The sequence below is a fragment of the Diabrotica virgifera genome, chromosome 10, assembly GCF_917563875.1.
Source record: "Diabrotica virgifera virgifera chromosome 10, PGI_DIABVI_V3a".
Classification (NCBI taxonomy): domain Eukaryota; kingdom Metazoa; phylum Arthropoda; class Insecta; order Coleoptera; family Chrysomelidae; genus Diabrotica; species Diabrotica virgifera.
Window position 1 is genome coordinate 143,283,588 of NC_065452.1, and position 144,179 is coordinate 143,427,766.

Sequence of the window (144,179 nt, forward strand, 5' to 3'; positions counted from 1 at the left end):
TCTGCCTACGTTTTGTTCAACTATTGCCTTACTTAATATGTCTTCCGAGTATACAGGGTGTCCCGAAAAGATTGGTCATAAATTATACCACAGATTCTGGGGTCAAAAATAGGTTGATTGAACCTCACTTACCTACATACAATAGTGCACACAAAAAAAGTTACAGCCCTTTGAAGTTACAAAATGAAAATCGATTTTTTTTTCATATATCGAAAACTCTCAGAGATTTTTTATTGAAAATGGACAGGTGGCATTTGTATGGCAGCAACACCTTAAAAAAAATTAAAGTAAAATTTGTGCACCCCATAAAAATTTTATGGGGATTTTGTTCCTTTAAACCCCCCCAAACTTTTTTGTACGTTCCAATTAAATTATTATTGTGGCAACATTAGTTAAACACAATGCTTTTAAAACTTTTTTGCCTCTTAGTACTTTTTCGATAAGCCAGTGTTTATCGAGATATTTTGAATATTTTTGTCGAATCCACCAATAGTTGTATATGGTTACGGAGGATTATAGAGACCTGTTAATAATCTGAAAATTTATTTATAATTTACATTTTTAGGTATATTTTGAAAAAGAAGGTATATTTTCTCGATAAAAGGTGACTTATAAAAAAAGAATAAGACGCAAAAGTTTTAAAAACTCTGTGTTTAACTAATGGTACCGCAAAAATAGTTTAATTGGAACGTACACAATTTGGGGGGCTTAAAGGAACAAAACCCCCATAAAATTTTTACGTAAATATATTGAAAAAGAAGCCGAATCTCGATAAAAACTGGCTTATCGAAAAAATACTAGGAGGCAAAAAAGTTTTAAAAACGTTGTGTTTAACTAATAGTACCACAATAATGAATTAATGGGAACGTACACAAAAGTTTGAGGGGTTAAGGGAAAAAAATCCCCATAAATGTTTTACGGGGTGGACAAATTTCACTATAATTTTATTCTAAGATGTTCCTGACATAAGAATGATACATGTCCATTTTCAATAAAAAATCTCTAATAGTTTTCGATATATTGAAAAAAATCGATTTTCATTTTGTAACTTCAAAGGGCTGTGATTTTTTTATGAGCACATTTGTACTAAGGTAAGTTAGGTTTAATAGAACTATTTTTGACCCCAGAATGGGTGGTATAATTTATGACCAATCTTTTCGGTTCACCCTGTATCTTAAATAATGTTGGTGAAAGTATACATCCTTGTCGAACACCTCTTTGTATTTCTATTTCTTCTGATGTTACGTCTTCTATTTTCACTACTTCTTTTTGGCCATAGGATAAGTTTGAAATTATTCTTATATCTCTGAAGTCTAATCTTCTTTTTTCTAATGCTTCAATCAGTTGGTCATGTCTAACCCTATCAAAAGCCTTATTATGGTCTATAAAACACACATACAGTTCTTGATTCATATCTAGACATCTTTGCGAAAGGACGTTAAGTGCGAATAGTGCCTTCCTTGTTCCTAGGCCTTTACGGAATCCAAATTGTGAATCGCTGATGTCTACAGGGTGTTTCATTAATAATTGTCCATATAGTAACTGGAGAAATCTTAGCACAAAATACGAAGATTTAATCTAAAACACTTAAATAAAATGTGGTTCCTTACTGAGTTACAGGGTGTTTTATCTAAAAATTTAAAAACTATTTTTGCTCAGCATTTTAAAACTATTCAACGTATCCTTTTCATACTTGGCAGAAAGTGCAACTACTAGACACTCTACTAAATTATGATAAACAAACGTTTCTAGCTACTACCAGAGGCGTACGACAGGGGATGGTGAATGGTTGACCCTTCTCAAATTCTACGCCACTGGAGGAATTACTGTTTTAGTATCATTTTAAGATTTCCCAATACTTTCTACGTACATAATATACTCTTCATTGGTAACGATAAAGTCATTAGTTTTCGAGATATTTGAAGTTAAATATGAAACGGCACAGTTATTTTGATTAAATTTGATATGATTCATATGATTAAAATTTAAATATTATTTGTACCCAGTACTTTAAAACTATTTGGCGTATCCCTATCATACTTGGCAGAAAGTGTAGGTACTGTACACCCTACTAAATTAAGATAATAGAACGTTTCTAGCTACTACCAGAGGCGTACGACAGGGGATAGTTGCTGGTTGACCCTTCCCAAATTCTACGCCACTGGCGAAATTGCTATTTTAGTGTATTTTTTATTTTGCAATACTTTTTATGTAGATAATATACTCTTCATTAGTAATGATAAATTGATTAGTTTTCGAGATATTTGAAATTAAAAATGAAGCGACACAATACACTGATCAAAATAACCGTGTCGTTTCATTTTAACTTCAAAGATCTCGAAAACTAATGACTTTATCGTTACGAATGAAGAGTATATTATTTTCATAGAAAGTATTGGAGAATCTAAAAATTGAACTAAAATAGCAATTTCACCAGTGGCGTAGAATTTGGAAAGGGTCAACCATTCACTTTCCCCCGTTGTACGCCTCTGGTAATAGCCAGAAACGTTTGGTTAATATAATTTAGTAGTTTGTACAGTACCTATACTTCCTGCCAAGTATGAAAAGGATACGTCGAATAGTTTTAAAATGCTGAGCAAAAATAGCTTTTAAATTTTTAGATAAAACACCCTGTAACTCAGTAAGGAACCATATTTTATTTAAGTGTTTTAGGTTAAATCTTCATATTTTGTGCTAAGGTTTCTCCAGTTACTATATGGACAATTATTAATGAAACACCCTGTATATCTAGTTTCTAACAAAGTTCAAAACTCATCAAGTTCAAAAATTAATCTATTATTTAATAAATCATAGTTACTGTACTGTACCAAATAGAAAAAGTTCAGACATACAAATATCTGGGAACCTGGGTTGATGACAAAAATGACCAAAGCAAAGAAATTAAAGTCCCAATTGAAACTGCAAGGCAAGCATTTATAAAAATGAAGACACTGCTTAAAAACAAAGACCTTCAGTTGACTCTCAGATTGAGGGTTCTAAGATGCTACATATTTTCTATATTGCTATACGGAATGGAAGCTTCGACATTGAAGAGACAACACATAAGAAGAATAGAAGCGTTCGAAATGTGGTGTTACAGAAGAATATTGAAAATTCAGTGGGTTCAAAAGATTACCAATGTTGAAGTGCTACGACGTTTAAATAAGGAGTTAGAAATTATGACGAGTATAAAAACTAGAAAACTGGAATATTTGGGTCACATTACCAGAGGAGAAAAATAGGAGTTGCTGAGAATTATTATGCAAGGAAGGATCCAAGGAAGAAGAAGCATAGGAAGAAGACGCATCTCCTGGTTGAGGAACCTTAGAGAATGGTTTAACTGTAGTTCATTACAACTATTCAGAGCAGCAGCGAACAAAGTGACCATAGCTATTATGATATCCAAACTCCGATAGGAGAGGGACCTTTAAGAAGAAGAAGTTACTGTGACGAAACATGGCCTAAAATATCTGTTTTTATTTACTGTTTAAAGTTGCATTAAAAAAAATTCCAATATTCAAGTCAGGTGAATTTAAAAAACAATTTGTTTCTTTAAATCGATTTTACTCCACTTTCTGAAAAGTGTAGTTAGTGAGTTTTAGTTCTAATAGGACGATATTTCAGTTGGTTGCCACAATAGAAAGGGTTGTGGGGATACTTATCTTCAATGTCATCAATCTGCTCACTGCATTGACGAACATATTAGCATAATAGCAGGAAAAGTCTTTCGTGACACATCATAAAATCAATATCCTATTTACCCGTCACACGTAATTGCACCAACAATTACAAGTATACGTATAATTCAAATATTTAAATATTGAAATAATATAATTACTTTTTTTCTCTCTAAAACGCATTTTTTCCACGGAGTATAGGTATACAAACGAGGAAAAAACCAAATATATGTTGGTTTCTAAAAACTCTTGAAATATCCAACAGAGAATTCAAATAAACAACCATACCTTTCAGCAAGTCAAAGAATTCACATATCTTGGATCGCTAGTAAAGGCAACAAACACGACAAGCGACGAAATAAAAAGACGCGTAGCAATAGCAAACAGAAATGTTCACGGTCTCCAGAAACATTTAAAAAATAAAAATATAAAACGTGCAGTAAAGCTCAATATATACAGGGTGTTTCATTGGGAAACGGAAATACTTGAATGATGAATAAAGGTCACTGAGACGATTCTAGATATACCACATTTATTGCCTTACCGATTTTTATAACTGAGTTACAGGGTGTTTTATAGATTTTTCCCATTTCTTTCTGGACCCATAACTTTAAAACCACCCTGTATATTTTTTTGATATTTAGTACACATATGCCTCATTTAAAACACAAACCATCCAAGTACTAGTCACAAGAAAAATCCAGGTCCGGACTAAAAAAATTATAAATTCTTTGTGACCTTGAAACAACACTCTGTATATTGAAATGTTTAAAATCCGTTTGCATATTTGAAAAGGGCACAAAAAACCAAGTCTAATGATTTGCTTAAATTTTTCCGCCATACAATTTAGTGACTTTAATTTTGAAATCATATGTATGTTTTTAAGAACTCTTAGATTAAGATTAAAAAGCAGGTATTATTAACTTTTAATAATAAATTATTAAAGTTAATGAACAAATACTCATTCTAAAAATAATCAGTACTTATTTACTACATTAGAACGATCCATTTACTAATCACAAAAAAAATCCAGGTCCGGATTAACAAAAAAACATAAAGTAATTGTGACCTTGAAACAACACCCTCTACATTGAAATTTTCCAAATTGATTTGCACATTGAAAAAGAGCACAAAAAACTGAGTTTACAGGTTCGCTTTATTTTTTGCACAGAAAATTTAGTAACTTTCATTTTGAAATAAAATCTATTGAAAGTTTTTATAACTCTGAGATTAAAAATCAGGTATTAGTAACTTTTAATAATAAGTTAATGACTAAATACTCATTTTAAACGTAATCAGTAATCATTTACTACATTGGAACGACCCATTTACTAATCACAAGAAAAATCCAGGTCCGGATTAACAAAAAATATAATGTAATAGTCACCTTGAAAAAACACCCTGAATATTGAAATTTTCAAAATCCGTTTAAACATTTGAAAAGAACACAACAAACTAAGTTTAATGGCTCCCTTTAATATTTTGCGCGGACAATTTAATGAAATTACTTTTGAAATTATCGAAATCTTTGTTAGAGTCCTCCGAGTTCAAAATTTCGGCCTAATTTCAAAATTAAAGTCATTAAATTGTCTGCGCAAAAAATGAAAGCGAACCATTAAACCTAGTTTTTTGTGCTCTTTTCAAATGTTCAAACGGACTTTGAAAATTTCAATATACAGGGTGTTTTTTCAAGGTCACTATTACTTTATATTTTTTTTGTTAATCCGGACCTGGATTTTTGTTGTGATTAGTATGTGGGTCGTTCCGATGTACCTAATAAATAAGTATTAATTATTTTTAAAGTAAGTATTTAGTCATTGACTTTATTAATTTATTATTAACAGTTACCATTGCCTACTTTTTAATCTCAGAGTTCTAAAAAATTTCAATAGATTTAATTTCAAAAATAATGTCATTAAAATTTCTACGCAAAAAGTTAAAGCGAAGCTATAAACTCAGTTTTTTGTGTTCTTTTCAAATGTGCAAACCAATTTGGAAAATTTCAATATACAGGGTGTTTCTATGTTTCTTTGTTAATCCGGACCTGGATTTTTCTTGTGATTAGTAAATGGATCGTTCTAATGTAGTAAATAAGTACTGATTATTTTTAGAATGACTATTTGTTCATTAACTTTAATAATTTATTATTAAAAGTTAATAATACCTGCTTTTTAATCTAAGAGTTCTTAAAAACTTACATATGATTTCAAAATTAAAGTCACTAAATTGTATGGCCGAAAAATTTAAGCAAATCATTAGACTTGGTTTTTTGTGCTCTTTTGGAAGCTGTGGGAAATTTCACTATACAGGATGCTGTTTCAAGGTCACAAAAAATTTATAATTTTTTTTAGTCCGGACCTGCATTTTTCTTGTGATTAGTAGTTGTGTGGTATTATAATATCACCCTGTACAAAAGATGTGTTATTCAAAGAAAAACATATATCATTCATCGTTCGCCCTTGACCAAGGCCGAGCGTGAGGTTGCGAGAGTTCATCATGTATATAAGTGAACGCCCGATGATACGGATCATCGTTATCGTTAGAATTATATTATTGTACGTAGAATTGCGAAATGGTTTGGCTGATATAATGTTATTGTTTATAATACACTTCAAAGACTTGTAAATAAAGTATGTTGTAGCAGATGAAGCAGTAATTATTTAAATAAGGACTATAAGGGTTAATTGTATACCAACCCTTCGACATTCCTTACATGGCGATCCTGTAAATTAATTGGGAGAATCTTCTGAAAATGGGCGACAAAAATTGGAAACGGAGACGGCGAAGATGGACCAGGACGAAGATGCAGAGAACCCAGGGAACAAAGACAAAGTGATAAAATGTAAGTAAGAATGTCTATCTTTATTAAAAATGCTTCCCTCGTTTTATATTATTATTGAACATTGAATATTTATCTTTGCTGATTTTTGAATAATTTATGAAGTATCGATTTTTTTTAAGAATATCTATGAATTTTGAAACATGAAGTGATTTTTGAATTGAATATTTTTATCGAAGTTTATTATATATGCTATTCTTGAATTTTTATTGAATTTTGAATCTTTATTGAATTTATTTGAAAAATCTCTATCCGATTTCGATTTTTAGTCCGGTTATTTTTGAATATTTTATGGAATATCGAATTTTTTTCAAAAATTTCTATCGAATTTTGAAGTATGAACTTATTTTGAATATTTTTATCTAACTTTTGCATATGCTATTTTTTTTATTGACGAATATGTATACTATTATTGAATTTTTATTAGCCAGTTGTTTTTATTATTGATATTTATTGATTATATAGATACATTTTCATCGATTTTGTGTTAAATTTTGTATGATATGCACCTGAATTAATAATTTTGTGTGATAAATGATATATAAATGATTTTTTTAATGAATAATGATTAGTGATGACATACGTTGATATAAGAGCTTTAAGACAAACATTGCTATAAGAAAGAGATATATTTTTAACGAACCGACCTGATGCGTCGAGATAAGGAATTTGGAGAAGAACTATATAGATAAGAAGAAGAACTAACAATATTATAAGCTAAATATTATGAGGCAACTTGAGACAATAAGAAACCCACGGCTCTTGTCAAATTAGGAAGGTACTAAGTGATTTATAGAAGCTTGAAAGCTTATTAGAGACCCACTCTGTGTTTTGAAGGGTACCTATTTTATTCATGATTATTCGTGAATAAACAACGGCCTCAAAGCAAGGGATTGAGGTTGTGATATTTTTAGAAGAATTTGAACCGCATAAAATACCTATTTCGTGTTTTGAGTTAACTATACCACCTAAATGGTGCGTACAGATCAGGGCGAAAATTCGGGTTAATATTGGCGGAGAACTAAGACATCCGAGTGAAACCTCTTTTATTAAGGTAAAACGAAGGCATCGGAGCTAGTATATGAAGTGATGATTATGATGATATATGAAATGATATATGAGATAAATGATATATGATTGTTATATGAAATATGTATATGAAGATGAATTATGTACACTGTAGAAGTGTTATTATGTGGAGAAAAATGAAGAAATATAGTTATAGTACCAGACAAGAAGAAGAGAGAGAGAAAAAAATAATTTTATTAAAATATGTGGGAAAAATGAAAGAAGAAACATAAAATTTTCAGAAATGTCAAAATAAACAAGCAGAATTAAGAATAATATCAAATAAGTAGCTAATCATTGAATTATGTCTAAGAATTAAAGCTGTAAATTTTTTTTTCTCTAAAGTAATGTTAATTATAAATAACTTATTTTTAAATGTAGATAATGAATTCAGGTTAAATTTTCGCGGAAAATGGAAGTGTTTGAATTAAGGATAGACAATATCTTACAATAAGTTTTAGTAGATAGTAAGCAAAGGGACACAAAAAGTGAAGTTCTTAGAGAGATTAAATCTTTATTATAGGTACAAGAGAGTTATTAGAAGTTTTTTTAGAGACACATATTAAAAGTTTTAGAGAGATTACATTTTTATTATAGGTACAATATTTTAAAGTTAGTAAGGCGTATATAAATAAATCAAAATAAGACTGAAATAATAAGATGAAATAGTAAAGTAACGTTAAATTCTTTTTTTATATACCATTTAATAGAAGTTTAGGTAATATTTAGCTTAGCTTAGGAAGTATTAAAGTCGAGATTTTATTACAATTAGATTAGTTACGGCTTATAGGCACTAAAAGACTATTTAAAAGTTAGGATCAATTTCATTCACTGTGGACACTGTTTTGATGAAGTGAATTAGTGAACGAAAAAAAAAAGGACGAAAAGACACGACGTGAAAGTACGTGAACTAGTAATAGGTTATAAAATACCAGTTTTAGTATAGGGAAAATATGAACTTTTGTGTAAAATAGGAAAAAGAATATACATGTTTAGGGAAAAATTGATTGATCTGAAATGTACCATGTTACAGTTAGTTAGCATAGTTAGGAAATTTAATTTTTCAAAATAGTATTAGGTAACCATAAACATTTTTGTAAAAGGGAAAGAGGAGCATCCCATTTTAAAAATATGTAATTTTAACAAAACGGGGAGGTGTGGTATTATAATATCACCCTGTACAAAAGATGTGTTATTCAAAGAAAAACATATATCGTTCATCGTTCGCCCTTGACCAAGGCCGAGCGTGAGGTTGCGAGAGTTCATCATGTATATAAGTGAACGCCCGATGATACGGATCATCGTTATCGTTAGAATTATATTATTGTACGTAGAATTGCGAAATGGTTTGGCTGATATAATGTTATTGTTTATAATACACTTCAAAGACTTGTAAATAAAGTATGTTGTAGCAGATGAAGCAGTAATTATTTAAATAAGGACTATAAGGGTTAATTGTATACCAACCCTTCGACATTCCTTACAGTTGGGTGGGTTGTGTTGTAAATGATACATGTGTACCAAATATCAAAAAAATATACAGGGTGGTTCTAAAGTTATGGGTCCAGAAAGAAATGGGCAAAATCGATAAAACACCCTGTAACTCGGTTATAAAAATCGGTGAGGCATAAATATGGTATATCTAGAACCTCCTCAGTGACCTCTATTCACCATTCAAGTATTTCCGTTTCCCAGTGAAACACCCTGTATATTATACAAGACCTTAATAAGACCGGTTTTGAAATGAAACCGGGTAAAATGATGAAATATTACACCACGTTGAATTTAATTTAAACCCCTTACTTTTTTAAAAATAAAAGGGTAAATGACCCCGGTTACATGGTTTTCGCAGCAAAATTTAAGCTTTAAACGTTTCTATCTCGGTTATTTTTTACCTACAGAAATAGTAAAAAGGTAAAATATTTGATACAGAAAAAACTAAAATTTGGTTACACATATATCACTTTTTACGTATATTGAGTATTTTTGGAGTTATTCTCAAAAGAAAATGAAAATTACGATGATTTTAGAAATTCTGATTTTTTTATTAATTTTTTTTTCTTCATAAATATGCATTATAAACCGTTCAAAATTGTTGAAATCATTACTTATGTTAATATAAAGAAATTCTTCTAAGGATTACTATAAATTTTAATTTTTGTGGAAATGGTGTACGTTTTATTTTTCGCTTTTTCCTAAAAAGGGTTCTCTTATTTTCATCATAACTTGCTTAATTGTGATGCTATTAACTTCTACTTGAGCTCATTTGATAGGTACTCCGAAGTACTTTGACAAGTGCTTAACAAGTATGTTTTATAAAACGCATCGTTTTCCCGTTATTTAAGCTTGAATACTTATGATATGAGTACTCGTTGAAAAAAATATATATTCAATTACCCATAACTAGCGTTACCATACGTCCGGATTTGAAAGACATGTCCGGATTTTCTGCTTTACTAAAAAAAATGGAAAATACTAGGCCCAACGGTGGGAAATTTCATTCTGCGCAGCACCTTAGGTCTAAAGTATGTTAAAACATAGGTGTATATAATACATATTATGTATTTTAAACTGGCTGAGATTTTCGATGTTAGTTGCATGTTGTAGCGAAACAGATGTACTTTTAATTGTGCCATATGCATTTCGCATATATGTATACAATGTAGAGGTAGCAACACAGTCAAATTCACATTTTACATTTTCTACAACCCCTTGGACTACCCCTGTCCGGATTTGGCCTTAATAAATTATGGTAACCCTACCCATAACTCACTTTAAATTACCATTAGTTTAATTCTTTAAGTGAGGAGTGTATTCAGTTTTTTATTATATTCAATTTTGGTAATAATGACTTTTTTGTAAAAGCTTATAGTTTATGAGTTATACGTGAAAAACAGCTTTAAAACATGAATTTTTTTTACGAAAAATTAAAACATTTGATCTTTCATAACTCAAAAAGTATTGATTTATATTAATAACTTTATATAACAAATTTTGCTTAGAATTTGTCTCTCTATGGATTTATGGTATTATTGAAAAAATAATAATTTTCACCCCCGAGAAGGCCCCATACCGAGGTGGCATCCACCACCTCGGTAAAAGCGCAAGTTGGCATAATGTCACCTTTGTTCCTTGAGGTATCCTCTAACTACTTACAAATTTTCATGAAAATCGATGGAGGTTCAACGAAATCGGAGATGAAAACCTTCAGTGACTGCACTAAGTGGACTGAAAGATATTTTCCCTAATTTTGACATTGCTCTGCACATTTATTTGTGCATCTTTGTGTACATTTATTTGTGCATTTTTTTTTGAAAAGAAGTCTATGATGTGATCGAACTGGAATGACAGTTTTTTCTGTTATAGGTATACAGACATCATAGTTTAAATCCATTTTTAGTGTATTCTAATTTAAATAAAAATTTCTGCAATTTTCGCAAAAATGGTACATGTTTGAAGGGCGGCTACCAGAGAATTGCCTAGGGCGTCAATTGACCTAAACGCGGCCCTGCTGCCTACCATAATCTCTGCTGTCTAGTGTATTAATTTTGTTCTGAAGCTATTTCTTTGTAGCATCTTATGCAATTTACTATTTTACTTGGGAAATACATGACACAGTTTAAGTTGGAAATTAAAATTTTATTAAATATATTCGAGGGTTTAGTGTCAAACAACGTTATCTACATTTTTTGTGAAATTCAGATATATCTATAATCGAGTTCACCGTTTTCAACTTCATTTAGTAACAAAAACCTGTATCTCTATCTGCAGCAGATTACAAAATACATTAAACGTTAACTACCCATTGTGAAAAAATTGTTCATGTCAAAAACATCTAAGAGGTGATAACGTTATTTCACAGTGAATTTCGTGATACATCAAAAACAGTTATCGACTATTAACGTTTATTGACACTAATATTTTAAGCTGTAATTGTAGACAGCGTTATTATAATTCGTATTTGTTTGAAAAACGTCGTTTTGATACTGGATAGCTAAATACATTTGTTTATTTTCGATATTGTTCGATTCTACCATCTGATTACTCATTGCATGATTATATGATTACAATAATCTGATTATTCATGACATTTTTTAATTTTGCCGAAGTTAAAAGAAAAATATATGTTATTTTCTTATTGCCGGTTACGTATACATTTGTCGTAATTATTAACATATTGAAATTTGTTGTTATAAAAAGTTGTTCAGAATTAAAAACTATGTTTCAATATGCAGTTTCATCCTTCTAGTTGAAATATTATGAACTATAAAGGTATTTTACTCTTGAGCAAAATTCATATTTTTTGACATACCTCGTATAAAATTGAAAAAAAAAATTATATCTTATGATTGCAACTTGGTTTTTGACTATGCAGACATTTTTATAAAGAATAACTTTTTTTGCAAAATTAATAATAACGGAGTTATCTTAAATAAAAGTGATGTTGGTATCCGTAATTTGAAGAAAATTTTCAAATTTTTTTTTATTAGAAGAGTGTAAATGCATATTATAACATAATTTTTAATTATAAACAACTTTTTTTAATAACAATTTTTGATATTGGGAAGTATAAAGGCACTTTACTCTTGAGCGAAATTCATAGTTTTGGACATACCTCATATATTATTGATAAAATTTGATATCTGATGATTGCATCTTAGGTTTTAGACTATGCAGAGCACTTTAAGAATAAACTTTTTTCGTAAAATTGATATTAACAAAGTTTCCCATATGGTTATAAGTTACGCAGACACACTGTATAATCTATGTAGAATCATTATTGGGGTAAACTCAAATTTTAACACTTTTATTTAAAAATTTTCTTAAAATGATACCTCATAGGGCTAAATATAGAAATGGCACAAGAAATTACAGAATCCCAAAGAAAACTCTATTGTTATATTTAAATTTTTTATTGACAGTCAATAGTATAGTAATAATAGCATATCGTGTACAGTCTTCTTACAAAATAGTAATTATTGCTTAAAATTAATATATCTTTTGAAAGAATTATATTAACAATGAATCTATTATTTAAAATATAACGAGAATTTTGGAATGTTACACATATTAAACATTTTTATTATATAACAAATATCACAAAACATGACACAGTAAAAATATCAGTCCCGAGAGTTTTTTATCAAGTTGCTATGATTAGAGATAATAAAATTATATTGTATCTTCCCTTATTTTTAAAGAAAACCACTGGTCAAGGATTAATTCATGAATCTAACGAAGTGTTCGATCCTGGATTTTGCATGTTCGTTTTACCTTCATATCTTCCCTTTGGTTCTCAATCTTTTAACTTGATATTAAATCTGGTTTTACTCTTAAGGGTTTGTCTTTGTTCTTTTCAATTCGTAACTCTACTTTTCTTAACCAAGTTTTCCTTTTTTCATCCATTCCTATTATAGTTTGTGGTTCGTACATGAGATATAAGAACATTTGTTTTCAATTTTCACCCATGAGTAAGACCTTGTGTGCATATTTTAGCTATTGGGCCGTTATTGAACCTTATTTCTTTATAATACAAAATTATTTTATACAGTGTGTCTGCGTAACTTGGAACCATATGGGAAACTTTTTTAATATCAATTTTACGAAAAAAAGTTATTCTTCATAAAGTGCTCTGCATAGTCTAAAACCTAAGATGCAATTATCAGATATCAAATTTTATCAATAATATACGAGGTATGTCCAAAAATATGAATTTCGCTCAAGAATAAAGTGCCTTTATATTTCACAATATCGAAAATTGTCATTGAGAAAAGTTGTTTGTAATTAAAAATTATGTTATACCTAATCTTCATTTACACTCTTCTAATTGAAAAATAAAATTTTGAAAATTTTCTTCAAATTACGGATACCCAACATCACTTTTATTTAAGCTAACACCGTTATTATTAAATTTGTGAAAAAAAGTTATTCTTTATAAAAATGTTTGAATAGTCAAAAAACTAAGATGCAATCATAAGATATCAATTTTTTTCAATTGTATACGAGGTATGTCAAAAAATATGAATTTCGATCAAGAGTAAATTACCTTTTTTTAAACATGATTTATAATTCTGAACAACTTTTTATAACAAATTTCAATATTGTGAAAAATAAAGGTACTTTACTCTTCAGCGAAATTTATATTTTTTGATATACCTCGTATAAAATTGACAATATTTAATATCTTATAATTTTATCTTAGTTGTTAGACTATGCAGAACGTTTTATAAAGAATAACTTTTTTTCGTAAAATTAATCATAACAGAGCTTTCATAAATAAAAAAGATGTTGGGTGTCCGTGATTTGAGGAAAATTTTCAATTAGGAGAGTGTAAATGCAGATTATAACATAATTTTTAATTACAAACAACTTTTCTCAATGACAATTTTCGATATTGTGAAATATAAAGGCACTTTACTCTTGAGCGAAATTCATATTTTTTGATATACCTCGTATACTGTTGATAAAATTTGATATCTGATGATTGCTTCTTAGGTTTTAGACTATGCAGAGCAATTTATAAGGAATAACTTTTTTTCGTAAAATTGTTATTAAAAAAGTTTCCCATATGGTTCCAAGTTACGCAGACACTGTATTATGTTCTTAAATTGGTGTAGGAGTGCGTTAAGGCCAAAGTTCGAAAATGTAGTTATTGAGTATAATAGTACCCAGATTTTTGCTAATAGTACCCAGATATGCAGTTTTCTTTATCTATGTCCCCTTATGACTTAGAATTGTCAGATAATGTGAAAACCGTGAAAATCATGTTTCATTTCTAGAGTGGGCTGGTATGCTTATTGTGTATAAAAAATTAAAAAAATATCTTGGTATTTTATTTGTCATCTCATAGCATTAATAAATACTTTACTTCAGGACTGTATTCTTGTCTACACTTACCAGATTATTCTTTGAAACTCAGAATAATCATCCCAAGTAACAACTTTGGTAAAGAACAATTGTAAAGTTATATAATTAATTAACAAATAAGTTACAAATTCTAAAACTAAATTAAATGCATTATTGGCATTGCTTTTTAATCTCAGTCTGAAAAGTATGTACGGTATAAGGAAGTAGCGAATTTCTATCAATTTCTGAGTAACTAATACTATCGTTGTACAAACTAAGTACAAGAATAAAAATGTTATATCATCTTTGTCATAAAGCAATTTGATAATAACATACCACGCAAATATGTACACTGGTACGATGGCATATTTAAACAAAACATATTTCTGATAAAATCTGTTCCAAATATAAAACAGGTAATGTCTATTATCTGCCAATAAATAAGGATGTACTTGGGTATTAAGCATAACAATTAAAAATCCTAGTAAAGTAAGTACAAAAACACCTATTTTATGTTTCCTAGCAAATGCTAGAAAGCTCGAAACTTCCCCAACAAAATGAGGCCAAGAGAAAATCAGACAGAACAAAGAAAAGTAGAACAGTTGTGGAATATGTATTGTAGATACGTGAGCAGTCTTATCTCCCACAACTATACCTCCGTTGTAGATCAAAAATCCTACAAATATTAACATTACTGCAATATACCATAGTGCATTACACCAAAATGTGGTTGTCGTCTTACGTAATTTATTCAATGGATTTTTAAGTAGTTCAGTCAGAAAGGTTATAAATTCCTAAAAATATAAAAAATATTAATACCACAATGGGCTACAGCATTTATTTTATTTTTAATAAACTTTTGTCATCTATTAGCACTATCTGGCATCCAAATTAATTTCACATATCATAAGCTGAAGGTTCATGCAGAACTTAAATAATTTCTTTAACACATTCACGAGAACATTTTTTTTCTGACAGCCGTAAAATGTATTTTGAGTTAAATAAATTACATATATTCTTCTTTTTGCGTCAATTAATTTAATTCAAAAATTATTTTTGGCCGCCCTGTATAAATAATTATGTTAATGTTTATATTACTGAATAGAGAATTGAATAAACTTTCAAATGAGCGAACACATGTCCCCTATTCCCCTTTAAAAAAAATCATCGATGACGTCATCACATCCGAATCGATGATGTCACTATTATGGGATATACGTCAAAAAATCATAATTTAAAAATAAAAATCGACCTGTCAGTTTTAACTCTGAAAATAATTAAGTCATGAGATAATAGACTGTTTCCACACTTTATGAACGCACTGTGTAGTATTATGGGAATTATTGTGAATGAAATAATAATTATATTTTAGTATTATTTAGTAGGGCATCAATTTACTTCAGCATATAATTAACTAAAGATAAATTTCAGAATAAACTTACAATTGCAGGTATTCCTCTTCTTGAAATTTCCTTATCTGAGCAACATTTGTACATTTCTGTTAAAGCATATTTTCCGGCCATAAGTGTGAGCCAGATGATATTGGTTTGGCGGCAAATTATAGCAGCTATGCCTAAAAATCAATAAAAACAGTTATTTATTGAATACAAATAATATATTAAGAAATCACAGTTTATTGTTATGTAGATCTTAAAAGAAGTTTGCAGTATTTGTTTGGTATAAAATAAAAGATGTTGTCTGTTTTACTCTGGTTGTATTGTAGTCAATTGACATATTGTACATATTTCACTGACCATTATGATGGTCATGAAGTCATTGAGACTTCAGCAGACTTATTATATGCCCACCATGGTATATCTTATATCAAGGCTACATCAAAAATTTCCCATAGACACAAAAAGTTTTGTGGAAGCTTCCTTACTATGCTGAAGGAGCCATTTCCTAGGATGCTTTGTCAGCAGAAACTGAAAGCAGCCAACACTAAGATTCCTTAGAGTTGGCTAGCTCTCTGGCAAATCATTTAACACATTCACTGCGACTTTTACATGAAAGTTGTTATCCAGGAGCGGCACCACTATACTGTCTTAAAAATCAATAGGTTACTGTCCCTGACTGGAGTCATGCACATCTAGTAAAGAATCACTCTCACTCCAATAGGAGTCATGCACAGTGAATGTGTTCAAACATTTTTTCTCTGTACCATACATACCTGTTTGTATGTCAGAACTTTGTGTGAGGGGTTCAAATTAAATCAACAAATGTACAGTTAATGACATAGCTACAGCTCTTATGTCAGGCTCATAGTCTCAGATGATCCAGCAATATTTATATTGTGTTGATATTTATATTGTGTTGCTGGACATTACTACTGATATAATTATGGTATTTTTTTATATTGGATAAGAAAATCCATTAATAAACAACAAACATACTTACCAAATATAGCTCCCATATAATGATACTTTTTTTCACTTGCTACAATCATTAGCAGAACCATTGTCAAAGAGACCACATCAGTATAGTAAACATGGCTGAAGAAATACAATGGAGGAAGTAAAGCTAATGTCATAGATGAAAAAATATTACCCCATTGATGCTAAAATCATAAATATTGTGACTTTTAACCAATATGTTCCTATAATGGTGTCCAGAAACTTTCCTGACAAATGAAGACGGGGGATTCCCAGATAATTTTAAGACAATTTAACCCAATTCACCTAGTCCGAAAAGGCTTCCTAAGAGAGCTAGAGCTCTTTGAAGATGTCGCCTTGTAATTGGTTTTTTTTAGTCGCCTTGTAATTTAGAAAAACGAAAACTGGTACGCCTGTTTATCTTAATTGTTGCATGTTGCATGTTGATAATTAATAACCCAATCTTAAAAATGCTTAAAAATCCAAAACAAAAGTGTATTATTCAATAAAATAACCTTTTCTCTACCCAAAACACATGCATATGGCACATACTAGAAATTTGCAATTGAAGAAATCGATTTATCTCTGGAAGGTAAATAATTGTCTTAAAAATAATTGAGAAATCTCCAATCTTCGTTTGTTATCAGATTTTCTGGACACCCTGTATATAAATCTATACCATATTAAATAAAAAATTACAAATGATTTACCTTATCATATGTATCAAAAAGGATGTAGAAGAGCAGTATGTTGACAATGGAAAATATCAAAGACACAAATCGTAACCAATATGTTGTGCATAAACTGAGGGGGCCCATAATCATCGAACTTACTATGTATAAACCTGGCAAAGTAGTTACTTTAGGATCCCACTAAAAAATTTAATATTCTTTGCATCCATTGACAAAATAATGTTATTTAAAACTACACATATGTCCAAAAGTTTGGAATATTGGAATATTTCATCTTTTTATTGATTTTTATAATATAAACGCTTCTCAATAGTTAAACATCATTATGCTTCAATGCTCATCAATACTAAATAAATTTCAAAACCAGATAAACGATATGAAAAAAAAAATGATTTAATCTCTTGGGGTGAAAAACTTACAATGTACAACTTATATTTAAAAATAAATTGGTATAGATAAAAATAGATTTAATAAAACTAATAATCAGTACTTCCTCCATTCGCCTGTATGCATGCTTGTAAGCGATTTAGCATGCTGCCGATTAACTGGTAGAGCTGGGCTTGCGGAATTCTCTCCCATTCTTCACGAGTGGCATCTTTTAGTTCTCGAAGTGTAATAGGGGGATTGTTTCGCTTCTTCATGCATGTTTTGACAATGTCCCAAGCATGTTCAATTACGTTCATGTTGGGGGAATTCGAGGGCCACTGTAATGTAGATATTCCTTCTTCTTCCAGAAAATTTTGTACTACTGCTGTTCAATGGGGAGGTGCGTTGTCATGCATAAACACAAATCCATCACCTACTGCCCCTCGGAATAGACGCACGACATGATTTAAAACTTCCTCGATGTACACATCATCAGTGATTCTTCTCTCCAGAACCAGCAGCAGTGTTGAGATATCACGTTTCTAGTCATTTTAAACAGCTCAATTCAAATGTAAACAAAGACTGAAATATTGTGTAAATACGCTTATCAGTTGAATGTGACCAAAATGGTACAAAAACCTTTCAAATTTTTTATCATTTTCATTTAAAAATGCTCTAGAATAAATATCAACAACAGTTTTGAAACAACCATAGGCATAGATATATTATTTGTATGTATTCCAAACTTTTGGACATGTGTGTATAAACAGTTTCCTTATTTTAGAAAATATATGAACAGCTCATTTCAGAAAGGGACTCATATTAACTAACTTTCGAGAAATATGCAAGAAACTGTCTGGACTTGGGTTTTTTTTGTGTAGTAAATGAAAAGTATGCCATACGATTTCTCTATATCATATATAATAGAATGAATCGGGTCCCTTTCTACCATAAGCGATGTGTCTACCATCATAGTGAATGAATCCACCCCTAACAAAAAATAACAAAAAACCGACTCGGGTCCCTTTCTGAAATAAGCTGTACATATGTATAATTTAGGAGAATCTTACCACAGAAAAATCAAAGTTGCAATATAATTTTCCTAAAGGCAGATGAAATTCTTCATCAATAATCATCTTTGAGGTTATATGAATGTAATTAAAAATAGTTACAGTTACTGCAAAAAATACAATTATACTACTAATAAAGAACATATGGGACACTTTTAATAGATCTAAACCCATTTTGTATAATAGTATTGTTACATTATAAACTAAGTTACTTTTTGTTATTGAGATTTATAAATAAACAAAAATAATACTTGACAAATGACAGCGTAGACCGTAGTCTGCACGTAGAATGCAACTGTATGGTATTCAGCCACCCACTGGGATTTTCCCTTTTTTATTCGCTGTGTCTATGTACACGCTAACGTGTACGCAAATAAAAAAGTTAGGTACACGGTAAACGTCATCAAATCAGTGACGTCACTATTTAGCTTGCACTGTTACTGGTTTTTTGCGTACACGCTAACTTGAGCCGCGTGCATGCTGTGGTAAGTACCGTGAGTGCCAGCTTGAGATAAAAATTGGTCTAATCGCGTTGTGTTTACACTTTAACATTAATTAGTAAAGAGATTTCTTATTTTTTATTTGTTTAGTGTTTATTTTTAAATTAACTATGGAGTGTGGACAATTATTTAGTTCTTTCAATAAGTTTAACAACATTTTAAAACAATATCAAAAAGATAAGAGACTATAAATTAATATATAGTTTTTTAGTCATATGTGATAAGACCTAAAGCTTTCACAATAATAATTAACTTACGTATAAAAATTATTTTAACAATATTTTGTACATGTCATGTCAACTAAATACATATTTATTTTGCTAGACTGAATATATACTTTTATATTATACACATTGATTTATTAAACTTAAGTTTGAAACATCTGAACAGTTCTGCTTCCCTTCCCCTTCCCTTAATAACAAATATTTTTCTATCAAACAAACACTTAACATATCAAAATAGCCTGTACCTAATATACAAATACTGCGCACGCTAAATAATGACGTCACTGGCTTTATGAAGTTTACCTCGCGTGTACCTAACTTTTTTATTTGCGTACACGCTAGCGTGTACCTAGACACAGCGTTTTTTATTACTCACCTTTTAAGTTGTCAAGCACGGGGAGCTAAACTATAATATATCTTCTTCTTTTGCCATTTAATAGGGCTTTTCATTCACAGTCATTTGTTTCGAGCTTCTGTCATATGTCGTATAATCCGTGTACAAGGTCCATTTATGAATGGTCTATTTATGAACCTTGATCCGTGTATTGGCCATGAGCCGATGGGTAGAGGGGATTTGACAGCTTTCGCCAGCGCTGTTAGTGGCAGTTTTGTGCATTTATCTGATAAATTTAAATGGCGCGCCATGGGTAGAGGAGAGGGGATTTGACGGTTTTCACCAGCGCTGGTAGTGCAGCGTTGCCACATTTAGTAGATTTCTACCTTTTTGGTAGATTTTTGAAAATTTTAAAAAAAATTCTAGTAGGCAATATTTTTTAGAAGATTTTTGGTATATTTCAACATTTTTTATGACTAAAATAAAATTTGCTTTTTAATAGTATTTACCCCATTTCTAAATTAATTTTTAGACATTTTGTTACAATTTCCCAATGTCATTACCGAAAATAAGATTCAGGGGTGGGATTCTGTGTACAATCGCTAACACCGCCGACCGCTTTCTATCAATGTCAATATATTTGAATTTTTAGTTTTAATTCAAATATTTTCTTGTTTTACTAAGTGTCACTTCAGCATCAACTAGCAAAACTAGAAAATAATTCAATTAAAGCTAAAAATTCAAATATTTTCACGACAATTGACATCGATAGAAATCGAAGTGTAGATATCTATAGTGCACGGAATCTAGCCCCAGGACGTAGATGATGAATATTAAACAGAAATGAAACTGGATTCTGGTGTAACAAACTTGCAGATTTCAAGTAGCAGTGCAATCAGTACCTATTTCAGGTGTTATTGAAGAGTTCTGGTATTCAGTGAACCTGTTAAGGCCGCGTCCCACCATCAAATAATTTGATCAAACTGGTTTGAGCAAACTGAAAGTGACAGTTAGTGACGTCACATCCTGATGAAAAATTTTAATTTTAAATAAAGTACAAACAAGTTGGACAACTCAATACAAAAAGTTTGATCAAACTAAACTGATAGTGAGAGCACAGATTTTTAGAATTTCAAAAAAACTGCAATTGTGACGTTAATTTGACGTACTTCCGGAGTTTGCTCAAACTGTTTGATCAAATTATTTGATGGTGAGACGCGGCCTTTAGAAGCTAACGATGGAAAACTAAAATATTTGCAAAACAACAAATGTTGTGTTTGCGTGTTTCTAATGTAAAATGCGAAATAATTGTTTGAAGAATGTGATCCAGACATGCAGATGTTAAAATCAGTGGATGACAAAATATTATATACAAATATTAAATATGAAACTGATAAAAATTAATTATAGTTGGTCATTTTGTTCCCCAGTTAAAATATAAAAAAGTTTGGTTTTTGTTTACAAACAGTCGTATTAATTTCTAGTTAAACTCCCTCTGTGGCTCAGTGGTAAGAGCGCCTACCTTTGGATCGAAAGGTCCGAATGGTCGTGAACTCGAATCTCACCAGGGTAGAGAATTTTTCGTTTATTATAAATTAATAAATGAAAATAGTTTCTATCCTTGTGTGATCGGTACCCACCGGAGGGACCGCAGACGTTCGGATATAATTAGCGTCTCTGCAAAGACAATGACATCGACTTTGCAAAGTAACAAGACACTTACTCAACACACACACTACACAATAACACTAGCTACCTATGGTAAAATCCACTGTACCATCACCATGCCAATGCCCATTAGTTGTCGAGGCATTAGCTAAATAAAAAAATTTCTAGTTAGTCAGCTGTTATTTTTATTATAAAAAGTCCTAAATTATATACAAATATATTAATAAAGTTATATAGTATATTTATAGTTATATAGTATATTTTAGTTTTTGATAAGTAGATTTTATAATAGTAAGCTAAACTTACTGTAGATTTTCTAAATAAAATGTGGCAACGCTGTGTTAGTGGCTGTTGGCAGTTTTGTTTTGTGCATTTGATAAACTTCACAAACTGAAATGGCGGGTAATATAGATTTTTCAAAAAAGAAAACAAGATATTGCAGCTCTTGTATTGATTCATGTAAAAATATTGAATATAACAGTACTGGATGCAGTTATTATATTCGGAAACATTGCGTACATGTCCTGTATCAACTAAATCCTTTCCTTTTTTGGTGTTGCTGATTGAAATTGGATATCATGGGAAATAAGACTTGAATCCAGTATAATGTTTAATATCCATTTTGATAGAATTCAAACAAATTACAATTCATACAAATTACAAATTTTAATAAGCAAAGCAGTAAGCACACAAAAATAAACAGAGGTAACCTTTAAAATGTTAAATAATTCATATAAACTTATTCTTTTTCTCAATGGTCTCTTGCGTAAGCAGTCATCCAGTCTCACGAACTTATATATTAAATATTAAAATTATAATGAATAAAATAAAAAAACATAATTAATTTTACTATTAATTCTGTGTATTCGTTTAGTAATCAGGTTACAATAATATTTCAGTTCATAATTTCTGTCTTTCTAGATAAGTATCTATTTTTCTCGTTTTGTATATTTCACATACATAAATTTTATCAGAAAAGTATAAGTTTCAAACCGCGAGATAGCGCTACCGTCGAAACTCACAGCCAATATTAATATTATACACAGATTATACAACATAATGACAGAAGCTCGAAACAAATGACAATCAATGAAAAGCCCTATTTGTCCCATTTTGAACATAGGCTTCCCCCAGTTTTCTCCATTCGCTTATGTTTAGTGCCATAGATAAGGTATATATAAGTGGTTTAGTGCTTTCTGTTTCCAGTGCGTTCCTCCTATCTTTTTAATGGTCGTCTCCCCATCTCGTCTGGTGTCGTCCTCTTGCTCTTTCCTGTCCATGGTCTCCATTAGCCGTGTTCGTGCTGCATGCCTAGAGTATGCCCAGAGGGAGAACGCCTGCGCATTACAAAATTGGACGTTCAATAAGGTCGAATATTGCCCTCCGAAAACGTAATGCGCAGGCGTACTCCCTCTGGGCATACTCTAGGCATGCAGCACGAACACGGCTATTGTTGTATCGTCGTATTCCACCTATTGTCCGTTTGTCTGACGTTATGACCTGCGAAGCTCCATTTTAGTCTGGCTATAGGGTTGTCCTGCGTCTTTGACTTTTATTGTTTGTGTGTTAATTTTACTCCTAACATTGCTCTCTCCATGGCTCCTTGTGTCTTCATTATTTTATTCATGTTTGCTTTGGCCAAACATTTATCCATGTTTTCCTTATTTATTTTTATTATTTGTCCCAAATATATATACCTTAATCATTAACCGCTTCTACTGTGGCATCGTTTAGTATTACGTTTCTATTATTTTGTGTGTTTGTCATTGTTTTTATTTTGGCAAAATTCATTTCTAGACCTATTTCGATTCGATTCCGATTTCGATTTCGTTGAACGATTTTTGATTCCGATTTCGTTGAACCTCCATCGATTTGCATGAAAATTGGTGAGTGGTTAGAGGATATCTCAAGGAAAAAGTTGCCATGGTGTCAACTTGCGCTTTTACCCTGGGGATGGATGCCACCTCTTCTTGTGGCTGAAAATTATTTTATTAGAAATATCCCAAAAATTCGATAGAGGAAAAAATTCTAAGAATAATTTGTTACATAAAGTTATTAAAATAAATTAATACTTTTTGCGAGTTATTAAAAATCAAAGATTTTAATTTTTCGTGAGAAAAATGCATGTTTTTACCGATTTTTCATAAATAACTCAAAAACTATAAGATTTTACAAAAAAGTTATTATTACCAAAATTAAAGCTAATAGAAAACGAAATAAACTCCTTACAGGAAAAGCCTTTTAATGTTAACTAAAAGTGAGTTATAGGTAACTCAATGTATATTTTTTTCGGCGAGTACCCAAATCTAAGTATTCAAGCTTAAATAACGGGAAAATGATGCATTTTATATCATAACCTTATTAAATATTTGTCAAAGTACTTAGAAATATCTATCAAATGAGCCCCTGAACAAGTTAATAGCATTAAAATTTATGCACCAAATATTTTTCAAAATTTATCTTTTAACAATTTTTCCAAAAAAGTTATTGTTTTTTTTATAACTCCGTTAATTGTTAAAATATCAGGTTTGCCTAAAAACCATTTGAAATTTAATTTTAATGGCTATTAAACCACGTTGAATTTAATCTTTTATACCCCTTACTTTTTTTAAATAAAAGGTTAAATGGCCCCGGCTACATGGTTCTCGCAGCAAAATTTAAGCTTTAAACGTTTCTATCTCGCTTATTTTTTACCCTACAGAAATAGTAAAAAGGTAAAATATTTGATACAGAAAAAACTAAAATTTTGTCATACATATAACACTTTTTACGTATATTGAGTATTTTTGGAGTTATTATCAAAAGAAAATGAAAATTACGATAATTTTAAAAATTCTGATTTTTTAAATTACATCTTTTTTTCAAAAATATGCATTCTAAACTGGTCAAAATTATTGAAATCATTACTTATGCTAATATAAAGAAATTTTTCTAAGGATTACATAAATTTTGATTTTTGTGGAAATGGCGTATGTTTTATTTTTCACTTTTTCCTAAAAAGTTCTAAAGGGTTCTCTTATTTTCATCATAACTTGCTTAAATTGTGATGCTATTAACTTCTACTGGAGCTCATTTTATATGTACTCCGAAGTACTTTGACAAGTGCTTAGCAGGTACATTTTATAAAATGCATCGTTTTCCCGTTATTTAAGCTTGAATACTTAGATTTGAGTACTCGTCGAAAAAATATACATTCAATTACCCATAACTTACTTTAAATTAACATTAGTTTAGTTCTTTAGTGAGTAGTGTATTCAGCTTTTTATTATGTTCAATTTTGCTAATAATAACTTTTTTGTAAAAGCTTACAGTTTTCGAGTTATACGTGAAAAACAGCTTTAAAACATGCATTTTTTACGAAAAAATAAAATCTTTGATCTTTAATAACTCAAGAAGTATTGATTTATATTAATAACTTTATATAACAAATTTTGTATAACAATAATAATAATAATAATTTTATATAACAAATTTGTCTCTCTATCGATTTATGGTATTATTTTTTTCACCCCCACGTAAAGTGGTACAGTCGATCCCGCTTATTAAAGTACCGATTATAGGAATATCCCGGTTTATGGAATATAAATTCGAGGCCCAGAAACGTTTCCATTTACTCCTTAATAAATTTATCCGTTTATTGGCATACGTATTCATAAGACAATACCGTTTATTAGAATAATATTTCAGGTCAACGAATAAATTTTTACCTATAATTTCGAAATTCCTAAAAATTTAAATTATGTCTTGTACTATAATTTCTCGCCAAGGGCTTTCGAAGGCCTGTAGTGCTGTTTTCTTTATATTATGTGGGTTTGTCAGATAGGTAGTCAGGTAGGTTTATTGCGTTGTTATGAGTACCAATTCAATCGTTTACCGACAAATTCAGTCGTAAAATAATTTCCTTTGTCTAGAAACTATACATATTGCCACCCAGTTGACTGTAATAAAATTTTTAAGAAACAGTTCGTCCATCCTAATACTTTGTAAAATTATAAAACGTTTTCGAGGTGGCCAAACCATTGTAAATTTTTCTAATTTTTATAATTCAGAGCAACAATAAAAGTGACTAGTATTTTATGTAACAAGAAAACAAGCTACAATTACCGATTATTTTTCAAGACTAAATAGGTAATTTTCTTATTAAGTATATTATGTATTTTAATACAAAAATATTTACAGAATCTATATATTGCATACATTTCATATTAATTACTGTACGCATCAACATAATATAATAATGTAATTTGGTTTTTTAATAAATACGTTACGCCATTGTATTATTGACATAAAAAGACCTAAAACCATATACATATACATATTAACATAGTATGTACTATTATTTCGTATATTCGCTACACTTATTACGGCTAGCCACCAATGATCGGTTATTAGAATATCCCGGTTATAAGAATATTTTTGCTTGGCACGAAGGCTATTCCAATAAGCGGGTTCGACTGTATTTTTCACCACCACGGTAAAAGCCCAAGTTGGCATCATGTCACCTTTGTTCCTTGAGGTATCCTCTAACTACTCACCAATTTTCATGAAAATCGATGGAGGTTCAACGAAATCGGAGGTAAAAACCTTCAGTGACTGCACTAAGTGGATTGAAAGATATTTTCCCTAATTTTGACATTGCTTTGCATATTTATTTGTGCTTCCCAGTTACCAACGTGTTCGCTGAAAGGTCATTTTCGAAAATGTCAAGAATAAAAAATAATTTCCCATCAAGTATGACGCAAGAACGTGTTAACAATTTGTCGATTTTGTCAAGAACACATTTTTTTTTGAAAAGTCTTTTTTTGAAAAGTCTTTTTTTGAAAAGAAGTCTCTGATGTGATCGAACTGGAATGACAATTTTTTCTATTGTAGGTATATAAACATCGTAGTTTAAATCCATTTTTAGTGTAGGGTAAAACGCCAGTTGTTGGACACGAGACAGTTATTGGACATTACAGTGTTAACTTACGATTATAAGATTTCTGCAAGTGCTAACAAGAGTATATTTCACTAGGTGGCACTACTCGCTTCTATATTACGTACATTCTTATGTCTATGTTCTGCCTTTAACGGGTTCTGTGATTTTGGCGGTAAATATTTTTAGGTTATGTGAGTGAAGTGACATTTAAGCATTGTGTTAAGCATCTGCTCTGACTTTTTTTTCAAAACTACGTGTTATTTTTAAGGTAAGATTGTATTTTTATTTAAAAGCGTGTAGTTAAGACACTTATAGTCCCTAAGGTAGATCGCGTACAGTAATAGGGATTTTAATTTGGATTTAATTACGCCTGTCCAATAACTAAACTAGAAAACTTGCTGAATTCTATTATGGGACACCTGTCCAATCACTAGATAACTATACTTACCACATATTTCTACAATTTTCAACGTGTTTATGTATAATTAACTGGAGATAGCAGTAAAATTAATTTAGTAATCGATTTGACAGTTATTGGACAGCTGTCCAATAACTAAATTTGACCGTCCAATCACTAAATTGATTTTTTAGGATTGTAGTAAAATGCCTAAACTTAGAAAATACGATAAGAATAAACTTATAGAAGCTGTTAAGGATGTCCAAAATGGCACTGAATCGTATAGAACAGCTGAAAAAAAATATGGAATTCCGAAGTCCACTATATAATTTAAATTAAAACATCCGGAACATAAAGATACACTTGGACCGTCTCCTATTTTAACTTGCGAGGAGGAGAATACTCTGGTTAGGTACGTTCATTAAATTTATCTTAATCCATAGCATTATTTGATTTTACATTTGGTTCGTCCACATAAGTAGGAATAACAATTTTTAATTTTCTTGTTTTTGTAAAGAATATTTTAATTCATTTTCTTTTCAATATTATGGGACACCCCGTATATACGAGTAGGCCAATACCTAATTCAGTGAGTATGTATTAATTTTTATCATTATTTTCAAGTAAAAACCTTAAAGTTTTTTGTATGTAATTACCTGCCTACTCGCCTCATTTTAAAAAGACAATTCGCCAACCAACTCTCTTGGTTAACAGTCACTTACAATCATTCCGAAAAGTGTATAGAAACTCAATATAGTCCTCGCGAGTGATTTATACTTTATACTACTCAGCAATAGCAGTACGAAAAATAGCAGGCCTGCTCCAGCTTGTGCAACGAGAAATGACCAGGTAGGAAATATTTTTATTACAATTTACTTTAAGGTCTGGTTTTTTTACTGTTATTTTTTTTTATTCTATTTTAAATTCACCCTATGCTAAACAGTCCACTAATAAAGCTCACTGAGTTAGTAATCTCCTCCAAGATGATTTATTGATCCGTTACGAGCCTGATAGATCCATTTTCTATATTTTTTTCTTGCATTTTTCATTTTTCTAAGAGGGTAATATAGTCGGGGAAAGTTTCTTTTAAACCTGAATTGTTTGATTTTATTGTCATACTTTGCTAATTTACAAAGATCAGAATCAAATTCAGGTTATTTAACCGCATTTCCTTTGACTTTATTTTTTGTTATTCTTTAACATAAGGCGATAAAATATTCTTTACAAAATTAAAATCACGTATCAATTAGTACATTGGTTTTTTGTTTGTGCCGATCGTTAGTGGTACCTATACCTCAGTTAATGTTGTTTTTTAAGTAAAAAAGGAACACATTAATGTAAAAGTAATTATTATTAAATTGTCAACGTCGGCCAATAGACAAATTTTGTTATAATAATTATTATACAGGTTGACTCTATTATAGATGAAACTGTGTGTTTATTTTACACAGTAATTTTTATTTAAAGGGTTTATGTTTTATAATTATTTTTTGTCTATAAATATTCAAATAGCAGAGGACATAGTTTTCTATTTTATTAGCACAAAGTTCGGTTGTATTTTATTAATTTTCGTGTGGTGAACCTATTTTATTTCCTAACGCTAATTTCATATTTTTCTAAATTTATTAATTCTACATTTAAATTTACAAAATGGCAGATAAAATTAAAAAATATCAATCTTTAAGACAAGTTGAAGTGCAACAAATGACTGAAATTCATGCTGTTGCTTTAAAGGTAGCTGCTGACGATAAGAATTTTTACCCGGTTTTGGAAGTTATGTATGAAGGATTGGAAAAAATTCGTGACAATTTTTATGATCTTCATAATAAAATAATTATGTTAGTTTCTGAGCAAGATAATGAGGACGCGCTATTTAAAGTCGAAGATGATTGCCGTAGTAATTTTGACAAATTATATTATAAAATTAAATTAACATACGTGCAAGCCTTTAGAAAATCTTCAACATCAAGTCAGCAAACTACATCAACTTCACAGTCTCAAAATCCTTTACCTATAAATTATTTTAATTTACCGAAACCGGAATTGCCATCTTTCAGTGGAAAAATAACTGAATTTAGAAGTTTTATAGATCAGTTTGATGCTCGCGTTCATACTCTTACTTACTTACAACCAATTGACAAATTTAATTTGTTACTATCGTGTTTAAAGGGTGCAGCGCGCGATGCTGTGGATCATATTGACATCACAGCAAACAATTATCCAATTGCCTATGATCTGCTTTGTGAAAGGTTTAATAATGTTAGGGTAATCGCTGCCAATTTATGGAATAACCTTGAAAGTTCACCACAACTGACTTCAGAAGATCCAAAAGAACTACGCAAGTTGTTAGATACATTTTCGAAAAATGTGGCATCTCTAAATAAGCTAGGACTACCCACAGTACATTGGGATTTTATACTTGTTCAAATGATTTTAAAACGATTAACTGTTTCTTTAGTAACACGTTTTGAGCTTTTTCATAATAATTCAACCATCCCAAGCTATAAAAAACTGATTGATTTTTTAAATCAAAGTTGTCTCGCTTTAGATAATATTGATTTTCACACTAAACCAAAATCTAACTTTTCTAAAAAACCTAATTCTTCCAAATCTACATCATTGCTTGCTCAAACAGAACCTGAACCAAAATGTTCTATCTGTAAAACTAATGATACCCATGCCATTTATAAATGCTCCGTTTTTTTGGCAAAATCTCCTGTAGATCGATTTCAATTAATAAAAAAGAACAAGATGTGTATTAACTGTCTTGGATCACATCGTTCTAGCCTATGCAAATCTACATGGACTTGTCACTCGTGCCATAAAAAACATCATACACTCCTTTGCTTCTCCTCTTCTAAGAAAGAAGAGAATGTTCAAGATTCGGCGGCATCCACTTTAAATTCAACGACTGGATCATCCGTTTCTGTGTGTTTTTCTTCCGCTGATAAAAGTACTTTGCTTTCCACTGCATGTATTGAGGTGCTTGATTGTCACGGTAACTACCAACCTGTTAGGTGTCTGTTAGATTCGGGAAGCATGACGTCCTTCATCTGTCAAAAGACCCTTAGGCGTTTAGGTTTACGTCCCATGAAAACTTCAGCTAACATCCAAGGATTAGGTTCTATGCAGTCGACCACTAATTTAGGTGGGGTTACCATTTCTTTTAAACCAGTACGTAAATCTTCTCCTATTTTGACAACCGATGCGTTAGTCTTGACAAAAATCTGTGAGGATCAGCCTTTATGTAATTTAGAAGTTAATACTTGGCCCCATATTGCTAATTTAAAGTTAGCAGATGATAACTTCTTTCGTAGAGGATCCATCGACATTCTTTTAGGAGCTGATGTATTCTCTACAATTCTTTTGGATGGACATATTTACGGCAATCAAGATCAACCTGATGCAATTAATACTATATTTGGCTATGTGCTTATGGGAAAAGTAAATATTTCAAAGGCACCTACTCTTACTTCTTTATTTTGCCAAGTTGAAGATACGGTTTCTTTGGATCAGCAAATAAAGAAATTCTGGGAATTAGAAGCAGTCCCTGAAGTTTTTTGCTTAGCTCCTGATGACGCTAAAGTGGAAAATATGTTTATGAATACTTATAAGCGTGAACAATCAGGACGCTTTGTAGTAGATCTACCTTTTAAGGAAGAAAATCCTGTCTTTCCTAATATTAGATCACTTGCTCTTAGTAGGTTTTATTCATTAGAAAGAAGGCTTCAAAAATCTCCTGAACTTTATGACCAATACCGCACCTTTATGAAGGAATTTGTTGAGCTCGGTCACATGGAACCTGTCCCATTGAATAACTTCGATTCACCTTATGTTTACTATTTATCGCATCATTGTGTTTTAAGACCTGAAAGTCTAACAAGTAAATTAAGGGTCGTTTTTAATGGTTCCGGGCATCTTCCAAATCAACCCTCACTCAATGACAAATTATTCACTGGTCCTAAGCTTCAGACTGACATCTGTACAATTTTGATTAATTTTCGATTGCATGGTTATGTAATTACGGCCGATATTTCTAAAATGTATAGGCAAATTTTAATTAATCCTACTCAAACAGATTATCAAAGAGTACTTTGGCGTTCTAATAATTCTGAACCTGTTCGAGATCTTCGTATCAACAGAGTTGTTTATGGTCTCTCTTGTTCTCCTTATCTTGCTATTAGATGTCTACATCAGTTGGCTAATGATGACGGGGATTCGTTTCCTCTAGCAGCCGAGGCACTTAAAACTGGAACCTACGTTGATGATATCATTTCTTCCTGTCCTAGTTTCGAAAATGCCTTAGCACTAAGAGACGAACTTATTGCCTTACTTGCCAAAGGAGGTTTTGAGTTGAAAAAATGGTCCAGTAATGTACCCGATTTATTGAAAGGATTAGCTGTATCAGATTTAGCAATAAAACCTCTTACATTTAATGATGATATTTCGTCCAAAACACTTAAAGTATTAGGGTTGGAATGGGACGCTTCTTCGGATACATTTGCTTTTAAAGTTCAAGTTTTAGACTCTTCTTGTACAAAACGTCATCTTTTGTCCAATTTAGCAAAAATATTTGATCCTCTTGGATTTTTATCTCCAATAACATTTCTAATTAAACACCTTATTCAAAGAATATGGACTCAAAAGATTGGTTGGGATGATGCTCCATCAAAAGAAATTATCCGTTTGTGGAAAAAATACATTGATGATGTAGCATATTTGAGTAAATTAAATTTACCTCGTCGTTTATTAATTGACGATATTTTACGCTTAGAAGTTCACTGTTTTGGTGACGCTAGCGAGAAAGGTTACTGCGCTGTCTTGTACTTTCGATGCTTATCACCTTCAGGCCAACCTTTTGTTTCTTTTGTTATAGCTAAATCTAAGGTCGCACCCATTAATAAGGGACTTACTATTCCCAGATTAGAATTGTCTGCTGCGGTTTTAGTGGCTCGACTAGTCTCCTTTGTTTCTTCTGTTATTAAAGATAAAGTAGAAATCAAGGAAATATACTGTTATTCTGATTCTGCTGTTACATTACGTTGGTTACAATCTTCCCCTCATCAGTGGAAAACTTTTGTGAGCAATAGAGTAGCTTATGTGCAGGAACGAGTAACTTCTTCATGTTGGCACTATGTTCCTTCTGAAGAAAATCCTGCTGACATTGGTTCAAGGGGTTGCTTACCCTCTGAGTTAATTAACTGTTCCAAATGGTGGGCGGGGCCAACCTTCTTACAATCTGATCCGCTAACGTTCTTTGAACTTAATTCAAAGGAGTCTACTAATGTAAATTTGGAAGTGCGGACTGTCGCATTGATTGCTGAAATTCCCAATAATTTTTTAGATATTTTATTGGATCGTCATTCGTCTTTAAATAGGTGTGTTCGATGTTTGTGTTACATTATTCGTTTTTTCCATTATGTAACCAAAAACCGATATGGTAATCTGGAAATAGGTTGTTTAAGTTTATTGGAGCAACATAACTCCTTACTGGTTTTTGTTAAACGAACACAGCAGATCTTTTTTAATACTTTAATAAATTTTATCCAAGATAAACAGCTGCTTCCAAAAAATTTAAGAAAGCTTTCACCTTTTATCGATGCAAAGGGAATTCTACGTGTAGGTAGTCGCCTAGCTAATGCGCCCATTTCGTATGATCGCAAATTTCCGGCATTACTTCCTAACAGTTGTAAATTAACTGATATGATTATTGAATCTACTCATCTGCAATATCTACACGCCGGGCTTCAAACTGTTCAATACCTAATTTCTCAGCGTTTTTGGATTATATCTTCCAAACGAGCCATTCGTAGAGTACTGTCTAAATGTGTTAAATGTTTTAAGGTGAATCCTTTGTCCCCAGTTCCGTTAATGGGAAATCTACCGCTAGCTCGAATATCTCAACTAAAACCTTTCAGTAATGTTGGAGTTGATTTTGCGGGCCCTTTTCCTATAAGAGCTTCCAAACTTCGAAAGTCTCAAACTCTTAAAGCGTATTTGTCGCTTTTTATTTGTTTCTCAACAAAAGCTCTTCATTTAGAGCTCGTATCTGATTTATCCACTGACGCGTTTTTAGCTGCGTTTAAGCGATTTGTCAGTCGTAGAGGCCGATGTCAACATGTTTATAGTGACAATGGCACTAACTTTGTTGGAGCCAGAGCAGAACTTAACAGATTGGCATCACAAGCTGCTTCTCATGAATCTATTCAATGGCATCTCATTCCCCCTTCTTCTCCACACTTTGGAGGTTTATGGGAATCTAATATTAAGACGGTAAAGGGTCATTTAATTCGCACAATTGGAGAACAAGTACTAACTTTTGAAGAGTTATATACTATTTTTTCTCAAATTGAGGCCATCATGAATTCGAGGCCAATATGCCCGTTAAGTTCAGACCCAAACGATCTTAGTGCGTTAACTCCAGGACATTTTTTGACCATGGAGCCTTTGAGTGCTCCGCCCGAAGAAACGTTGCTCGATGTTCCGCACAATCGGTTGAATCGTTGGCAATTATTAAATAAGTTGCACCAACAGATTTGGGAACGGTGGTCTAAGGAGTACCTCCAAACTCTTCATCAAAGGGCTAAATGGAATTCTCCGTCTCCAAACGTCCAACTAGGTACCTTAGTGGTAATCCGCCAAAATAATATTCCCCCGCTACAATGGCCTTTGGGCCGTATAATTGAGGTTCATCCTGGATCTGATGGTATAGTTAGAGTGGCCACAGTGAAAACTAATAGTGGTATATATAAACGCTCTATAGTAAAATTATGTCCTTTGCCTTTTGAGCCGTAACAATACTGCGTATTGTGGTGGGCGGTTGTGGTTCGTCCACATAAGTAGGAATAACAATTTTTAATTTTCTTGTTTTTGTAAAGAATATTTTAATTCATTTTCTTTTCAATATTATGGGACACCCCGTATATACGAGTAGGCCAATACCTAATTCAGTGAGTATGTATTAATTTTTATCATTATTTTCAAGTAAAAACCTTAAAGTTTTTTGTATGTAATTACCTGCCTACTCGCCTCATTTTAAAAAGACAATTCGCCAACCAACTCTCTTGGTTAACAGTCACTTACAATCATTCCGAAAAGTGTATAGAAACTCAATATAGTCCTCGCGAGTGATTTATACTTTATACTACTCAGCAATAGCAGTACGAAAAATAGCAGGCCTGCTCCAGCTTGTGCAACGAGAAATGACAAGGTAGGAAATATTTTTATTACAATTTACTTTAAGGTCTGGTTTTTTTACTGTTATTTTTTTTTATTCTATTTTAAATTCACCCTATGCTAAACAGTCCACTAATAAAGCTCACTGAGTTAGTAATCTCCTCCAAGATGATTTAACATTCAATAATCCAGATGGATACAAGAAACCGCTTCAAAAGGTTTCCCCAAAAAGGCTAACGATTTAAAAAGCAGCGTGCAAAAATTTTTAACCGAAAATCCTCGCCCCAATAACTTTAAAGATAATCGACCTGGAGATGGATGGTTAAAAGTCAGTCGCCAAAAAAATGTATTTTAATCGGTATTTATCGTTTGATTTTTTTAGGGATTTTTGAAGCGACATCCAGAGGTTTCTAAAAGGACAAGTGAAGGTGTAACGGCAGCTAGCGCTTGTGTATCTGAACGAGACATCAAAAACTGGTTTAAAAATATTGAAACCTATGTCAAAGAAAAACATCTAGAAGAAGTTCTAACTGATCCATCAAGAATTTTTAATGGAGATGAGTCAGGATTTCAAATATGTCCATCTACTGGAAAAGTATTTGCTATGAAAGGTTCAAAAAATGTTTATAATGTTGAAAAAAGCTGTTCAAAAGAAAACGTCACTGTGATGTTTACGTTTTCAGCAGACGGTAAAATTTGCGTGCCTATGGTTATTTATCCTTATCAACGTATTCCAGAAAAAGTTGCTAAAGGCATTAATCCTAAATGGGGTGTGGGCAGAAGCGATAATGGTTGGATGACGGCAGAGACATTCTATCAGTATATTGCGAATGTTTTTTACCCCCACCTAATTGAAAATAATATTAAGCTTCCAGTTATTCTTTTTGTAGATGGGCACAAGAGTCACTTAAGTTACCAATTAAGTCTATTGTGTAATGAACTGCAAATTGAAGTAATTGCACTTTATCCTAACGCCACAAGGATTTTACAACCATGTGACGTCTCTATTTTCCGTCCACTAAAAGAAGCTTGGCGGCAGTCAGTAAGAGAATGGGAAGAACAGCATCCAGGAGGGGTAGTCAATAAGGTTGTATTTGCTTCTATATTGGAGCAAGCTACAAAAAAAAGTTGTAAAACTGAAACAGTAGTAAATGGTTTCAAGGTTTGCGGATTGTTTCCATTTAAAGCAGATGCTATTGACTACACAAAATGTTTAGGTAAAGAAGTAGTAAAAAATTTAATCATTTCGGATCATCAAAGGAAACCCAAGATGGACTATAATACTTTCGTAAATATCTTAGGTCCTGAAAAAGTTCATAGCTTAGAGAATTTAAAAGAAAATCAAAAGAATAATCTACCTAGCGACGATAATCTGAATTTGTTGTTCAAAATCTGGAATTTTTTTGAACATGATCCAAAACATTCTGATAACCAAATGGTTCTAAAAAATAGAGACACAAACATTAATATTATTCAAAATATAGCTATCACATCTCCGGTTAAAAATACTGAAATAAAAACATCAGAAAAAAGTGGTATTGAAAATGTAAATATTTCTGAGAGTAATAGTACCAATGATATCCATATTCAACAATATAAAACTAATGTTTATGACTTACCCTCTACAAGTAAAATTATTGTTAAACACGAATTGTTGGGCAATTTTTTAACTTCTCCTACTGTACCGGAAAGAAAAAATAAACGTAACACGGAAAGACTTCCTTTTGCTATTACATCTGCACGATATCAAGAAATGTTACGAAAAAAGGAGGAGTTAAAAGAAGAGCAGGAAAAACAAAAACAAGAAAGGAAACGGAAAAGAGAAGAAAAATTAACCAAAAACCAGTGTAGCAACAAAAAGAATTCAAAAAAAGTCAAATGTTCTATTTGTTCAAATGATATTCAATCGAATAAATTAAAATGCGATGACTGTAGTCTTTATTATCACGAATGTTGTATTCCTGTTAAGCATAGACAGCATATACCTAACGATGGTGATCTATTTATATGTCACAACTGCTTCAATCTGCAGGATAGTGATTCCGATGCTAATAACAGTAACCAAGACAGTGAGGATGAAGATATTGACGAACTTTTCACTCAATACAAAGAATCACAGAAGCAATTATAAAATTTAATTGTGTCAACAACTGTACATAATAGGTACCCCATACCGCACAGAAATTTTGGTTTTTCTTGTAATTTGCATTTATTTTTAGGTTTGTATTGTGTTAAAGCAGTTGTCCAATAACTAATTTTGAGTGTCCTGTAACTAAATAAACTGTCCAATAACTATAATTTTTGTAACTATTTTTAATAAATATATATTGACAGAAAAGATTTAACCCTTTCTTTAAATCCTTTTAGCCATATTGTAATAAACTGTTTAGACTACGTTTTGTATAAATTTCAATTCAATCTGCAGAGAACAATGTGAATTACGAATTTTTAAAGTTGAAATTTTCTTAAGTGTCCAATAACTGTATGGTTTACCCTATTCTTATTTAAATAAAAATTTCTGCATTTTTTTTCGCAAAAATGATACCTACATGTTTGAAGGGCGGCTACTAGAGAATTGCATAGGGCGTCAATTGACCTAAACGCGGGACTGCTTCCACTTTCCCGTTGCACAACTAATCGCATCAACTCATATTTTTTATTTCTTAGTATGTGACCAAAGTAGCTCATTTTTCTTTCCTTTATAGTGTTTAGTATTTCTGTTTTCATCTTTCTTAATATTTTCGTGTTTGTTAGGTGTTGTGTCTATGATACTTTCCACATTCTTCGATAAAACCACATCTCAAAGCTGGCAGGTCTTTTTTCAGTTTCGTCTGTAATTGTCCAGGCTTCAACTCCATATAAAAGGAGAGAGAAGACGTAACATCTCAATACTCTAGTTCTAATTTCTATTCCCAGTTTTCCATTGCATAATACTGATTTCATCTTATTGAAAGCGCTTCTGGCCATCTCAATTCGTCGTTTTATTTCGAGGCTGCCGTTCCATTGTTCATTTAGCTCACATCCCAAATAATTGTAGAGTTGAGTACGCGAATCTTTAGCCGTGCGTCATGATTTAAAGCATACGAAATAAGTCGATGATAAGTCGGAAATTGAAATTTACTAAACGCAACAGCAAGTCACTTACTGTCACTTGTTGTTGCGTTTAGTAAATTTCAATTTCCGACTTATCATCGACTTATTTCGTATGCTTTAAATCATGACGCACGGCTAAAGATTCGCGGACTCAACTGTATATCTGGGTACCTTCTCCTTTAACATTTCGTCTTCAATCTTGTTCACTGAAAATAATGATTTTTGTTTTTTTGTGTTCAGAGCCATTCCATCTCTCCTCTCGCAGTACTGAGTATTGCATCATTTGCATATCTGAGGTTATTTACTAATGTTCCGTTAATTGATACGCCTTCATTTATGTCTTTTTTTTTATTGTTATCAGCCTCAACCACTTTGGGTTATTCTGTACTGTCATTGATACATGGTTACTTAAATCTCATAGCATTTTGATTATTACATAAGTTCACATTTAGGTAACAATATCATAATTTACAAATTAAGAATGGGGTTTATAAAATGTTAACAGTGGTTATAGTTTGCTTAAAACATTAATATCTTTCAAATAATTAAACAAATGTGTAAGCTTACAGTGTGATCCTAAGACTGCTTTTATATTGAGAGGTATGGAGTGTTTTTGTCTTTCATTAAGATATTTAGGACACTCTATTAATATATGTGTTACATTGATGTCGCAATTACACAGGTCACAAATAGGGCGATTTGACTTAGAGATTAGGTAGCTGTGAGTAAGTCTGCTATGCCCTATGCGTAAACGATTTAGCTTCACAAACAGCTGGCGATTTAGGTCTATCTCACACCAAGGTTCAATTGAGAGCTTTATTGTGTGTAGAGATGATTGTGAAAGATTCCATTTGTTTAACACTTTTTCTTTAAGGAATGGTTTGTAATCGGAAACAGGCACTAAGTTCACTAACACTGAAGACGCACTGTGTATTGCTTCTCTGGCATGGAAATCTGCTTTTTCGTTTCCTTGAAGTCCAATGTGTGATGGAACCCATATAAAGCTTACTTGCTGCATCGTGTTCTTCAGTAAATGTAATTGTTCTTTTATTAAAATACTTATAGGATTACTTGTATATAACTGTTCTATCGTATGTAATGCACTGAGAGAGTCGGTAATTATGACAGATTTGGAATTTTTTGAGTACGAATGTGAATGAGGGCTTGCAGAATTGAATATAGTTCTCCAGAGTAAATACTGCAAGTGGAAGATAATTTAAATTGTAATATAGTGTTTGAATCTACAACTGCCGATCCCACACCATCAGCAGTCTTAGATGAATCTTATAAATATAACAATGATCTGGGAAAGATAAGCAAGTATGTTGAGAAAAGATTGATTAATTGTTGCATGGGGGGTATCAAGCTTATTGTATTTAGAAAGAGTTAGATCACATATTGCAGGAGGAAAGGTCCAGGGCGGAGGAGTAACTGTATTTGTCTGATTAAAAAATTTTGGGAATTGAATATTATTGAGAGAGAGATATTTTCTGATTCTCTCGTAAAAGGGGGGGTTAGTTGTTTTTCTATTTACATAAGTTTCTTTGAAACGTTCTGCAATAGTGTGGTGGAAAGTGGGATGCGATTCTATTGCATATATGGATGATGCGTAGGCTAATGACAAGTACATTCTTCGGAAATTTAAAGGTGGTTCTCCGGTTAAACATTGTAAACTATTAATGGGGCTAGTACAGAATGCTCCTGTGGCTATTCTTAATGCTGTATTTTGTATGACTTCTAGTTGAGCAAGAAGTGTCTTCTTTGCAGATGAGTATACAATTGATCCATAATCGAATTTGGATCGTACTAGAGATTTGTAAATAAGAATCAAACTTTTACAATCTGAACCCCAATTACGATTGCACAGTGTACGCATTAAATTGAGACCAGATTGACAGGATTGTTTAATGTGCATAATGTGGTACTTCCAAGATAGTTTTTTATCAAAGATCATTCCTAGAAATTTTAAGTGTTCCACATAAGTTAAGTTGTTTCCATATAACTGAAGATCTGGAGTTGTAGACTGCCGTTTTTTTTGAAAATAAAATACATTTAGTTTTGGTTGTAGAGAATTGCAATCCTACAGCTTTCGACCAGTTTTCAAGGTGATTTAATGCACATTGTAAATTTTTCTGTATAGAAAGAATATTTTTTCCTCTTGAATATATAACTAAATCGTCAGCGTATAATCTCGCTTTAACAAGTTGGAAAGTTTTCTAAGATTTTGTTTATTGCTACTAAGAATAGTGTTGAAACTAATAACAGATCCTTGAGGTGTTCCATTTGTTTGGTCTTTAGTGCTGGATAGTGTACCATTTATCTTAACTTTAAATTGCCTCTTACTAAGAAAATTTTGAATGAAATATAGCATGTTACCTTTGACGCCCCACTGACTTAGTGTGTTAAGAATGTCGTATCTCCAAGCCATGTCAAACGCTTTTGTTATATCGAAAAAAACCGCAAGACATTCCTGTCCAATTGCAAACGATTCATTTATCTCGGATTCTAGGTCAATTAAATTATCTATAGTGGATCTGTTCCTGCGAAAGCCGCTTTGTTCATTGATTATTAATTTATTATTTTCCAAAAACCACCTTAGTATATTATTCACCATTTTTTCCACGATTTTACACATTGTGTTGGTAAGCGAAATTGGCCTATAGGATTCGGGATCAGTTCGTGGTTTATTTGGTTTTAGTAATGGAACTATTATCGCCTGCGTCCATTTTGTGGAAAACTCATTATTAGTCCAAATTCTGTTGTATAGGTTAAGAAGATATTGTTTTCCATTATCTGGTCGATTTTGTAAGAAACTAACGGGAATCTATTAATCTATTAATTAAAATCTATTAATTTATTTTCCGAAATCATCTTGTTATTGATAAATTCTTTAAAAAAGTTGTTATTGCTGGAGTTCATTTCAAATTGTTTTGCTAATAAATCTGCTATTTCGTTATCAGATGTTACTATCTGTTTGTTATTGCATAGAAATGGAATCTTTTTATAGGTATTACTTCCAGATATTTTTCTAACTTTTTCCTATACGGTGCTTATAGGCATAGTGGAATTAATAGAGGACATAAATTCTTGCCAAGATTTTTTTCTGTTCTTTTTAGTTATATATCTAGCTTGAGCCCGTAACTTCTTATATTCTATATTTTCAAGTGTTTTGTGACGTTTCAATTTGTTAAAGGATTTTTTATATTTCTTTATTATATCAGTACACTCTGCGTTCCACCATGGTAATGAATTTCTTTTATGTAGAGTTTGTGTTTTACCTATATGATTTTCACCGGCAAGATGGATTAATGGTATAAACGAATTCAAAAGTTCATCTATATGATGATTTTCGGTGACTTCTTTTAAGCTATGGCAGTTCTGTTGAATATACTTTTTGAATAAATACCAATCGGCTTTCTTTAGATTCCATTTTGGAATTGGGGTTGTATTAGTATCTTCATAATTACTGTTAAAAGAGACTTTAATAGGATAATGATCACTTCCAAATAAAAACGGAATTACATCCCATGAAAACTTTGCTGGCAATACAGGATCACATAATGACAGGTCGATAGCTGATGAAGTACCTGTATGAATATTATATCTTGTTGATTGTCCATCATTCAGTACGTTTAGGTTTTTTGAGGTAATTATGTTTTCTAAAATTTTGCCCTTGGAATTTATTCCAAGAGATCCCCATATTGGATTATGGCTGTTAAAATCACTAACGATTATTCTGGGAGTGGGAATCTGATCTAATACATCTGAAATATCTGCTTCTGTGATAGGTAAGTCAGGTGGAATATAAATATTACAGATATTCATTTTTTGTGGAAAGGATACTGATACTCCTACTACTTCTAAATTACTATTGATTACTAATGCTTCTGATTCATATTTTTTGTTAACATACGTAACAACTCCTCCACTAGCGATATTTGCGTTGTCTCAGTTTTTATGGAAACAAGAATAATTCTTCATGTCATAACTATGATATCCTTTAAAGTTTGTTTCTTGTAAACATATTATTGATGGTGAGATTATTGAACATAAATGTTTAAGCATTTCTAAACGGGGATAAAACCCGTTAACATTCCATTGTAGTATCGGTTCGAAGATTTTAGTTTATTTCTGGAGCTGAATTTGTCGAACAATCACTATCTTGATAAGCGGGATCGTGTAGCATTTTTTCGATTTTGTTTATTAATTTAGTGCATTTGGTTTTCATGCTTTTTTCTGTAAAATATGGCTTAATTGTTGTTAACACGTAAATAAAGTTGGGTAAATCCGTTGTGTATGTTTGTAATAAACTAATGGGATCAGTCGAGCTAGTATAATTTTCAAAAAAGTCAAGTGTTTGTTCATATGTTAAGTTAAAATTATTTGACGTATCGTGAAATACTGTTTTTGTTGGCATCATTATTTCCTGAATTGATCTGGTAGATTCAGTTTGCTTTTTTTGTTTCTTTTTGGTTTGTGTTTACTTTAAATTCTTTATTTAATTCTTCAGTGGGAGATGGAGTAGTATTAATTTCCGAAATTGTTCTCTTATTGGTCGTTGACTGATCCTTAGATATACAATTAGTTTCCATAATTAATACGGGGGGCATTAAATTAGTATCTGTTTGTTGGTTAAGTGAAGGTTCGGCACTAGAATTATTGACTGGATGATTTGGTTCCATTTCTAGGGGTGATGGAATAGACTTGGGGGATTCTTGTGGTTGTTGTTGTTGTATTGGTTGTTGTTGTATTGGTTGTTGTTGCATTGTTTGTTGTTGTATTGGTTGTTGTTGTATTGGTTGTTGCGGTTGGTGTTGGATATGAGAGGAATAATTTTGTTGATTATGATTTGAACAATTTGCTGCAATGTGACCTGTGTTCTTACAGATAAAACATGAAGGTTTATCTAAACTTAAATATATGCGATACGAAGTTTGATCATATGTCATTAAGAAAGAAGAGGGAAGGTCTATATCTACAAATGGTTGAATATAAGTTTGTCTTCTAAAACTGAGGACGTGTTGAAATTCTGGAAGTTGACTACCGATTCTAAGGAAGGCTAAAGGTGACATTAATTTAAGACCGAATTTGGTTAACTCATTCTCTACTAGAATATGTGGAATAGAAGGGCAAACACCCGATAGTAACAGTCTTTCGTTTGGAGTTATCAATTTTCGTGCTTTTAGATTTTCGCCTTTAATTGTTATTTCTGCTGGACCGGACATAAATTTTTCCACCAGGGATTCGCTGGAGAGATAAATACATATTCTGTTATTTGATAGCCTTGATGAAAATAAAATATTCCGTGGATGAACAACTTCACCAAGTGCTATTAAGTGCTCTTCTATTTTAGTATCAGGTAGCGAATTAAATAAAATTGCTTGCAGCTTTGAAGGAAATTGAATTGAAGAAGCATTGTTAAGCACAGTTGAATATCAGGTTTTGTTTTGAGGTTGTTGATGATCTTCAGTCATGATTGTTGACAAATTAGTTAGGTCGGATCTGGTATCATTTGGTATACTCATTAGTAATTATGAACCAGTTTCAGAACCAGAACTAGTTTCGAGAACTGGCCTTTCGGCCGTCACTTAACCTTACAAACGGTATGCTTTGTAATGTTTTGAATAAATAAATAATAAAAACTCACTGGTTTATTCCGTAAGGTAACTGCACTATATACTATTACCGTTGACTGATAAATATACTGGTATATCCGTATTTATCAATCAACTCTATTACTTTTTGCTTATTTTCAAGTTTATCTGGATATAAACTACTTGAAAAAAGATGATTTTTTGGGACTGAAATGTAAACACAGTTTGTGTTACCATGTTCAGGACCGGACTCTCATTTATGTCTTCTAATGCCTCTTTGAACGTTTCTTCTGAGCATATATTAAAAAGTACACATCCTTGTACTTGTAGTCCTCTTCTTATTGGAATCTCTTTCGATTTTTGTTGGTCTACTCGAATTATGGCTTTCTGACATCGGTATAAATTTGTAATGATTCTCACATCATGATCATCTATTTCTATGTTCCGTAATATCTTTGCAAGCCTTCTATATGGTGTATTTTGTCGAAGGCTTTTTCAAAATCAACCAGACGTATCAATACGTCACAGTTGACAACTCGACACCGTTCTATGAGGGTTTGTTTAGAAAGCCAACGCTTTTTCTAAATCCCAGTTGGTTTTCTGTTAGGTACGCTATCGTCTAGTTTTTTGTAGACACGTTCATGGATCACTTTATAGAAAACTTTTAAAACGTGATTCAATATTCCTCACATTTCATTGCGTTAGGTTTTTGGATATTGGGATAAACTCATATATTAGCTATTTTTTCGAAATTTCCCCGGTATAGTAAATTTCGTTGAATAATTCTAATAGTATCTATGTGGTTCTCTGTTAGTACAATGTTAAAATTTCTGTAGGTATTTCATCAGGTCCCTGAAGCTAGGACAAATAATCCCCGGACGAAAAATACCCACAAATTATCTGTGGACAAAAAATCCCCGGGCAAAAAATGCCCACACAAAATATCCCCAAGAAATATTTGCTGCCGAATAATTCTTTTAAAGTTTTCCCATGAATGCAATCGAAAATGTTTTTCAGCCTCAGTGCATGAGAGTTAGATAGCAATCGCCATGAAGCCGCTTTTCGGTACGAAAAAAATGAATAGCAATTAAGATTAAGCATGAATTGTACATAATTTCGATTACCAAATTTCGAATTTCAATTCCATGTCGAAAACTTCAAAATTGTACATGACAAAAGAGTGTGAGTTTTTTGCAAAAATTGTGGAAGATATGGGGAATGAGCTAAGGCTGTGGGAATCATGTTGTAATTAGGTATTCACTTAAATCCTTTGCTCACTCTGCTTTGAATAACTATGTTCAAAACATTGCTTATTCGTGATGATAACTGTTGGTCTTGAAAACGATACTCTTGATTGTAATGCAAAAAACCTGTTCCTTTTTGTAAATTTAATGTCAAAAATATTTAGTCATCATTATCATCAATGTGCTTATAACTCATCGAGAGTCCGCGTTTACTGCCTTCCATGTTTGTCGGTCCTGTGCCACTATTTCCCGTTGTCTCACTCCCATTTTTTCCAGATATTCTCTGACTGCATCTTTCCACTTCTTTCTAGGCCAACCTACAGACCTTCTCCCATCTGGCCGAGCAGCTTTGAAAGATTTTTGAAAAAATTCATATTTTTTGTCATGTAAAATTTGAAGTTTTAGGCATGGAATTCGAAAATTGGTAAAATTTCGGGAAAACTTTTAGAGAACTATTCGGCAGCAAATATTTTTTGGGGATTTTTTGTCCGGAATTTTTTTGTGGGGATATTTTGTCCAAAAAATGTATGGGGATTATTTGTCCGGACCCCCGGTCCCTTGGCTTTATCATTTTAGTGCTTTTTCAATTTTCCCTTTGGTAATTGTAGGTCCAGTTCTACCTCTTGGTGCTATGGTCTCCATTCTTTCGTCGTCTTCAAATAGATCTTTTATATATATTCTTCCCATCTATTTATTTTCGTTGCACTTTCAATTATTACTTTGTTGTTTTTGTCTATTACATTTCCAATACCTCTTTTTTGTATATGCCAGCTGTTTCTTTAATTTATCTTTATATATGTTTGTCAACAAGATGTCATGTTGATTATCTAACCTTTCTATCAATGAACATTTTCCTGATAGCCACAATTCTTTCGCTTCTTTGTTTGATTTGCGTTTTTGTATTGTTCCTTTTTATTTTTATATTTTCTTGTTTCCGATATCCAAGACTTTATTTCTTGTGTGATCGCTTTTAGCATCCCTAGCCATAGTCTGCTTCTTTCTCTGTACTTTGGTCTCCATGGCCCTGGAGGTTTTTTATTAGTCCACAGTACATCGTCCTTTTTGGAAGATGATTACAAAAGTCGTAAAAATGGTCTTAACTGCTTCGTTTGAGTGAGTCTACCACTTTCTGAAAAATCTCAGAGTGCAGGTTGGACGCGTTTCTGCGTCATTAACATATTTACGTTGCCGGTTAATCTCGGTTGCGGAGTTAATCTTTATTAATTAGATATAAGTACGTTGGTCCGACAATGTAAATATGTTAATGACGCGAAAACGAGTCCAACCTGCACTCTGAAATGTTTTAGAAAGTGGTAGACTCGCTCAAACGAAGCAGTTAATACCATTTTTAAGACTTTTGTAATCATCTTCCAAAAAGGACGACGTACTATGGACTATATTTGTAGATTACTACTTTAATATTTTCTTTATTAATGTATCTTCCTCCCGTCTTAGTACATACCCGATCCTTCAACCTTTGAGCCCTTATATATCTGACTATATCGTCTCCATGTATCTCGTTATTAAATAATCGTCTAAACTCTCCATCTTGGATTTTTTTGGGCCAAGGATTCTTCTTACTATCCTCCTTTCTATTATTCTTAACTTCTCTTCGTCTATATTAGTCAGTCACATTGTCTCTGGTGCGTAAAATATGATGGGCCTTATTGCAGTTTTATATATTTTCATCTTAGTGTTTTTGCTCATGTCTTTTAGTATTTACAATATTATGCTTTATTGCCCGTTTTTACTCTTTTGGTTATCTCTGCGCTTCTGTCATTTGAGCTGTCTATCGTTACACCTAGATACTTTAATCTTTTTACTTTTTGGAATGTACATTGTGCAATCTTAATATCTAGGTTACAATGTTTCCTTGAAATTAGCATATGTACTTTGTCTTTTCTTCAGTCATTTTTAGTCCTCTTAACTTTAGCTTCTTGTATCAGAGTCAACAGTGAGTATTCTAAGCTTTTTTTATTTCTTGTGACTATTACCAAATCGTCAGCGTATCCTGTAATTTGTGTAGAGCTTTGTTGATTCAAGTTTTTTAATCGCTCCATCTCTATGTTAAAAAGTTTTGTAGAGAGGCTGTCACCTTGTCGAAATTCTATTTCTATATTGATAGTTTCTGTATTTCCCTGGTTTGCTTTTACTACAGAGTTGTCCATTGTCATTTTCGCTAATCTAATCAGTTTTGCTGGTATATTCAAGTTTTTCTTTTCTAGTAAGATGTTGTATTAGTAGGTGAATGGCGTCTATAGTCGATTTTCCTTTTCTGAAGCCTTGTTGGTGTTGTCCTAGTGTCGACGACATAGGCGAAAAAAATATAAACACAAATTTCCAATATATTTTTCCAATTAAAGATTTTAATCTAAATAAAATAAATAAAAATTTCAGCTAATCACAATTTTCCTGCATTCACAATCTCAACAATATCTTTTAAGTCTAGAAAATGTTTATATTGTTCTTAAGTATTATTGCTAGCTGCCATTGTCACGAACATTTGTTGAAAATCAGCTAACTCTTGGCCGAGCATCTCTATTCCTTGTCCCTGCCGCAGAGCCTCTCCATCCTTAAGAGGTACATTTGGTTTCTTCTTTTCAATTTCTCCACTATCAGGCCTTCGCACTGTAGAGGAAGCCTTGGAGGGAATCACTGGTTTATTAGGGGGGATAGGAGGAGGAACTCCTCTAGCAGCCGCTGCGTTTTTCTTGGGAGGGGTTTGGGGAGCTGTACCTGCAGTCTGGAATTGTGCATGATAGGCACCTACTTTGGGCGGTGTTCGCATCAAAGGCGCCTGTACTGATATGGGAGTTGGAGATGCTGATGTAGTACTTGGTTTAATGGGTATACTAGGAGATGGAGCTATTGCTGTTTGACGGAGAGCTTGCCCTGGTAAAACTGACTGTGCAATTCCAGTAGCTGCAATTCAAAAAACTGAATTAGTCCATCATCCACAGTGCTACACAATTTTGTTAATAAGTATAGTCCGTAGTCTAGACAGTATCCGGTATTTTATATTTTTCCTAATTTTAATAGATTTCCTTTTTGTAACATTTTAAGACAAAAGTAATGCATCAAGTAGGTTGTGCCGATAGTAGGTTATGGACAAAATCGCATGACAACACCATCTGTCAAATATTGTTGTTTGTAAACAGACTTAAGATTTGTGAAATAATGTCGCAAGTAGAAAAAAAGAAAAGTGGTGGAATATTTGTATAGAAAGGGTGTCCGAAACGTTAAAAAATTAGTGCAATTGACTGAAGTCGGAAAAAGTGCAGTGTATGAGACAATAAAGAGGATAAAAATGGCATAGATATGAGACATAGACCAGTTTCGGGTAGACCGCGTAAGATTCGCGGAAACAATTTAAATGCTTTAGTGGCTTTGGGACGACAAAATCCGCGCCTAGGGTTTCGAAAATTAGCGAACAGATTTGGAAATCAACGAAGAATAAAAGTGTGCCCAGAAACTGTCCGGATGGCACTGAAAAAGCAAGGTTACATATCAAGAAATCCAAAAAAATTCCCTACAATGACACCTCTGCAAAGGCAACGAAGAATAGATTTTTGTCAACGTTTTCGAGAAGATAATTTTAATAATGTCTTTATATCTGATGAAAGTTGTTTCCTGCTTGGTGCAAATCATCTAAAAGTCCTATCAACAGAAAATGCTACCGTTCAAATTTCCAAATTTCCCACTAAAATAATGGTTTGTGGAGCAATATCTCAGCGTGGTGCTACACCTCTCTGTATAGTTAATGGTACTGTTGATAGTGCGAAATATTGTGACATCCTAAATGGTTTTCTTCTTGAAACGGCTAATGTTTAATATCCAGAGAGGTGGCGTTTTCAGCAAGATGCCATACTTCTGCTTATACTCAAGCTTGGATGCAAGAAGACGAATTGTCAACAATTCCGTGGCCAGCAGCATCTCCAGATCTTAGCCCCATTGAAAACATATGGGGACTGATAAAGATTGAAGTGGAACGAGCAGCGCCACGACATAAAGAAGGTTTGATTCGGTCAGTTTTACAGACCTGGAACACCATTCCCGAAAATTATGGCATTGACCTAGTTTCGGGTGTACCTGGACGTTTAGTTTAATGTAGATTTAAATGGAGGTTGTATACGTAAATGAGATGAATTATTTGTTGAAATTTTATATTTCAAGTGATAGAAATAAATACCGTAAAATTATAATTCTGCTTTCTTTTTTCCGGATACTTTCTAGACGGACTATACATTATGTTTGGACCAATACACACAACCAAACTTGAAATCATCTGATTTTTCTTATTATTTCAAGCGTATTTAAAAAAAACAACATACGAAATCAAACAATGTTTATTTTAAAGCAATTCAGAAAAATTAAAGACAACAATAAAGTCTTGCAATAACAAATTGAGACTATTTTGTTTTAAAGTCAATAACGTTTAAATTGTTTTTATTTGTTTAGTTTGTTTTAGTAGTCAGTGTTACCATCCTTGGCCCTTATGCAGGCTTCATTTTGCGTGGGCATGCTCCTAATCAAATTGTTAACATTTTAAATAAAAAATGAATAACCATTTTCAATTTCGTTGCAACACGAAACTACAGCCGCATCATTATTCCAGTCCAATCAGAGAGTGCAGCAAGCACCTCTACCGGTTTCGAAACTTATTAGTCTCTCATCAGGAGGCACATATGCTGCTCTCTCTGATCCAACCAAAACAAACCCGGCGTACAGTCACTAATTGCAACGAACGAAATGGCATAGATGCCCTAGCGGCAACTGCTAGCAAAAGACTAAGTTTTCACTCTAATGGCATATAAAACAACATAATGCTACTCTACATCCCACCAGACTGAAAACAATGAGAACCTTCTCTGGTTACACCTCCGAGGCTTCTACAATTTGCAAGCCATACGGATGCTGAGACTAAGGAAGATGAGGGAATTTTACAATTTATATGCTAGGGCATCTATGACATTTACTTCGTTGCAATTAGTGACTGTACGCAGGGGTTTGTTTTGGTTGGATCAGAGAGAGCAGCATATGTGCCTCCTGATGAGAGACTAATAAGTTTCGAAACCGGTAGAGGTGCTTGCAGCACTCTCTGATAGAACTAGAATATGGTTCGGCTGTAGTTTCGTGTTGCAACGAAATTGAAAATGGTTATTCTTTTTACTTTATCGTACTTACTACATACGTAGTATAGTATAATAGATAAAGTTATAGGATCGTGCAAAAAAAATTTTTCAGATTTCACTTTTTTTCGACGTTTTGAGTCCCCCTGAGTCTAAAAAGCAAATAAAAAAAACATGTCGGAAGTATGTACGTACGTATGTACGTACGTATGTCTCCACCCCCCAGAAAAAACTACTGGACCGATTTCGATGAAATTCGGTATGAGTAAGTTTAAGAGAATGTTGTCGAGAAACTAAGCTTTTCAAAAAAACCTCTCAAGGGGGGGCTGAAATAGGGGGGTTATTTAGGGCCCATTTTTGCAAATCTTGACCAAAACGAATGAAATTTAACTCAGTTAGCTCATCGATAAGTAAATAGAAATACGGAATTTGACATTTCCAAATTCAAAATGGCGGCCAACATGGGCGAGCGCCCACCCGACACATTTCCCTACCTATCTAAAAACTTGTTTAAGATAAGTTTAATTTGAAAAAGATGTTATATAGTTTAAAGATGATGCTATAAGAATAATATTATCGGTTTTCAGAAAAAGGTATGGGTTGCCTATATTTAAGGGGTCAAAATTTGACATAACTTTGAACTAGATTTTCTCAAAAATGGCTCCAAGGAATTTGTTTATTTTTGACATATTTTTGAAATACTATCGGTAAATTGAATGACATTAGTCAGATTTCTTAACTCCCCATAGGAGGGGAGTTATAAATTTTCTATAAAAAAATATTCGAGTGCCCGTAACTTCCTTTGTGATAGAAAATAAAATTTGAAATTTTGCAGACATATCTGGAACTTTATTATCTATTATCACAATCAATTTTACCCAAAATGTGGCTTCCGTTTGAACCGGAAATGAAAAAAAATCTTAATTTTCTTGATACGCCCTGTATATTTTTACATATTTTGAAAGAATGCAAAATTACCTTTCCAATGACATAAAACTCGTTGCTGTAGCTCAAAAACTCGAAAAGTTACAGTAAATAGAAATTTTGCTATAATCTTGTGTGTGTGTCCTCTCTCACGCTATCATAGCAGAGCATTATTAATTATAGGGCAGTCAATGAGGGTATTTGATTCCGAATTCCATCCTACTACATCGATGTACTTGATATTTTCACAGTAAGTAGGGAATAGCTCAAGAAACAAAATCTACCCTATATACTATGGCGCTTTTATCTTGGGGCGGTTCCACCCCTTCAAGGGGGTGGAAAATTTGTTGGTCAAAATAAGCACGGAAGTGGCTAGAGAACCTATTTCTAAGCAAAACCTGGTCTATACTTTTTTTTGAGAACTCAATACTTTTTGAGTTATGCGTAGTTGAAAATTGGTCATTTTCATTGAAAAATGACACCTTTTCGGACGGTTTTTTGTGAATACCTTAAAAACTATGCATCGAACTAAAAACACTATATAAAACATTTTTTAGGTTATAAATAACAAAGAGATTCGTTCCTTCGAAAATGTTCTATTTATAATACAAAAAGAGATATGGTAGGTGAAAAGAATTTGTTTTTTGGTGCATGCTCAAATTGGTGTATTCAACTTGAAATAACAGAGGAACGGTAGGTTTTAGGTATATATTGCCACCAACGCCTTTTGTAGTGTTTGAAAAGGCCTTTAAAACGAGCACCACTAAATGCCGGTTACATTCAAACTAAGCGAGATATGGTGCAAAAAAATATATGACTAATGTACTTTAAGGAAAAATGAAAAGTACATACATTTAACCCCTCATCCACCAGAAATTAAATGCATTGTTTTTCTTCTGCAATACCTTTAAATATAGTGTTATTTCTACTTTCAAGAAGTTGAACGGGTTTAAAATGAATGCTTTTTGTAAAAAATGTGATCAAATTATAGAATGCATTTTTAAATTTTCTTAAAAATCTTCCTTTTCTCCATGTAATTCGAAAATAAAAATGTTTCACCCCCGAGAAGTGGTGGGAACCGCCCCCATGATAAAAGCGCCATAGCATATAGGATAGACTTTGAACGAAGAGATTGGGCTACTCCCAAAATTTCATTAAAATCCATGCAGTAGGATAGAATTCGGAGGTAATACCTTGTTCTTAATCTGGCGCATTGACTGGCGTAATAGAAATAGAATGAAATGCAAATATTGTAAACTATTAATTTCTCAGAAAAATGAACTAATTTGAAATGAAAGTATGACTATAATATTCTATTGATTGAACTATAAAATATTTTCAAGTATACAAGGTGTTTCTAAAATATCAAAATAACGAGTAACTTTGCTATTTTTATAGAATGCCAGTATCTAGTACGATAACGATAATAGATCGGTACGATAAAGTTCTCGGGCGGCCGTCCGTCCAACGTTTTTTATTTACATGTTTACTCTGATTTGAGTACAAAGGGAACCATTCTCGTTGGAACTTTACCGCGCTGAGCAGATGGGACGTGAATTATAAATTGTAAAATTCCCTTATCTTCCTAGTCTCAGCATCCGTATGGCTTGCAAATTATAGAAGCCTCGGAGGTGTAACCAGAGAAAGTTCCCATTGTTTTCAGTCTGGTGGGATGTAGAGTAGCATTATGTTGTTTTATATGCCATGATAGTGAACACTTAGTCTGTTAACATTTTGTTGTGGTGGGTTTTTCCATTCTTCAAGAGCAGCTTGTACTAGCCGAGCTCTAATTTTTCTTTTAAGCATATCCCAAAAATTCTCTATAGGGTTAAGGTCAGGTGAGCAAGTAGGCCACTCAAGAACAGATATCTGCCGTTTTAAGAGAGTCTAGTAACTCTGCTGGCATGTGAGGTGCATTATCATGCATGAAGATTAAATTGTCTCCCATTGCACCTCTCCAGAGCCTAACTACAGGTTCTAGAACCAAATCAACATACCTGTGAGCTGTTAAAGTTGGTTGGATGCAAATTAAAGGAGTGTTTTTTACCACTCATAATGCTTCCCCCGAATATGACACTTTCTCCTTTATATCTCGGTCAATCCATGCCAAGTGGTCCAATATAAATTAAGTTGGTTGCTTGACTATTTTTAATATTTTTTATTTTTCTACCTTTTAAACTTCAGTCTATAGAGACTACAGAATTCCATTTATTTTATTTTAAAAAAGTTTAGTTTGCCGATGACGGCCATTTTTGTTAAAGCGTATCGATCATTTTCACGGAAAACATGGCTTCGCTCTTTAGCCAATATTTTCACTGAGGTTTGTCCTAGAACAATAAATCAAAAACCAAACTTTTTAGAAAAGTATGCTCTAAAAAACGGCCTATAGCATTATTTAATTTCAAACTACCCTTAAATGAACCTCAAAGTTTGAAAATTTAAACTGATAAAATTCCATTTTCTGCATTTTCTTAACAGCATAAGGCAAGCCGATAATGGTTTGTAAATTTTTTCTGCAAAAGACATACGTGGATACTTTAAGTAAAAAAAGTTTGAGCTTTGAGATTTGAGTAAATTAAAAAAAAATGAATGTGTGTGTGTACTTTGTACGCACGTAAGAAGATATTCTTCTATAATATAATAGGTAATTTAAATGAAGTAAATATACTTACTTAAAAGGTTATTTGTACTTATTTTATTTAAAAATCAAACTAACCTTCTTATCTACCACTTTCAAAAAGAAGAATATCTTCAAAAATTTACCACTTACAATCATAAATTCTATAAAAAAAATAAAAAAATAATAACTTGCTTGAGGCTTGAACCCACTTAACGTCTACCGCGCCGTACGACGGTATTTCAAACTGCACCACATTCGCGTATACGTTATGTGGGAATATACACAAACTAAACGTTTACACCATAAATTTATATGAATTTAATAAAATTATTAGTTTGATTTTTGTCGAAATAAAATACAACAAAATATAGAGTAAGAAAACGATATATGAGATGAAGATTTGTAGAAAGTTTGTTCGTAATCAAATTATGAAATTAAAGCATTGCCTACTAAAATGTAACTACATTATTTTGTTTATGTATTGAAACTATTAGGTATTTCCAACTGAAACATTTAGAATTACGTATCTGCGGCTTTTCAAAACTATTTAAAAAGTCACTATAATTATAAATTTGATTTTATTTCTGTCCACACATCAATAAAAACTAATATTATACAATATTTTTGTTTACCGCTAACCTTCACATTGAACAATTATTGACAGATCATTTCAAAATTTCAACACCCAATCAGAGCCCGTATAACGATTAATACCATACTGTCGGTGTGCGCATGCGCGCGGATCAATCAAATTTTACCCTCAATCGATTCGCCGCTAAAGAAGAATATCTTCAAAAATCTCAAAAATGTAATTTTTTGAAAAAACTCAAAGTTTGACCCATTATATCTCTGATGGGCACGGATGAAAAATTTGAAATCTGGCTGAATGTTAGCCTCTAGCAAGTAGAATAAGGAATAAACATTTGGGGTTGCAGACGTACCTCATATGGGAGTTACATGCCTGAAAAAATGGTCAAAAATCAAAATGGTCAAAATTTGAGCATTTTCAGGCAGGGTAATTAAAATTGAAATAAACTGTCTAATGAAATAAAAATTAATCTAAAATTAACATGAAGTAAAACTCCCTAGTGTAGTTGGTATATTTAATAAAAATTCTAATATATTTAATAAAAATCCAAAAAATTTTTAAAAATCCAAACGGATTACGTTCAAAACGTTTTCGGACTTATCAGTCCATCATCAGTGAACTCTCTGTCCTTACTAAATAGCCACAATGCCAAACACTCGTCAAGATGTATGTTCTAATTACATGGTGAAATTTGTAAAATAATTTGGCTTACATTGGATGCCAACGGATTATTACTAGGTACATGATACTCTACTCCATTAATTAAGAGATTTTTTATGAATAGGTCTACATTGAACTACGTTTAGTCAGTCAATGTAGATTGACTACATTGACATACAAACTACGTTTAGTCAGATTGACAGACTAAACGTAGTTCAATGTAGACCTATTCATAAAAAATCTCAATTAATGGAGTAGAGCATCATGTACCTAGTAATAATCCGTTGGCATCCAATGTAAGCCAAATTATTTTACAAATTTCACCATGTAGTTAGAACATACATTTTGACCAGTGTTTGGTATTGTGGCTATTTAGCAAGGACAGAGAGTTCACTGATGATGGACTGATAAGTCCGAAAACGTTTTGAACGTAATCCGCTTGGATTTTTAAAATTTTTTATTAAATATACCAACTACACTAGGGAGTTTTACTTCATGTTAATTTTATTTAACTAGATGGTATACAGCCAACCTTCGGGTATTATCCCGTTTTATTTTTAAAAATGAATCTATTTTCACCAGATTTCACCTTGATATTTGGCAGTTATTATATTTTAAGGGAATGCCGAAACAGGTCGATTTTTATTTTTAAATTACAAGTTTTTTATATATATTTCATACGTCTCCATGACGTGTCATCGTCAGTGACGTCATCGATCTGGGCGTGATGACGTAATCGATGATTTTTTTAAATGGGAATAGGGGTCGTTTGTTATCTCATTTGAAAGAGTGTTCAATTCTCTGTTCAGTAGTATAAACAATAATATAATTATTTATACAGGGTGGCCAAAAGATAATTTTTGAATTAAAGTAATTGACACAAAAAGAAGAATGTATGTAATTTATTTAACTCAAAATACTTTTTATTGCTGTCATAAAATAGAAAAAAAATTATTATTTGGCAAATAAACATTGCTTTTCGCTTAAATTCAATGTTGAAACTGTCAATAGGTAGGTGGGATTTGTGAATTTGTGATTTAATTTAAGCGAAAAGAAATGTTTATTTGTGAAATAAACATTTTTTCTATTTTCTGAAAGCAGTACAATGTATTTTTAGTTGCCACAAGACCCCTATGCCCATTTAAAAAAATCATCGATTACGTCATCACGCTCTGATAGATGACGTCACGTAGTATGAAAAATGGACATATTTCAGCATTTCCTTAAAATCTAATAGGTAACTATTGCTAAATATCGAGGTGGACTCTTGTCTTTGGCCCACCCTGTATAAATTTGTATTCATTGTGAAATCTGGTGAAAATACATTAATTGTTATTTCATTAGACAGTTTATTTGAATTTTAATTACCCTGTCCGCAAACGCTCAAATTTTGACCATTTTGATTTTTGACCCATTTTTTCAGCCAAATTTCAAATTTTTTCATCCGTGCCCATCAAGGATATAAGGGGTCAAACTTTGAGATTTTTCAAAAAATTACATTTTCGAGAATTTTTTTGAAAAAATTTACTCAAGTCTCAAAGCTTAAACATTTTTTTTATTTAAAGTATGTACGTATGTCTTTTCCAGAAAAAGAATTACAAACCATTATAGGCTTGCCTTATGCTGTTAAAAAAATGCTGAAAATGGAATTTTATCAAAAGTCAAGTTTTCAGTCTAATGGCATATAAAGCAACATAATGCTACTCTACATCCCACCAGAATGAAAACAATGGGAACCTTCTCTGGTTACACCTCCGAGGCTTCTACAATTTGCAAGCCATACGGATGCCGAGACTAAGGAAGATGAGGGAATTTTACAATATATAATTCACGTCCCATCTGCTCAGCGCGGTAAAGTTTTAACGAGAATAGTTCCCTTTGTACTCCAAACAGAGTAAAGTAAATCAAAAATGAATAACCATTTTCAATGTCGTTGCAACACGAAACTACAACCGCGCGATATTCTAGTCCAATCAGAGAGTGCCGTAAGCACCTCTACCGGTTTCGAAACATTTAGTCTCTCATCAGGAGGCACATATGCTGCTCTCCCTGATCCAACCAAAACAAACCCCGGCGTGCAGTCACGGATCGCAACGAACGAAATGACATAGATGCCCTAGCGGCAACTGCTATAAGTCAAGTTTTCAGTCTAATGGCATATAAAGCAACATAATGCTACTCTACATCCCACCAGAATGAAAACAATGGGAACCTTCTCTGGTTACACCTCCGAGGCTTCTACAATTTGCAAGCGTAACCAGAGAAGGTTTGCAGGTGTAACCAGAGAAGGTTCCCATTGTTTTCATTCTGGTGGGATGTAGAGTAGCATTATGTTGCTTTATATGCCATTAGACTGAAAACTTGACTTTTGATAGCAGTTGCCGCTAGGGCATCTATGTCATTTCGTTCGTTGCGATCCGTGACTGCCCGCCGGGGTTTGTTTTGGTTGGATCAGGGAGAGCAGCATATGTGCCTCCTGATGAGAGACTAATAAGTTTCGAAACCGGTAGAGGTGCTTGCGGCACTCTCTGATTGGACTAGAATATCGCGCGGCTGTAGTTTCTTGTTGCAACGACATTGAAAATGGTTATTCATTTTTGGAATTTTATCAGTTTACCTTTTCAAACTTTGAGGTTCATTTAAGGCCTTAAGGGTAGTTTGAAATTAAATAATGCTACAGGCAATTTTTTAGAGCATACTTTTCTAAAAAGTTTGGTTTTTTTTTATTTATTGTTCTAGGACAAACCTCAGTAAAAATATTGGCTAAAGAGCGAAGCCATGTTTTCCGCGAAAATGATCGACAAGCTTTAACAAAAATGGCCGTCATCGGCAAACTAAATTTTTTAAAAATAAAATGAATGCAATTTTGTTCTCTCTATAGACTGAAGTTTAAAAGGTAGAAAAATAAAAAATATTAAAAATAGTCCAGCAACCACCTTTGGACCACTTGGCTTGGATTGACCCATCTGTGAACCGATCTGACAGTTTTCGTTCTTACTTTTTTCCTTGTCCTCTCAATACACGAATTCGTTGGTCGTCTGATTTTACACAAATCCTGGTTCCATCTAAAAATAGTACATTTTGCCAATTTCCAATATTCCAGCTTTGGTGTGGAAGATACCAAATTATGCGATCAATTTTGTGCTACATGGATAACTCAGGAACCCGTAACTGGTCTCTTGCTGTATAGTCCTTGAATACAGACTCTTCTTCTTATCATTTCAACTGAAACACTTACACCTGTAGCTTCCAAAAGCTTTGGAGCTGCAGATGAGAAATTGTTGGGCCTTTTCTAGTTGCTTGGACAATGAAATGATTGTGGTGAACCTTTGTTACTTTTTGGGGACTTTGTCTTGGTCCATTTTTAATCTTTGTTAATTCCTGATACCTAGCATTGGTTCTGGACAAAAGATCCTGTGCTACTCCTACCACTGCAGCTATATCCCTCTGAGACATTCCTTGCTCCACAAGGCCAACAAGACACTAACAAGTTGTTTCAAAAGAAATAAATATTTGTTTGAAATGCATGGTGATTCCATATAAAGCGCCTAGCCGGGTAAGATGGTGAAAAGTGCCCCTAACTCGATTTAAATTCCATATAGGCCACTTTTTAGCACATATAGAGGAACTCACTTTCTGACATTTTTAGCCCCCTAGGTGGTCACGTGACCCCCCTAGAGCCTAATTAGGCTTTTTATGTTTTTTTATCTCAGCCGCATCAAGAGCTAGCCAAAAACTTTATTTAAATAAAGTCGACTTTACATTACATGATTTATCATGTGATTTATCATATGATTTGATCATGGAGTGAAATTTACATGTTTACACTGTGTGATTTGTCATATGATTTTGCATTGTTTATACGGCTCGTTTTGTCATAAGCATTGTCATGCGGCTCGTCATGGGAAAAATCATATGACAAATCACATGATAAATCATGTAGTGTAAAGTCGACTTAAGTTTTTTAAAAGATCTATATGAAAATTTTTTTTACGTTTTGGCGGGAAATTCGAATTTTTAGAACAATTTTAAACTTTAAAATAACTCTGAAAAAAATAACGAAGACACTCGTTTTTACGAAAATCAATTATAATGTGTATTTTTGCACAATCTTTCACCGTGAATTTTTTCAGATTTTTAAAATTGGTGAAACGTACCTTTAAAAATAAGAAACCGCATTTTTTCGTTTTTTTTTTTTTCGTTTTTTGATACAATTTTATACATGTTTTTCAAAAAAGGGAACACCGTCACTAGAATAGGTAAAAAACTGAAAAATAACTGGGGTTTGCTTAATAAAAAATTTTTGTAACGCCATCCATTTTCAAGATACAGGGCGTTGAAGAAAACAAAATTTTACACATTTTTTACGATTTTGCTGAAACTACTGGCAACATTGTAATAAAACTTGGCGGGTTTTAAGAGGTAGTTATTATGCATGTTTTGACATACAATTAAGGATTTGATATTCATCATTGGCGCGCATAGGGGTAATGGTCTGAACTTTTTAAAAAATAAAGACAGTACGCCACTGACATATTTCAAATTAACAATCGTTTTTTAATTCCTCGTTCAATTTGTGACAAAAAATCTATCTTCTTATTTTTTCATACGACGCGCCATTTTTATTCAAAAAATAAAAGATCTTAACCCTTACAAAGTATTCGAACTTCTGGTAGTTTCTACATCTACATACATAAACTCGTACATTAGGGTGGGTCGATTTTGTAAAAATAATTTTTTTTTTCAAATTTCATAGGTGGGTAGTTTTCAAAAGTTGCATAATACTGAATTGTTTGAGATCATGCTTTTAGATTTTTAATTCAATATAGTTTATAGCCCTCTACCTGCGTTTGAAATGTCAGATTTTTCTATTTTTTTTTCTTTGATTTTTAAAGAGTAGAATAAAATTTAAACAAGCTGTTTAAAAAGAAACAATATTTATTATTAATTAAACATACATTTTTGACAAATCCAGAAAAAAATAGGTACACTAAATATAAGACTTTAAGTAAAAAAATATAATAAACTGTGAGAAAAATTGCAATGTTAACACTTAAATTCAGCTTTACAATCAAAAGATGGCATAAGACCTCTAGACTCGAGTGTGGTACGAATTAATCCATCACGAGCCTTTTCACCTACTACAGTGATAGATGCCTCAGTTACCAGTTTTACGCAACGTTCAATGCTTGAGTATGGCAGGGAAATTTTGAAAATTCTATTTTAATTGAACATATATGTTCGACAGCATATCCACAAGAGTTGAGTCGGTAATGTCTCCTAGTAAGGGAGGTGAAGTTACTAGTAAATCGGCCCAGTGTATCATTTCAATATAGTCTGTTGCATTGAAATTTAGTTTCGGAACTTTAAACACTCTTACCTTATCACCTGATTCCTTTCTTGCTTTTATGATACGTCTTAGACCTAATTCTTTGACGAAACCTCTGTTGTCTGTTATCATAGCAAGCAAAAGATTTTCCGGATGGGCAAAAAATGCATTACGTTGTATTACTGGATCAACAACTGTTTTCACTTTATCTGATAAACATCTGGAGTATTTAATTAATTTAAAAAGATGTTTGGGTCCCATTTCACACGAAGGTTGTTCTTTGATGTGGAACCATACGGGAGCGTAGACGTTCATGATATAATCAACTAGTGTCTGTAGTTCTTCAGATGGGTCAATGGTTCCAATATAAAGGCGTAATATGCGGTTGGCCGTTGTAAGCCAGCGAGAATGTGACATATTGCTAGGCTGCCTGTTAGCGAGTTCGTCGCTACACACACCCAATGATACAGCCTGACACATTTCGTACATGTATTTTTGATCAGTGCTTAAAGATTTTATCACATCTTCTTTTTGAGAAATAAGGTTACCGGAGACAGGGCTGAACGCTTTAACACAGAGATGGTCGCAGGTTTCCAGTGCCTTTCCGATAGGCCCAGTGAATCCCTGAGGCCCGCTGGTTCGCCCATCCAATACACTAAATAAATGTCTTAGAGACAATTCGTTTGCGTGTAGTAGGCAAATAAACCATTGAAGAGGCCTTTGTAGACGTAACTCCATAAATCGAATTGCTCCAGACTTCCATCCAGTATTCGTATTAGTTCCGTCACATCCTATACATTTTAGAAAATCTAACTTCACATTATTGGTTGAAAGAAAGCTAAGAAGAGAATCACATATAGCTTTTCCATTTCCAATTACTGGTGTCGTATGTCCTAAATATTGTGAGTTTGGTTGGCTTATGATAGAAATATGTTCTCTTGATACCAATTTTCGATAAGACCGACCATTTTTCTTTTCGATCGTTAAGGTTTTATCTTTTCTCCCATCGAAATAAATACTTTCTAGAGAGCTTTGGTGTACATTACTTTGTAGATGTTGCCTTGCTTTATTTCGTGCTCGACGTACCTTGCTCTTATCTATAACCAAACGGTTCTCTTCGGAGGACACTAGGCCGACATCTTGTAACACTGCAGTAGCAATAGCAGCCGTGGATCGGTTTGAAACTCCATATCTATCGCAGATTCTTGCGAGTTTTGGAAGATGTAATGTATTATAGGTTTTATTAGACTCCGAAGTTGATGTTGAAGGTATAGGTTCCGTATCAACGTCAACAATATCATTATCAACATGTGCTTCTGAAACATTCTTACTCATTTCAGACATCTTTCTTTTTTTGCAAGGACTTCTATCATTGAGTTCGATTTCTTTATGTTTCATTTGTCGATCCAATGCGCGCTGTAATTTAATGGTAGTATTTTTATCGACACCTGTTATCATCATTTTTCTTTCTTTCCTCTGGTCTAATAGGAAAGGACGCTCGATAATAGGGACTTTGTGATTCTTAGGGCATTTGCAAAAATCAAAAGTCATGCATTTACACGATGCAATGTCAAAAAGTCTTGTCATGGAAGTTTCTCGGAAAGCGTCCACTTTTTGTGTGTATGTATCAGATCTTTTTGTTTTTGGATATCGAATTAATTTAATATATTCATCATAATACCGTTTAAGAAGGTCCTTAATGCGTTTTGAGCTTACAGTTGGAATTGAAGCCAAAGACCAGATCTTTTCAATGCGTTGACAAACAACAGCGTGAACTTCGGTTATAGGCGGCTGTTTTCCGGAGTTTGCTTCTTGTAAATCATACCGCACATATAATATATACCTTATAATGTCACTAACAGTAGGCGAAACACTTGAAGATGGTTCAGAAGGTATTCCAAATATAGGACAACGCACTTTACTTCGAATTTTTAAAAGTTTTGAACTCATTTTACTAACACACTTATATCTTTTTTAGTTTAATAAACTAATTAGTTATAAAAAGTTATTACGGCAATAATACAGTACACAACACGAAGCAGTTTCAATTATACAAAATCCGACAACAAATCATACAAAAAAAAATAGTGATCTGCCAACCTGTCCAGACAAAACTGTACTGCGATTTCTACGAAATTAGCTGAAAGGTCAGTCTAGTAATCTCGCTCGCGCATGCGTTAAACAAGCGACAACAGCCAATCAGTAGCGTAACACGCATTAATTTTCTTTAGAACCAAAAATTTAGATGAATACAACTTTGTTTTATTTTGTAAAACTAATTCGAAAGTCGGGGGGAAAATTTCCATTTATGGGAAATTTCAAGTCCCGGTAGAGAGCTAAAACATATATGTGATATATTTTTTATTATTTTTATACTGTTTCTAATAGTCTAATGCAACTTCCGATTCATACCCATACTAATTTTGTTCGATTTGAAAAATTCGACCCACCCTATCGTACATCCATAATAATTATAAAAATTAATTCGAATACTTTGGAAGCGTTAAGATATTTTATTTTTTGCAACAAAACGGCGCGTCATATGAAAAAATGAGAAGATAGATTTTTTATTGCAAATTGAACGAGGAATTCAAAAATGATTGTTAATTTGAAATATGTCAGTGGCGTACTATCTTTTTTTCTTTGAAAAGTTCAGACCATTACCCCTATGCGCGCCAATGATGAATATCAAATCCTTAATTGTATGTCAAAACATGCACAATAGCTACCTCTTAAAACCCGTCAAGTTCTATTACAATGTTGCCAGTAGTTTCGGCAACATCATAAAAAATGTGTAAAATTTTGTTTTCTTCAACGCCCTGTATCTTGAAAATGGATGGCGTTACAAAAAATTTTTATTAAGCAAACCTCAATTATTTTTCAGTTTTTTACCTATTCTAGTGACGGTGTTACCTTTTTTGAAAAATATGTATAAAATTTTATCAAAAAACGAAAAAAAAAACCGAAAAATTCGGTTTTTTATTTTTAAAGGTACGTTTCACCAATTTTAAAAATCTGAAAAAATTCAGGGTGAAAGATTGTGCAAAAATACATATTATAATTGATTTCCGCAAAAACGAGTGTCTTAGTTTTTTTTTCAGAGTTATTTAAAAGTTTAAAATTGTTCTAAAAATTCGAATTTCCCGCCAAAAAATTAAAAAAAAAAATTCATATAGATCTTTTTGAAACTTACAACTTTTTTAAATAAAGTTTTTGGCTAGCTCTTGATGCGGCTGAGATAAAAAATAAAAACATAAAAAGCTTAATTAGGCACTAGGGGGTCACGTGACCACCTAGGGGGCTAAAAATTTCAGAAAGTGAATTCCTCTATATGTGCTTAAAAGTGGCCTATATGGAATTTAAATTGAGTTGGGGGCACTTTTCACCATCTTACTCGGCTAGGCCCTTTAGTTGAGTATTATATCAAAGTATAGAATTGTTGAGAAGAAAACTTTAACTAAAGCAGTGTGGAGGGGGCGAACCAAAGATTATTAAGAAAGGCACAAACGGAGAAGAATACTAGAAAAAATTGCCAAGAATGTGAATCATACAAGGAAATAATAACTTGATAGGACGGAAAAACATGAGGTAGGAGTGCATAGAGTATTATATTCATTTAATTTACTTACTAGGTCCAGAAACAGGTACACTTGACACTGTTGCAGTAGGCTGAACCACTTTAGCAACACTACTGATCATTGCTCCACTACTGTCATTTGGTACAGAACGACCTTTAAGAACTTCAAATTCTGCCTTAAGTCTCTGTAGCTCTGCTTCTAATTCGTGACACCTAAAACAATTTTCTTTATAAGATTCTCACAAGATTTTTAGAAAAATTAATGTACTTATAGTTTAGTTTTATAATAATTATAGTCCAGAGTAATAAGGATTTTCTCGGGACACTCAAATATCCAGGTAGCTAACTATTTTTTAGTTATTGTAGACCTATAGGAAGAAAACCTACCTGTTTCCTGCCTAGAGTTCGCGTTCGTTATTAATTATTAACAATTTAGTACAAAAATCGCGATTTTTTTCGATTAATGCACCCTATTTAAAAGCTAAATAGTCGAAATAAAATTGCAAAATTCAATTTTTTTAGAACATTGAAAAACCTTTAAAATGCCGATTTTTTAATGTTGAAAAGTTAATTTGTTGCTACGCAAACTGCAAATAACTTTTACTAAAACTACCTTAGAACTTTAGTGTTTTACCAAAAGTTGGGTATTGGCGTACTTAACAAACCTTTAAAATTTGAGACCGATCCATTAATTAATTTAAGAGTTGTTCTATTTGTTTATCCCAGAGACCTTTATTTTGCAATAAGATAAGACAGAAAATAATGAAGATAGGGCAATTCTGAGTATGCCAAATGAAAGTAGAAGAGTGATAGTATCAAAATGTATTAAAGAAAGATAAAAAAAATAATTAATATAGTCAAAAATCCTAATGCCAAATTTTTAAAAATTTTTATTTATAAACATTTAGAATAACTTTAAATGTTGTCCGTAGAAACAATATTTTTATATATTCGAAAAGATAGTATTTTAACACGAATTTTCACATAAAAAATTAGCCTGGGTTCATTTGGGACAAAGTTAGCCATATGTTTTTTTTAGTTCACAACTAATTTGTTTATAATAATTAAGGAATCTCATTAATGCCAGTTTAAAGAATGGGATTTGTATTTTTTCTTAAAAAATTTGCACAAACATTGTACCTTCACAGCACCTTCTACGATTTTTCAAAAATGTAGTTCAAACGATTACTAGGGGGAACCCACAAACCATACATACTCATAGACGTTTCACGTAAATTGTCAAGGTCAAGACAGCAAATTAGTTACCATTCCAATCCAGAGATGTCGCTGTCAGTCAATTTTCTTGTCATATTTAACAACTGACAGTTGACAATTAAATTCATTTGTTATTTACTTTTTATTTTACAGTTTGTGGTTTAATTATTTTATTATAGTGGTGTTACGTTTTTAATTAGATTTAATCACAATATTAATCAATTGTATTAACCATCCGTTTTTATGAGTAGAATTTTTAGTTTACATTGATCATCCCGTGTTGTGTTTCTCCACATTTAAAAAAACAATATAATAGATCCTGAAACAGTTTATTCCAATAGACAAGTGTGTCATCAACATTTCTGGCCTATATATTTTTGGAAGTTTGTAAAAGATTATAAGGTAATATTTATCTAAACAATCATCCTACAAGATTTTTTCAAAAATTTTCATTCAACTCAATATTACACATCAGTGCTTTCACGTGACACATGGCAGTAGTGTTTAGCATTTTGAAAACAAATTGGAATATTTGAAGTTTTCAGTAAAATATTGAATAAAACATTGAATTGTCTTTCGGTTGTTTTAATTTCCTGCGAAATGTCATCAAAAATCCCGCAAAATGTATAAGTTGAAATTCCCACGTAACTAAAATTTGTCAATTTAGTTCCCATTCCAATCAAGAGATGGCGTTAATTCGATCCGAAAGATTAACATGGTCGTGAAACGTCTATAAGTATATATGGTCTGTGGGGGAACCTACAAATCCACCGAGTTGAAATACCGAAAAAGCAATTTCAAAGGAATATAATTTTCTGTATCTCCGGATTAGCTCAATGGATTTTGATCTTTCTTTTTTTAATTTGTATGTAATTTCTACGTACATTACAAATATGCAATTTGTTTATAAATTTATTAATTAATAAACAGTCTAATTTGTTTAAACAATTCTTAAATTTTTTTTTATAAAAATCTTTTTTTTAATCATATTATCATTAATGATCATAGAAAAAGTTAAAGCACACTTTAATAAATAAATGATTTTTATTAGATAATTATTTATTGAAGATAATTTATTTATTAAAGTATACCTTAACTTTTTCTATGATTAATAACGATAGTATGATTAAAATCATGGATTTTTGGGAAAAATTATTTTTTCAAAAATTGTTTAAACAAATTATACTGTTTATTAATTAATAAATGTCTAGACAAATTGTATATTTCTAATGTACAGAAAAATGACATACAAATTAAAAAAAGTAATACATATTAAATACAACTACATTCAGTAGATCCCGAGATATAGAAAATTATAGTAGTTTTAAGTTGCCTTTTTTAGTTTTTGAACTCGTGCATTTGTCGGCTCCCAGCTCTCCTTCACTTACCGCGACTAGTCACCAATTGAACTACATTTTTAAAAATTCGTGTAAAATACCAGCTTTTCTAATATGTAAAATGATTTTTTCTACGGACAATATTTTTAAAGTTATTCTAAATGTTTATAAACTACAAAATTTCACAAATTTGGCATTAGGATTTTTGACTATATTAGATAATTTTTTTATCTTTTTTTAGTACATTTTGATGTCATCAGTTTTCTACTTTCATTTGGCATACGCAGAATTGCCCTATCTTCATTATTTTTTGTCTTATGTTATTGAAAAATAAAGGTCTCTGGGATAGACAATTAGAATAACTCTTAAACTAATTAATGGATCGGTCTCAAATTTTGAGGGTTTGTTAAGTACCCCAATACCCAACTTTGGATGAAACATTGTTGTAAGGCAGTTTTAGTAAAAGTTATTAACAAATAACGATTTTCACTGATTTCGCAGTTTGCGTAGAAACAAAATAAGTTTTTACAAAAATCGGCATTTTGAAGGTTTTTAAATGTTCTAAAAAATTCAATTTTGTAATTTTATGTCAACGTGGAACCTCGATTATCCGTCTCTCCATTAACCGTCACCTCTGTTAACCGTCAGTGTATATAGAGAAGTTTTATTGACTTTATAAGCAAAAATTTTAATGTAATAAAAATAAAAAAAAGTTAATTTGATTTGTGGAGGACACAAACGGCTATCCATTACTGACAGATAAAGAAATCGTTTGGAATGGATTGGATCGAATGGAACAGAACAACTTAGAACGGGATCCTACAACATTCACCAGAAATAATACGAGGAAAATATCAATACCATATATAAAAGGACTATCCGAGAAACTTAAAACAATAGGAAATAAATTCAACATTTCAACAACATTCAAAACAACAAACACATTGAGATCTATTCTATCTAAAACTAAACCTAACAATGATCAAGAAAGAACAAAGAATTGCATTTATAAAATACCTTGTGAATGCGAACAATTTTATTTAGGTGAGACATCAAGACCATTAGACGTTAGAATAAGTGAACATCAATCTTATATTAAAAATAGAGAATTTGAGAGATCTCAAATATGTCAACACGCATGGGATAATGAACATAGAGTTCAGTGGAGAGATTCAAGTATAGTCCTGAAAGAATCAGATAGTAAAAAGAGAAAAATCAAAGAAGCGGCTCTAATTATGCTAAATGAAACCAATTGTGTCGCAAATTCCTCGGTAGAATGCAGTAGGATGTGGTTACCCATACTGAAAGAGGAAGTCAATAGAAAGAAAATACCAAGATTAGTAAGTCAATAATATCGAGCTAGTACATATTTTATATTTAGTATTACTTATATATCTAGTATTATTAATATTATTTATAATTTAAACATGTTACAAGTCAGAATTTGGTATTATTTTTTGAGAGTAAATTAATGTAAGACCAAATACTTACGATGTCGGGATAGTATCACAGGGTTTTTCCTGGTTTTCCCTTGTGATTTACTATGAAGTCTCTAACGCGAGAATTTTACTGTCGTTGCATTTGGTTGTCTTTTTAAAGACATATCACATGCTATAATTTTTTATGACAGATATTCTTGAGTTGGGGTTAATTTCATGTAATCGAATGAACTATCTTTCAGTAAGTCGTCCCAGGAACGCAACTCATAAATATTGGCAATATCATTTTAAAGTCTTCTACTTTAAAATGTATAATATATGTCTGAATTGCCAATATAAATGAGTGAGATTAAATAAATTATTAGAAGAATTTTTTTGCTTAGCAACAACACTTTAGTTTATTTTAGTAATATTTTGTATTTTGACAACGGCACCCGATTTGGGCGTCGAAACGTTAATAAAATTATTTTTTTCATTTTAATTGTGGCTTATTTCCCATATAAATAATTAATCAAAGAAATCGTTGAAATGGCAACAACGGCGGATCAAACAGATTCAGAAGCTGACACAGACTTGGAATTTGACTGTAGATAATATATCTGTGGCTTGGTTCTAAAAGGGCCAATATCAAATTTTGGTTTTTTTGTACAGCTTTTTTTTGAATTTAATATTGACCAAACAAAATGCAAAAAATTGACACTGGCCCTTTTCGCATTAAGCCACTGTGACTTGGTGTTAAAATGGCCAAGTTCAACTTTTTTGCATTTTGTTTGGCCAATATTAAATTCAAAAGAAAGCTGTACAAAAAAACAAAAATTTGACATTGGCCCTTTTAGAACTAAGACACAGATATTATGTTGATGAACCTACTGTAACTGACAAAGATTTGCGTAATTAATCTAGAGAAGCTGCATCGCACATGCAATAATTCATCGAGTGGTATTCTCAACAAGAAGAAGCCAATAAAGTAGATTGCAAGATCTTATGCCGATTAAGAAATTCAGCCGTCGCAAAATGCGAAGCAACAGTAAAACAGATAAAGATTTCAGAATATTTTAAATTGATTCGATTGTACGAACACAAATCCCTCTTATATTGTCAAACAAAACATACAAATGAAATTTGTGAGTTGTACTATGAATTATTAATTTTTTTAATGTTCTGTTAACCGTCTTTTCGATTATCCGTCATACCCTTGGTCCGGTGCCCTGACGGATAATCGAGGTTCTACTGTATTTAGCTTTTGAATGGGGTAAAAAATCGTGATTTTTGCACTTAGTTGTTAATAATTAAAAAACGGACACGAACTCTAGGCAGGAAACAGGTAGGTTTTCTTCCTATAGGTCTACAATAACTAAAAAAGTAGTCAGCTACCTGGATCTTTGAGTGTCCCGAACATGGTCTATTTCTAGCTTATTACCCTGGAATATTACTGTATAATTAACAAATAGTGCTTTTACTCTCACAACTTTTCCAATTTACATTTTCAATTAGCTAGTATATCTGTTGGCTATAATATCTCTTAAGCGATCTCCCATATAGTGGTCTCAGAAATAGAGTAGTCTCTCTCTCTCTCTCTCTCTCTCTCTCTCTCTCTCTTGTTGTCGTCCATTACTGAGGATCATGACCTTCCATGTGATAGCTCAAAGATGCATGGATATAAATTTGGATGTGCTTGTTTTTTTTTATTTAAAAAAAAGTCGCATCCACCCGAAGGTTATTAGCGACATTTCTGTAACATTTGTAACAATATTAAATCAAAAATTGGTAAAAATGAATTACAATCTGTATACAATTAAACCTTTGGAGCAATAATTTGATTCCACGCACTAACACTTTATTTTTGGAATGAACTTTTAGATCGCTAGCGACACTCCGACACTCTCTTTCTGATGTATCATTAGTGATAGCGTTATGCGCACTAATATCTGCTTGTTCATATTTCCTTCAATGCCTATGTGGGATGGTATCCACAGGAAGTGGATTCTTCTGAAACTTTCTTGAGCTTCCATTAGTTCGACCTTGGTTCTTTCCTCAATGGGGTGTTTATGGTATATATTTTGCATAGCTTTGACTGTGCTAAGAGAGTCGGAAAGGACTGGGCAACAAGGAAGGTTTTTAATATATACATAGTTTGATGGTTTTAAACAAACCAGAGAGCTCTGCAGTATAGATGCTGGAATTCAGAGAAAGATGTAGGAGCATAACAAAGTGATGAAAAATTCCATCAATATTCTTTTGAAGTAGAAACTTGAATCTTAATGCTAGCTTAATTGAGATGTGTCACTTTCCCAGTCTGACGCCTCACTGCCAAGATAACTATTAATTTTTTTCTTTATGGACGTGAATTTTCGTTTTATGGATCTTTCCTTTAAATGGGGGTAAACTAGACTGAGCATATGGGACAAAACTGATAGGTCTGTGGTATATTCTTGAATTGTGGTTATAGGATCTGTTGATCCCGTGATATTCATTAGGAGCATGTTAAGTTGATCAAAGTTTAGAGGGAAAGGTAGAGGGTGATTTTCCATGAAGTTTTTAGCAGGGTCAAGTAAGAGAGAAAATGAGCATTCAGAAGTGCTTGCTGAACTAATTTTAGCTTTTTTAGATTTTGCTTGGACTTTAAGTGGTGAAAAAATTTCATCAAAGTTACGCTTTGGTTGATTAATTATGTGACTGTCCTTATTTGATGCATCTTCTTTGTTCGGTATCTCCGGGACATTGGAAATAGACATTTGTTCACACTGAGAAGGTTTTGTATCATTGGGTGCTTGCAAAGATATATTTGTTGCGCTGGATACCGATGCTTCATTGTTTTGGTTGGGGTTTAGTTGAGCTAGTGGTTCGGAGCACTGTGATGCAATGTGACCGGGCTTCTTGCATCTAAAGCAAACTAAACTGTCTTGAGAGATGAATATTCTATATATCGTGTTGTCAAAAACAAGAGTAAAAGACTCTGGTAGTGTTAGACTGTGAGGACTGATATAGATTTGTCTTCGAAAACTAAGGATGTGATTGAACTCAGGCATAGAAGCACTAATTTTGAGGAATGTCATGGGGGAGACAGGAACTATGCCGATTTTTTGTAACTCATTGATTAGCAAGTCGTGCGGTATTGAAGGACATACGCAGGAGAGCACAAGTCGTTCCGCTGGTGTAACTAACCTTCCTGCTCTGACAATTTCACCTTGTATTTCTATTTGACCATGATTATTCATAAAATCATCCACTATTTGTTTATTGGATAAATACATACATATGCGATTATTAGATAATCTAGAACAGCGGTTCTCAATCTGTGGTACATGTACCACTGGTGGTACATATCATTATTTGCGGTGGTACACAAAACACACAAAAACTTAATAGTAGTACATAGTAAGTCTTGATTATACAATCTAAAAATATAGAAATATAATAAAAGAAACTTTAGATGGTACATGACTCAAAAAGATTGAGAACCGCTGATCTAGAAGAGAAGATTATATTTTTCGGTTGAATTATATGTCCGAGTGAGAGAAGGTAGTCTTGAAGTTTGGTGTTTTCTAAGGCACTAAAGATAATTGCTTGGGATTTTAAAGGAAATTTCACTCTCGACGCTGCCAAAGAGTATGACTGTGATGCGTTTATTTGACTTTGATGGTCTTGTATTGTAGAACTGTTGTGGAATTCCATGTTTGAATTCATTTCGATAAACTTTAAGTGAAAAGTAAGTCCGACCCTGTACACCTGCTAAAAACAGGTATATCCGTCTTTACTAAAAGCGGTTATTTTGCTGGTAAAACTGGATTTGTGTATTGACAACAATAACAAATAATTGCAATTTGCTGACTTTAATGCTAATTTTACTGAATATTATGTAAAGAGTTTGTACACTTACAGTTTATTTCAATATATCACTGAGATTCACAATTTATAACTTATATTAAACTTTGTTAATATTAAAAATATTCGGAGCCCACATTGAATACAACATTATAGTTATCGATGCAGGATCGGTCTCCGATGTGCTTGTTTGTTACGTTGATTTTGAAAAAGCATTTGACAAAGTAGGACATGAAAAATAGTCCAAATTCTAAAGACAAAAAACATACACAAAAGGGACATACGAATAATAACAAACCTTTACTGGAATCAAAGAGCACAAATTGTAATAGATAACGAACCCAGTCCAGATTGTTCAAATCAGGAGAGGTGTTAGGTAGGGATGTATTATGTCCCCATTGCTATTTAATGAAGCCATAATGAACCATAGTGAAGTCACTCTTGAGGAAGCGTTAAAATAAGTTAAGTTAAGCGTTATAAGATATGCAGATGACACTGCGATTATGGCAAGCTCTGCTGAACAACTCCAATTACTACTAAACAAAACAGTTTCTGTGATGAATATGGACTAAAAAAAAAGAATGTGTGTGTACTTTGTACGCACGTAAGAAGTTATACTTCTATTATAATATAATCTAACTTCATATTATGATTACCTATCTACTTTAAACAGTTTCTTTGTATTGTATTTAAATATTAAACGCATTGTAGAAAAAACAAAAAGAATATCGAATATTTAAAAAAAAAAAAGGATATGACTTTGTCCGGATTCGAACAGGAGACCTCTCGATCCCTAGGCAAATGCTCTACCGATCAGCTACCACCGTTTTTGTATTCAGTCGATCATTTCTTGGACATAATTACAATCACGGTGACAGATACATTAATTGAAAATAAACATTTTCAATAATACTTATTAGAGGAAGACAAATCCATAGACATAAAAATTATAATAAATATATTTACTAAAAACACTAATAATATTTTCACGCACACCTTATTTGCGCTACATAACTTAAAAGATGTAGCGAGTAATACCATACTGTCGGTGTGCGCATGCGCCAGGGAATGTAAAAATTCACCCTCGTGCCTAAAGAAGTATAACTAAAAAAAAAGAGTTTGTATAAACCTGTCAATACGGGTGGCCCTGTATATTTGAAAATATTTTTAAATTATGGTCCTATCTATGCCCCAACTTTTACCTAAATAATTTTTTTCGTATCTGTTACGACAAACGAGTAATTGGACTTCCTCACACTAATGCCCCTCCATGTATATACTAAGACACACTAACCTATGTTCTTTTTCTAATAATTGAGTCCTAAGTGACTTCTTTTCATTTTCATATACATAAAGCTGTTTTTCAAGTTCTGCTTCCATCTGAAGAGACTTTTTGCTCTCTTCTTCCAAACCCTCTGCCATAGTGTCAATTCGAGATTTTTCTTCAGATAATATCTAAAACAAACCACATATGTATATTTCGATTAAAATTTTATGACTAAATTGTATTGCAAAACGAGGGGCCTGATTCTAATTCATTTCGAGGTCGCTATTGAATTTCTACACCGCCATGATGGTCGCAATTTATAGCGATTCTTATTCATTTCGATATTAGTTACAACTGGGGATATTAACGTTATCATTTTGACACTGCTCAAAATTTGGGTTGGTGCTCCGGTTTATTGGATTTATTGGCTACGCAACCACCGCAACATTTGTTGATAGTCTAGAAAATTATCGAAAAAATGCCATTTTTGGGAAAAGTTATTTACCAGCTATCTTACTGCTAAAATCGAATCTTAAGATTGCATTTATTAGTAATATGGGGTATGACAAGTCCGCAGAAAGTGTGTTATTTTATTTATAAACAAATTAGCACTCCTAAATCTTCTTTTTTTTTTTCAATTAGTGCTCTGTAACTCACAAGATGTTTCCTTTAAACCAAAAACACTTAAATAAAAGTTCACCGTAATTCAGTTCTGCACAAAGTTATTTTTTTTCCGATTTCCTTCAACAAAAATTTTACTCGGAAAATCAGAGTTTAAAAAAAAATCTGCAATTTTCAATTAAAATTTTAGGGAAGTAATTAATTATCAATAATTAAATAAATTGATGACATGTAAGATTTTTTATAGTAGATTATACAGAGAGGGACTAAATTATGGAAATTCATTTTCTCTAAAATGGACGATTTTGGAGCAAAATCCCGAAACAGGTCGATTTTTATTTTTAAATTACAATTTTTTGGCATATATTTCATACTAGTGACGTCATCCATCTGAGCGTGATGACGTAATCGATAATTTTTTTAATGGGAATAGGGGTCGTGTGGTAGGTCATTTGAAAGGGCGTTCAATTCTCTATTCAGTAATATAAACATTAATATCATTATTTATACAGGGTTGCCAAAAAATAATTTTTGAATTAAATTAATTGGCGCAAAAAGAAGAATTTTTTTATTGTTTGTTTATTGTGAAATCAGTCTAAAAAACAGACCATAAACACATTTGTTGAAATTTATAATGGCCCAAGGAGAAATATTTCAATAAATATTTACTCAATAAATTCAATAAATATTACAATTACGTTTACAATTAGTGTTTCTTAAGTTAAGAATGGTAAATCTAATTGAAATTTTTGCTTAAGGCGTCTAATTTGTTGACTATTGTCTAATAAATTTAAAGCTAACACATTTGGGTGGTTTTCTAGTCGCTGTAAATATTTATCACTGTATGACACTATCACTTCACTCACAGTTGGCACTTGAAAAAGAAGAATGTATGTAATTTATTTAACTCAAAATACATTGTACTGCTGTCAGAAAATAGAAAAAAAGGTTTATTTCACAACTAAACATTACTTTTCGTTTAAATTAAATCACAAACAGCCTCCCTCCTACCTATTGGCAGTTTGAACATTTTGAACATTTAAGCTAAAAGCAAATTTAAGCAAATAAACATTTTTTCTTATTTTCTGACAGCAATAGAATGTATTTTGAGTTAAATAAATTACATACATTCTTCTTTTTGCGTCAATTATTTAATTCAAAAAAATTTTTTTGGCCAGCCTGTATAAATAATGATATTAATGTTTATAATACTGAATAGAGAATTGAACGACTTTTTAAATGAGCTACCACACGACCCCTATTCCTATTTAAAAAAATAATCGATTACGTCATCACGCTCGGATGGGATGACGTCACTAGTTTGAAATATATGCCAAAAAAATTTAATTTAAAAATAAAAACGACCTGTTTAGGGATTTTTCTCTAAAATCGTCTCTTTTATATCTCTCTGTATATCAGGAGACCGGCGACAATCTAACCAATGGTTTATCAATAATTAAAATGTTAATTAAAAAATTTCGGTCGAAACAATAACCAGAAAGATACACCAGAATAACTATGATTTTCGTATAAAAAAGTACTAGGTACACCTATTCAACGTACTTTACAGAATTGAAATTGGACTATTTGAGCGGTCTCAGGAATGTTATAAAGAAACAATTTTTTGGCTTATAAACAAATATAACCCCTCAGAAAATATTAGATTGAATTAAATTAAGTTAACGCTGTTGAAAAGGGCACGGCTTCTGTGCCCTTTTCGAAGAAAAAAAAATGAATTGCGAGGAGTCGTTCCAGGTATAACCGGTCAAACTTGACCGGCATTTGCGACAGAGTTATAAACAACAGAATTTCAATCTTTGAACCATTACCTTTTTATTCCGGTCCTCTTTGTACATACAAATTTTCATATCTTCAAGACACTCATAACAAAAAAGATTTATGTCACCAAGTTATTTAATTACTGATAAATAATTACTGCCCTAAAATTTTAGTTGAAAATTAAAGATTTTGTTTGGAAACCCCGAATTTTCCGAGGAAAATTTGCGCCGACTGAAATCGGAAAAATATCTATGTGCAGAATTAAATTACAGTGAATTTTTATGTGAGAGTTTTTGGTTTAACGTTAAAATCTTCTGAGTTACAGAGCAATAATTGAAAAAAGATTTCGGAGCGCTAATTTGTTTATAAATCAAATAGCACACTTTCTGCGGACTTTGCATAGCTATATTAATAATATATGAAACCTTAAGATTTGATTCCAGTATGTCCAGCAATAAAATAGCTGGTACATAATTTTCCTTGTTTTATACTAATTTGGCCAGATTATTACCTTACATATTTCATTGAGTTGATAATTCACATTGTGGAAATTCTCAATTATTGTATTTATTATATTTATAATTTAATACTATTCTATCTAATTCCTCCAAAACCATCAAATTTCCATAAAACCCAGCCACCCAAGTAGCACAATAAAAACATTTTAGTTTTATTTAAGGTTTATAAAGGTTTTATTGTGGTAAATAAGAAGATAATGGTTTTAAAGTTACTTTGTAGATATACTGCCAGAACTTCAAAACTGTTAAGCATTTGTCACTAGTTTTAAAGTATCTAATAAGAGTATCAAATAAGACTAATTAACCTTAATAGATAATTTGTCGTATTGTAGTTTTAAAATGGTTTATTCTCAGTTCACTTTAAAACTAATCAGTTTTATGAAGAACTTCCGGACTGTTTGGTTTTATTAGATTCTAGTTTGTTACCTTTTAGTTTTATTGCAGTTTTAAAGATTCTCCTAATATGAGTAATAAAACCTATTGTTAAAACTACTTGACCTCAAGATTATTATGTCAGTAAAACATATGCCTTAAAACTATTTTTTTAGTTTTCTTTAAAGTTGCTTTCTTAAAAGCAATTAGTAGGCTATATTAAAACCAAACGCTCTTAACTGAATCAATGTGGTTATCGTAAAGACTAAACTTCTTTCATGTCCAAAATGGTCGGTCATTTGTTTTAGAGGAAACAGTGGTGTAATGTGTTGTAAAAAGTGGAAGTACATTTAGTATGGAAGAAATAAGTCGCAAGTACTTAAAATATAAACGAACTGGTTTTTTTTAGTAATTTTAAAAGAAAGATACAACACACACACACACACACACACTGCACTACGACGCCTTGATTTTAGGTTAGATTCACATTAAAACCGAGTGGCATTATTGACAGCATCATTAAAAGTAAACGGTTTTAATTCCAAAGCAACCTTGCTTTTATGTAGGATGTATGCTCCTGGAAAGGTATAAAATAAAACCATGTGATCTTAACAATTCGATAGACCAATAGGTTACAATATAAGGCTTACATAAAAATTATAAACAAGCGACTTAAAGACATAAATTCGATTTATTTTAACATTAAAATTGTAGATAAAATTATTTTTCTTTCAAATTAATATTTTTTGGATTTAAATGTTATTATTTTTATTTTTTAATCGCCAAAAGTCAAAAATGTTAGGGCGCGTGAGTTATTTAGACCTATTTTTGTTAACATTATCAATAAAGTTGGGCGCGCAAGTGTTTTTCTACCTTGACAGTCCGAAATAACCAAGTAGATACTTTTTATTATTTTATGGTTCTTCTTCTTGCAGTATCGTCTCCTATCGGAGGTTGGCTACCATCACAGCAATCTTAACTTTGTTGGCTGCAGCTCTGAGCGACTGTATTGAACTGCACCCATACCACTCCCGTAAATTTCGCAACCAGGAAATCCTCCTACGTCCCACATTTCTCTTTCCCGAGATTTTTCCTTGGATTATGAGTCTTAACAGAGAGTACTTTTCTCCTCTCATTATGTGGCCTAGATACTCCAGTTTTTTCGTTTGTATGGTTTTTATGACTTCGCATTCCTTCCCCATCTTCAGCAAAACATCTTGATTTGTTACTCTTTCTGTCCATGGTATTTTCCACATTCTCCTGTAACACCACATCTCGAATGTCTCAATGTTTTTGATGTTTATCTTTATCAGTGTCCAAGCTTCCATGCCGTACAGCAGAACGGAGAAAACATAGTATCTTAACATTCTCGTTCTTAAGTTTATATTTATGTCCCGGCTGCATAGGAACTTTTTCATTTTGACAAACGATTGTCTCGCTATCTCAATTCGCCTCTTGATTTCTCTTGTCTGGTCATTAGTATCAGTGAAGCAAACCCCTAAATATTTGTAGGACGTAACTCTTTCAACTGGCTGATTATTCATATTTGTGTATAGCTTCTTTGTTACAATCATGAATTTAGTCTTTTTGATGTTCAGTTTTAGACCATACTTATTGGTATGAGTTTATGTTTTCCATCAAATATTGTAAATTTGCTAGGTTATCTGTTACTATTAGCGTGTCATCAGCGTATCGTATATTGTTAATTAACTTAATGGTTACAAATACGTATCTACCTATCATAACACATGTAAAAATTTGTTGGCCTATATGGAGTATATGGGTTTAAAGAATCATTTAATATGGTAAATTGTCTTTAAAAGTCTCCATTTAAAAAACCTTTTTGAGTTTGCTATAAAACTGCCTGCACTTAAAGTGTCTTTTAACATAGTTTTAAAATCACCTTCACAGCAGCTTTAAAACCAGTTGCTTAAGAAAACAAAGTTTTAAGAAGGTTGTTATTTGTGGTTTTATTGACCTCTTTCAGAGTGGGCCCTTTTATGCTGAAAGCGGTTTTATTGCAACCTTAAGGTTTACTTAAAAACCAAATGGTTTTAATTTTAGTTTTATTCTACAGTTTTAAAGCATCCTTAAAAGACTTAATAAACCCGTTCAGTGCTACTTGGGCATATTAATACCTTTTGCTTTAGTTTTCCTTGCAAGAAACAAACAAAACACATCTAAACTAAACCTAACCTCGCTTTCGGCCATTCATTCATGTTCCTGTCACAATAATTGAAAAATTTCGCCTCGAAATTATAATATCATCCACCTTTTTGGAGTTGCAATTAATTTCGATAAGTCGCTATTTTGTGAAATCATTTCGTTAGTTCAACTAAAATCGCCTTGATTGCGACTTGTTTTCACTCGAAATTTGAATCAGAATCAGGGCCGAGTTGTAGGTCTTATTTTTTGAATTTGAAAAAAATTACACTTGAGGAAAACAAACATACCAAATACATTGATAAAAATTATAGAAAGTATTTACAAAGAGGTAAAAGAAAGAGTATAAATAACAGGGTAAAGATTAGAAGAATTTAATTGAAAGAGAGGTATTAAACAAGGAGATAGTCTCAGCCCTTTGCTATTCATAATCGTAATGAATGAATTAATAAGAAAAACTAGAGCAAGAACCAACCAACTACAGACAATAATAGGATAGCATAGATTACACCCGGTAACAATAGAGTTCTTAATGTATGCGAACGACATAGTATTCTTTTCGTCAAGATATACGAAATTTGACCTGACGCTGGTGGGATGTCCCTACCGATTTAGTATCATAATAAATAGTTGACGTTACTAATCCCTCAATTGTCTTTGCGACGGGTGGCAATAGTTTTGGAACAGCTACTAGGGCCGTACTTTATATTATTTACAGAACTGACTTGTTATCTATCAATGCAAATAAATTATTAAAATTTCTAGACAATGTATTAAACATTTTGTATACTGTAGACGAATAATTCGTTTAGTCATCTGAAATGAACTTGCTTGGAATCAATTACAAACGATCACAAACAATTTTTATGTCCAATGCGCTCATTACGTGAATTTTATGGAGTTAGATTATAATGTGTTTTATATCGTTTTCACTTTAAACAAAATGGACTTCCGATAATGCAGCTTTCTATCTTTAAATAAAAAAATTAAAGAATCATTAGAAAGAGCATTAGTTAAAGATAAGATATACCTCTAATTATTATTCTATAGCTTTACACATAATTCTCGTGCTTATAGGTATTTAGGTAAAATTAAGTATCATTTATTTAAAATAAATTTCGACCAAGAGTCAGGATTCTGTTAACCGAGATACGATAGTATCAAGCGGCGCCGCTAGGAGGAGCTTCTCCAACAATGCGTCTCAGAATACCTTAAGAACACTTGGTCATTTTGTACTCTAAACCGAGTAAAGCATGAAAAAGAAAAAGAAAATAATCGTTTTCGTTTTGATTCAATTCGAGTCTCTTGCTATCCTCTGACACAGTGTTTCTGGGTCTCTACCCTTTATCGAAGAGGCTATTGCAAGTAGACTGAATTGAATCAACTCGAGACGAAGAAGAACTGCATCTATTAAAATATCTGCAGTATATTGTGGTTAGACTGTCCTCTAACGGGGAATGACAAAATAAATAAAATAAATTTCGACCAAGAGTCAGGATTCTGTTAACCGAGATACGATAGTATCAAGCGGCGCCGCTAGGAGGAGCTTCTCCAACAATGCGTCTCAGAATACCTTAAGAACACTTGGTCATTTTGTACTCTAAACCGAGTAAAGCATGAAAAAGAAAAAGAAAATAATCGTTTTCGTTTTGATTCAATTCGAGTCTCTTGCTATCCTCTGACCAAACGTGATGGTCATAATGTATTGCGATTACCTCCTTACTACTGTGTCTTCAACCCCATTGAATTAATCTGGAGCCAACTTAAGGAAAGTTTACGGCGAAACAACTGCTGTCCCAAATTTAGTAGCGAATAGGTGTCATGTTGTAGAAGAAATAAAAAAGATTTCCCCAACACTGTGGCAAAATTGTGTTTCACATGTTATAAAAACGGAAGATCATTACAGAACATTAACCTCACATATTAAACCAATAATTATAACATTAGATAACGATTCTAGTGAAGATGACAGCGATAGTGACATAGAGTTGTAATTTGTATTTATTTTTTTCCGTCTAAACTTCAAATTTTATTTTTCTATGTTATTTTTTATTATGTTATCTTTTTAATTCTGATTTTTGCTACCACTCTTTTAATCTTTTATTGTTATTATCATTAATTTCCTTAATTTCTTTAATTTGTTCATTTCTCTTATTTCATTGTACATAATAATATACCTATAACCAGTGCTGTTTTTGTGACAGTACGCGCCGGTACGCCGTACCGGTACCTCTTGGGACAAAAAAAATCAACAAAATTAGAGACAAATTCCTTAATTTTTTCTTTGCTCCCAAATAGCTTTAAAACGCCCTTATTGAGGGTAAATTTAAAAAGGTTTCTCGGGTCGGACCCCCCTTATGAACACCCCCCAGACCCCCGGAACATTGCGTACCGGAACCTGTATTGTTACAAAAACAACACTGCCTATAACTACATAGATATAAATACGTAATAAATATAATGATATGATATTTAAATTTATATTTATTATTCCAACCCCATTAAAATATTATATCTACTTGAAGACTTGAATTTTTTTTTGTTAAGAGGATGGGTACGAACTTTCGGCTTTAAGCCGTTACGTTATTACCGAGGGCCGAAAGTCCCTGAAAACTTCTATAATGTTTATTTTAATTAGTTACAGGGGTGAAAAACTAAGAGTAAATTTAGTGTGATTTTTAATTTCAAATATCTCATTCAAAAGAAACTTTTAATTCATTCCAAGGGACTTTCGGCCCTCGGTAATAAAGTAATTTTTCATTCTGCGTTTAAATTTTTCAAAAATACTTACATATTAGTTTTCTCAGGATTCGAAAAAAATGATTTAAAACACATTGAAAATTTTGACAGGCGTCAAAATTTTGCATTTGTTCCTTTCCCCTTAATTTTAGCGAATCCGCTCCTGGAGGGTTTGTTGTTTGTTATTATGATACTAAATCGGTAGGGACATCCCACCAGCGCCAGGCCAAATTTCTTATACCTTGACGCAAAGAATACTAATAGCAGATTCCGAGAATAGAATGCAGAAACTAGTGGATATATTAGTAGAACAAATAGAAGAACTAAAATTGGAAATAAGCGAGGAAAAAAATAAGAATGATAATTACTAATGACGAAAAAATATGACTGGGAAATGACAAATAGAACAAAGAAATCAAACAAGTGATACTATGCGTTACTTCCAATACTGGGAAAAAGAGAACTTTACAAGAGAGACAAGGATAAAAATATATAATGCAATAGTGATACCGACTGTGGTCTATGCAAGTGAAAACTGGACAATTCTGGAAAAACATAAGAGCAGGATAAATGCAATGGAGATAAGACACCTAAGAAGGATAGTTGGAAAGACAAAATGGAATAGATTAACCTTCCGATGACCAACCTTTTTTGTTACACGGATGACCAAGGGGGGGGGGGGGGGAAATGACCCCAGGTCAAAAATGACAATTAACAAAAAAATGAAGTTTTTTTTTTATTTTTTTTATGGCATGGACTTTATGTCATTCAGCCAGTCACAACATGAGTATTAGTGTCATGTGTAGTGTGTATGTTGAGTAAGTGTCTTGTTACTTTGCAAAGTCGACGTCATTAGCGTAAAACTACTTGGAATTACACATAATAGACGCTATTTTACTAAACATCAACTTCAGAATATATTTTTTATTCGTAAAATATAGGAAAATTTTTTTATTACAAAATATGAGGATATCCAGAATGATATTAAAGTCAAATAAAAAATAATGAATTAAAAATTGAAAATACTTTTGAATTTATCAAAGAAAAACATACGCTGGGGTCACAATTTCCCCCGCTTGGTCATCCGAAGGTTAAGCAATGAGACTATTAGGAGAATGGCCAACCAAGAACCAATAGTGAATAAAATAGCAAAGAGACAAATGAACTGGTATGGACATTTGATGAGAATGCAACCCAAAGAAATTACAAGAAAAGTTCACAAAGCAGACAACATCATAAAAAGAAAAAGGCAAACCAAGTGTAACGTTACAAACGTCACATCTTTGATATTTTATTTTTAAATATTCATTTTATTTTATTTTCTTCAATATTTCATTAACAATAATTTTCTTCTATGTGTTTTACCAGTTTTCTTCGGTAAAAACTCATTGGCGCCCTCTTTTATTATCTTCTATTTACTATATTCCTTTTCATTTATATCATCGATTGAACATACTGAACGTACCCCGTACATTCTTACTCTGTAAGTAGCTGTCTTTCAATACGGAACATGCCTGCTACTTCATAGTACTTGGTCGTCATTTCAAATGTTGTTTTCGATAACAGTGTCACTTCATCCCTACCCGAATACACAAAATGGAAGGGAAAAATTATTTCTTAAATAGGCATGTAATTCGAACATTAGAATTATTTTCCATCAACAATTAATATTCTCTTGGGGTGAGCTTTTCATACAGCTTTTTTATAATAATTTTTTATAATGATTTTTTTTCTCTAACATTCCAATGTTCAACCATGTGTCTAGTTTCTATATTTTACATTCTCATCTATTAAATATATCTTTTTAATTCACATATATGCACGTTTAATAATCATAATTCCATTTAATTTACCCTTGCCATCTGCTACTGTTTGAATACTATTTGGCAAAGGTACAATTTGGTTTATATTCTTGATTGTTGATATGTGTTTTACTGTTCTAGTTTTTGGGATAAAGATCATCGTCCTCCCTCTGGGAGCTTCAAGAATCCTCAAATCGTCGGCGATACAAGAACGAGGGACATGTCATCCATGCTGCAATCACATCACCAATACTGCAACAACCAACATCTGTAGGCCTGGTGGAATACAACACCTACAACCCCAGAGCCCGTTGCAGAACCAGCAGCAGTACCATTCAACATCAGGAAGTTACCATCAGATACCAAAAGCCAGAAGTATAATCCAGAATTGTTAGTTTTTGGCAAGAATTTGAATATGTGGAACTTGGATATTACGGCCTCGGTAGTTACGTCACCTCGGTTGTAAAGTCAATTTTTAATAGGTCCGGCCAAAAACTATTCGATAACATTATTAAAAACCTGGTTTTAGCGGTAAAAATAAAGTAACCCTCGTCTATACCGTCATAAAATTTTACAGTAGGTTGTTGTTTTTTCATTTTATGAAGAATAAAGTGCAATGCGATTCCAGCTTTGCGACATTGATCCTTCCAAGAATGTGAGAAAGGCCCATTATCCCTTTGTGTACAGTTATGTGAGCTTTTATGATTTCATGAGCAGTTTATGATTTCTTACTATTTGTCAGTGCCATCATAAAGACTCAAATTTTCTGCTGTAATAAAATACTGCAAATAATGCTGTAATAAAATTTTGCCTGGTTAAAATTTCATTTTTTTCTACCTCCTTTATAACGTCACTCTGATATAGCGTCATTTTTTTACTGGACCCTTCAATGACGCTATAACCAAGTTCCACTGTATTTGTTAAGGTGGTATGACACAATGTTAAAATTCATATACTCTTTAGGTACAGTTAGCGTCACTATTTCAAAACCAATCTTCAACATATGAGTATGTACGTGAAGTGTAAACTTTCTATTTTAATAGTATCTAGGTAAAATTTTCAAAGAAAGCAGTAAATTTTTTATAACTGTACTGAAAGGAAACAATGTCATAACTTACTTGGTAACCTGCTCTAAAAATTGGTTTTTATGTAATAATTGTTGAAGTTAGGTACAAAATAACTACCATAAATGATTAACTATGCAAAAAGCTTTATTTTAAGCAAACGCTCATTATCCAGAGTGCCATAATTTTTAAATTAACTGTACCTAAAGGTAAACATTATAGTTAAAAGCTGCAATCTAGGGATTTTGTTGATAAAACCGTAACAAGTTGGCATTGTTCTAGTGATAAATTAGTTCGGCTATCACTTAATAGATGAGAAAATGAGTTCACGTGTCATTTAGTAGATGGCAGCAGTGATATATTAAATGGCGACCGATGCGCGTTTGCCGGATTTTAAAAAAATCTGCAAAACATTGAAAACAAGTTTTGTAGCGATAAAAATACGAATCACGAGGTATTGTTTAGAAAAGTGGCCCCTCCCCCTCCCAGTTAACATTTTGTACCTTGTTTGAGTTTCAATCATGATTGTAACCAACTCTGTGGCTCAGTGGTAAGAGCGCCTACTTTTGGTCCTAAAGGTCGTGAGTTCGAATCTCACCTTAGTGGAGAATTTTTCATTTATTAAAAATTAATAAACGAAAATAGTTTCTATCCTTGTGGGATCGGTACTAACCGGAGGGACCGCCATAGACATATTAAGGGTAGACAAGGCGTACTGCGCAAAAAAGCGTAGCGCGGAAGTAGTCGATCAGTGGTCTATCTATCTCTTTTAACCAAGCGATCCTGCGCATGTGACAGATAAAGATGGCTAGACCACTCAATCCTTAATATTGGCGTTACACCTCGATGCACAGAGCGGCCCATAACTTGCCTAATCTACTAGGTAATATATCTATAGGGACCGCAGACGTTCGGATACAATTAGCGTCTCTTTTCAAAGACAATGACGTCGCCTTTTCTAAGTAACAAGACATTTACTCAACACACACACTACACATTACATAAGGTACCCGATTGCATACATTCACTGTAGGTACCATGCCATTGGCCATAAGTTGTCGAGGCACCAAATAAAAAAAATCATGATTGTAAAACGTCACAGTGAACGCAGACGTTCGGATACAATTAGCGTCTCTTTGTAAAGAAAATGACGTCGACTTTTCAAAGTAACAAGACATTTACTTAACACACAACCTAAACACTACACTGGGTACCTGATTGCAAAATTAACTGTACTATGCCAATGGTCATTAATTGTCGAGGCATATAAGCTAATACAAAAAAAATTATAGTATATACATATATAGTTCAGCTCTCCAGGCCTTGAAGGCCCATGGCTTGGTTTACTACTCCTTTCTAATCTCTCCAATTTGGTGCTTTATTTTTCCAATTTTGTGTTTTTAAGTTTTTCTGTCCCTTTCAACATCTTTCTTCCATCTGGTTTTCGGTCTACCTTTCTTCTTCTTTCCTCCTATTCCTCCCATCCTCCCGTTAGTATTCTTTCGGGAAGTCTCGTGTTTGCATTATTTAAATATGTCCTAACCATCTCAGTCTCACAAGACTAATAAAAAATTATAGACAAAACAATATTGTGTAATCATCAATTAATTAATGTCAGTACCTACATTAGCGTCTACATTACATTACCGTACATTAGCAGAGTCCAGAAGAAGCATCAATGCTGTGGAAATGGACTACATACGTAGAAGTGCTGGAATCTCCCGATTGGACAAAATACGTAACGAAGAAATAAGAAGAAGGATGCAGGCACACGATACAGCGGTAGACAGGCTCGAGAGAAGAAGCCTAAAATGGTTCGGTCACTTACTTAGAATGGACGACCAACGATGGCCAAAGAAACTCCTGAAATGGAAACCCCCAGGTAGGAAGAAAAGGGGAAGACCAAGACTATCCTGGAATGACACGATAAGGAAGGCCATGGAACACCGAGATTTGGAAGAGGAAGATGCCCAGGATAGAAATAGATGGCGGTTAGGTGTGGGGATGCGGCGTCAGCCGATATGACACCCCGTATATATATATATATATATATATATATATATATATATATATATATATATATATATATATATATATATATATATATATATATACCTACATTTAAATATTTTCGTAAGTGAAAAAAATTATTGAAATTGAGTGGAGTAATTCATTCGTACTTGCCCGCAGTGTCGATGAAATTCAGCAACTTATGGACAGGGTACAAAGAGCGAGTGAAGAAAGAGGACTTCTTCTTCTTCTTGTAGTGTATATCCGTTTCGGATGTTGGCGACCATCATGGCAATCTGTACTTTGCACACTGCTGCTCTAAAAAGATTTGTAGTTGTTGTGTTGAACCACGTACGTAGATTTTTCAGCCAGGAAATCCTTCGCCTTCCTGGTCCTCGCTTTACTTCTACTTTTCCCTGCAAGATTAGTTGCAGCAGTCCATATCTTTCACTGTTCCTCATGATGTAACTGAGGTATTCGATTTTGGCTGCTTTTATTTTGATTAACAGCTCTTTTTCTTTTTGCATTCTCAGGAAAATGGCCTCAGCAAAAAACATAAATAAAACAAAATGGCGCTGGTGAGCAAAACTCAAAATCCTGCCAGACAATTGAAAATAAAAAACCAGTTAATTCAACATGTAGACTTATGTGTATACCTTGGAACAGTCGTTAACTCGAAATGGGATCAAACGACCGAAATACGATCTAGAACTGAAAAGGCCAGAGATTTAACAACTTGAGAAATAAATTCACCAAATTCGACATATCTATCTCACTAAAAATACGGCTGCCAAAATGCTATATATTTCCAGTCTTGCTGTATGAAGCAGATGCCTGGACAATAACGGAGACTGAAAAAGCTAGAAGAATTCGAAATGTGGGTGTACCGACGTATCCTCAAAATATCCTGAACGACTAACACCCAACGTAGAGGTACTGCGGGAAAACAAACAGAAATCTCTTTTACAATTAAGAAACGGAAACCTGAATACCCCGATTATAATATTATGAAACTTAATAAATATCGTTTACTGCAACTGATAATACAGTGTAAAATAGAGAGCAAACTCGGACCCGGAAAAATAATTAGAAATGAGATACATTCTTTTTCTTCGTACGCTGCTTATCCGTTCGGGATGCTGGCGATCAGCATGGCTGTCCTAACTTTGCTTGCTGCTATTTAGAATAGTCTGTTTGTCGATGTACTAAACCAGTTTCTCATATTTTGAAGACAAGATATTCTTCTTCTCCCTGGTCTTCTCTTTCCATTCCCTGAGAATGATTGGCATTAATCTCTGTTCATTCGTCATAACATGGCCAAGATGTTCTAGTTTGCGCTCTTTGATGGTGTTAATAATATTGCAGTCCTTGCCCATTCTACGTAGGACCTCAACATTAGTCACATGATCCATCTACAAAATTCTTAAAATGCGCCTGTAACACCACATCTCGAATGCCTTGAGTTTTCTTAAAGAAGCTTCGGGAAGTGTCCAGGCCTCTACTCCGTATAATAATGTAGAAAATGCATATGATCTGACGATAGAAATTTTGGTACAAGTGATAAACCGTGACTTCTGAAAAGAGACTTCATCATTATGAACGATGATGTCGCTTTTCCTATGCGTTGTTTTATTTCACTAGAGTGGTCTCACGGACTGTTTATGTTGGTACCAAGGTAGCTGTAGCTGTCCACCCTGTCAATTGGTTGTTGGTTAACCAAAAGTTGTGTATTTACTATTTCGCGCTTACTGACTATAGTCCTTGTATGGTATACCATTACTTTGTTTTTTTTTTTATTGAAATTGGGTTCATGTTCACTACTTCTATCTTATATGCGCGACATTATTCTTTGCAAAACATCTAGGCTATGTGCAAAAACTACTGCGTCGTCGGCATATCTAATGTGTTGTTTAGATCTATCATCTACTCCCGTTTCCTTCAAGATGGTTGTGAGCTGATCATGTTTTACTCTATCTAATGCCTTTTTGTAGTCGATAAAACAAATATGTATATAGGTAAGTCACAGTTGACATCTCTGCATATAAGCACTTGGACAGTGAATAGAGCCTCTCGGGTGCCTAAGGGCAAGGCATTGCGGAATCTAATCTGTGTCCATAATACTTGTTCTTCAAATTTTATAATATATCCTGCTGTATATCGCTTTTAAAAATGTTTTAAGTAAGTGGCTCATTAGGCTAATTATTATTCTGTCCTCGCATGTTGAAATGGGAAACAAAATGTAAGTGTGACATTTTCAGAGGAAAAAATTTCCCTGTTGACATTCGATATGAAAAAAATTGTTATTTTAGGAACGCTGTTTTTCAATTGACTTACGTATTTTACATTTCTTAGAAATACTATTCTTATAAATTATAACTCGATCTTCATTCTCTTGATAATTAACATAATCCCATTTATGGTCATTTAGATAGGTACTTACTGAGCAGGTAAAGAAAGTAAAGAATCACGAAGTAATGAAATATTTATAAATGAATGAACGTTTAGTATATATATTAATGAGAATTTACCCCTATTATATCAGCTCCTACATTATCAGAATAGCAGGTAAAAAGGATTAAGAGCTGTCGTCATTAAATACAAAGTACGATCGAGACCGAAATGTGTCGAACGTAAGTTCCAATGCGTGGCATCAATGCTGTCGTTCAGAAAATTAAATAAGAAAGTGAAAATATATGTATGTGCTGCCATCTATTCAAAGAATTGTTAATTAGTTAGTTTATTTAGTTGCCACACAAATTGACCGTGGCGTTTAAATACCCCCTTAATGCATTTTACACGACATATTTTTATATTTTTATGAACAATAAACATGATTGGTTAAAATATTGTTTTGTTTGCTTACATTCTGAATTTTCATAGTTCATTTCTAAGATTAGGACAAGACGAACACACACCTTGAGAGACTGAGCTAAGCTGAGGGTGTAGCGATGGCTGTCTTGGATGATTGAGGTAATATTTTCGAATATTATTTCAATTAGCTGGGGTAGTCCATCACTTATTACGTTTCACAAGAAAAAATGGATAGAGCAAGTAGTAGAGGTGGAAAAATTAAACAAAAATAATTTGGGGAATTAAAAATAATGGCAGGAAATAGAAAAGAATGTAAGAGATGAGTGAATGGAAATTAAAATAGCTAGCCCAAATCCGACACCCTGATAGGGTAAAAGAAAGGGGGAAAAGAAAGAAAGAAAGAAAAAAATCAAACCTGTGCTAGATCTTCACTTCTCTTTCTTTCTTCAATGTATTTTACAATGATTTTCTTTCTTTCTGCTAATAACAATAAAACTATTTGTTTTTGACGAGCTTTCTCATCATCTGCAACTTCCAACTGCCTCTTAATTTCTTTTTCTAACTTTTTCCTTGTGTTTCTTTCCATTTCTAATTCTTGTTTTAAGCGAGTCCGTTCCATCTCCAGTCCATATGTGATGTCATCGCCTTGAGCTGTGTCATGTTCATGTTTACACTTTTCTTCCTCTAATTCCTGAATAACCTAAAAAAATATTAATTAATTTCAGCATAGATGAAATACACAGAGGAGCAAAATTAACGCACCACATTAAAAATGGGACAGTTTTTGATGTATCGAATTTCCTAAACCTGTTGTCTCACTTGAGTGATTTTTGTAACATGTTATAGACTTATTCTTTAAGAATATCAATGTAATAGATATGCTGCTGGACAGGTAAGAGATATGCTTAAAATGATATGCTCCATGAGATATGCTTAAAATTATGAGATTTATGTTATTTAGAATGTTTAAGCGCAAAAAATGATTGTGAAATAAACATTTTTTTCTATTTTCTGACAGCAGTACAATGTATTTTGAGTTAAATAAATTACAAGTACATTCTTCTTTTTGCGTTAATTAATTAATTCAAAAAATATTTTTTGGTCACCCTGTACAAATGATATTAATGTTTATATTACTAAATAGAGAATTTTACATCCTTTCAAATGAGCTACCACACGACCCCTATTCCCATTTAAAAAAATCATTGATTACGTCATCACGCTCTGATGGATGACGTCACTAGTATGAAATATATGCGAAAAAATTGCAATATAAAAATAAAAATCGACCTGTTTCGACCATTTCTTAAAATCGAATAACTACTGCCAACTATCGAGGTGGACTCTTTTCTTTGGCCCACCCTGTATTTATTATACAGGGTGTCCAGAAACTCTACCGACAAACGAAGACAGGAGATTCCTCAGGTAAATTTAAGATAATTTAACCCAATTCACTTAGTCCGAAAATGCTTCTTAAGGGAGCTAGAGCTCTTTGAAGATGGCGTCTTGTAATTAGTTTTTCTTAAATACCTCCAGAACGCTTCTATTTAGAAAAACAAAAATTGGTACGCGTATTTATCTTCAAGACATAAATCTAATCCATACATTGCAAATTTCTAGTACCGATCATAGGCGTGCGTTTTGGGTAGGGCAACGGTTATTTTATCGCATAACTTTTTTATCTTTAACTTTTATGCATTTCTGATACTGGATTATTAAATTGTGAAGTATTCTAGTACTAAAAGGTACTCTTGTTTTAAATCGGTAGGACACACCATTTTCTAGAAAAATCGATTTGAAAATTTTTCACTTTCTGAATTACAAAAAAAAATTAAAAAAAAACTGTTTAGAAAGACGAAAGCTGGTACATTTATTTATATTCCAGAGATAAATCGATTTCATTAATTGCGAATTTCTAGTACTGCCCATAGGCGTCCGTTTTGGGTAGGTCAACAGTTATTTTATAGCATAATGTTTTTGTCTTGAATTTTCGAACATTTTTGACACTAGACTATTAAATTATGAGGTATTCGAGTACTAAAAGTTACTCTTACTTTATGTTGGTAAAATACTTCGTTTTTTGTTGAAAAGTTCTTTCAATTTTTTTTCAAATTCCAAAAACGAAAAACTTTCAAATCGATTTTTCTAGAAAACGGTGCATCCTACCGACTTAAAGCAAGAGTACCTTTTAGTACTAGAATACCTCACAATTTAATAATCCGGTATCAAAAATGCATAAAAGTTAAGGACAAAAAAGTTATACGATAAAATACCCGTTGCTCTACCCAAAACGGACGCCTATGACCGGTACTAGAAATTTGCAATCGATGGAATCGATTCATCTCTGAAAATTAAATATGCATACCAATTTTCGTTTTTCTAAATAAAAGCCTTCTGGAGGTATTTAATAAAAACTAATTTCATGACGCCATCTTCAAAGAGCTCTAGCTCCCTTCAGAAACATTTTCGAACTAGGTGAATTGGGTTAAATTGTCTTAAAATTATCTGAGAAATCTCCTGTCTTCGTTTGTCGGTAGAGTTTCTGGACACCCTGTATACAGGGTGCTTGGTAAAGAATGGGCCATAGCTTAATCTCAGATTCATGAGGTTAAAATAGGTCGATTTAAGCCAACTTACCTTAGTACAAAAGTTGATAATAACCGAAATACAGGGTGTCAAAGTTAAACTTTTATTTTATTTATTTTTGAATATTTCCTGACAGGCATGCATGGTACAACAAATCGAAATTTGGCTAGTGGTGCTGGTACTGTATACCCTACTAAATTATGTTAAACAAACGTTTCTGGCTACTACCAGAGGCGTACGACGGAGGAATGTGAATGGTTGCCCCTTCCAAAATTCTACGCCACAGGCGGAATTGGTATTTTAGTGCAATTTTTTGATTATCCAATACTTTCTATGTAAATAACATACTCTTCATTCTTAACGATAAAGCCATTAGTTTTCGAGATATTTGAAGCCAAAAACGAAGGAGCATAATAAATTAATCAAAATAAGTGTGCCTTTTCATTTTTAACTTCAAATATCTCGAAAACTAATGACTTTATCGTTACGAATGAAGAGTGTATTATTTGCATAGAAAGTATTGGAGAATCTAAAAATTATGCTAAAATAGCAGTTTTATCAGTGGCGTAGAATTTGGAAAGGGTCAAGCATTCACTTTCCCCTGTCGTACGCCTCTGGTAGTAGCCAGAAACGATTATTTAACATAATTTAGTAGGATGTACAGTACCTACACTTTCTACCAAGTATCATAAGGATATGTCAAATAGTTTTATAGTACCGGGCACACATAGTTCTTTAAGTTTTAAATAAAGAATAAATTATTTAAAAAAAAGAACACTTTAAAATAATTTGACATATCCATGTCATACTTGGCAGAAAGTGTAGGCACTGTACACCCTACTAAATTATGTTAAATATTCGGTTTTGGCTACTACCAGATGCGTGCGACAGGGGAAAGTGAATGGTTGACCCTTCCCAAATTCTACCCACTGATGAAACTGCTATTGTAGCATAATTTTTCGATTCTCCAATACTTTCTATGCAAATAATATACTCTTAATTCGTAACGATAAAATCATTAGTTTTCGAGATATTTGAAATTAAAAATGAAAAGGCACACTTATTTTGATTAATGTATTATGCTCCTTCGTTTTTAGCTTCAAATATCTCGAAAACTAATGGCTTTATCGTTACGAATGAAGAGTATGTTATTTAAACAGAAAGTATTGGAGAATCAAAAAATTGTCCTAAAATGGCAATTCCGCCAGTGGCGTAGAATTTGGGAAGAGTCAACCATTCACGTTCCCCCGTCGTACGCCTCTGGTAGTAGCCAGAAACCTTTGTTTAACATAATTTAGTAGGGCATACAGTACCAGCACCACTTTCCAAATTTCGTGTTGTTATCAAATGCCTGTCAGGAAATATTCGAAAATAAATAAAATAAAAGTTTAACTTTGACACCCTGTACTTCGTTTATTATCAACTTTTGTACTAAGGCAAGTTAGCTTTAATCTACCTATTTTAACCTCAGGAATCTAAGGTTAAGCTTTGGCCCATTCTTTACCAAACACCCTGTATTGCTGTGCTTATGTACTATTAATGTAGAAGTTTTAATAAACGTTTCTTTCATTTTGCAAACGATTACAATGATAGTTATTGCAAAAAATATATATGTAAAATGGTACTTTTCAGAAATTTATATTTTTTAGAAAAAATCGTCTTTTTTTCCAAAAAGGGACGCTTAGCGGATTTGAATTTTGTCTTGTTCTGTTTTCTTTTGAGTGGTAGAAGATATTCCAACAAAAAAAGTTGAATATATAGTAAATTAGATAATAACGTGTTTCAAGCTCACCGTGCAATCCCAGGGCCATCTCGATAAAAAAAACTACAATGTAAATGCAACGAAAAATCAAGTTGGCACCCAGGTCGCATTAGGCTCATTTCGTCAGCAACAAAAAGGTTAATGGCTCGTATAGTAGTGAAATAAAAAAATACTTTACCTTCTTGTGCTTATTTTCTGCTTCTTTTAGTATATTCATCATATGTTGATGTGCCCAACGTTGTTGTAAAATTAGCTGCCCAAATGCATGTAACTGTTGCTCAGCTGCCTGTGCCATTTCTTTTTCGCTAACTGGTGATTTAGCTTTTGGCCCATCTGCAATACTGTCTCTAAGTAAAGCTGTATAAGGGTCCGACAATACCACTGGTCTGTATCTTCCCACGTTGACTACTTGTTTTAGCCTCTCAGACTAAAAATTATATAATAATTTATTATACCGGGTGTCCACTTATATTTTCCCCCATTTTAACTGCCTATAACTTCTAAACGGCTCAAGATAAAAATATGCGGTTTTCAGTGAAATGTTTTATTTTAGTAAAAGTTTTGTCTGAATGGATTGAATTTTTTATATCGCTTTCAAATACGAAATAAAACATGGCGGGTTTTTGAAAAAAACGTTGTTGACTTTTTTTAATGGAACACCTAGTATATTCTTTTGTAAATTGAAAGAAAGGTCATTCACCTATCTAGCGATATAAAGTTTTTCACAATCGGTTGTCAAATCACTGAGTAATTAATTTTTAAAATGAGAGGTGCAACGTGGATATCACATACCTAAATAACATAACTAACCAAGTTATGTGATTTCCACATTGCATCTCTCATTTTAAAAATTAATTGCTCAGTCATTTGACAACCGATTTTAAAAATTTTTATATCGCTGGATACATAAATGACCGTTTTTTCAAGTTTTTAGGTAAGTGACCTTTTTATATAAAATAGGCTTTTAAATAAAAAATGGCGGATTTTTGAAAAGAAAACGTTGTTGACTTTTTTTATTAAAACACCCAGTATATTTTTTGTATCTTGAAAAAACGGTCATTTACCTATCCAGCGATATCAAATTTTTTAAAATCGGTTGCCAAATGACTGATCAATTAATTTTTAAAATGAGAGATGCAATGTGGAAATCACATAACATACTCGTAATATCATTTTGCTCAGTTATGTTATTTAGGTATGTGATATCCACGTTGCAATCCTTATTTTAAAAATTAATTACTCAGTGATTTGACAACCGATTTTGAAAAAGTTTATATCGCTGGATAGGTGAATGACCTTTCTTTCAATTTACAAAAAAATATACTGGGTGTTCCATTAAAAAAAAGTCAACAACGTTTTTTTCAATAATCCGCTATTTTTTTTCGTATTTGAAAGCGATATAAAAAATTCAATCCATTCAGACCAAACTTTTACTAAAATAAAACATTTCAGCGAAAACCGCATATTTCTATCTTGAGCCGTTTAGAAGTTATAGGCAGTTAAAATGGGGGAAAATATAAGTGGACACCCGGTATATAGATGTAAAATATTTAAATGGCTATTAAAAAATAACGGTTGAAGATAAAAAAGTGAAAATTTAGGATTGTATGTATCTTTTGCTTCTACATCATACAACATTAAGAAAAAACGGTTTGTCAAAAAATTAAAAAATATATCAGGGGCGCAAGCCCCCTTATGACGTACGGGCATGAAATCAGAGCTATGCCTATTCCCAGTCCGGTAGAATACAAGTGTAAAATTTCATAAAAATCTGTTTAGCCGTTCTTGAGTTATAAATGGTGTAACTAACATAACTCGCCTTTCTTTTATATATAATATATAGATGTAAAATATTTAAATGGCTATTAAAAAATAACGGTTGAAGATAAAAAAGTGAAAATTTAGGATTGTATGTATCTTTTGCTTCTACATCATACAGAATTAAGAAAAAACGGTTTGTCAAAAATTTTAAAAAATATATCAGGGGGGGCAAGCCCCCTTATGACGTACGGGCATGAAATCAGAGCTATGCCTATTCCCAGTCCGGTAGAATACACGTCTAAAATTTCATAAAAATCTGTTTAGCCGTTCTCGAGTTATAAATGGTGTAACTAACATAACTCGACTTTTTTTATACAGGGTGTTTCATTAATAATTGTCCATATAGTAACTGAAGAAACCTTAGCACAAAATACGAAGATTTAACCTAAAACACTTAAATAAAATGTTGTTTCTTACTGAGTTACCTACTGACTGAGTTCCTTACTGAGTTTTATCTAAAAATTTAAAAATTATTTTTGCTCAGCATTTTAAAACTATTCGACTTATCCTTTTCATACTTGGCAGAAAGTGCGGCTACTAGACACCCTACTAAATTATGATAAACAAACGTTTTTAGCTACTACCAGAGGCGTACGACAGGGGATGGTGAATGGTTGACCCTTCTCAAATTCTACGCCACTGGAGGAATTACTATTTTAGTGCCATTTTTAGATTCTACAATACTTTTTATGTAAATAGTATACTCTTCATTGGTAACGATAAAGTTATTAGTTTTCGAGATATTTGAAGTTAAATATGAAACTGCACAGTTATTTTTATTTTGATTAATTTATGATATGATTCATATATGATTAAAATTTAAAAATTATGTACCCAGTACTTTAAAGCTATTTGGCGTATCCTTATCATAGTTTTGCAAATGATTAGTTTTCGAGATATTTGAAATTAAAAATGAAGCGACACAATAGACTGATCAAAATAACCGTGTAGTTTCATTTTTAACTTCAAATATCTCGAAAACTAATGACTTTATCGTTACGAATGAAGAGTATATTATTTTCATAGAAAGTATTGGAGAATCCAAAAATTGAACTAAAATAGCAATTTCGCCAGTGGCGTAGAATTTGGAAAGGGTCGACCATTCACTTTCCCCCGCCGTACGCCTCTGGTAATAGCCATAAACGTCTGTTTGACATAATTTAATAGTTTGTATAGCACCTATACTTCCTGCCAAGTATGAAAAGGATACGTCAAATAGTTTTAAAATGCTGAGCAAAAATAGTTTTTACATTTTTAGATAAAACACCTTGTAACTCAGTAAGAAACCACATTTTATTCAAGTGTTTTAGGTTAAATCTTCGTATTTTGTGATAAAGTTTCTCCAGTTACTATATGGACAATTATTAATGAAACACCCTGTATATAGATATATGTAGATGTAAAATATTTAAATGGCTATTAAAAAATAATGGTTGAAGATAAAAAAGTGAAAATTTAGGATTGTATGTATCTTTTGCTTCTACATCATACAAAATTTAGAAAAAACGGTTTGTCAAAAAATTAAAAAAATATATCAGGGGGGGCAAGCCCCCTTATGAAGTACGGGCATGAAATCAGACCTATGCCTATTCCCAGTCCGGTAGAATACACGTATAAAATTTCATAAAAATCTGTTTAGCCGTTCTCGAGTTATAAATGGTGTAATTAACATAACTCGACTTTCTTTTATATAGATGTAAAATATTTAAATGGCTATTAAAAAATAACGGTTGAAGATAAAAAAGTGAAAATTTAGGATTGTATGTATCTTTTGCTTCTACATCATAAAAAATTAAGGAAAAACGGATTGTCAAAAAATTAAAAAATATATCAGGGGGGCAAGCCCCCTTATGACGTACGGGCATGAAATCAGAGCTATGCCTATTCCCAGTCCGGTAGAATACACGTGTAAAATTTCATAAAAATCTGTTTAGCCGTTCTCGAGTTATAAATGGTGTAACTAACATAACTCGACTTTCTTTTATATACCGGGTGTCCACTTATATTTTCCCCCATTTTAACTGCCTATAACTTCTAAACGGCTCAAGGTAGAAATATGCGGTTTTCGCTGAAATGTTTTATTTTAGTAAAAGTTTTGTCTGAATTGATTGAATTTTTTATATCGCTTTTAAATACGAAAAAAAAAATGGCGGATTCTTGAAAAAGATGTTGTTGACTTTTTTTAATGGAACACCCAGTATATTTTTTTGTAAATTGAAAGAAAGGTCATTCACCTACCCAGCGATATAAAGTTTTTCAAAATCGGTTGTCAGATCACTGAGTAATTAATTTTTAAAATGAGAGGTGCAACATGGATATCACATACCTAAATAACATAACTAAGCAAATTAATTGATATTATGTTATGTGATTTCCACATTTCATCTCTCATTTTAAAAATGAATTGCTCAGTCATTTGACAACCGATTTTAAAATTTTTTATATCGCTGGATAGGTAAATGAACGTTTTTTCAAGTTTTTAGGTAAATGACCATTTTTTATATCGCTTTTAAATACAAAATGGCGGAATTTCGAAAAAAACGTTGTTGACTTTTTTTATTAAAACACCCGGTATATTTTTTCGTAACTTGAAACAATGGTCATTTACCTATCCAGCGATATAAAAATTTTTAAAATCGGTTATCAAATGGCTGAGCAATTTTTAAAATGAGAGATGCAATGTGGAAATCACATAACATAATATCAATTTGCTTATAATGTTATTTAGGTATGTAATATCCACGTTGCACCTCTCATTTTAAAAATTAATTACTCAGTGATTTGACAACCGATTTTGAAAAACTTTATATCGCTGGATAGGCGAATGACCTTTCTTTCAATTTACAAAAAAATATACTGGGTGTTCCATTAAAAAAAAATCAACAACGTTTTTTTCAAAAATCCGCCATTTTTTTTTCGTATTTGAAAGCGATATAAAAACGTCAATCAATTCAGACAAAACTTTTACTAAAATAAAACATTTCAGCGAAAACCGCATATTTCTATCTTGAACAGTTTAGAAGTTATAGGCAGTTAAAATGGGGGAAAATATAAGTGGACACCCGGTACATTAATACATAGATTTATTATACCCCAGGAAACAAATCTCAAAAACCACTTGAAAAATCGAAAAAATTACTGGATGCTATTTTTCAACTGGAGTATCTGAGGGAAGTCAATAGAAATGGTATACCATCTCGCGTGCATAAATTTTACTGCATCGTGGTTTTTTATTAACATTTAAGCAAAAAAGTGACTTTTTCATTAATTTCAATATTGTGAAAAACTACACATTGTAGATGAAAATGTTCAATAGACGACATTCTTGAAAATATGTACTTACACTTTAAAATGACATTTTCTAAATTCAAAAATGGTTTTAAACAAAAAGGTTATTGCCACAAACCATACATACTCATAGACGTTTCACGACCATGTTAATCTTTCGGATCGAATTAACGCCATCTCTTGATTGGAATGGAAACTAAATTGACAAATTTTAGTTACGTAGGAATTTCAAATTATAAATTTTGCGGGATTTTTGATGAAATTTCGCAGGAAATTAAAACAACAGAAAGACAATTCAATGTTTTATTCAATGTTTTACTGAAAACTTCAAATGTTCCAATTTGTTTTCAAAATGCTATAAACACTACTGCCATGTGTCTTGTAGGATGATTGTTTAGATAAATACCTTATAATCTTTTACAAACTTCCAAAAATATGTAGGCCCGAAATGTTGATGACACACTTGTCTATTGGAATAAACTGTTTCAGGATCTATTATATTGTTTTTTAAATGTCGAGAAACACAACACGGGATGATCAATGTAAACTAAAAATTCTACTCACAAAGGAGAGGAGGTTAATACAATTGATTAAAATTGTGATTAAATCTAATTAAAAACGTAACACCACTATAATAAAATATTTAAGCCACAAACTGTAAAATAAAAAGTAAATAACAAATTAATTTAATTGTCAACTGTCAGTTGTTAAATATGACAAGAGAATTGACTGACAGCGACATCTCTGGATTGGAATGGTAAATAATTTGCTGTCTTGACCTTGACAATAGGACTTTTTATCGATTGTCATTTGTTTCGAGCTTCTGTCATGTGTCACATAATATTAATATATCTACGTCATACGTCTTTGGTTTGTATCATTGGTACATACCAATAACGTACGACGTAGATAAATTAATATTATGTGACACATGACAGAAGCTCGAAACAAATGACTGTGAATGAAAAGCCCTATTTACGTGAAACGTCTATGAGTATGTATGGTTTGTGGTTATTGCAAATTAAACCCGAAAGTAACCGTTCTTTCAACTGTTTATAATTATTAAAATAAAAAATATTTAAAACACATTTCTCAAATGAGATAAACACAGATCGAGCCCATCTTTTACACATACAGGGTGTCCCAGACTAATTTAGCCACGCTATATCTCTTAAACGAATAGAGATTTTCGAATGGGACAAAAAGTGATCTATTCTACTTGTAATACACTTTAATATGGCGTAGAAAAAATTATCCCCTAAATATTCATCCCTTAGTTACAACCCCTAACTTTAATTTTTTTAATAGCACCCTGTATATTTTTTTATAGTTTTGGATGTGGTCTTCTATCGTCTATTCAACAGATTTATTAAAAATAAAATCGGTTTGTAAATAATCAAAAAATCTAATTATTTTTTATTTTTGTTAATTAAGTGTCCCGACTAATTTATCCAGGCTATATTTCTTAACAAAATAGAGATTTTTTAAAGGGACAAAAACTGGTATATTCCATTTGTAATATACTTTAATATGGCGAAGAAAAATCATCCCCTAAATATTCATCCCTTAGTTACAACCCCTAACTTATTTTTTTAATGGCACCCTGTACATTTTTTTATAGTTTTGGTTGGGGTCTTCTATCGTCTATTCAACAGATATTTTAGAATAAAATCGGTTTGTAAGTAATCAAGAAAATATCAGTTTATTTTTTATTTTTGTCAATTATGTGTCCCAGACTAATTTAGCCACGCTATATCTCATTAAACGAATAGAGATTTTCGAAGAGGACAAAAAGTGATCTATTCTACTTGTAATACACTTTAATATGGCGTAGAAAAAAATTATCCCCTAAATATTCATCCCTTAGTTACAACCCCTAACTTTAATTTTTTTAATAGCACCCTGTATATTTTTTTATAGTTTTGGATGTGGTCTTCTATCGTCTATTCAACAGATTTATTAAAAATAAAATCGGTCTGTAAATAATCAAGAAATCAAATTATTTTTTATTTTTGTTAATTAAGTGTCCCAGACTAATTTATCCAGGCTATATTTCTTAACAAAATAGAGATTTTTTAAAGGGACAAAAACTGGTCTATTCCATTTGTAATATACTTAAATATGGCGAAGAAAAAATCATCCCCTAAATATTTATCCCTTAGTTACAACCCCTAACTTAAATTTTTTTAAGAGATTTTTTTGTGAATTTTTGCACATTCATTTGGAAGATCAAGTATGCTCCTACAAAGACCAAATTTTGAAAAATAAAAAATAATGTTTAAATAAAAAGAGTGTGTACTTCGTACGCACGTAAGAAGTTATACTACGTAGCTAAACTTGTAAATTTTTCAGTGACAATAAAGCATAATATTTCTTTTCTATTCTATTTTTTAAGGCTAGCTTGATTAATTTAACAAAAATAAAAAATAAACTGATATTTTCTTGATGCCTTAAAACCCAATTTTATTTTAAAAAAATCTGTTGAATAGACGATAGAAGACCACATCCACAATATTAAAAAATGTACGGGGTGCTATTAAAAAAATTAAAGTTAGGGGTTGTAACTAAAGGATGAATATTTAGGGAATGATTTTTTTTCTGCTCCATGTTAAGGTGTATTACAAATGGAAGAGATTAGTTTTTGTCTCATTCGAAAATCTCTATTCCCTAAAATATCCTGGAAAAATTAGTCTGGGACACATAATTGACAAAAATAAAAAATTAACTGATATTTTCTTGATTACTTACAAACCGATTTTATTCTAAAATATCTGTTGAATAGACGATAGAAGACCCCAACCAAAACTATAAAAAATGTACAGGGTGCTATTAAAAAAATTAAATTAGGGAATGTAACTAAGGGATGAATATTTAGGGGATGATTTTTTCTTCGCCATATTAAAGTATATTACAAATGGAATAGACCAGTTTTTGTCCCTTTAAAAAATCTCTATTTTGTTAAGAAATATAGCCTGGAAAAATTAGTCTGGGACACATAATTGACAAAAATAAAAAATAAACTGATAGACTAGGAGCCGCTATAGGTGAAATTTCTTAATCATTTTAGGCACGACTGCACCCTATAAGTTAAATAGTAGAACCTAAAAGAAAACGTTTGAGCACTGTGCCGTCACTTTTCAGTGGCACATGCGTCGACAGTGGCGCATCAAACTTTCCACTTATGGACGGGATACATAAATTAAAAAATACCCTCCCTTATTACCAGAATTTAATTCTTTTCATTTTTTTAAGTTCTATTTGATTAAGATATAAGATTCATCGTAATTTTAACCCACCACCCCCTTCTCCCTGCCCCCACCATCAAAAACTTTATTTTTGGATTTTATTTTTTTTTGTGAGATGCAATCAATTTTAAAATTTAAAAAAATTCACAAGCATAGTTAAGGTTTTATAAAACACGTCTATTTTTTATAGACCTGTAGGTTGAGTGTACATAACCTCAAAAAATTAAAAAAATTTTTTTTTTTGGAAAAAAGTATATAGCTTTTTTTTGGGGACAGCTGCAGATCTAATATTTTCTTAGTCTTGTGTATTTTATCAAACACTATATTTCTAATTTTTTTCAGATTTTTCTGTAACGCTGGTCACCTTTAAAAATCCAAAAAAACTGTTTTTTAAGGGGGTTTTGGGGGGTTTGAACGTGTTTTTCTGATTTTTAAATATTCTAAAGGACTCACTTACTTTAAGTTACATATAACCTATAAAAACAAAATTGATTTGATATATTATGAAGTCTATAAAATAGGGAAAATCCCCCAAAACCCCCCAAAAAACAGTTTTTCGGATTTTTGAAGGTGGGGAGCCTTACAGAAAAATCTGAAAAAAATTAAAAATATAGTGTTTGATAAAACACACAAAATTAAGAAAAAATTAGACCTGTAGCTGTTCCTCAAAAAAAGTTATACGCTTTTTTGAAAATTTTTTTTTTATTTTTTGAGGTTATGTACACTCTGCTTATGGGTCTATAAAAAATAGGCATGTTTTATAAAATCCTCAGCTATGATTGTGAATTTTTTGAAATTTTAAAATTGATTGCATCCCACCAAAAAAAATAAAAACGAAAAATGAAGTTTTTGATGGTGGGGGTAGGGGGAAGGGGGTGGTGGGTTAAAATTACGCTGAATTTTATGTGTTAATCACATAGAACTTAAAAAAATTAAAAAAAAATTAATTCTGTTAGTAAGGGATGGTAACTTTTAATTTATTTATCCCGTCCAGGAGTGGAAAGTTTGATGCGCCACTGTCGACGCATGTGCCACTGAAAAGTGACGACACAGTGCTCAAACGTTTTCTTTTAGGTTCTACTATTTAAGTTATAGGGTCCCATCGTGCCTAAAATGATTAAGAAATTTCACCTATAACGGCTCTTAGTCTAGATATTTTCTTGATTACTTACAAACCGATTTTATTCTAAAAGATCTGTTGAATAGACGATAGAAGACCCCAACCAAAACTATAAAAAAATGTACAGGGTGCCATTAAAAAAAAATTAAGTTAGGGGGTTGTAACTAAGGGATGAATATTTAGGGGATGATTTTTCTTCGCCATATTAAAGTATATTACAAATGGAATAGACCAGTTTTTGTCCCTTTAAAAAATCTCTATTTTGTTAAGAAATATAGCCTGGATAAATTAGTCTGGGACACTTAATTAACAAAAATAAAAAATAATTTGATTTCTTGATTATTTACAAACCGATTTTATTTTTAATAAATCTGTTGAATAGACCATAGAAGACCACATCCAAAACTATAAAAAAATATACAGGGTGCTATTAAAAAAATTAAAGTTAGGGGTTGTAAGTAAGGGATGAATATTTAGGGGATAATCTTTTCTACGCCATATTAAAGTGTATTACAAGTAGAATAGATCACTTTTTGTCCTTTTCGAAAATCTCTATTCGTTTAATGAGATATAGCGTGGCTATTAGTCTGGGACACTCTGTATAGTAACTACATAAAAACTCACATTGTGAAATAAACTTACGTGCATAGAAATCGGCCAACTTAAAAGTTTGGTGATTATTGATGTCTCATATTTGCTAAACCTGTTGGCCGATTTAAGTGATTTTTTGAACATGTTATAGCCTGATTCTTTAACAATACCACTGTAATAATATTGTTGCTAAACTGGTAAATTTTCATTGTATACCGGGTGTACCAATCAAACTGTGCTTTTTTCTCAAAGTTTACATCACCCTGTGAAATATTCTAGCATTTATAAAATACTGAAATTAATACCCAACTATAGCATCAAGTTTTCTTAACATTCCGCTTTTTGATTCATTCGTTTATGTTCGATAATAAAAGAGTTAGACACTTTAATAACTAGACATGTTCTTCATCAATACACAGTGTTTTTTAAATAAGTGCGACAAACTTTAAGGGGTAATTCTGCATGAAACAATAATGACAGTTGGCTTTATAAACGTATGTCCGCAAATGTTTCGTTTCCGAGATACGGGATGTTGAATTTTTTCTTACAAACTGACGATTTATTTATTGCGGATTTTTTGACATAAAACTAAGAATTTTATATTCACCATTAGCGTACATAGGGGTAATATGATTGGTCATATTACACGTATGCGCGCTAATGGTCAATATTAAATTCTTAATTTATGTCAGAAAATGTACAATAATTACCTATTAAAACCCACCAAATTTCATTGGCATATCTCAACCAGTTTTAAAGCAATAAAATAAATCGTCAGTTTGTAAGAAAAATTCAACATCCCGTATCTCCGAAACGAAACATTTGCCTTTATAAAGCCAACTGTCATTATTTTTTCATGCAGAATTATCCCTTAAAGTTTGTCGCACTTATTTAGAAACACCGTGTATTGATGAACAACATGTCTAGTTGTTAAAGTACCTAACTTTTTTATTATCCAACATAAGCGAATGATTAAAAAAAAGAATGTTAAGAAAACCTGAGGCTATAGTTGGGTTCTAGTTTCAGTATTTTATAAATGCTAGAATATTCCACACGGTGATGCGAACTTTGAGAAAAAAACACAGTTTGATTGATGCACCCGGTATACAATGAAAATTTATCTGTTTAGCAACAATATTATTACAGTGGTATTGTTAAAGAATCAGGCTATAACATGTTCAAAAAATCACTTAAATTGGCCAACAGGTTTAGGAAATATGAGACGTCAAATATGACCAAATTTTTAAGTGGGCCGATTTCTATGCACGTAAGTTTGTTTGTTTATTTTAATAATTATAAACAATTAAAAAAAATGCTTACTTTCAGGTTTAATTTGCAATAACTTTTTTGTTCATAAACATTTTTCTTCTTTCTAGAAACTCCTTATGGCCCTCAGGGACGTCGGAGGTTTTATTCATCCTCTATACATGTAATATATGCAAGTGAGACATGGGTAAACAATGCAAAAGTAAACAGTACAATAAACGCAGCGGAGATGAAGCAGCTGAGAAAAATAGCAGGAAAAACGAAATTGGACAGAATAAGAAATGAAGATACAGTAGTCTCTCTTTATAACGATTCCCTATATAACGATAATTCCTCTATAACGATCAAAATACTAAACATTGTTTGGTTCGTCATAAGGACAATGTATTAATTCTTTCTCTGTACCGACATCGTTCTCTCTTTATAACGATAACTTTTCAATATTCGATGACCTCACTTTTCAAGAAACAACTGATAACCATTTGCGTTTGGCAATAACTAAGATAACTAAACCGTAAGAATTTTACCAATTAAAGATAACACTTAATTGAAACACAGGGAATAACTGAAAAAGCTCTTGCTAGGTGTAACTTGATAAAAAGTGATTAGTGAGTGATTCATTTTGTGGCTCCAATTTAGCAAAAATTTGGTGGTTCAAATTTCAATCCGATATGCAGAAAGTTGAGTAATACACGCTTTTATCGTCCGGGCGGTGTGCCTTAACTGTTTTCACACAGATGTTGTCCTCTATTGACTATTGACGATTTCTAAGTTTCAATTTCGGTTGTATCTCGGTCTGTGAACAGTCAGGATGTTTTCTTAAAAGCGTAGAGTACTCTCGGTTAAAGAAAAGTTATCGATAACTCGGGCAATAGAGAAAATTAACACAAGTTATTTAGTACAGTATGATTACTATTACAATAACGATTTTCTTCTCTCTCTCTGTATAACAATCTCTCCTTATAACGATGAAAATTCCCGGCCCCTTGCATCCCTCTCGTTTTAGAGAGAGAGGACTGTATTAGACAAAGACTGAAACAGGAATCGATAATAACCAAGATCCAAAGAAGAAAATTAAAATGGTATGGACACATCAACAGAATGGACCAGGGAAGACTACCAAAGCAGGTGATGGAATCAAAAAGATTTGGTAAAAGAAAGAAAGGGAGGCCAAGGAAAAGATGGATCGATCAGATTATAAAAATTGGACAGGAAAAAGGAAAATACATCATAAACATTTTTAAATTTGGAAAATCTCATTTTAACACATTGACGGACAGTGCGTCAAATGTGTAAGCAAGTGTTGTGACACTATATGTATTTTGCAAAGTAGAATAGGTAAATTGCTGAATTTCTTTTAGCGCTTATAGTTTATGGAAACAATGAGTTTTTTGACATTTTTTGTAAACATGTGGACGACGACCATGGACATCTTGTCACATTTAATATGCAACTGTATATGTAATGTCACATTTTTTGACACCGATTTTTTGTCACAACTCGTTATTTTAAAAATGTCGTGTATAGACGTTGTGTCACATTACATCAATGTAAACTAGACGTCTATAGACGTTCTGTCCGTAAACGTGTTAAAGAACAAGTATTTTCAAAGAAGTCAAATATGAATATATATTGAATATGAATATTGAATATATTGAAATTTATGAAAAAAGTCCCTTTTTTGCTTAATACAAAATCATGACACATTACAAATTTATATATACCCACTACGTGGTACACCTTTTCTATGGACCTCCCTCAGATATTCCAGACTATTTTTTTATTTACATAGTATATACCATTTAAAAAAGTATAATGATAGCCCTCTGACTTAATAATAATAAATAATTATAAATAAGTCAAACCAAAGCAAAAAACAAAAACTAATATCCCTAATATACAAACTGAATAGCAGTGGCGACCGGTCAGGGTCGGCAAGGTCGGCAGTGCCGACCCACACATTTATAGATATAGATTTTTTTTAATATTTAATTTAATCAGAGTTGATGTCATTTGTATCTGTGAAATAAACAAAATCTGTCAGATAATACAGACTGAATTTTATTCATGGTTTTTAAAAGGATTCAGCCAATCCCAGCGTTAAGTGATCCCTACACATAAGAGGCTTTTCAAAAAATGAATGATCCGAGCCATTCATCTGACTGTTTTCGACAAGCCGACCCCAGCTCATCTCGAGCTTGACGATTTACACGTAAAACTCAACGAAATACGAGTCGAAGAGCAACCAAACGTATATTTTCTCTCCGTAGGCATTAAGCGGCAGGTACGGCACATTTCAATCTGCCGATGTTTCATTTCGAAGCATCGGCAGAAATTGTAAAAAATAATCACGCCGTTTAATTGATATTGCAATTTATTTAAGTTGTCAGGAATTATCATTTACGGGACATGATGAATAGGAGCATTCGTTAAATCAAAGTAATTATAGAGAACTAATAAAATTGTTAAAGAAATGCGATTTTAAATTTTCCAATTTTTTTTCTGATTCGGAGATATTTAGCGGCGTCTAAAACAGTACAGAATGAACTAATATAATCAATTAGTTACATTTTGAATAAAGTTATTGAATCTGAGATTCTGAAAACCATTTGCTTTTCGCTTGAAGTAGATGAAACTTCTGATTATCATGTCATTCACAACTATCAATTGTTGTTCGAAAGGCGTTACGTGGTAATATTTATGAGAGGTTTTTAGGTTTTACAGACGTCAGTAAAAGCAATAAGGGAAAATATATTTTTGGTGTTTTAAAGGACAGATTAAAATTTTTGGATATCAAAAATAAATTGGTAAGGCAAATTTACGACGGCGCTGCCGTGATGTCCACTAAATGGTCTCCAGGCAAAAGTTAAAACTATTGCACCACAAGCTTTATTTACTCACTGTCATGCGCATAGAATGAATATAGTTTTGCAGGATACGTGTAAAAAAATTAACGAATATCGTCTTTTCTTGCCATTTTAGCTCGCCTAAACGGACTAATGTATTAGAACAATTTGTTTCGAAAAAAATGCAAACAGTTTGTCGGACGCGATGAAATTTTAAATCTCGGTTAGTTTTCACTGTAGCAGATTTTGCGTGAACAGCTTTTTGGAAGTTTTTTATTTTATTATCGAAGGCGACGATTTTGAAAACGGTGATATATCGATCCGTGAAGCAATCGGTTTGAGAACTTTATTAATTACTCTTTTAATATTCTTTTAAATATGTTTAAGGAAGTGTTTGCCCAAACCCATTTGATATTCATTGTTGTTCAAAATCAGTCAATTGTCATTATTTATTCCAAAAATAAAATAAGAAAGCTGGTGCAAAATCTCAGAGATTTTCGTAATGATAGAAGTTTCCAATATACAGGGTGTAACAAAAATACAGGTCATAAATTAAATCATATATTCTGGGACCAAAAATAGTTCGATTGAACCTAACTTACCTTAGTCCAAATGAGCATACAAAAAAAGTTATAGCCCTTTGAAGTTACAAGATAAAAATCGGTTTTTTCCGATATATCGAAAACTATTAGAGATTTTTTAATGAAAATGGACACGTGGCATTCTTATGGCAGGAATATTTTAAAAATCAATTATAGTTAAATTTGTGCACCCCATAAAAATTTTATGGGGTTTTGTTCCCTTAAACCCCCCAAACTTTTTTGTACGTTCCAATTAAATTATTGTTGTGGTAACATTAGTTAAACAGGATGTTTTTAAAACTTTTTTGCCTCTTAGTACTTTTTGGAAAAGCTAGTTTCTATCGAAATATTTTGAATATTTGTCAAATCCACCACACATTTGTATACTATTACGTACGATTGTAGAGACCTGGTAATAATATGAAATTTTTTTTATAAATTACAGTTTGAGGTATATTTTGAACCATTTTAGAAAAGAAGCCACATCTCGATAAAAGGTGCCTCATCGGAAAAATACTAAGAGGCAAAAAAGTTTTACAAACATCCTGTTTAACTAATGGTACCGCAATAATAGTTTAATTGGAACGTACACAAACATTTGGGGGGTTTAAAGGCACAGAACCCCCATAAAATTTTTATGTAAACATATTAAAAAAGAAGCCGCATCTCGATTAAAACTGGTTTATCGAAAAAATATTAAGAGGCAAAAAAGTTTTAAAAACATTGTGTTTAACTAAGGGTACCACAATAATAATTTAATTGGAACGTACAAAAAAGTTTGGGGGGGTTTAAGGGAACAAAACCCCCATAAATTTTTTATGGGGTGCACAAATTTAACTATAATTTATTTTTAAAATGTTCCTGTCATAAGAATGCCACGTGTCCATTTTCATTAAAAAATCTCTAATAGTTCTCGATATATCGGAAAAAATCGATTTTTATCGTATAACTTCAAATGGCTGTAACTTTTTTTGTGTGCATATTTGGACTAAGGTAAGTTAGGTTTAATCGAACTATTTTTGGTCGCAGAATATGTGATTTAATTTATGACCTGTATTTTTGTTACACCCTGTATATAGACAATGACGTTTTGGATTCACTTGATATTTTCGAACCACCCCAAAAAAGACAAAGGCATGATACATATCTCGAAAAACGAGTATATTTTGAAATTTTAGATACCTGCTATTATGCAAATAGATACTCGTTTTTCGAATTTTGAAGATTTGCAAATTTTTGACCTCTTTGATAATTCAAAATTTGAAAGTTACCTTCGCCAAAAAAATTTCCAATATATTTATTTACAAGTTACTTAAAAATTATGCTGATCCAAATATTTTCGGAAAGTGGGATAAGTTACAAATATGTATAATTTTATATAGTAAGTACTGCAATTCACTACAACAAACTGTTCATAAATCCTCTTATAACCACTAACTTCTGCCTCAAATGAACGGGATTTCTCTTGTCTCAAAATAATCAAAACGTATTGTCGAAACACTATGACACACGAGAGAATGTCAAGTAAACCAAACAAAAAAAAAACAAAAAAATCTCCTATGATGATTTCTTCTTCTTTCTCGAAACTCCTTTAGGAGTCGGAGGTTTTATTCATCTTCTATCCATATCTTCCATTTCTTGAGGTCCTTTGCTAACTCTTTCATTTGTTGAAGTGTTTTTCCTTTTTCCTGTCCAATTTCTATAATCTGATCGATCCATCTCTTCCTTGGCCTCCCTTTCCTTCTTTTACCATATCTTTTTGATTCCATCACCTGCTTTGGTAGTCTTCCTTGATCCATTCTGTTAATGCAATAAGATCTGTCTCAAGGGAACTCAATTTAGCATCTTCTAAAGTAACATATTTTTCGTTGTTCGAGTCCCATCTTCGATATGGTCTTCCTTTTTGGGGTTCTAGTACAGCTGCTCAATTATTTGATGTTATTTTTAAAATGCAAAAAAGAGCAATAAGATATCTGTTTGGCCTCAGAAGATCTACACATTGTAGAAGTTACTTCAGAGATCACGGAATTTTAACACTTCCATCTTTATACAGTATGTCCCTGTAAGTTGTATCCATATGGAAAACTTTTTTATTATTAATTTTACGAAAAAAAGTTATTCTTCATAAAAAGCTCTGCATGGTCCAAAAACCAAGATTTAACCATCAGATATAAAATTTTATGAATATTATACGAGGTATGTCACAAAGTTTGAATTTCACTCAAGAGTAAAGTAGCTTTATTGTTCACAATATTGAAAATTGTTATTATGAAAAGTTGTTTGGAATTAAAAACTATATTCTAATATGCAATTACATCCTTCTAATTGAAATTTTTTTTTTTTTGAAAAATTATGGATAACTAGCATTATTTTCAGTTATTTCAATTCTGATAACTCTTTTAGTATTAACTTTACGATAAAAAGTGATTCTTAATAAAAAGTTCTGCATGGTCTGAGACCTAAAATACAACCATCTTATGTCAAATTTTATCAATTTTATACAAGGTATGTCAAAAAATATGAATTTGGCTCAAGAGTATTTATTTTTCACAATATCGAAAATTGTTATTATGAAAAGGTATTAAGAATTAAAAACCATGTTTCAGGATGTAATTACGTCCTTCGAATTGAAATATTTTGAACTATAAAGGTACTTTACTTCTGATCTAAATTTATCTTTTTTTACATACCTCGTATAAAATTGACATAAGATGGTTGTATTTTAGGTTTTAGAGTATTTTAGACCATGCAGAACTTTTTATCAAGAATCACTTTTTTCGTAAAATTAATAATAAAAGAGATATTAGAATTAAAATTACTGAAAATAATGTTAGTTACCCATAATTTTTCAAAAAAAAAATTTTCAATTAGAAGGATGTAATTGCATATTAGAATTAAGTTTTTAATTCCAAACAACTTTTCATAGTAGCAATTTTCAATATTGTGAAAAATAAAGCTACTTTAGTCTTGAGTGAAATTGAAACTTTTTGACATACCTCGTATAATATTCATAAAATTTGATAACTGATGGTTGAATCTTAGGTTTGGGACCATGCAGAGCTTTTTATGAAGAATAACTTTTTTTCGTAAAATTAATAATAAAAAAGTTTTCCATATGGATACAACTTACAGGGACATACTGTATATTCTAGAAACGGTTTGTTTAATTCGTAAACACCTTCATGTCTTTCCAGCAAGGCCCAATCATCTTTACTCCACCAGAAATTCAATCTTTGACATTTATTTACCTATTCCATCCACTGAGTTAGTAAAGAAATCTATATTATATTCCGCAAAGAAACTGTACAACCATCTCCCGTTACAACTTAAATCTTTAACATCTTTCCCAATGTTCCGTAAAATGACAAAAGCCTATCTATCTAAAAGACCATACTATTCAATAGAAGAATTTCTTAATAAATAACTAAGAAAATTGGGTTTCATACGCAGTAGCATAAACTTGTCAGTTCCTTATGTATTTTATTATATTTGTTGTAAGTATGTTCAATTTGCAATTTATATAAATTTTGCAATAAATTGTTTTTGTCTTGGCTTTTATATCTTATATTATACTGTACATATATTGACGATTTATCTTATTTTAGTAAATTGTACTTGTTGTTATTTGTTATTGATATTATGTTTTCTTTTGACTGTATGTAAGCTTTGCCCATAAAATTGTAAAAATTTTCAGTGACAAAAGCATATTTCTATTCTATAATGTGTCCATACCATTTTAATTTTCTTTTTTGGATCTTGATTATTATCGATTCCTGTTTCAGTCTTTGTCTAATATCTTCATTTCTTATTCTGTCCAATTTCGTTTTTCCTGCTATTTTTCTCAGCTGCGTTTATTGTACTGTCTATTCCTATGATGATTTAAGCCTTTTAATTGGATGGTATACCTATATGAGGAGACAAAAAGATCTTGCCGACCCTGTCTCTAAGGCCACGAGCCGCCACTGCTGAATAGTGACTGAATCATGTATCATAGTAATGGTGATGAAATCATAGTAATGTTGTTATAGGAGGATGTTTAAAATAGCATGACAAAGAAGAAAACAAACACGGAATTATTGCGAAAAATGGGCAAAGAATACGAAATAATAAACACAATAAAAATAAGAAAGTTACAATATCTGGGACACGTAATGAGGGGACAGCGATATGAAATGCTAAGAGTGATAATACAGAGAAAGATAAGAGGTGGAAGGAGTATAGTAAGAAGGAAAGTGTCATGGTTGAAGTGTCATGGTTGGTGTCATGGTTATGGGACTGGTTTAAATGCCTTCAGAGCAGCGGTAGATAGAGTAAAGATAGTGATGCTGATATCCAACCTCCAATTGGGGGACAGCACTTAAAGAAGAAGAGGTAACTGAGGATTCAGCTTGGTTTCTTAATAAGCTCAATGTATAACACATTGTATTTGGATGCATGAGCTAAGACCTACTCTGTTATGAAATCTCTTATAAAATAATTATAAAGGTTTATTAGCAATTAATAATAATATGTACAGTAGAACCCCGCAAATCCGAACCCCGCAAATCCGAACTTTCGGCAAATCCGAACCAACGGAAAGTGAAAAAAAATTTTAAAAATTCAAAATAAAAATTTAAAAACATGTTTATTATGTGAGAAAATAATTACGTAAGATGCTAGCTACAGTATTAAACACTGCAACACTAATGGGTGAATAAAAGCGTCGAGTTAGAATAAACACAATCAATAAAGGAATGTGCGGAATGTGCATAATACACATTTCCCATGGTATACTATGATCGAAAACATTGAAAAAGATAAGAAACATAGTGTAATCAATATCCAGATTACAAATTAAATGAATCATTTACATGGCCGAATTCCCATGTCCCGTGACGAAACAAAGCTGCTGGCGTTAGCGATTTAATATTTCAGTGATCTAAATATTTTTCAGCTTTAGAATATTGGAAGCATAAACGTGCGGATAAAGTTTCATAAAGGGATCGGTGGTAGTCCAAATCTTTTAAAAATCATCTTCGTTAGCTTCTTAGGCTAACTTTCGAATAATCCGAACTTTTCGGAATCCGAACAGGCTGCCTCCCCAATTAGTTCGGATTTGCGGGGTTCTACTGTATTTGCATTGAATGTATCTGCAGCATTTACATAGTATTCGTCACTATTCTTTCTTTTCTTAAATTCTTTAAAGAGTGTCAAAGAGTGAGTTGATTCAGAACTAAACTTCAGTAAGTTGATCAAATTGTTTAGATTGGATATCAGTTAAATTGTAACGCAGATAATCTGATTTAGAACAGAGCAGGCCAGAGCCGCCTTTAGAAGGATGTCCTAATATATTATGTAACAGAGACCTATAATTAGCATTGAGGATCAGTCTACTTCACTGCTACATATTCTTGGTCTTACATTCAAGTCTTGGACCGTGAATAAAATTGATCTAAATAACTTTGAGGCTTTCGAAATGTGTTGCTATAGAAGAATTTTGAAGTTTCTTGGGTGGAGGAAATTCGAAATTCCACAATACTAGAATGTCTCAGCAAGACTACTGAGATCATAAAAAGCATCAAGCTGGAGTATTTCGGACATGTAATGAGAGGTCCCAAATATAGGTTGCTACAAAATATTAGTGAAAATAGCAGACAAACGCAGTCCAAGACAAAGAAGGACTTCATGGTTGAAGAACTTACGAGATTAGTATGGTATTATTGATACAAGCACACCAAGGGTATACCAGCAGAACGCATTAAGTCAATTTTTTTTAGTTAGTCAACTATTAATGCAGTCGTATATAAAAAGGTATGCTCTTTATTCTGAAAAAACACACAAAGTCGTACTTATTATAATAACAGATAAAAATTTAATACTAAGTCAGTTTGACTGTTTCATTTACTAGCAGAATGCATTAAGTACTCTTAATGCAGTCTGCTTATACTATTTTTGCGAAAATCGAACATACAACACTGCATTAACTTTGATTTAGAACATTCTGGTTGTACAATCTGTATACCTATCGTTAGGTTTAAATCAAAAGGTTAACGTACAAAAAAGAGAAACCATTTACCTAATTAAAGGGGCATAAATGTGAAAACTCAGATCAAGCCGTGCTGTGCTAATCAACTATTTTTGAATAATGAAAATTTTCCAAAATTGTACTCTACGCTGATTAAAATTAGTTGTGCCAAAAAGAATGAGTTAATGCAGTTATGCGAGAAGAAAGTAATACCAGAACCAAGAAGTATTTCACAGGTGGTACAAAGATTTGCTGTTTGAAGAAAAAATTATCAATGTTCTGCCAGAACCTGATGTCTATGATTCAGATTAGATCTTTTATCACTACAATCACCGGAGTAAATAGATTTTAAATACAGCACCTATATACTTGCAACTTTTTGCATTGTGTTCAGGATGATGTCGGGAAAAAGTCTACAATAGAAAAATGGGTGTAAATGTATAAACTGCATAAAATGCATCCAAAAGTGCATAGACATGTCAAGATAATTAAGGGCCAGATTTTGTCACTCAGAGGCTCTTGAGGTCGCTGAATACGAATTTGCCATCAGCACCAACCCTCGGGGTACCTAGGGCACAGTGTCACTGCTAAGGCACATCATCTTCTGGAGTTTAGAGGGATTTCGGCATTAAATTGATGCAAACAGATTATTCAGGGAGTGTTTGGGTGTGCTGAAGACGAATACACCTTCAGGACGGACACCTGGTGTCTAGGGTCACGCCATCTTCGAAGTTTCGAGGGATTTAGGTACTTATTGCATGTAAATAGATTACTAGGCGGTTTTTGGGGTCACTTAGTACGAATACGCCATCAGAAATGAACCCGGACCACCTGGTGCCCAATGTCACTGCTAAGGCATGTTACCTTATAGAGTTTGGAGGGTGTTTGTGCATCGGGGGTCCCAAAAACCCTCGAGTAATCTGGTTGCATCAATTTACCGAAAACCCACGAAACTCCAGATCATGTGCCCTAGCATTGAACCTGGGCATCAGGTGCTCCGGTGGTCGGTGCTGATGGTGTCAGCGACCAAAAAACCATCGAGTGACAAAATGTGGCCCTCAATACACTTATTTGGATATGTTTATGCACCTTTGGATGCATTCTTTGCACTTTTAAAATGCAACTATGCATTTCCATCCATTTTTCTATTGTAGATTTTTTTCTGACATCATCTTGAACACAATTCAAAAAGTTACAAGTTTCTATGTGCAGTATTTAAAAATCCTAAATGCGCTGGTCTAGATAAAGAAGACTAATCATATATTTGCTTTTTGTATTTTTTTGTATCTAATAATAAAATTTCTGCAAATTTCTATTGTCCTTTTTTATTTTTATTTTTCAAATAGATTTTTTTAATGCCGAAATTCTAGTTGTCTAAGATTATAGGATAAAACATTATAATGATAAAATTGATACAACTAAAATTAACATTAAAATGGGATTAGTTCTGTGTCTACTTGTGTAAAATAGTAACGTTATGAACAAGCAGAATGCACTAAGTCAGTTCATTATTTATTAAAAAAATAATTACTAATTAACCAAAAACAATAACTGTTGTTGTAATATACCACATTCTTTAAAATACCATTACTATTTCTATACAAGTAATAGAAATAAACTAAAAGTAATACTTTTTGTGTAATTTTGATTTATATTTAAGAATTTTACTGAAACTTGATTTTCTCAAAACAGTGATTTTTGACTTAGTGCAATCTGCTCGTATACCCTAGTGTCACTATTTAGGTTGGCAGTGAATAAAATTAAGATAGCTATGATGGTAACCAACATTTGGAAAGGCCATGATACACTAAGAAGAAATAGTGAGTTGTTTAAGGTCAAACCAAAGCAATAAACAAAAAATGATATATCTAATGAAGCAGCATTTACATTACTTTCCGAGGTAGATCTAGACATTTCCCTTGGGGAGGGAGGACTTCCAATACAAAAGACATAATAAAGATATAAACCGAAACTATATAAAAGACAAATAATCCCTATATGCCTTAAGTTTCCGTAATTTTCCTAACTAGAGGGTTTATTGGTCTGTCTATGGTGTCAACCAATATATTTTTCTCTATCTATTTGTTTCAACAATTTTTTTCTTCATATATGTACAATACCTGTCATACTTCAAAATCAAAATATGCTTCATAAATTTTAATAATGTTAGTCATCAATATTAATCAATAAGCTATCTAAACATTCCATGTTTATTACACATCATTCTTAAAATTCAAATAGTAAAACCATTCCATAAGTTAGATTCTAGATAGTTTTCGAGCACAGTTGAAGTTGAAGATCTTCATCAACAGAAAAATTCCAAGTACCTATCCAGTAGTATATTATAATCTCTAAATAAAATACAGGTACGTAGGCACAAATCTTTCCATGGCTCCAATAGCTTGAGCAATGGATAAAGTAGATGTCTTTTGAAAAATTAGGATAATTTTTTTTATAAAACACGTTATATTCATATCCAAACTTAGTTTTCAGGCCTATCAATGTTTACCTATATGTCCCACATACATTCTAACAATATTTTTATCTAACTACACAAATGCAATACAATTTAATATGATTATTAACAATGCAAACTATTTATAGAAACTTAAATCAAATAAAAGCATAACCTCAAACAACATCCAGCGGTTATACCTACACAACTCACTTTAACACATTCTTTCATTAACCTTTTGAGAACAATTTCCAGAGGGGAAATCTCAATGGGGAAACAGGGCTGTAACTACGATGTTGGGGGCCCCGGGGCAAACGTGATCTACCAAGGGCCTTCTGGGGAGTTTGGGGTTTGCCCCCCAGCGGATTGAGGGGTCCGGAAAAAATGTTTGATATTTAACCCCTTGAAAACTCATTTTAATGCATTCCATGATGACTACATATTCCATGACTACTATTTCTTGTACATATTGCTATTTTAGTTGACCTACACAAAAAATTTTGAAAACACCTTATTTTAAGCTAAATAATTTTGCAAGTAGGTATCATCTTTTCTGTTTTCATAAAAAATATACTATAATGTTAATTACATTGTTCGACTACAATGTGGTCCCTTTCACGTACCAAGATGTAGTCTGGGGTAAATTGGTTAAGACAAAGTAGCTGGAACCAAGGGCCCCTATTCCGGTTGTATTTTAGTTTTTATTTCGCCAAAATGACTAATTTCCTCAGTAACAATTTATATCTTTACGAAAGGTCTCTGGGGCCCCAGCTTATACCGGGCCTCCTCTTCCAATGACATTTTAAGTTTTATTGCGCCGAAATAACTAATTTCCTAAGTAATAATTTAAATTTTTTATGTTAAGGTGTCGGGGCCCCTGCTTATCCCCCTCAACTTTATGTTGAGGTCTAGGGTGCCACTGTCAGGTCTTTTTAAAATTGTGTCATTTGAAAATATTTCGTTGGGATCGGCTTTTAAAATACATATTTTTGTTTTCCTCGTTAAAATCTATGTACAGCCAACCAAACGAATGACCCAGTGGGGCCCACCTTGGCTGGGGGCCCCGAGGCACTGCCCCGGTTGCCCCAATAGTAGTTACGGCCCTGTGGGGAAAGTATTTTTAGGTAAAATATGTAATTGTCATTACAACCTAACTGTAGCTAATCCCATATAAACAAACATTTAACGTAAACATCTCACAAGTCAACACTTTTAGAACCCTATCAAATAAAATAGATTAGATCAAGATATTCTCTCCTCCAACTAATTATAATGTACATTCATTATGGAATTACATTATTTTTTAGAATTACAATACAGTTCAGGCACTTGTAATTACTTATTGCCAGATTGAAATAGAATTATAAAGAAACATCTTTACATATAATGTTTTTATATTTAAGTTTAAAAATTTACCTTTAAAGCTGCAATGACTATATCCCTAGCCTGTATCTCTCCTTCAAAAAATGTAACCAATTTGATGAGATCATTCTTAGATAACTCCATTTTTGGATTTCTCTAAAAATAAATAAAATAAAACATTTTTTCTTATTTAACAGCAGAATACTAACACTCATACATTATATGACAGTGAATTATTTTCTATGAAATTTGCCAATAACGGAAAATCCTACTCTAGTACTAGAGTAAACCTCGGTGTATAAATGTAAGTTAAATTTTGTGCGGAAGTGTGTGAATTAGGTATTCTGTAGTAAATATTACCACAACTACACTTTAGTTTTAACTTTAGTAACAGTGATCAGAATAGAAAGAGTTTTATAGAGAAATTGAGAATTTATTGTGTAACTATGCTAATAAAATGTTTACTATATACAAGATAGTACCCGATCGATAGATACCCTTCTCAATATGATACCCTGCTCAAGAAAGACACGAAGATGGAATCATCAATGGAATGTATATTTTTTATGGGATGATAAACATAAGTATAGTAGAACCTCAGTATAACGAATCTGAAGGGTCCGAAAAAAATTTGTTATATAGGGAATTTTTCCATAATGGAGTTTGTTATATCAAGGTTAAAAAATCTAGTTCAGGGTGAATATTTTCCCATCTTAGTGCTCGAGATAAAAAGTTGTTATAAGCATAGTTGGTTCTGTGGATAGGAACATAGAAACTTTGTTTGATCATGTTCTACGGAGAGGTACATAGAGACCAACCTTCTCAAGTAGCTGAGTACACAAAACTGTTGAATTAATTATGCCATAAAGCATAATTCCGACAAAGCAAATAAGAAGCAAGTTTCCTGCTCTCAATTTATATTTGATTTGGACAAAAGCCTTGCTGAACCATGGATGTGATTAAGATTAAACCTGCCAAATTTACAGCGCAATATTCAACAAGAACATAACGAAATCCTAAATAAACAATCAGTTACTCAAACGGATAATCCTATCGAAAGAAAACAGACAGTATGCTACTTCTGCGCTAGCTGTCTAAGAAGAGTAACATCAAACTTTTGGGAACACTGTAAACGAGCAATCTGAGGACAACACAACAAGAATTGTTGTCCAGTATGTCCATTGTCTTAGGAGATAATAACATTTATGCAGACCTTAATATATTATCGATGTCTTAGTGTGAAAACCTCGTATCTCATTTTTTTTTTCCAAAATGACATTTTGGTTTCAGTTTGAAAACCTTGTATCTCACGATTTACAACTGTTAGAAAAAAATACAAATACAGTAGACTATTTTCTACAGCCGAAAAAAGAAACCACGTATATCAATTGCTCTCTTGATTTAGTGTGAATACCATGTATATTTATAACCAAGAATTTGGTACTTAATTTGGAGTGTTTGTTTGAGAGATTCGACTTGCAGAAATGTTTTTTGTGAACAACAAAGAGATAGTCCGGCACATAGAAACATTTTATGAACCTTAAATCAAAAGATTTGTAGTGTATCGACCTAGTATTTGGAGGTGTGCAATAAGCTATGAAAAATGAAAACCTCGTAAATAATAATAAACACAACCTCATTTGAGATGAAAAACACGTATATCAAGATATACGAGGTTATCATAGTTACTTGGGCAAAGGCTCTATATACTGCAAGGATATTTACGTGTTTTTCATAGTTAATATTTGTATTTCCAATTTAATAGCAACATTTAACACCATTAGCTCAGTGCCAATATCAGATATTTGTCTCAATGTACTCGAATTAAAAATATGTAACGTAATTTTTGTTTTTAGGTTATATTATGCAGAAAATCAGTTTTTTGCCTCTCCTGTAAAATTGTAATTTAATGAGATACAAGGTTTTCACACTAAGCTATTGTTATAATTTTATTAAACTTAATAACTACTGTGAGAACATAAATTTTAGTTTTTTTTAAACATGTTTTAATTAATGTAGTAAATTTTACAATGTATTAGTATTAAAGGATATTCAAATCATATTAGTACTCTAGGGTTCAGATGAGTAAAATAATTATTAACATTTACTCCTCAGTGTGTGTTAAATGTGTTTATTTATTAAAAAAGATTATATTTGAAAATGAAAGTCGTAAGTCATAAATGAAAATCATAAAAGTGTGAGATTGTACATTATTTACAAACAAAAATCACAATAATATTAGAAAATACAAATAACTATTCAATTTTTTAAAGTTTGAATGATTTTAGTATAGTTTGTAATTGTTTCTAATGAAAAAAAAGTACTAGAACATAACATATTAGGAAGAGTTAAGTAAACACAAATAATAAATGAAAATCATAAAAATGTGAGATGGTACATTATTTACAAACAAAAAACACAAAAATATGAATAACTATGCAAGTTTTATAGCTTTGAATGATTTTAATATAGTTTATAATTGTTTCAAATGTAAGAGAATGCAAAAAAGTACTAAAATATATTAGAAAGAGTTAAGTAAACTCAACTAAGTAATTACACAAACAAAGCACACACATGCATAACAAATGTGTTGAATATTTGATAAATCTGAATCTTTTATTTTTGTACTTATAGTTAGTACCTTTAAAGTTGCGTTAGTTCGGTCCATTTGTTCATATTGATTCATGTTGGAAGTTCCTGGGTGTTCAGAAGAGTTATCAAAATCAACCCCAACACCAAGGCTACCCATAGTCCCCAGCCAGTCAATTCCTATGTTATTAGTAGCCATATTGGAGTATTTAGTTTATCCCTAAAGTTTCCTTGGTTTTTTAAGAACCAAAACGATTATTTCACATGTCCGATATAGTCGATAAAAATTTTTGACAATAAGTTTGATTTACAAGTTACATCCTAGTTTTCTTGGTCGAAACAAAAATGCTTTTTAGGTTAGTGTAGACAATCGATTTTATCTGTGAATGTTAGGGACTTTCGTGTTTCCCTAAAAAGTTGACATACAGATGTATTTACAATATTCTGTGAGTTGCATAGACATGCAATAGCTGTCAAAACATAGATTACATAAGGTTTGTTCCAACCTTAGACAAGGAAAAAAGAGTCTTTCCTTGTCTAAGGTTCCAACACAACGAGAAACCGTACATGTAACGATCACCGTCCTGCGCAGTACCATGGAACGTACTATTTCGTTCCCATGGAACCCATAGAACGATAATTATGTAGTAACGTGATAACTATGGAGACCTGTAAGAAGGAGTGGAAACGCAATGCATCGTTTGTGGGCTAACTTTTCAACATCTAATTCAACTTTCAGCAATCGCCGCTAGAGGCGCAAGTGTTCGAATAGGTGCTACAAATACATTAGCTCTTATGGACTTATTTAATATTTAACTCATTTTATTTTTGTTTTTAGCGTAATTAGACATTAATTTATTGGTGGATTGTAGCTGAATATGTTTTATGCCAAAAATAAATTATTTTAACCTTATAACATATCGACGTGTGGTAAAAAGTGTATTCTTTTTATACCATTGTAGATGGAGATGTGACTTCAAATTTAAATTTGTCATTACTTTAATATGTAGGACAGCTTATTTTGAAGCGGAAATATTTTGTCACATTATCTAACTGCCACATTTATATACCAATGGTATTTCAACTGCAAATTGATTTTTTAATATCTTTGTAACTGATATCAAAAAGTTTGTTAGTTGAAAAAATTGACAACTGTACGTAATTGTTTTTAAAAAGTTTAAAAAGTTATTTAAATAATTTGAAGTTTATTGATAATTTTTTTTTAATTATTCTTTTTATCAAAATTTAAACTGCTTTTTCTTTTGAATACTTCATTTATCTATATTCTGAAAGCTTACCTATCAGATGTTTAAATTTAGTTAATAAAAATATATGTCTATAAACTACGCAGACGATAGTCTGACTTTTATAAAATTAATGTTAATTTTTGTGAAATATTTTGTCTCAAAAAATGCATTGTTTCGACAGAAAAACTTTCCAAGATCCTCCTACTATTATCACTATAATTTTCAGGTTAAAATAAAAACCAATAGGCACAAATTTTATTTACACCGAAGGAAATAACATACAAACGAATAGGTATAATCCATGAACGTTATAAATAACATAAAGACAAATCTTTATAAAAAGTCTTTATTAACTTCATTAAGTTCCCTTTTGAATTTTTTATCGGAACGATAACTCGATATAAATCCCGGTACTAAGCAAGTTCTTTTAGTGTAAGCTTTCTTGGCACTCATATTTAAATAATATTAACCACCAAAACCAATAATCTTATATTAACTACGAATAATTAATTATTTTCGAAATTTTCACATTCACTCCAATGCAAAAGTAGCATCTATCTCTACGCCACCGCCGCCCTAGCGAGAAACCAAGCAAACAGGCAAAATCGTGTACAAAAATTTCAAGGTCGTCCTATCTCGTTTCCTCTCCTCTGTGTAGGTCTCCATAGTGATAACATGACGGTTCTTCGTTGTGTTGGAACTATGGAGACCTGTAAGAAGGAGTGGAAACGCAATGCATCGTTTGTGGGCTAACTTTTCAACCTCTAATTCAACTTTCAGCAATCGCCGCTAGAGGCGCAAGTGTTCGAATAGGTGCTACAAATACATTAGCTCTTATGGACTTATTTAATATTTAACTCATTTTATTTTTGTTTTTAGCGTAATTAGACATTAATTTATTGGTGGATTGTAGCTGAATATGTTTTATGCCAAAAATAAATTATTTTAACCTTATAACATATCGACGTGTGGTAAAAAGTGTATTCTTTATATACCATTGTAGATGGAGATGTGACATCAAATTTAAATTTGTCATTACTTTAATATGTAGGACAGCTTATTTTGAAGCGGAAATATTTTGTCACATTATCTAACTGCCACATTTATATACCAATGGTATTTCAACGGCAAATTAATTTTTTAATATCTTTGTAACTGATATTAAAAAGTTTGTTAGTTGAAAAAATTGACTTAACTGTACGTAATTGTTTTTAAAAAGTTTAAAAAGTTATTTAAATAATTTGAAGTTTATTGATCAATTTTTTTTAATTAGGTATTCTTTTTATCAAAATTTAACCTTCGGAGTACGAAGACTGGGTCAAGCGTGACCCGAAATTCACTTATTTCTTAATATTTTATGAAATAATTTTTTTACAAATCCGATTGATCGTTAGTTCTCCTTATTTGTTTCAATCTATTTTTTCGTATATAATTCGTGAACATGCAAATTACAGTTTTTCCTCTACGTAACATCTATGATGCCGGGTCACTCCTGACCCGGTCTTCGGATTTCGAAAAATATTTTTAATATGTTTGTAGGTACACGTAAATCGCAGCCGTCTCTGTTTACGGGTATACGTATTCAAATATATGGCCGGAGCGAATTTACCTATGCCCGTTTTCTATAAGGTATTAAAATCTGGCCGCCGGAGCGAACTAGTATATACCCATGGGAAACCATCTTAAAAAATTTAAATACAATAATTTAGGATTATAATTGTTATGTTTGTTTGTTTTTTGTTGAATTAAAGATACTGTTTATTAATACTGACTATTTAAAACATCCTTATAAATAAAATGAGAATGGGTCACGCTTGACCCATCTTCGTAATCTAAGTAAGTCAAATAATCTCCGTACTCCGAAGGTTAAACTGCTTTTTTTTAATACTTCATTTATCTATATTCTGAAAGCTTACCTATCAGATGTTTAAATTTAGTTAATAAAAATATATGTCTATAAACTACGCAGACGATAGTCTGACTTTTATAAAATTAATGTTAATTTTTGTGAAATATTTTGTCTCAAAAAATGCATTGTTTCGACAGAAAAACTTTCAAGATCGTCCTACTATTATCACTATAATTTTCAATAAAAACCAATAATAGGCACAAATTTTATTTATACCGAAGGAAATAACATACAAACGAATAGGTTTAATCCACGAACGTTATAAATAACATAAAGACAAATCTTTATAAAAAGTCTTTATTAACTTCGTTAAGTTCCCTTTTGAATTTTTTATCGGAACGATAACTCGATATAAATCCCGGTACGAAGCAAGTTCTTTTAGTGTAAGCTTTCTTGGCACTCATATTTAAATAATATTAACCACCAAAACCAATAATCTTATATTAACTACGAATAATTAATTATTTTCGAAATTTTCACATTCACTCCAATGCAAAAGTAGCATCTATTTCTACGCCACCGCCGCCCTAGCGAGAAACCAAGCAAACAGGCAAAATTGTGTACAAAAATTTCAAGGTCGTCCTATCTCGATTCCTCTCCTCTGTGTAGGTCTCCATAGTTGGAACAAACTATAGGAGTGGAAACGCAATGCATCGTTTGTGGGCTAACTTTTCAACCTCTAATTCAACTTTCAGCAATCGCCGCTAGAGGCGCAAGTGTTCGAATAGGTGCTACAAATACATTAGCTCTTATGGACTTATTTAATATTTAACTCATTTTATTTTTGTTTTTAGCGTAATTAGACATTAATTTATTGGTGGATTGTAGCTGAATATGTTTTATGCCAAAAATAAATTATTTTAACCTTATAACATATCGACGTGTGGTAAAAAGTGTATTCTTTATATACCATTGTAGATGGAGATGTGACATCAAATTTAAATTTGTCATTACTTTAATATGTAGGACAGCTTATTTTGAAGCGGAAATATTTTTTCACATTATCTAACTGCCACATTTATATACCAATGGTATTTCAACGGCAAATTAATTTTTTAATATCTTTGTAACTGATATTAAAAAGTTTGTTAGTTGAAAAAATTGACTTAACTGTACGTAATTGTTTTTAAAAAGTTTAAAAAGTTATTTAAATAATTTGAAGTTTATTGATCAATTTTTTTTAATTAGGTATTCTTTTTATCAAAATTTAAACTGCTTTTTTTTAATACTTCATTTATCTATATTCTGAAAGCTTACCTATCAGATGTTTAAATTTAGTTAATAAAAATATATGTCTATAAACTACGCAGACGATAGTCTGACTTTTATAAAATTAATGTTAATTTTTGTGCAATATTTTGTCTCAAAAAATGCATTGTTTCGACAGAAAAACTTTCAAGATCGTCCTACTATTATCACTATAATTTTCAGGTTAAAATAAAAACCAATAATAGGCACAAATTTTATTTACACCGAAGGAAATAACATACAAACGAATAGGTTTAATCCACGAACGTTATAAATAACATAAAGACAAATCTTTATAAAAAGTCTTTATTAACTTCGTTAAGTTCCCTTTTGAATTTTTTATCGGAACGATAACTCGATATAAATCCCGGTACGAAGCAAGTTCTTTTAGTGTAAGCTTTCTTGGCACTCATATTTAAATAATATTAACCACCAAAACCAATAATCTTATATTAACTACGAATAATTAATTATTTTCGAAATTTTCACATTCACTCCAATGCAAAAGTAGCATCTATTTCTACGCCACCGCCGCCCTAGCGAGAAACCAAGCAAACAGGCAAAATTGTGTACAAAAATTTCAAGATCGTCCTATCTCGATTCCTCTCCTCTGTGTAGGTCTCCATAGATAAAATATAGGTTTGTTCTATGGAGACCTACACAGAGGAGAGGAATCGAGATAGGACGATCTTGAAATTTTTGTACACAATTTTGCCTGTTTGCTTGGTTTCTCGCTAGGGCGGCGGTGGCGTAGAAATAGATGCTACTTTTGCATTGGAGTGAATGTGAAAATTTCGAAAATAATTAATTATTCGTAGTTAATATAAGATTATTGGTTTTGGTGGTTAATATTATTTAAATATGAGTGCCAAGAAAGCTTACACTAAAAGAACTTGCTTCGTACCGGGATTTATATCGAGTTATCGTTCCGATAAAAAATTCAAAAGGGAACTTAACGAAGTTAATAAAGACTTTTTATAAAGATTTGTCTTTATGTTATTTATAACGTTCGTGGATTAAACCTATTCGTTTGTATGTTATTTCCTTCGGTGTAAATAAAATTTGTGCCTATTATTGGTTTTTATTTTAACCTGAAAATTATAGTGATAATAGTAGGACGATCTTGAAAGTTTTTCTGTCGAAACAATGCATTTTTTGAGACAAAATATTTCACAAAAATTAACATTAATTTTATAAAAGTCAGACTATCGTCTGCGTAGTTTATAGACATATATTTTTATTAACTAAATTTAAACATCTGATAGGTAAGCTTTCAGAATATAGATAAATGAAGTATTAAAAAAAAGCAGTTTAAATTTTGATAAAAAGAATACCTAATTAAAAAAAATTGATCAATAAACTTCAAATTATTTAAATAACTTTTTAAACTTTTTAAAAACAATTACGTACAGTTAAGTCAATTTTTTCAACTAACAAACTTTTTAATATCAGTTACAAAGATATTAAAAAATTAATTTGCCGTTGAAATACCATTGGTATATAAATGTGGCAGTTAGATAATGTGACAAAATATTTCCGCTTCAAAATAAGCTGTCCTACATATTAAAGTAATGACAAATTTAAATTTGATGTCACATCTCCATCTACAATGGTATATAAAGAATACACTTTTTACCACACGTCGATATGTGATAAGGTTAAAATAATTTATTTTTGGCATAAAACATATTCAGCTACAATCCACCAATAAATTAATGTCTAATTACGCTAAAAACAAAAATAAAATGAGTTAAATATTAAATAAGTCCATAAGAGCTAATGTATTTGTAGCACCTATTCGAACACTTGCGCCTCTAGCGGCGATTGCTGAAAGTTGAATTAGAGGTTGAAAAGTTAGCCCACAAACGATGCATTGCGTTTCCACTCCTTCTTATAGGCGGATCCTGTTAGGCGGATCACGAAACTCGACTCGACTAAATCGACTTAACTCGTTATCGAGTCTATTGAGTTGTTCACGAACCTCGAACGAGTAGAAAATCGAGTTTCTCGATTGTACCTAACTTCTGTTCAGTTTATGTAGGCAACCGAAGACTCGTTCAAAACGTTTATTTTCGTTGTTTAAGGTTAAAATAATTGTCGTTATTGTTGTTACGGTTGATTTAAATTGAAATAACAATGTCAACTAGACCAACCCCAAAACAGTGGGAAATTTTATTAGATTAATTTGTTCTGGGCTATACCAAAATTAAATTCCTCTCCCAAACACCTTTGATATGACCCTGTTGCGTAAAAACGTAAACTACATACACAGAACTATACTTTCTACAGTTATTCCTCTAGCTACTCTTCTCTCTGCTACATGATGGCTTACAAATTGGATGAGTATTGATGCTAAGTCCTTAGAGAGTCTGAATAACTCTATAAATCTATTTTCAGGCAGTTCAAATGCCTGAGTTCGAATGCAGTTTGTCTGAGTTATCCACGTTTACGAACCAATGCAAGATTTTCTTGCCTTCTTTGAATTTTCAGTAAATGTTCTCGAACAATTGGCAGCATACTTGTTATTTTAATTAAGAAATTAACAAATTTGGTCCAAAGCACTTGTGATTTTATATAAGATTAAGTTTTTATAGAAAATAATTACAAATATAGAGTTTTTATATAAAATAAAAATTTCATTTCGTATAATACACACTTAATAATTACTAGCATAACCTTCTAAACTGGTTAACTCGACACCTTTAGGGTTGTCGAGAGATTTTGGTAGAGTCGAGTCGATTTATCGAGTGTCGTGAAACAAAGTTCCCGATTATCGAGTTAACTCGATCGACTAAAGTCGATAATCGAGTTTCGTGATCCGGCTGCGCGTCTCCATAATTTTATCTATGCCATAATATCTAGTACACTGTTGTCAAATTTGTATCAAACTTCTTGACAAAAAATAAAAATGAAGTTGATTGCAAAAAGTTACACTAGAAATATACAGGGTATCCAGAAACTCTCATGACAAACGAAGACCCGAGATTCCTCAGATAATTTTAAGACAATTTACCCCAATTCACCTAGTCCGAAAATGCTTAAGGGAGCTAGAACTCTTTGAAAATGGCGCCTTGTATCTAATTAGTTTTTTTCAATAACTCCAAAACGCTTCCATTTAGAAAAACCCAAGAACCGACACGAACGGGCGATTCTTTTGTTGTTAGCATGACAGCATGTACTTAATTTTAGTATCGAGTTGGCAAGAGGACACACGAGTACACTGAGAAAAGTCTCACACATTCCTGGCGTGTATCAATAAAATTTTAGTTGCACTGAGAAAAAGGTTGCATGCAGGGCCGGCTTTTGTTGACATTCTTACTATGGTGGAATTATTTTTGATTTACAAAAGGTTGCAAATACAACACAAAGTAATGGTGAGAATTATATTAATTAAAACCATGGATAAAATACCTTTTTTATCCTGATTTTAGCATTGAAAGACCAATAATAAAATATTATAGTGGCGTGACATTCACTAATTATTCTGTTTTGGCGTATATTGATATAACGATACAAAATATAATTTGTTGTTTTCACCAATTTTGAAAAAATGTGAACAAGTTGGTGAAAATTTGAACGACTTGGTGTGACTTAATAGGCTGTCTGTCCGTCCGACCGCGAATATAACTGCTTCCGTCACTATATCAGGTAGAATGACAAATGAGGTGTCAAATGAAAGCTTATAATCCATGGATGGTACTCAAGGTGAGAAATTTGACCTAGGCTGTCTGTCCGTCCGACAGACGTAACTCCGCAAATGTAACTCCTCCGTCACTATACCAGGTAGAATCACAAATGAGGTGTCGAATGAAAGCTCATAATCCAAGTATGGTACTAAAGGTGAGAAATTTGACCTAGGACTTCCGGTTTTAGAAATGCGACCGGAAGTACTCTTTTAAAGTCACCGCAATAGCACAGGTGATATATTATTCGACGCGAATTCGCAAGACGAGAACAAATATATACTTCTGGTTTCATGACTGTCTGTCCGTCCAACCGCGAATAAAACTCCTCAGTTACTAATACAGATAGAATGACAAATGAGGTGTCGAATGAAAACTTATAACCCATGGATGGTATTAAAGATGAGAAATTTGACATCGGACTTCGGTTTTAGAGTTACAACCGCAAGTACTGTTTTAAAGTCACTCAAAATATGATATGAATGTAAATAAAGATGACTCAAAATTAGTAAAATCGTATATCAATCGACGGAAAGTTATATGAAGAGTTCAAATATCGACTTCCAGTTCCTACTTTCGATTACTTTGGGTGAAAACCTAGGACCAATTACTTGTTTGTCGGGGTATTTCCTAATTCATTATATTTCGTAAAATAATCAAAAAATTCTTTTTGGGTGACAAAAAATGTTCGTCATCAACAACAAGAAACTCTAAGTATGTTAAAATCGAATGTTAATATTTTTAATTTTTATTGTCTTGGAAACTAGTCAAAAGTAGGTACATCTTTAAAGTCGAATATCGGGGTAAATAAATAAAAAACCAATAAGTATTGTACTTTTTTATTTCTATAAATATAAAGATGTAATAACTTAAAAAATATATATATATATATATATATATATATATATATATATATATATATATATATATATATATATATATATATATATATATATAGTATACAATATACTCACTCTCTTGTGATAATAATGATAACTTTCTTGGGTAATAGTTTTGATAAAAGGTACGGTAAATTTAAAGTGGAATTAGAAAAAAATTATTCTGTGTGTGTCTTTGTACTCACTCTCATATGATTCCAACAAAACTCGTGTCGCTATAGTGCAGTATTATTACCATTATGTATACATAAAAAACTTCTCTATCGATAAAGAATAAGGTATAACAAAATTGCTACATACCTTTTCTGATTTTTTGGGATTGAAAATAGGCTTAAACCATCCCCTGTAGTTCTTGTCTGGCAGCCACGAAATATACATGAAAACCCTCGTCGTTTCGCAGTCATTCCAACAGTGAATAAACCACTTAACTATGTACACACGAATAAATACTACACTAATACACTATACACAAATAAAATAAAAACTAAACTTAAAACCTAGAAAGTAAGTCTATACAAAATATTACGAGCTACAAACTGATACAAAAACAAAATACTAACGCCAAGCCAAGCCAAACAAATAACAAACGCCAATCCTGTACAAGACAAAAGTCACAAAAATTATTTGCTATGGAGGCAAATTGAGAAATGGCCGATCTCGCACATGCGCATAAAAATCTGGTTCATAGATAATCCGTCCGTGTCGGTTCTTGTGGTAGTTATGTATTCTTGTGTGTTAAAAACCAAAACTGGCATGCTTATTTTTATCCTCAGAGATAATCGATTCCATCAATTGCGAGTTTCTAGTAATGGTCATAAGCGTCCGTTTTGGGTAGGTCAACGGTTATTTTATCGCATAACTTTTTTGTCTTTAATTTTTAAGCATTTTAACACTAGATTATTAAATTTTGAGGTATTCTAGTACTAAAAGATACTCTTGCTTTAAGTCGGTAAAATACAACGTTTTCTAGAAAAATCAATTTGAAAACTTTTCGTTTCTTCATCATGAAAGTTAAATTAATATTTATTACTTGGATATCTATTAGTTGGCTTTGAATTATCAACAGAGTACCTTTTAGTACTAGAATACTTTACAATTTAATAATCTATTAAGTATCGCAAATTCTTAAAAATTAAAGAAAAACAATTTATGCGTTAAAATAATCATTGACCTACCTAAAAATGAAGCCTATAATCGGTACTAGAAATTCGCAATTGATGGAATCAATTTATCTTTGGGGGATAATTAAGCGTACCAGTTTTCGTTTTTCTAAATAAAAGCGTTCTGGAGATATTTAAAAAAAGCTCATTACAGGGCGCCCTCTTCAAAGAGCTCTAGCTCCCTTAGAAGCATTTTCTGACTAGGTGAATTGGGTTAAATTGTCTTAAAATTATCTGCGGAATCTCCGGTCTTCGTATGTTAGGCGAGTTTTTGCACACCCTGTATCCAGGATCTTGTGCGGATTATAACAATTTTGTCATTTTATGTAGATCTGATACTTTTCGTATCATCAATCCTGGAGCAAAGCAAGGGGTTTCAGGCAACGCTTTACCTGACTTTCATAGATTTTGAGAAAGGTTTTGGCTCTATGAAAACACATATAATGTGGGATTCTTCAGGTAGTGTCTCTGAAGATAATTAACATTATAAGTAGTGACATACCTTTCATACAAGTATGAGCAAAACAAGAACAAGACCAAGACCAGGCTAGTCTTGGTCTTGGTATTGTTCTTGCAAGCTTGGTCTTGGTCTTGGTCTTGCAGTTATAAGGCAGTCTTGGTCTTGATCTTGCACTAGCCGGTCTTGTTCTTGGTCTTGGTCTTGCTGCAAGAGTCTTGCTGGTCTTGCTTTTTTGGTAGTAATAATTTGAACCAAACAATTTCGAATAAAATGTACATTGAAATAAATAAAGATGTGAAGAATGAAACTATATTTTTTGCTTTAAAATTTTAAAAGAATGTAGAATATAGTTTCAAACGGATACCAATTTTAACATTATACATTTACCTAATTATTTCATTAAAAAGTAGGTATGTTTCAAATATAAAGGTTTATTTTCTTATTTCAATTTTAAGTTGAATTGAGACACAACCTGCTTTTTATACATTCAATAGCATATGATATAAAAGAAAAAAAAAAAGTGAAAAAAAAAAGAAAAAAGAGAAAGTTCTTAGTTACATTTTATTTTATTTGGAGGAAATACGCGCTTTATTTAATTATACATACTTATATACAAAGCAAAAGCAAAACTGTGTTTTTTATGTGGAGAGAAAATTAAAAAAACCTTCAATTTTAACCAGATGTAAAATTCCTATTGAAATGATGTATCGAACGTGAACACTGATTTCTCATTAAAAAAAAATTTTCAATTCATATGAACGTTTAACCTATAAAGTTTGTACACATACTTAGTAAACATTCTGCATATACAGGGTGGCTGTATAGTGTGACAAAGCTCGATATCTCGGAAACTGTTCATAATAGAGAATAACTGAAAATAGAAAAATTAAAGAAAATCATTTTCCGAAGAATCCAGTATCACTCAAAAAAATTTCATTATTTTTAGCTTTTAAGTTCCAATTAGAAACAAATATGGCGGAAAATCTATTATACTGGAAACTGTTGAACTGTCATAGGAATAATTTTATTTCTGTTTCTACATATACGGTAGCACGAGTTATTCGCACTTTTTATTTTCACATATTTTTGGATTGAATACCCATTATGAAATTCAACCCAAGTTGAAAATATTTTGATACGGGTAGTAAAAACTAGAATTTAAAACACACTGAAATGATTCGCATTTCAAGTGCGGCACATACTATTTGTAGTACTGGCCCTTTCTGGGGAAAACCTAGATTCTTCCAAATAGTTTTCAACTATGAAATCAGTAAAATTCTTTACGCGTTTGTCATCCGGGATTTTCACAAATAATTCAACTTCCAACTTTCGTTAATTGTAAAAAATTAATCCAAAAAATAATTTTAAAAATTTCCCAGTATCGGAATTTTTGTCATTATATTCAGAAACTGAACCTCTAAGCTTTGGATTTTGCGATACCAAGCTTGTCACATTACAATCGACAACCAGTTATTTTTTATTAAGGCCACAATGCTTTCACAGAAGTGTGAATTCCTTTTCAAAATCTATTATGATATTTTTTGGTATTAATTTTAAATTTAACGACCTACCTACATTTTTCTTGGATTATGCGAAAAGAATTGAAATAAGTGTCAATATTTTTATTTTATTAGACAAAAAAGCGAAAACTACTGGTACATAAAACCGTTTTTAATGGCATTTTTTTTAAATAGATTACGCTATCTATAATTACATTTTTTTGTGTTACAAGTAATTTCAATTGTCCTTGAACTGTCGCCGTTTGAAAACTTGCTTTCTGGACACTTTGAAGGTTGAGAAAATGCAAACCGTTTGACTTAATCAAAACGACTTAAAAATATAACCAAAATATTATGTATTTTAAAAATTCGATATTGTTTAAAGTTTATTACAATGTCAGTATATATTATTGAACTAAAAAAATAAAGTTAAATAATAAAAAACCAATTTCGCAAAAAACTGCAAGAGTCTTGCAGGTTGGTCTTGGTCTTGCGTAGTCTTGCAAGGTTCGGTCTTGGTCTTGGTCTTGAATACCTGGTCTTGGTCTTGGTCTTGCAAACCAAAAGGCGGTCTTGGTCTTGGTCTTGGTCTTGCTGCAAGACCACGACCAAGACCGCAAGACCAAGACCAGTCTCGCTCATCACTAATTATAAGAAACATCTGAGCAGCATTTCAATGTCTATTCTTACATTAGGACAAGCTGTCAAATGCTATCACAGCAAATTCTTGTATTGCAGGGTATACATTGCAGGGCTCTGTTTCCACCTTTTTTGTAATCGAGCAATGAGCATTGTACTCCCATTCTGTTCCGTATTTCCTCTGTTCTTATTTTATCCTCTCTAATATTCGTAGACATCTCATACTGTTCTCAATTCCAATTCAACTGTTCGTATTTTATTTCGTATTGTTGTTTTCATTGACCATACTTCCGCTCAATATAGGGTAATATTCAACACTAGATTCCGAAAGATCCTTTTTTTGTTTTATTTGGTGGTTAGAGTATTGATCCATCTCACTCCATGGAGTGCTTTCGTAGCTTGTTTTCCCCGTACTATTTTTATTTTATTTTATTTCTTTTATTTTATTTTATTTTTATTTATTTCTATATCTTTCATACAAGTAGGTACCATCTCGGCTTATCATTGAGCCTAAAATACTTAACACTACGCTACACGAGGTCTAGTAAAATATAAACAAAATAAAAATTGGTGCTCAAAATACAGTAGCATAACATTACACCATGATTTTACGTCATTTTGCCTAGACAGTCTGTGCAGCACCGTACAATATGTTGCATGCACAACCAATTTTTGCAAAACTTACAAGATTGTCTTGTTTTCCGTTTTTTGCAATATCTACAGTGTCCTCTTTTATTGCGAGGGGGATCTGATAGAGATATAGAGCTTTAGAGATGCTGTATTTGGCAACAAGACTGAATATACGATTGTAGACCTGACATCGAGGCTCTGACTCCATATATGTTCTTTTAATAGCTCAATTCCGAAATTTATTATAAATAGACTCCTATTTCGGATACATTCTGCATCCAAAGTGACTTTTCACAGTCCATAGATGGAAGTACATATTTCTAAAAGTTACATGACCAAACGACGGTAGTCTATTAGGACAAAATAATCTATATTTCAAAACTAAAAGCTTTTAATTTTGTATAATATATAGATAAGTATTTTTTTGGGTGCCTGAAAGGTACTGAAAAAACCAGATATGTATATTATTTATTTATGAAAGACATCGTCTTTTGCGCATAAACCCAATTCTGATAGACCACGGTCGTGTATCGGAAGGTCTTATAACTCTTAATAGCCTCTTCTAATATATATATATATATATATATATATATATATATATATATATATATATATATATATATATATCCAATCCTATTACTTCATGAATGACAAAGGGCATCCACGAAGCTTCTCCGTTCCCCTCTATTTCTGGCCATGGCTGCTATTTCTCCCCAGGTTTTCTTCATACTTTTGTAGTCTTCTTCAATGGTACTCCTCCATGTTTTGGTCGGGCGTCCTCTGCTTCTTCGTCCTACTGCATTCCATTCGAGTGCCTGTTTTGTTATGTCTGCATTTTCTTTCCTCAGGGTGTGTCCCAGCCAGTTCCATCTTTTCCTCTTTATTGTTGTTCTGATGGATTCTTGTTTGGTTTTCCTCCATAGTGCTACATTTGTTATGGTATTGGGCCAATATACCTTTAGAATTTTACGTAGACATCTATTTACAAAAACTTGGATTTTATTTACATTTTCGTTAATTATTGCCCACGTTTCACTCCCATAAAGTAGCACAGTTTTCACGTTACTATTAAATAGCCTTATTTTAGTATTTTGGCTAATCTGTGTTGATCTCCATATATTTGCGAGGGTTCCAAAGGCATGTTGTGCTTTTCGTATTCTCTGTTTAATATCTGCTTGAGCTCCACCTTTTGCACTGATTATAGTGCCTAGGTAGCAAAATTCTTGAACCTGTTTTATTTCTTGTTGGTTGATGTATAGTTTGTCACAGTTAGATATACTCCTATTCTGATCTCTACTTTCTTGTTCGTGTTAATTTTAAGACCCACTTCTGCCGATTTTACCTCTAGCTTCCTTAACATGCTCTTCATATCATCTATTCTATTGTGTTCGCTACGAAACAGATATCATCTGCGTCTTCCATATCTGCTAGTTTCTTGTTCTGAAGGTAGTTCCAAGGGACCCGTTTTTTCTTTCAATGGTTTTTTCCAGTATATGGTTAAGACATATATTAAAGAACAAAGGTGACAGTATGCAACCTTGTTTTAAACCTACTTCTATTGTTATTTTATCTGTCATTTGCCCTTTATGCAGTACCTGACATGTTGTTTGCTGATACATCATTTTGATTATTCCAATGATCTTAGGAGATAATTTATTTTGCTTTAAGATTTTCCACAGGGATGTATGTTTTATGCTGTCGAAGGCTTTAGCAAAGTCTATAAAGGCCATTATCAAGGCTGCGTTCTTCTCTATAGTTTTGTCTACGATGATTCTTGCCGTCGAAATTTGGTCTATACAGGATCTTCTCCTTCTGAAACCCGCTTGTTCTTTTCTGAGAGTTGGGTCTATTATATTGTTGATTCTTTGATGACCAATAAACGCTAATATTTTATTTATGGAACATAACAGCGTTATTCCTCTCCAGTTTTCACATAACTGTACGTCCCCTTTTTTTTTGGGAGTTTTACTATAATTCCATTATTTCATTCCGTAAGTAGGATTTCTTCAGCCCATATATCTGCTAATAGTGGTGCTATTAGCTCCACGGTTCTCTCAGTGTCCGCTTTCCACAGTTCGGCTGGGATATCGTCCATTCCCGCTGCCTTGTTGTTTCTCAGGTGCCGGATTGCTTCCGTTATTTCTTTCTTCGTTGGAGTTTCCTCGTTTATCCTTAGGTAATTTTCATTTGGCTCTACGTCGTTACCCTCTTGGAACGGCGGCTCATTTTCTTCTTCTGTCATGAGTTCGCTATAGTACTCATGCCATCTTCGTGTTTGCTCTTCTGTTGTTGTAAGCAGTTGTCCTTGTTTGTCTTTTAGCGGTTTGTCACTGTTAAAGTTCTTATTTGCAAGATGTTTAGTGGTTCTGTATAGCTCTTCTCTGATTATTTGTTTCGGCTGCCTCTTCTGCTAAGCGCGCCATCTTCTCTGTCCATTTTCTTTTGTCACTCCTAGTTTTTGTCTCTTCTAAACTTAAGTTTAAATCAGCAACGTCGGATCCAATACATAAGTATTCGGTCTAACACATATTTATCTTCTCCTCATAGCTCATACCTCATACCTCAATTTTAAGACAATTTAACCAAATTCACCTAGTCCGAAAATGCTTCCTAAGGGAGCTAGAGCTGTTTGAAAATGGCGTCTTGTAATTAGTTTTTCTTAAATACCTCCAGAACGCTTCTAGTTAGACAAACAAAAATTGGTATGCATATTTATCTTCTAGAGATAAATCGATTCCATTCTTTTTTGTGTTTAAATTTTAAGCATTTTTCACTTTGGATTATTAAATTGTGAGGTATGCTAGTACTAAATGGTACTATTGATTTAAGTCGTTAAGACGCACCGTTTTCTAGAAAAAACAATTTGAAAATTTGTTCGTCTCTTGAATTTGAAAAAAAAATGGAAATTAAAAAAAAACGGGATTTTTCACAAACTTAAAGCAAGAGTAACTTTTACTACTAGAATACCTCATAATTTAATAATCTAGTGTCAAAAATGCTTAAAAATTAAAGACAAAAAGATATGCGATAAAATAACCGTTGACCTACCCAAAACCGACGCATATGACTGATACTTGAAATTCGCAATTAATGAAATCGATTCATCTTTGGAATATAATGAAATGTACAAGTTTTCGTTTTTCTAAATAGTTTTTTTTAATTTAGTTTTTGAAATTTAAAGAACGAAAAAGTTTCAAATCATTTTTCTAGAAAACGGTGTATCCTATCGACTTAAAACAAGAGTATCTTTTAATACGAGAATACCTCACAATTTAATAATCCAGAGTCAAAAATGGTTAAAAGTTAAAGACAAAAAAGTTATGCGATAAAGTAACCGTTGCCCTACCCAAAACGGACGCCAATGAACGGTACTAGAAATTTGCAATGGATGGAATCGATTTACCTCTGGAAGATAAATACGCATACCAAGTTTGGTTTTTCCAAATAGAACCGTTCCGGAGGTATTTAAGAAAAACTAATTTCCAGACGCCATATTCAAATAGCTTTAGCTCCCTTAGGAAGCGTTTTCGGACTAAGTGAATTGGGTTAAATTATCTTAAAATTATCTGAGGAATCTCCTGTGTTCGTTTGTCGGTAGAGTTTCTGGACACCCTGTATATACAGGGTGTAACAAAAATACAGGTCATAAATTTAATCACCTATTCTGGGACCAAAAATAGTTCGATTGAACCTAACTTACCTTAGTACAAATGTGCACATAAAAAAAGTTACAGCCCTTTGAAGGTACAAAATGAAAATCGATTTTTTCCAATATATCGAAAACCATTAGAGATCTTTTATTGAAAATAGACATGTGGCATTCTTATGATAGTAGTATCTTAAGAAAAAATTATAGTGAAATTTGGACACCCCATAAAAAATTTATGGGGGTTTTGTTCCTTTAAATCCCCCCAAACTTTTGTGTACGTTCCAATTTAATTATTATTGTAGTACCATTAGTTAAACACAACATTTTAAAAACTTTTTGCCTCTTAGTGCTTTTTCGAAAAGTCGGTTTTTATCGAGATATTTTGAATATTTGTCAAATCCACCACATATTTGTAGGTATATGGCTAAGTACGATTATGGAGACTTGGTAATAATATGAAAATTTATTTATGATTTACATTTTTAGGTATATTTTGAACCGTATTAAAAAAGAAGTCACATCTCGATAAAAAGTGCTTTCTCGAAAAAATACAAAGAGGCAAAAAAGTTTTAAAAACACTGTGTTTAACTAATGGTACCGCCGTAAAAGTTTAATTGGAACATACACAAACATTTTGGGGGTTTAAAGCAACAAAATCCCCATACAATTTTTATGTAAACATATTAAAAAGAAGCCGCAACTCGATAAAAACTGCCTTATCGAAAAAATACTAAGAGGCAAAAAAGTTTTAGAAATATTGAATTTAACTAATGGTACCACAACAATAATCTAATTGGGACGTACACAAAAGTTTGGGGGGGGGTTTAAGGGAACAAAACCCCCACTATAATTCTGTTTTAAGATGTTTCTGCCATAAGAATGCCACATGTCCATTTTCAATAAAAAATCTCTAATAGTATTCGATATATTCGAAAAAATATATTTTCATTTTGTAATTTCAAAGGGCTGTAACTTTTTTTATGTTCATATTTGTACTAAGGTAAATTAGGTTCATTCGAACTATTTTTGGTCTCAGAATATGTGATTTAATTTATGACCTGTATTTTCGTTACACCCTGTATAATATGATAATGAAATAACTGTAGTTTTTAAAAACAAAAAATGTTATCCTTCTATAATCTATCTAGTTTTCGAGGTACCTACCTGGAAGAGGACTGCTGACAAGGAAGCACGAAGCAATTGAAAGGATTTGGACGAGTTGAGAAACATGGAAAAAAGAGTTGGATTGAAATCCAAATACCCACTTCTCTTCAGGGCGTTAACTGAAGTAAGTAAGCTATAATAAATGTTTTGAGGACAACTTTATAAGTGAAAACTTTTTTTTATTAATGTATCAACAGAGGGTACTTTGTACTACAATCTGATCAATGATGATCAATGAGCAATTCTATTCTATCCTAAATTGTTACAGTTCGCTTTAAAATCTACAGTTCCATTCAGTAATGTTTCTATAAGGTACTAAATTTTTTTTAGGTGAAATTGACATGCGCTGACCAGTGGCCTAACAAACTCCGTCGGGCCCCCCCGCAGAATTGGAAATGGGGCCCTCTTTAAAAAGTTACTAAATACGACATGTGTAACAAAAACGTATATGTACCTAATAGCTTAGTAAATGACCGTGAAATACGGAGATTCCGTGTAATTTTCAGTGTCACCACCGAAGTGATCAAGTCAATACTTTTTAAATTATTTGCGAGTGAAAATGTTTATTGTTCAACAAGAAAACCACGTTTTCAAGCTGTTTTTCGCAAATAACTCAAAAAGAAGTTGATCTAAAAAATATTCTTAGCAAAAATGTAGCTTATAAAAAAATGATGTCCATCGACCCAGTAAAAACAAAGTTGTGACTTATGAAAAATTCTTCTTATTCTTCAAATTCCAAATCGAATATTTCAAAGTGAAATAACCAAAAAATGAAGTACTTTTCGGGAAAAACTCATTGAAAATTGAAAAAAGCTTTATCTTTATTTTTTTATAAAAGTTTCTAGCATCAAAACTAAGCGAGTTACACTCAAAATAAAGTTAACCCCTTGTTTTGGTAAAAAATCGTGAAAGTCTCCCCCTATTTAGCACCCCAAATTAAACTAATCATTACCACTTTACAAATTACTTAACTTTTTTTATATGATCTGTAAGTTTCACTGAACCAAAGACCTTATTTTTGAACGAGTCACTAATCACGAGTGTGCAAATTTTGAACAGCCATATCTTAACCAATTTTTGTGTTAATTACAAAATAAAACCATAATATTTATAAAAGCAAAACCTACATTTCTTTACTATTTGAGATTTTTTATATCACTAATACTTTTTATGTTATTTTGAAAAAGGGCATTTTTCAAAAATAAAAAACACTTTCCTACTAAAAAACCAATTTTTTTCAAAAATAAAAACTTTGAACCGGTCAAACTTACAGATCATATAAACAATACGTAGTATATAAAGTAAATGGTAAATCGCTAACTATTAATTTTATTTAAGGTGCTAAACAGGGGGAAATTTACACGTTTTTTTTACCAAAAAAAGTGGGCCAACTTTATTTTGAGCTTAACTCGATTAGTTTTGATCCTAGATACTTTTATAAAAAATAAAGCTTTTTTTACACATTTAAAAAAATTATTAAGTTTTCCCCGAAAAGTGCTTTATTTTGGTTATTTTACGTTGAAATATTCGATTTGAAATTGGACGAATAAGAACAATTTTTCATGAGCATGACTTTGCATTTACTGTGTCGATTGACTTCATGAGTAGACCATTTTTTTGTTTTTTATAAGCTACATTTTTGCTAAAAATATTTTTTTGATAACTTATTTACTTACTTTCTAACAACTTTCTTCGTGTACTACTATCAGCGAATATATCTACAATTTTATTAATACATAATATCTATCTGATGGACAACTTTATTTTCAATACCACACTGTTTAAAAAACGTTGCGTATGTACTTATGCCTATAATAATATAAAAATAACACATTTTTAGACGACAAGATGGAGCCCTTGACATATTGGGGCCCCCGCAAGCTTCAAGACTCAAACATGTAATCCATTTTCTGTATAATAGAGAAGTTCCTGTAGAATAGATGGACAACTTACAGAATCTATAGACATGGGCAACGGAATAAGGCAAGGGACTCATTGAGCCCAATTCTCTTCAATTTAATCAGGAATGAAATCGCCAATAGCATCAATAAAAGAAGAGGATACAGAATGGGAAACAAAGAAGTAAAAATAATCGGCTATGAAGACGAAGCAATATTGATATCCCATGCTACGGGGGCCTCTGTTACGCCTCTGGAAACTACTGCCGATAATTGTATCGAAATACTAAATGTAAAGAGAAACCCCATTTCTAGATTTAAAAATATTGTTCTGAAATTAGGAAAATTGCAATTCTCAAATCTTTCAATGGTCACGTACAAAGCAATATAGTTTATTGCCGTTACCATAAAAATTCGTGAGACCGGAAAAGATTAAGTTTATAGATATGAGATGATTCACTTGCCGAATATACCTATTTAGAAATTTACGTTCTCTAATTTAAATACAACATAAAATAATATACCAATAACAGATTTTTACATAATATCAGACGACAAGATGGGGCCCCAGATCGATTGGGCCCCCCGCAAGCTTCATGCTGCGGGGGCCTCTGTTACGCCCCTGTGCGCTGATTTTGTACCATTCAGTTTAATTCTCCATTTTTTGTCCGATGATTAGTCCAAAGCTAGTCTGCAAAGATTAGTCCACAGATTTAACATAAGAGCAAAAGAATCCAATATGACAATCTTGTCTCAGAAAACCAAAACGATAGTAATCAGCAAAGATGTAAAAGAAAAATTGATGGCATCAGTATTGAACACGTAGTGGAAATAAAATACATTGGAATTATATTGTCCAGCTACGGAGACCTGGACAAAGAAGTGAAAATCAAGTACAAAAAGCAAATAGACTGAGCAGGATGCCTTAATTACACTATCCCAGGCAACCAAACGACGTTTTTATAACGTAGATAACACGTCATAAAAACGACCAATTGATGTGTATTTATGACGTAGTGCCGACGTTGAAAATCACGTGTATTTGTCTCATCGATTTGACGTCAAAAGGTGACGACTTTTATACGTCGGTAAAATCACGTCTTTAATACTTTCCAAAGGTGACCTCTTTCAGATGTTTCAAAATAGGTCTAGTATAAAAAATAGGTAACATAATACCTATAGGTCTACGTCCCATGTGTCGAAGATATTATATTACCATTCGTTGAAGATCGCTTGTGCATTAGAAGCAATCTAACATTGATTCTGCATGATTGTCCCAGCCCTCGCATTATAGAATTTTCAATATTTATATAAGTATACCTACCTACCTGTGTCAAAACTAAAATAACATATATAAACTAATAAATAATTGATTAACAAATTATCCAGCATACTGAATGTCTTAATTTAACGCCGTCCATTAAATCAAAAAGAATCATGAACACCTCATTTTGGAATACCTGTATACAGTAGTACATGAGCGTCATTTTTCTTTGCCATCTCATAGCTAAATCTTGTAGACTGCTGAAGGAATCTTAAAAGGCTAAACATTAATTTAATTAAACTCGATAACACATAATTAGTTCATTAACAGAAAATAAACATAACCCCAAACAGTTGTCAAGAAGCATATTGCATTAAACTAACTCACTGAGCAAAAACGAATACAAATCTCTTAATTAACACGTTTCTTCAACTAAATATCTAAATGAAAAGTCTTATTTTATTACACAAGACACAAACCACGTAAACAATAAATGAGAAATTTGTTATGAACATTATTTAACGAAATTGTTTGGAGTAATACAAACAAGCTCCATTAAATCAAAAAGAATCATGAACACCTCATTTTGGAATACCTGTATACAGTAGTACATGAGCGTCATTTTTCTTTGCCATCTCAGAGCTAAATCTTGTAGACTGCTGAAGGAATCTTAAAAGGCTAAACATTAATTTAATTAAACTCGATAACACATAATTAGTTCATTAACAGAAAATAAACATAACCCCAAACAGTTGTCAAGAAGCATATTGCATTAAACTAACTCACTGAGCAAAAACGAATACAAATCTCTTAATTAACACGTTTCTTCAACTAAATATCTAAATGAAAAGTCTTATTTTATTACACAAGACACAAACCACGTAAACAATAAATGAGAAATTTGTTATGAACATTATTTAACGAAATTGTTTGGAGTAATACAAACAAGCTCCTCCCAATTTTGTGACGTCAGACTTAAACTGTCTGAAATGAAAAGGTTTTTTAAACGTATTTTAACGTCATTAATCTTACGTATTTAAAAGCACTTACAAAAGACGTCTATATGACGTAATTTTCAAACACGTGTAAATATTCAACCAAAACTGACGTTTCCTCGACGTTATATGACGTCACTAGGTTGCCTGGGATGGCGAAACCGACATATGTATTAACACTGAGATGAAGTCAAGAATAGGGCTTACAATACCGAACTAAATACCGGTATTTGATATTGGAAATTTGAAATATCGGGATACCGGTATTAAAACCGGTATTCTAATGTCTAGTCTAATTCCTAAAAAAGGGGTATTCCTATCTCGGCTCACTATAATCCGTTAGTCCTTTATGATACTCCAGGTACATTTTAAAAACTCCCCAGGTCGGCTCGAAGATTAACAGGTAGGAGTACCCGATTAGTAGGTATAATCATAATTTTATCTTGGAATTATAGATTAGGGAAAAGTTATTACTGTTGTTAGTAACATAGAAAAACATCCTACGCTCAATACAACTTCCTTCAATATGTACAGAAATTTTGGGTTCTTTGCGAATTTAAGAAACAGTTTCTCTTGGTTGGAAATGTTGGCCGTGGAATCGATTTCGCTACTGATACATAGGATAAAGCTTGGTTAGATGTTCGAGATATATTGACTATTTGGGTATCTGCTAGGCCACTGCTTATGTAGTCAAAATCAATTACGTTTTATCTTGAAATTTTACCTATCTAAGTTAGCTTCTATGTATTATGGTAAAGGTTCAGCTTTTTATCCATTTTAAAATAAAAATATATTGCCAATTGTAAGGCAATCTTGTTTTTCTTCTGTGTTTTTAACAGTTGAAACAAAAAATAAACCTCAACTAATAATGAGTGATTTATACATATATCTATTTCTAGTTGAAGGTACACTAATGTCAACAAGGTGAAGGTAGTAACAAATAATATCCCATGAGCCGAGCTGGTATATTTCATATCGGGCAGTTTTAATCTTTGCGCCGACTTGGGCCATTTATAAAAGACCTACCTGTTTCTTGGGCCGAGATAGGTACTGCCTCTAAAAAATACTTAGGTTTGTTATTTGCCCAGACTTTGAAAATATTTTTTCGGAAGGTACTGGTGTGGCAGGTATAGGGCTTTTCATTCACAGTCATTTGTTTCAAGCTTCTGTCATGTGTCACATAATATTAATATATCTACGTCATACGTTATTGGTATATACCGTGATACAAACCAAAGACGTATGACATAGATATATTAATATTATGTGACACATGACAGAAGCTCGAAAAAAATGACAATCGATGAAAAGCGATGAAAGCCCTATTGACAAATAATATTTTATAGCCAAATAATAAAGCTCAGGGAAAGTGGATTTGTATTTTTTTTCCAAAATGCCATCGGGTTAATTTTTCTTGCAAAATGTGCCATTTCAAAAGAAAATGTGACATTGGGTAGTAGACGGAAAACATAAACAATTGCTTTATATTGCCGACACCGCCGCTTCTCGATGGTGCCATACTTGGCTCGGTATGTGTAATAAAAAATATGCCTGATATAGATTTTAATACAACCAAATTGTTTGTTTGTCATCAAAAAAATCTTGTAATTAATTAATATTATTTTAAATTAAATTTATATTGTGCATAAATTCAATTTTTATCAACTAATGTAATACCAAAATACCGGTATTTTTAGATAAATACCGGTTTTTATTACCGGACAAAAATCCCAGGCAACCAAATAACGTTTACAAAACGTTGAAGAAACGTCATAAATATCACCAAACTACGTCAGTTTATCACGTTTTTTCGACGTCGAAAATCACGTGAATATGTCCCACCATAATTCACGTCATTTTTATCACGTTTTAAATATGTGATATGAAAAACGTAGTTTTTACGTCGATTTTGCGTCGTTTTTTAGATTTATTTTTCATTTTATGGTTTTAGAAATACACAATAATTGAATGGGTCCGCCGATTAAAGGTGAGTAATACAGTATTTAAAAACTGTATTACTAACCCTTAAAATGTATAAACTTACCATTATCACAATATTAAAACTTTTTCTTTGACTTCTCAAAAACAAACCATGTGGCGCTTACAACGTTATTCGGCAGACCCATTCAATTGTTCGTATGGGCATTGTTAGTATTGCAATTTTTCCATTTAAGTAAAACCAAATGGAAGGCTCGTTAAAATGCATAGAATTACAATATCCTCAATGCAACATGTATAACATACATAGAATTTTCACTTTTTATATTATACCTAAGTATTTACTGTGTGAAAAGTGAAACAACATATAAACTAATAAATCATTTATTAACAAATTAAACATTTAAGTCACAATTTAATAATAAACTTAAGTTTAAACCATTTAAGTTATATAATTATTATAATTAAACCACACACTGTAAAGGTACGATTTCGACAACGACTGCAGACGGC

At 32.1% G+C, this 144,179-nt stretch overlaps 3 protein-coding genes across 4 annotated transcripts; 1 reads left to right on the top strand and 2 right to left on the bottom strand.

The window, feature by feature from the left end:
- Positions 1-14,337: 14,337 nt before the first annotated feature.
- LOC126893211 (putative Dol-P-Glc:Glc(2)Man(9)GlcNAc(2)-PP-Dol alpha-1,2-glucosyltransferase) lies at positions 14,338-19,213 on the bottom strand. The gene is made up of 5 exons (XM_050663175.1): positions 18,931-19,213; positions 17,513-17,674; positions 16,828-16,987; positions 15,873-16,003; positions 14,338-15,224 (listed from the first exon to the last, which is right to left on the bottom strand). The coding sequence occupies exons 1-5, from the start codon at positions 19,102-19,104 to the stop codon at positions 14,478-14,480; spliced, it is 1,374 nt and encodes a 457-aa protein (XP_050519132.1). The 5' UTR covers positions 19,105-19,213; the 3' UTR covers positions 14,338-14,477.
- A 7,896-nt stretch (positions 19,214-27,109) lies between these two features.
- LOC126893212 (uncharacterized) lies at positions 27,110-36,653 on the top strand. 2 transcript variants are annotated; one of them, XM_050663176.1, is made up of 3 exons: positions 27,110-27,383; positions 34,340-34,475; positions 34,530-36,653. In XM_050663176.1, exon 3 carries the CDS (start codon positions 34,752-34,754, stop codon positions 36,276-36,278), a length of 1,527 nt encoding a protein of 508 aa, XP_050519133.1. In that variant the 5' UTR covers positions 27,110-27,383; positions 34,340-34,475; positions 34,530-34,751; the 3' UTR covers positions 36,279-36,653. The 2 variants fall into 2 exon arrangements, with proteins under 2 accessions (XP_050519133.1, XP_050519134.1); XM_050663177.1 differs by lacking the exon at positions 34,340-34,475.
- A 9,752-nt stretch (positions 36,654-46,405) lies between these two features.
- On the bottom strand, positions 46,406-119,779 carry LOC126893213 (CTTNBP2 N-terminal-like protein). The gene is made up of 7 exons (XM_050663178.1): positions 119,437-119,779; positions 116,850-116,951; positions 92,395-92,643; positions 88,284-88,568; positions 72,017-72,177; positions 62,959-63,119; positions 46,406-47,000 (listed from the first exon to the last, which is right to left on the bottom strand). The coding sequence occupies exons 1-7, from the start codon at positions 119,581-119,583 to the stop codon at positions 46,546-46,548; spliced, it is 1,560 nt and encodes a 519-aa protein (XP_050519135.1). The 5' UTR covers positions 119,584-119,779; the 3' UTR covers positions 46,406-46,545.
- Between the last annotated feature and the right edge of the window lie 24,400 nt (positions 119,780-144,179).

Bases quoted from the DNA above. Each gene is read 5' to 3' on its own strand.
- LOC126893211 (XM_050663175.1), bottom strand. From the start codon at position 19,104: ATGGGTTTAGATCTATTAAAAGTGTCCCATATGTTCTTTATTAGTAGT. The intron at 16,004-16,827 runs GTAAGTATGTTT...ATTGATTTTTAG, and splicing joins TTATATGGGAGCTATATTTG to GCATAGCTGCTATAATTTGC. The intron at 15,225-15,872 runs GTAAGTTTATTC...TTATATTTTTAG, and splicing joins GAAGAGGAATACCTGCAATT to GAATTTATAACCTTTCTGAC.
- LOC126893212 (XM_050663176.1), top strand. From the start codon at position 34,752: ATGAAAGGTTCAAAAAATGTTTATAATGTTGAAAAAAGCTGTTCAAAA.
- LOC126893213 (XM_050663178.1), bottom strand. From the start codon at position 119,583: ATGGCTACTAATAACATAGGAATTGACTGGCTGGGGACTATGGGTAGC. The intron at 116,952-119,436 runs GTACTAACTATA...ATTTATTTTTAG, and splicing joins GAACTAACGCAACTTTAAAG to AGAAATCCAAAAATGGAGTT. The intron at 63,120-72,016 runs GTTAGTGTGTCT...AAATTGTTTTAG, and splicing joins TTATTAGAAAAAGAACATAG to GTGTCACGAATTAGAAGCAG.